This window comes from Microtus oregoni, unplaced genomic scaffold, assembly GCF_018167655.1.
Source record: "Microtus oregoni isolate MIOR12 unplaced genomic scaffold, Mior012 000003F_ref0000135, whole genome shotgun sequence".
Classification (NCBI taxonomy): domain Eukaryota; kingdom Metazoa; phylum Chordata; class Mammalia; order Rodentia; family Cricetidae; genus Microtus; species Microtus oregoni.
The window spans coordinates 27354688-27496672 of NW_024543062.1; the positions used below are offsets into that span (position 1 = coordinate 27354688).

At 50.3% G+C, this 141985-nt stretch overlaps 4 protein-coding genes across 6 annotated transcripts; 3 read left to right on the forward strand and 1 right to left on the reverse strand.

Moving 5' to 3' along the window:
• Nucleotides 1-4220: 4220 nt before the first annotated feature.
• On the forward strand, nt 4221-18656 carry Hrk (harakiri, BCL2 interacting protein). The gene is made up of 2 exons (XM_041648842.1): nt 4221-4613; nt 16887-18656. Exon 1 carries the CDS (start codon nt 4268-4270, stop codon nt 4544-4546), a length of 279 nt encoding a protein of 92 aa, XP_041504776.1. The 5' UTR covers nt 4221-4267; the 3' UTR covers nt 4547-4613; nt 16887-18656.
• Nucleotides 18657-23152: 4496 nt separating this feature from the next.
• On the reverse strand, nt 23153-78930 carry Rnft2 (ring finger protein, transmembrane 2). 3 transcript variants are annotated; one of them, XR_005974058.1, is made up of 12 exons: nt 78845-78930; nt 76692-76863; nt 76168-76226; nt 70943-71412; nt 67469-67545; nt 64826-64926; nt 59485-59638; nt 33413-33562; nt 32184-32249; nt 31977-32078; nt 25709-26066; nt 23153-24684 (listed from the first exon to the last, which is right to left on the reverse strand). XR_005974058.1 is itself a non-coding variant. In XM_041649090.1 (11 exons), exons 2-11 carry the CDS (start codon nt 76713-76715, stop codon nt 25932-25934), a joined length of 1338 nt encoding a protein of 445 aa, XP_041505024.1. In that variant the 5' UTR covers nt 76716-76863; nt 78845-78930; the 3' UTR covers nt 23153-25931. The 3 variants fall into 3 exon arrangements, 2 of the variants coding, with proteins under 2 accessions (XP_041505024.1, XP_041505025.1); XM_041649090.1 differs by having other exon boundaries at nt 23153-26066; XM_041649091.1 differs by lacking the exon at nt 78845-78930 and adding an exon at nt 78685-78831 and having other exon boundaries at nt 23153-26066.
• Nucleotides 78931-79115: 185 nt separating this feature from the next.
• Nucleotides 79116-100088, forward strand: Spring1 (SREBF pathway regulator in golgi 1). Its single transcript, XM_041648912.1, has 5 exons — nt 79116-79331; nt 90660-90816; nt 94249-94400; nt 94615-94728; nt 96861-100088. Exons 1-5 carry the CDS (start codon nt 79221-79223, stop codon nt 96942-96944), a joined length of 618 nt encoding a protein of 205 aa, XP_041504846.1. The 5' UTR covers nt 79116-79220; the 3' UTR covers nt 96945-100088.
• Nucleotides 100089-130525: 30437 nt separating this feature from the next.
• Nucleotides 130526-131616, forward strand: LOC121446264 (cofilin-1-like). The gene has a single exon (XM_041648763.1). It carries the CDS (start codon nt 130594-130596, stop codon nt 131092-131094), a length of 501 nt encoding a protein of 166 aa, XP_041504697.1. The 5' UTR covers nt 130526-130593; the 3' UTR covers nt 131095-131616.
• The last annotated feature ends 10369 nt before the right edge of the window (nt 131617-141985 follow it).

Consider the following 141985-nt stretch of genomic DNA (forward strand, 5'->3'; position numbering starts at 1 on the left):
TGGCTCTCAAACACCAGAGCGAGTAAATCATTTTTTAATCAAAGAAAAGAGCCTACAATCTTTTCCGGTAAAAACAGTGTTGGTTTCTGTAGGAGGTAAGAGAATGGTCTAAGCCAGACACATACATGCATGTACATGCATACATGCACACACACACACGTATCATTGTTTATAATATTTTCACGTGCATCATTGTATGTCTTAGTGTGTGTGTGTGTGTGTGTGTGTGTGTGTGTGTGTGTGTGTGAAGTAGATGCCACATTTGTGCAAGTGTCCACAGAAGCTGGCAGGTATTGGATTCCCTGGACCTGGAGTTACAGGTAGTGATAAGCTGTCAGATATGAGTGTTGGGAACCAAACCTGGATCTTCTTGAAGAGCAGCAAACTTGCCTGACCACTGAGCTCTCTCTCCAGCGCCCCCCCGTGGACATTAAAAGAGGAAAAGACCAACTAAAATGTTTTCTTTCATTCAAATTAGTCAGTCAGAGATTCAGCCAGTCAGTCATTCATTCAGCCAGTCAGCCATTCATTCATTAATTCAGTCAGTCAGTCAGCCATTCATTCATTCAGTCAGTCAGTCATTATCAGTTATCCAGTCAGATGGTCATTCATTCCACCAGCCGTTCATTCATTCATTCACTCACTCAGTCACTATCAGTTAGCCAGTCATTCATTCATTCAGCTAGCCAGTCTTTGTCTCAACAAGCACTTGCCAGCCACACACCCAGCATGACAGGGTCTCACTAAGTTGCTCAGGTTAGGTTTGAACTCACTCTGTAGCCCAAAAAGGTCCTAGCGATGCTTCTGCCTCTGCCTTCTGAGTAGCAGGGATTACAGGCTTCTGCTGTCAGGCCTGGCTCTGTAACACAATTAACAAAAACCCAGAGACAGATATTGGGATTCAACTTGAAGGTCAGAAAAGCCAAACAGCCCAGCCATTGGCTCTTACCTCTACCTCAGTCTGAAATGGCAATCCTGCCTCCAGGAATCTCAGAATGAGACTGTGTGTGAGAGCTGTCTCCTCCTGTTTTATATTCCTCTCTAGGGCTGGGATTAAAGGCGTGTACCACTACTGCCAGATTTCTATGGCAAACTAGTGTGGCTACTGGGATTAAAGGTGTGTGTCACCACTGCCTGGTCTGTAAGGCTGACCAGGGCGGCTGTTTTACTCTCTGACCTTCAGGCAAGCTTTATTTATTAAAATACAAATGAAATATCACTACAAGGATCCTTTATTAAATGAAGCTAGTAAGCTTAGACCCCATGCTAGTGTGGTTGGGGGTGGTTTACAAGATTCCTAAGCCTATGAAGTTGATAGTGATATCTCCACCCCATAGCTAAAGAAATGGATACTTTGACAGGGTCCATCTTGGGGTTCAGTGATTAAGGGTGCTTACCACCAAGGCTGATAACCGGAGTTCAATCCCTGAGACCCACAAGGTAGAAGGAAAGAACTGACTCTTGCAAATTGTTCTCTGACCTCCACATGTACTCCGTGTCACGTGTGTGCACACACACACACACGCACATACACACATGTGCACGCACATGAGAAAAACACAAAGTGGGAGGGGAATAAATTTTTGAAAGGCCACCAGGTACAAAGGGGGACAGGGTAACTGTGTGAGCAAAATTCAGAGAACCTAATTCAGCGATGGGGAGAAAGAGGCCTCCCTTTGACCTCATCTCCCCATAACCCCCTTCTCCTCTTCTCTCCTCTCGACCCCACAGCCAAAGCTGCACTCTCTCTGCTTTAAAAAAAACATCCAAGCTGCTGGGAGCCTACCCAGTGCCACCTTGTGAGTCCAGCGCTTCGAGGGGCAGGCTTCCAAACAGGGCAATAATCGTCCCATTAAAATTAATGTCCATGAAGTGAGCCGTTAAAAGCGTGGAGATTAAAAGGGAGGGGGGACTGTTCAATTTAAATCCAAAGGGCTTTTTAAATAGACACTGTATCTTCAATCTTGGACCACTACACTTGGGCAGTGGTTCAGCTGCCCTTCACGAGGATGGCTGGGATTAGGGAGTGGGAGTCCCAGGAGATGGGGAAGTGGTTCTGGCCAGAAGCAGAGGGGACCAAGGTTTATTTGAGCCCACTTCATGCCAGGCACTTGGCACACAGTTCTTTCATTTAGTTTGGGCCCTGGTCCTGGGAGGGAGGCATTATCAGTCTTACCATGGCTAGGGTTTGGTGCCTGCTACTGGGTGCCCTAGTTCAGGGCCAGCCTTTGCTTTGTAATAACCCCTATCTTGGGCAAGAGGCCTCATGGACCAGGGCCTTGGCTTCCTCATCTTAGAAACAGGGCAGCGACAGATTCTTTCTAGGAGCATAAGCCAGGACTCTGGTGTGCCTGCTGCCACGGAAGGAATTGGGCAGCGTGGGCGATTGTAAGGGAAGATGAACTGAGACTGCGTGAAGGTGAGTCAGGGTCACCAAGAGCACACAGCGTGGCTGCCACGCTCTGAGAGTCAGTTCATCAAGCTGCTAAGAAAGACGCTATGGGGGCTGGCGAGATGGCTCAGAGGTTAAGAGCACTGATCCCTCTTCCAGAGGTCCTGAGTTCAATTCCCAGTAACCAGCAACCACATGGTGACTCACTGCCATCTGTAATGAGATCTGGTGCCCCCTCCTGGTATGCAGGTGCACATGGAAGGAATGTTGTACACATAATAAATAAATAAATCTTTAAAAAAAAAGAAAGAAGCTGTGAACACAGATGAAAGTAAGCCACGCTGAGCATGTCACGCACACTGGTCACTCCAGCACTCAGGAGGATGAGGCAGGAGAGTGTCCAGTTAAATGCCAGTCTGGACCACATAGCAGGACTATGTGAAACAAAACACTAACCATAACAACAACAACAAAATCACAAAAAAGTGAGTTCATAGTTTTATGTCTTTTGGATTGGGTTTTTTTTTCAACACTTAAATTAACTTATTTATCTTTTTATTTTATGTGCATTCATACACACAGCACAGTATGCATCTGGCGATCAGAGGACATGCTGTGGACATCAGTTTTCTCTTTGGATCACGTGAATTCACAGGACTGAACGGCCACGTGGTCATCCCTGACTCTGAGTTTTTTTTAAATATAAGGTTCTCCCTCTGTAGCCCTGGATGGCCTGGAACCACTATGTGAACCTGGTTGGCTTTGAATTTGTGACACCCCTGCCTTTGTAGTGCTGAGACTGGAGGATGACAGTCGGAGCTACTGCACCAAGTTCACGATTATGAGAAATCTTTTCCAAGGGACCAAAGGCCTCGCCAGGCCTTGACAATACTCTGCAGGTCTGAAGGGATGATGGGAAGTCTCTCGAAGGTTCTAAAATCACTGGCTTGGAGGCACCTCCCTGCTCCTTCAGGTCCAAATTCTAGTGGATTTGATGTGGGAGGGGGTGGGTCTCCCTGACACCCTAAGGAGTCCCAAGAACTCTCTAGCTAGTCCGCACCCTCCCCAGTGGACTTTCCAGGTTGGTGAACTAGAGGTCTTCGGGTTAGGTCACCTCACTAGGGGACAAGCTATTGCTTTACAAGGTCCACTACCAACCATAACCTCATTAGGAAAGATAATGTTCACAAAGCAAGCAGGCAATAAGAACTTCTCTCTATAACGGTCCTGGGGCGGGAAGGGGAGAGAGCTCTAGAGTGCAAGGACGACCCATTGGAGTGGGAGTCCAACCGTTCCAGTCCCGGTCGCCTCCCCCGCCCCCACACACACACCTCCATTCCAGGTTTCAGGCTCTCACCCATTGGTGTGCTTAGGTCAGGTCACCAGAAGTGGGTGTGAACGCATATCAGGAGTATGTGCACCGATCCAAAAGCTGACAGGTGCCCCGAAACTGGGCACGTCGACTGGAATCCCCGTCTCCCGTCACCCAAGCCACACAACAGTCCGGGAATCTTTTCGAATAACAGCCGAACTCGCCCGGAGCGCCATTCCCAGTGTACACCGAGCTGGCTTCGGAGGCTGCGTCCGAGCTAGAGCCGCCGGCAACCAGAGAAGCGAGACAGTGGACGCCTCGGGCCAGCATCCCCGAAGTCCCGCGATCCCGCCTGTCCCCGCCCTGCCGGCGTCGCGAGGGTTAAAAGTTACCTCTCGGCTTCTTCTCCTGCACCCCCCCCCCCGCCGGATGATGTAACCCCCTCCCCGCGCCCTCCCCGCCCCTTCCACCATGTGACACTTTAATTAATAATAGCGCCGTCAGCACAACAAACGCGCGGCGCAGGGCGAAACTTGGGGTCCGGGGAGGCTCCTCCGCACGCCATGTGCCCGTGTCCCCGGCATCGCGGCCGCGGGCCTCCGGCCGTGTGCGGTTGCGGCGACGCTCGCCCCGGGCTGCGCTGGGCGGCGGCGCAGGTGACCGCGCTGAGGCTGCAGGCGCTGGGCGACGAGCTGCACCGACGCGCCATGCGGCGCCGCGCACGGCCCCGGGACCCGCTGCCTGCGCTGCTGCCCGCGCTCCGCGCCCGCTGGCCCTGGCTGTGCGCGGCCGCGCAGGTGGCGGCGCTGGCGGCCTGGCTGCTCGGCAGGCGGAGCGCGTAGGCGGCGCGCGCGGGGCCTTCTTGGTAGGGGGGACCGGAGCCGAGACCCAGCCCGGACCGAGCAACAGGTACGCGGACCAGCGGGCGAGCTGGGGAGCTGGCGTGACGGCGGGAGGCAGGGCGCCGCGGCGGGGAACAGCTCGCTCCTCCTCACTTGCCCAGTCCCTCTCAGCCCAGACACTGCTACACGCCGCTTCCCACCCGTTTCTCTCTCTCTCTCTCTCTCTCTCTCTCTCTCTCTCTCTCTCTCTCTCATCTGGCTTCACTCTCTCCTTTCCCACTTCTCTTTCCCTTGTCTATCTCTCCCTTCTTTTTCTACCTTATCCTGTCTTTTTTCAATCTGTTTTCTTTCTCCTTTCTCCCCCTCCTCTGTTGTATACTCTCTCCCCTCCCCTCTCCTCCTCTCCCTCTCCCGTCTTCAGACATTCCTCCTCCCCCTCTCTCCCTCCTCTGTTGTATCTCCACTCCCCTCTCACTCCTTCCTCTCCACTCTCTCCTCTCCCTTTCATCTCTCCTCCTCTCTCCTCCCTCCCTATTTTCTTTCCTCCTCTCCTCTCTGGCTTTAGAAGCCAGGACGGTCGTCACCAGCCCCAGTACACACGCGCAGAGTTACCACACTTGGTCGTAGCTAAAACCCACTCCCTAATTATGCACCTAGAGTCCCCAGTCCCATCCAAGCCACCAGCCATTCCAGGCTTGACCAGGTCTCCAAGCCTCCGCTCTTAACTCCCTTCTCCCCAAGTGTCCTGTCTGCAGTTTTTGAATCCCCATTCTCTGTGATGACCCCTGCCCCCCTCCCATGGAAGTTTCTCACTGGCTGGGTCGTGGTCCTCGATCCCCAAGGTTGGCGCACTTCAGCGTCCCATTTCCCCGGTAACTTTGTTGCTCCTTTTACCGCAAGATGTCGCGGTTTACAGCTTGGCCTCCCGTCACCTCCAGTGTGAAGTGTGAGGTATAGGAGCCTGCTGTGTGCGGTCACAGGGTGCTGAGCGGAGCGTCTCACTTTTGGTGACTGTAGGTGGGTCCTTGGTAAGGGGACCTGCGTGCCAGGCGTTGTGTTAGGCTAATTTGGGGGAAGAAGTATCAGGGTTACCTTCCTACGTTCTTGAGTAGAGAAACTTCAGAGAATGGGTGGTGGGGACGACTAGGTTGACCTCTGAGAGGTGGGTCGGGAGGCGACGATCACAGATGAGGTAACCAGAGACCCGGAGACGTCGCGCTGATCCCAGCCCAGCCCTGCGGGCGCGCAGACACCTTGGAAAGCTGGCGCGCCGCCGCAGGGAGAGGCGGCAGCCGGAGCGTGGGGGGTGGCATCGCCCGGAGAGCTGCGGGGGTGATCGGGGTGTGAGCCGGGAGCGCGGGCGACAGATGTCTCGTGGGCTCGCGCAGCCAGGGCGCTGGCGAAGAGAAGTGTCGCTTCGGGGTGCCCTGAACTCGATTCTCCGTTTCTGGAGGTCTCATGCGCGTCTCCCCTCTGTCCCTCTTTTCAAAAGTACTGCTGCTGCAGAATCCCGGGGGTGGGATCAATATTTTTGAGAAGAGATGGCAGAGCAAAGGTCAGTAGGAAGGGAAGGTAGGCTAGTAGTGAGGGACCTGGGAGGTGGACTCTGGCGTTGTGGGGTACAGGCGGGAAGGCAGAAGTGCTCTGTTACCACCCAGGAGGTCAAAGACCAGGGCTGGAGCGTGTACCCAGGTGTGCATGCATGTCAGGAGCTGGGGTGCTCAGGGACGCCGAAAAAGAGGCGGCGGTCTAGGCGGATCCGTTACTCCAGTCTGCGCCCTGATGAGGGTGAGAAGCTGGGCCACTGGAGCCCGAATGGCAGTCAGGTGGTGGTGGTGATGATTTTCTTGTTTCGGTGTGGATGCCCGCTGCAGGAGCGGTAGCCCAAGTCACCTCAGAACTGACTTTCTTTCTACCCTAGTCTGTTTCTGTCCCGGAGGAAGCACCATGCTGTGCCCTGTCTTAGGGACCCCAAAACACATTCCAGTTCCTGGGTTCTCCTGCCTGCTGCACCTCCCACAACAGCCGCACCCATCAGGGTTCTCACCTCTCTGGTGCTCCTGACCCTGGAGGTACCAGTATTTTCCCTTGCACTGCCTGAAGCCCATGCTGGGGTTCCCCCCTTGGCCTCACCACCTCCTCCCATGACAAGAGGACCAAGCCCATCATTTTCCAGTCTGCCCAAGTTGACTAGAGCAAGGAAAATCAGTCAAGAGAGTAATTGGTTGAATTCTGTACTGGCTGAGGGGCATTCTCCGCTTTACTCAGCTCGGGTGTTGGGAACACTCATGCCTACTTTGTGTATCTGGGTGAGGGCATTGGGCTGGGGGACACCACTCCTAATCTTTCAGGAGCTTAGCTTTAAGCAGGGTCGGTGGTATCAACAAACTTGTTCTGAGCCCCAATTGTGAGCCAGTAACATTTTTTTTCCTCAAAGTTACCAATATGAGGAAGGAAGGAAGGAAGGAAGGAAGACTCAGTTTTTCTGTATGTGAAATGGGAACACTAATAGCTTACAACACAGGTTGGATGAACAGCGTTCCCTGCTTCTGGGCAGCTCTCAGGGTCGGGCTACTGTGTAGCTCAGTGATGGATCATGGAGCATGTGCTTAACATGGATTCAACCCTGGCAGCAAAGTATCAATGACAACAACGAAGTGGCCTCCGATGTGTGCTACCATGACTCTTACTGAGCACTTGACGGCTGGCTCTCTTTCCAACATGGGCCACGTCCTCTCATGTTCATTGCTGGCGAACTGCACCATCCTTTTGGGAAATTTTTATTTCTATTCTATTTATTCATTGTTTGTGGGCATACAAGTGCCAGGCCACAAGGTCAGAGGTCAGAGGACGACTTGGGGGTGTCAGTTCTCTTCTGTGTATGTCCGAGATATCAAACTCAAGTCTGCAGGCTGGGCTGGTGATGTCTTCACCCACCGAGCCCTCTGCCACACCCCTAGCCGGTCTTACTTGGGACGTCAGCTCAGGACAGAGTATGATGATAGAACAGACAAGGCAGTGAGGCTGGGAGCTGGCTCAGTAGTGAAGCATTTTCCGTGCAAGCTTGAGGACCTGCGTTTGGATCCCCTGTGTGTGTACAAACCCTGTGGGGCAGCATGAAGATGTAATCCCAGCTCTGGGGGGAGGGTGGAGTGAGGTAGAGGCAGGTGATCCTGGCCAGCCAGCCTAGCTAAAAGGGGGGGAGAGGTGCAATTGAATCCAAAAAAGATAGAGATTAGTAAAGACACCTGACCTCCACTGACCTCCACCTCTGGCCTCTGCTCCTGCACACATGGGTAAGTTTATCCGAGTTTGCAAGCATAGCGGGTAGGTTTAGGAACCAGAAGGAAGGGTTTGCTCAGCACATAGGAGGTCCCGGGTTCCACCTCTAGCATGGGAGTGGGGTTCCTGGCCTTTGTGGGCAGTGTGACCTCAGGTAAGAGCTGTGGCTGCCAGTAAAGGCTAGCCATCACGTTGGGAGGTGCTCTGACGGTAGCTATTTAAGAGTGGCCAGCGCTGGGCCTGGCTCTCGATTCACTCAGCTTGAAAGTGTCGGGGTCATTCTTTTCACTTCCAGATGGGATAGATGCTCTGAGGTGGAGAGCATTTACCTGAGTCTTTGTAAAGCATGAGGTGACGCTGGAGTTTCCAGTTTGAAGTGATGGCCACCCCTTCCCCCCCTTCTCCACCCCCCCCCCCCCCGCCTGGGGGCTGCAGTGAAGGAGAGGACCTGGTAAAGTAGAGGTGGTAGGGGTGGGAGGGTGCACCTAGGGGGCTAGCGAGGCCCCGAGGAAGAGGGTGAGGTAACCCAGTCAAGGCCCAAAGACACCAGAGAGAAACAAAAGAGATTGTGTAGTGAGTGGGGAGGGAGGGCGCTGGGAGCTGCGGGCCTCTAGAGGGGGAAGGGAGGGGAAAGAGAATATGGGGGCCTGGAATCTGTCTTTAAGAGGGGAACCAGGGGAGGGCAGCAGACTCCTGCTTTGGGACTAGAAGAGGAGGAAAAAGGAGCCTGTGGGCAAAGCGGTCAGCTACAAGGAAGATAATGGGGATGCTTTAAGGAATTAATGCTGGGCTGGTTGACCAGCTAGACAGGGCAGTTTGGGAATTAAGTGGTTAAATCTGGAGGTGCCTCCCAGCATTCACCAGGATTATGAGGTCAGCCCCAGGCTCTTACTTGGCAGGGGAGGGAGACAGTTGCTGCAGGCGACAGATGTTAAGGATGAACTCCGGGGAAGGGGCCAGATGTGCAGGACAGCAGCAGCCTTCTGGCCACACGGTCCCTGTCTGAAACCTTCGCTTGCCTAATGCGAGGGCGATGTGTGTACAAGTGCCAGAATTAGCCACGGAAGTAGAAGCGCTTCACTGGATAATTAAAGATGTCCCAGATGCAGCTAGGTGGGTCCAGCCTTCCCACCACTAAGTTTTAAAAAGCCAGGCTCCTTGGGAGGCAGGAAGGGAAGTCGGCTTTGTTTCCCTCCGCTAATGTTTGTGTGACCCAGCACCATTCAGCCCCCAGAGACTTACCGGTCCCTGCTGAACAGCTATGCGCCGAGGAAACGCATCCTATTTGGTTTTTCCCACAGCCACTTTCTCTGATTTTCTACCACTATTCATGTTTGTATCAGTAGAATTCTGTGGTGCTGAGCATGGAATCCAGAGCCTCGGCTGTGCCAGGCACCTGCTCTATCCATTCCTGAATAAGTGACCACTTCACACCTGCTGTAGAACCAGAAATCCCCGACGTCATGGAAACCGTATTCTATATATTAAAAAAAGTTTGCATGCGTGCACGCAGTGTTTGTGTGTTTATATGTATGTGCACGTGTGTGTGTGTCCCCACAGCCTAGGTGTAGAGGTCAGAAACCAACCTGCTGGAATCAGTTCTCTCCTGGGGATCAAACTCCGGGCCCCCAGCCTGGTGGCAAGTACCTTTACCCGCTAAGCCATTTCGCTGGCCCACCCTTGTGATACTTCAGGGTTGATTAGACCTGCAGCCTATGGCTTTCCTCATCTGTGTTCCCTACCCACCGCTGTTGGCTGTCCAGGTGTTTGTGGCATGGTGAGGAACACCCAGTGGCCCTGCTCTGTCCAGACCGGACTTTAAAATGACCACGTTTTTAAGAGTAGAACTCTGGTAGGGAAGTGCTTGTCACCATTCGTGTACTAACCTTTTTGTTTTGTTTTGTTTTCCAAGACAGGCTTTCTCTGTGTAGTCTTGGCTGTCCTGGAACTTACTCTGTAGACCAGGCTGGCCTTGAACTCACAGAGATCCACCTGCCTCCGCCTCCCCGAGTGCTGGGATTAAAGGCGTGCGCCACCACCACCTGGCAACATTTGTGTATGACAGAGACTGTCTAGAAAATGAAAGCTCATGGTAAAGACTCAAAGGAACCTTCTAGATTCTAGGTCTAGAAGACATGAGTATGTGCCTAGCATCTAGATATACGCTGTCATTCACCCGGTCTCTTACCACTTTCCTTCCTCTGTGAGAAGATGGAGCCTGGATACATCACTGCCTGTCAGCTTGACTCTGGAGCTGGCTGCTCCCATCCCTAGCTGAATCTTTCTTTCTATTTGTCTTTTTGAGTCAGAGTCTCATTGTGTAACCCTGGCTAGCATGCAACTCTCTATAGACCACACTGGCCTCAAACTCCTAGAGATCTGCCTGTCTCTGCTGCCCAGGGCTTGCCTTCCTCTGGAATGTTCTTCATGATCTATACCTCTTGTCAATGAGGAGTGCAGATAACTCCAAGTCTTGGCCACCTCCCTAAAATCATGGAGTGTTTCCCGGGGTATCTAGCCCCTAGGCCAGGACTCATGTCTATCATTACAGTCTTGGCTGTGGTGCTTGGGACTTCATGAACCGTGCAGGGTGCTACTGTGCTAGCAATGGGAAAATGGCTTTTAGTGGAGTGACTTCTGATCTTTAGTGGGGACAGTGTGAGCCCAATGAAATGGAGTCCAGAAGAACTGCTATTTTGAAAACCAGCCTAGACTTAAAAATACAGCCTATAGGGGGTGGGGATACAGCTCAGTGAATGGAGTGTTTACTACCCAAACCAGAGGACCTGCATTTGGATCCCATATAAAAGCCAGGCTTTGCACAAATGCCAGAAATCTCAGAGCTGGGGAGGCAGAGACAGGCAGATCTCTGGAGCTCACTGACCACCCAGCCAAACTGGCAACTCAGTCAGGTTCAGTGAGACCCTGTCTCAAAAAACTAAGGTGGAGAGGAAGTGAAGACACCTGACATTGACCCCTCTGGCCTCATAAACATACAGTACCCACACAAAGACACACACACACACACCAAACAAAACAGAAAAAAACAAAAGAAACACTGCCTTTTGGCAGACCGTGGACTTATCAGTTCTGACTTCACCATTAAGAATATTGACCCAGGCCGGGCGGTGGTGGCGCACGCCTTTAATCCCAGCACTCGGGAGGCAGAGGCAGGTGGATCTCTGGGAGTTCGAGGCCAGCCTGGTCTACAAGAGCTAGTTCCGAGACAAGCTACAGAGAAACCCTGTCTCGAAAAACAAAACAAAACAAAAAAAGAATATTGACCCATATTTCGTGCCTGAGGGAGAGCAGTGGGGGACACGAATCCTGGAGTCAGAGTGACTTCACATAAAGACTCTACCTGCCGTTTATCAGCTGTGTGGCCCTGAGCACATCCATTTGCCTCCCAGGGTGCTCCTCTGTGAACTGGAATCACAATGATACCTGCACCCATGGGTCCTGTCTAGTGAGGGCCTGGCTCCACGTCACCCAAGCTGTGAGAACCCGCCCTGTGTGTCTGGCCTCGGGAGACAGGCTGATCTAAGCTGCTGTGCATAGCCTGGCATGGATGTGCCTTGGAGTTGGACAGTTTGGGGTTTCGTGCTGCTTTCCTTTGGGGTCAGAGGTCAGCCTGTGTGCCACATTCATGGTGTGGTGTGGGGAAGAACACTAAGGACTTCTTTGTTCTGTTTTTCAAGACAGTGTTTCTCTGTGCAACAGTCTTGCCTATTCTGGAACTCTCTTTGTAGACCAGGTTGGCCTTGAACTCACTGAGATGTGCCTGCCTCTGCTTTCCGAGCGCTGGGATTAAAGGCGTGAGCCACCACCACCTGGCAGCATTTGTGTATGACAGAGACTGTCTAGAAAATGAAAGCTCATGGTAAAGACTCAAAGGAACCTGTACCTTGCAGATGGGGAAAGTGAGGCTCAGAGGAAACCCATGGTGGTAAAACGTGGTTAGCTTAAAAACCAGGTAGCTGTTCCTCATAACGTGGGTTGAGTGTGGGAAACCTCCACGGGAAACAAAGACTCAGTTTGCGACCTCCATGGGGAACACAGCCTCAGTTTGCAACCTCCACGGGGAACACAGCCTCAGTTTTGATTTAGGATTTCCCTGAAGCACTTACGAAGCAGGCATTCTCCTGCAGTTTTTCTTAAAAATATGGAAAGTTTTAGCAACATTCTCTATGCCCACGTGACAGTAAGACCCCTGTATGTTACAAACCCATCCATACCACAGCTCATCCCGGCTTACCAAAGGAGGGTCAATGAGTTTCAGTGCATACCTGTGGGATCCTCCCTGGCAGCCCTCACTCCACCTGGAAGTTCCTCCTCCCTCCATCTGGAAGCCCTCCCTCCAGCCCACACACACCTGTGTAGATCCCACTTTAAGCGCCTGAGCTCATCCATTGAGATCTTCCCCCTGTGGGACTGGAAGATGGGCATCAGGCTTTTCAATGGCTGCACTCCGTTCCTTTGTTTGCACGAACCACCACTTGCTTATCTAGTCACCTTCTCAGTGAGCATCCACCCTGTCCACTTAGTAACCCTAGAAACCAGCTTGCAGTGAACATTTTTTTTTTTGGACACCTTCCAAGCAAAATGCCTAGTTCTCAGAGGTGACACCATCACGCCAAAACAAGTCCATATTATAACACCTAGCACACACAGACACAGTCATCCTGACATCGGACAGTCCCTGTCTGTCCCTGTTGGGCTTGGTGGCACACAGCTGTGGTCTATGCTCAGGAGTGTGAGGCAGGAGGATGGCTTAAAAGACAGGAATCCGAGACTAGCCTGAACAGCAGAACAAGACTCTGTCTCAAAAAGAGAAAAGTATGCCCGGCTTACTTGGGTTTGCTCCTATGTTGAGCGAGCCCTTCTGAAAGTCAGTTGTTGGGCTGTGGCAGTGGCAGAAGCTATGGTTGCTTTAGTCTCCTCATACACTAGTCAGTGACCTCATAGGCTGTGTCAATACCTAATGACCGCCAGCAGGGGCCAGGCCAAGAGGACACCCTTCCCAGCGGTTTACCAGTCCCATTGGCTCCCCTCAGCCTCCAGCAGGAACAACTCAGACGAAGACTGAAGTGAGAACCCTCTAGAGCAATCTTCCATCTTCAAGGATGCTGCCCCAAAGAGCTCCTCAGTCCCTGCACCAGGAGCGCTGTCTCGCTCCATCCACGTCAAGCTGCTGGGAACTGGCATGCTCCACGTTCGCCAGAGCGCAGCAGATGCAGAATTCAACACCAGGCTGGGCTCTAGAGACAGAATGATAGATAAGAAAGAAAATGTTGGGCGGTGGGGGTGCACGCCTTTAATTCCAGCACTTGGGAGGCAGAGGCAGGCGGATCTCTGTGAGTTCGAAGCCAGCCCTAATCTACAAAGCGAGTTCCAGGACAGCCAGGGCTGTTACACAGAGAAACTCTGTCTTGAAAAAACAAAAACAAACAAACAGCAAAGAAAAAGAAGGAAAGAACAAAAAGACAGAGTTGGTAAATGCACATTAAAGATCCCAGACAGAACTAACTTTAGTGCCTGTCTGGGCAAGGGAGATTCAAAACTTACAACATCTGTCCTTCTGCCAAATTAGACATACATGTATTAGACCATGTTTGTCACTTAGCTGGACAATTTGAGCACCCCTAATCTAAAAATATGAACTTTAAAACGTGTGTGTGTGTGTGTGTGTGTGTGTGTGTGTGTGTGTGTGTAAGTTCATCTGTGTGCACATGGCTCAAGGTTAATGTTGGGTGTCTTCCTCCATCTCTCTCCACCTCATGTACGGAAGCATATGCTTGAATCCAGAACTCACCAGCTCCTGCTAGTATGGTTGGCCAGCTTGCTCTGGGGATCCCATCTCTGCGTAAGCACAAGAAATACAATTAGAGTTCCATACTCCTTTGGCTTTTTAATTTTAAACAAAACTAAATATTTTTTAACATGTTTACTATTTTTATGTCTATGGGTGTTTTGCCTGCCAGTACCCAAGGGTTCATGATTGTTGTGAGCTGCCAAGTGAAAGCTGGGAATTGAACATGGGTTTTCTAGAAGAGCAACAATTGCTCTGAACCACTGAGACATCTCTCCATCTCCCACACTCCCCAACACTTCAATACCAAGCATTTCAGATAAAGAATACTGAAGTGTGTGTGTGTGTGTGTGTGTGTGTGCATGTGTGTGTCTACAAACATACTCATGAAAGGAGAAAGAAACCTTAATGTTTAACCTACCACTCTTTTCAGTTCAGACCCACAACATTGTCTTGGCATGTTTACTTTTTGTGGTGTTGGGGATGGAAGCCAGGGCCTAACTATTCCAGTGAGCCCAAGCTCAGCTCTAGTACCATGGAGTTTTTGTCTGTCTTCTGTCTTGTCTATGTTTTCTTTTATTTATTTATTTATTTATTTATTTATTTATTTATTTATTATGTATACAACATTCTGTCTGTGTGTATGCCTGCAGGCCAGAAGAGGGCACCAGACCTCATTAAAGATGGTTGTGAGCCACCATGTGGTTGCTGGGAATTGAACTCAGGACCTTTGGAAGAGCAGGCAATGCTCTTACCCTCTGAGCCATCTCTCCAGCCCCTGTGTTTCTTTTTTGAGACAAGATTCAGCTGGCGTGGAAGTCACAGAGACCCACCGGCCTCTGCCTCCTGAGTGTTGGGGCCAAAGGTGTGTGCCATCAGGCTCCACCTCACTTTGTATCTTTCTAACCCACACATAGTTTAGTTTGCCAATCCAACCTCCTATTGGGGAACACTTGAGTCCTTTCAAGTGGCTGCTGAGGTCACAGAGCAAGCTGGAAGTGGGTCTTTGGGCACATCTGTGGGATTTGTTCTGCAAGTGAGATCTGCAAACCTCAAAAAAACCAAAAAAGCAAAAGCAAAACAAAAACAAAAAACAAGAGCAACAACAATGCATATCCAGGCCAGCCCCGACTGTGGGACTTGGTCACATGGAGGCTGCAGTGTGAGGAACACATTAGCGGTTCACACGCTTGTTTGTGGGGCTCATATCTGTGGGTATCACTCAGCAAACAGTGCTTCAGCGGGCCCTAGTGCTGTTCCCTTTGGCAGCTGCAGGGATGTGGCTTGGATGCATCCCCCAAGGCTGAGCGTTTAAAAGGCTTATTTTCACTCTGTTGTGCTACCTCAAGGTGGTAGAGCCTTTAAGCTTTGGTGCAAAGTCTTTCTGTCACAGGAAGTGTACCCTGGAGGGTATTGGGACCTCGGGTTCTTCCTCTTTTGCTTCCTGGTCAGCATGAGGAGAGCAGCTTTATAGTATCCCACGTCCCAGCCTCAAAGGAATAAAGTCAACCTCTCTCTTGATCATCACCTCTGGTATTTTGTTACAGCAACGGAAAGCTGACTAACAAACCCAGGAAACCCTTAGATTCTTTCTATGCTCAGTGATTTACAGGTAGGACAGGCAAGTTGCTGGCTACCTAGAAAGAAAACTAACTGCCTTCTTTTGGGATCAAAGGGGATGACAGTTTTGAAAGTAACGTCTCCTCTCTTTGGGAGCCATGGTTGTCCTCCCTTCGCCAGCTGCATTCAGCTAACATCCGAGGCGACCCCAGTTCCTGGTGCTTTCCCATGCGGAGTCCTCTGGTTGCTCCAGTTCACTTTAATGATCCGTTCTATAGATGGAAAGACCATGCTTGTGTCTCAAGGCTCAGAAGCTGATCAAGAACCATTTTCTGGGGAGACTACAGCCCAAGGGGGAAGCCTACTGTTACTGTTTCTCTAAATAGCCACGTTCTCAAACTGCCCTCTAAACACTTGAGTTTATACCAACAGATTGGTGCTGCCTCCAGCCCTCATCAGAGAATCTTCTCACAGTAGCAGGTGGGGTTGACCGGGAGCTAGTTTTTGATGTTTGGGGCATGTGCTCGCTCACTTGTCGGCTAGCTCTGTTTCTTCCCACATACCCAGACTTGAGAGTCTCATTGTACCCTGGCTAGGTCCTTGGAATCCCACCCTCAGTCGGGCTCTCTCTCAGGCAGCTATGTGCTTCCTCTGCTTGGGCTGCCATAGCCCATGTTTCCCCAGACTGCACCTGCTCTTTGAGAGAGATATTACGAACTTCTTCCCCTCTGCCCCTGATGGCTCCAGAAGGTCCCATGAGCAAGGGGCACAGCAGTGGCTCATAGAACACAGCACTGGGGTGTGCGTGGGTATGAAAGAATGAGTTAGAAAACTAAATTGTCCCCAACTCTGTCTGGAATATGGGGGTGGAGGTGTGAGAAGAGTAGATGAATAACCTGTTCGCAAACAGGGAAAGGTAATGACCCTCTAGATTTTCATTGTTCCATCTACCTACCGACCACCTACCTACCGACCTCCTACCTACCGACCTCCTTCCTACCGACCACCTACCTACCGACCTCCCTCCCTCACATCCATCATTTACTGGTGACTTACCTATCAATCATCTATCTGTTATTTATCTGTTACTATTTATAAACTTATTTAATTTTGGTACAGAGAATGGTATTTACCTTCAGGGCCAAAATTCATCAAACCAGACAAGGTCCTATGTGGTCACATGGACTAGCCTGGAAGTTCCTAGTTTCTAGGACTGGCCAAGGATGACCTTGTTTTCCTGATTCACCTGGCACCACCTTCCCAGAGCTTGAACTGCAGGCATGCAAGACCATGTGTGGTTTACTGCAATGCTGGGGATGGATGGAACCAGAAGTTTCTTGCATGCTAGGCTACAAGAGTTTCTCAAACCACGCCTGGCTCAAATTCTGTTTTTAAACACAGATGATGCCCATATAAATGTACAGGTCTGAAAGCGTGTGTGTGTGTGTGTGTGTGTGTGTGTGTGTGTGCAGGGGTAATGGTATGTGCACTCCAGGAAGGAAGGCTTGCTACTATCACACAGACAGAGCCTCTGGGACTGTGAGAAGAGCCCTGGTCTGGCTTTGGAAAGCCCTCTCCCCACAAGTCAGAACTTTGTGTTGCAAGGCCCCCTCTGCCCCTCCCCAGGTGCACAGACATCACCTGGGAAGCTGACTGCACTGACAGAAAAACAAATCTTTATTTCCATAGGTTGGCGAAACCCTGTATCCTTGGAGGAAGCTGGTTCCCATTTTCCTGAGCGGGGAGCCTGGACCTTGGAAGGAAGCCGAGCGGAAAGACCCACCCAGAGCTGATGGTGGAAACACGGACTGAGGAAGCCCCCGGGAAGTCCAGCTGCAGAGATAGCCACCCCGATGCTATTTACATATAGCTATACATATATATATATATATACACACACACACACACAAAGGAGAAAATACAAAATTCTGTATCTGTGCATGCCTGCGGGGCATGTGGTCCCTCCCCTTTCCGCACCTTGCAATGTGAACTTTGAGACTTTGTAATGTCTGGGGCAGCAGGGGAGACAGATGCTTGCTGCTCTGTGTGTGCTGGAAACTTACAAGGACTGGTGGGATCAGCCTCAGCATGGACCAACTGCCCAGCACAGATGTTGGCGTGGAGTAGTGGGAACTCTGCCAAAGGCAAGATGGACAAAAACAAAGGGGATGTGGGGCCCGTTTTGTTGGGTGCAGCCTGGGGGTCCCTCTCCATTTCTTGACATGTCCTAGTCTCTCTCTGTGTCCCTATCTAGACAGCTGTCACGGTTGCAGCCAGAGAAACGGGATGTCCTTTTCTTTTCCTACCTATCTGGTGTGTGTGGTGCTGAACTTCAAATTCTCTTGGTGCTAAGTGTGTCCTTGGCGTGGTCAGAGTCTTAACTGACAGACCCAGAAGGCCAGGGGATGACAGGTTTCTATTTTGCTCTTTGAATATCCTCTTTTTTTTAAGGGCCAAGTGATGAGTGCCACTGGGGAGTCTTTCTATGGGGGAGCAGGGAAGGCTCACAGGGGTTTAGGAGCAAACCCCGGGGTGCCTGGGAAGGAGGAGGGGCGAGCCTGGTTGCAGAAGCTGCTTAGGAGTTGGCAGTTCCCTCCTCCCCCTGCAGCAATACCCTGGGAGATTGCTGTGGCCTCCCCCACTTCGTGAGGGGATTCAGGGCTTAGGTTTTATAAAGAGCCAAGAAATGGCTTCGTTCTGACAGAGGAGCGTGATTTACAAGCAGGGGATGTTGGGGAGGGGGCGGACCTTTTAAATGGAATGTCCGATTCCCCTGCTCCCCAAACACACATAGGATAAGCTACTGTTTTCAGAAGTTTCTCGAAGGGCTAATATAAATAAATAAATAGATATATAAATACATATATTATATATATAAAATGAAGCTGTGTGCTTGACTGATATTTGACTGCAAGGGCTCACTGCTTCAGAAGTGATGATTAATTTTTGCTTTCATTTTTTTAAAAAAAGATTCCAACAGAAACAGGTATTATTCCTCTGCATGGATACTTTATTGCCTCTATTGTGATCTTCGTGGTTGAGTTGGTGAGGGAGCCTGCTGTGGGCTCAGTGAGACAGTTACTCTTATTTTTAATTTTTGAGACAAGGTCTGGTGCTGGAGACCAGGCTGACCTCCGATCTTGAGCCCCCTGCCTTGGCATCTGGCATTTGGGACACTGCCTGCCAGGGGGACAGTCATTTTCCCCTGGCTGAATTTGCAGGTCGCTTGCCTGGTGCCTGGGGACCAGGGGTCTGCTAGGAAGCATCAGTTATTAGGGTGCACAGGGCTACAAGGGAAATGGTCCCGGTCAATTATGCTGAGTGTGATCAGCTCCTAAAGTACACACCCTCTCAGTCCGGTGACAACGGGCTCCTTTCATTCATTTTTCCTTCTCCATATTGAATCCATGCCTTACAGTTCTCTAAATAACCCATTAAAGAAAAATGCAACTGAGAACTCAATGCTGAAGCCTCCCCCCCCCCCCCCCCCCCGCCAACCCCTTAACTGCCAGAATTGAAATCAGCAAAGGAAAAAAAAATAACAAAGAGTTTATTTGGCAGGGAGGCAGCAGGCAGCATGCCGAGCCCTCCTCACCAAGCCGGAATTACACAGAATCTGGAAAACACTCTCTGTATTTAGTCCCTTTCTGAGCAAGGAACAGAGTCCTTGCAAAGCATCCAGGGAAGGTGCTCGCTATGGTGGGAATCAGGGGTGTCAGGCTCTTTAAAGAGATATTGTCAAGATCGCAGTGGGGACTTGCTAACCTCAGAGAGACCCAGCATAAGGGTGAGAGGTCATAGAATACCTCCCTTTTTGTGTTTTGCTTTTGAGCCTGACATTGCCTGTTAGCATAGGCTATCTCTCTGGAGGATTTGAACTCCAAACACAGGAGTTGGCATCTCCAATGATTTTCATTTCAATGAAGCTGTGCTGCTGAGAGAACCTGGGCACCCATGACCTTGCGATGGAACTTTCCAGCCAAACCCTCTGTAAATATTCTCCGGTAGTAATGGAAACCATGTATTTATCGAAAGGAGGGTAGGGTGGGGGAGGGGGAGCTTGGCTCACACGCTGTTCATTCGAGTGCGCTTCTTCTTTGCCCCGAATTTGATGGGGTTGTTTTTAAATGCTGTTTTTATAGGAGATTTGACTTCTTGATGGACATTTGTATTAGGATACTGAAGCATGCTAGCCATGTCTGTTGTCTCCACTGTCTCTGATGTGATGTTACTTGGACTGCATGAGATAGTGGGATGGGCTTTTTGTTGATGGTGTTATTGCAAAAGGAAAAAACAAAACAACAACAAAAAACCCAACTTCCACAGTGTGTGAAGTGCTGGCACCATCCTCCCTTTTATCCCCCGCTTCCCCTGGCTGCCAAGGAGCACTGATTTTGATTTGCCTCTCCGCAGTCTGTGATGAGGAAAAGAGAGGGAGAGAGGCTTTGAAATAAATTTTAAAAAAGACCTCATACTGGGTCAGCAGACAGCAGCGTGTGTGTGTGTGTGTGTGTGTGTGTGTGTGTGTGTGTGTCCGTGCAAAGCCTAGGAGGTCTCTGAGATCATTGCTAGGGAGCTAGCTGTGTGGCGAGATGAGGTACTATCTGTCACCCAGGTCCAAAAGCTGCTGCCTGCTCTCTGAGGGTGAGGGTCCTGGAGTCTGGGGGACTCAAGCCTTCCAGAGTAGGTCCACTCCCTTCTGGAAGCTTCTCTCCTTTACCTCATCCTCAACAAGCAAGATCTCGTTTAAGTTTGAGGTTCCATCTCTCTTTGTTTTGGAAAGGGAGAGTCTGAGCCAGAGCTGTTTTGGAGAGCCCCTGGACACTTCCTGTCCCCACTCCCCCAGCTTCCTAGCCATATTTCCTCTTCACCTCTATGGATAGCCTTGTTCTGTTTCCTTTCTACTGTGATGAGGAGTGGGGACCTAAACAAATTATCACAGGATAAGGAGGCTGCGAATGCCCCGTGACACTTCATACAGTTGAGCTCATGTCTCGTGTGTGCCTGACTATTGTCATGTTTCTGAAATTGACCAAGTGTCATTCTTCCTCACTGAGGACTGAGGGAGGAAGCAGACACTGGCACACCCTACACAAATATCTCCAGGAGACACTTTGGAGGTCACTAGTGTGCACTATTTATGTTTGTTACAGTTTTGTGAGACATGGAGCCCAGAATGGTCTTGATCTCACTATACAGAAGAGGATAACCCTAAACTTGGTATCCTCCTGCCTCCACTTCCTGATTCCAGGTGTGGGCCACTACACCTGGCTTATGCTGGACTGTTTGAATGTCCACAGTGAACTGTTAGAAACTACAGTGACCGGAACACAGACACTCTGCTGTGTTCATACTATTTTCTTTTCTGAGCCTGAAGTCAAATTGGGGGAGCCCAGGTGGTCAGAAGTTGGTTGAGGATTTGGGGAGTAGGAGAGGAGCAGACTATTCCTGCATGAGCTGATCCGAAGGCCCACAAAGGGGGTACGCTGACATCACAGTGTCTTTTGAAACCGTTAGCCGAAAGTTTATCTTTTTAAAGATTTTGATCAATTCGCTCGATACCTATTTACTGAGCATCTAGAGTGTGCCAGCTGGAGACCTCCACCTCGGAACGAACTTAGTTATGGTACAGCAACGGTCCTTTTGGAGACCAGATGCTATGAAATGTCCCTTTGCAGTCTGGCTCACAATTTGTAACAGATCTGGCAGGTCACCATGGTGACCTCACGCCTTGCTGGCAGATTGCTATATAGTATTTTTTTTTGCATGCCATGCTCTGGGCTGAATACAGTTAAAAAGCTTGCTGTATTGTCTCCTCAGTGGGAAGATTGGTCCCTTTGTACATAATCAAAGACCCCTTCACAGAATGAGTACTGCCCACCGTGGAGTACTGCACGAGGTGCTTCCTGAGGCTTCGCCCGAGAGATCCTCACCCTAGTGGTAGTGCCACTGAGCCCATTTTACAGATGAAGAAGCTGAAGGCGCCCAACAGTCAGTGGCTGATCTAAGGTTTGCATTTGAATCCGTGTGACGCAGGGAGGCACTGGCATTAGATCAAGGGGCTCTGGTGTTGTTCATTTGAAAGCAAGCATTGTGTTTCCTTGCTCGTGGGCAGACACTGCTAGTCCAGAGGCAAGGATGCACCTGTGGGTCAGCAGGGCGTGTCTACGTTTGCTCAATGGAAAGAATGCCTTATCTGCGGGCACTTGAGAGCAGGCTGAATGGTTTCAGGGGATTGCTCCCAGCTTCAATAAAGTCCAGGGTGAAGGGTGTCTAATGTGCAAATGGCTTGTCCCACTCATCTCCTTGGCTATGGGAAGTTTTTCTTACCTCTCTTATCTATCTTCTCCCCCAATCCCAGATTCCCCCAAAGTCTTTGCACTGTAAGAGTCAAGGAGCCCATGTACATGGCAGAGATGGTTGTGAAGGGCCTTTGGAACCTGGGAGACATTCTGTCTGGGTCCTGACATTGTTGCCTTGTGCTCTTTTCTAAGTGGAATTTCCTACCTGGACGCTTTGTACATATTTGTTACACTTTTAATAAAAAATTGATTGTGCACCTCTAGTGAAGACCTGTGCGTGTTCATTTCCCTTGGGAAGGTCGGTCCTCGGGGACCACGGGATGAGCATAGCTGCACGGTGACAGGTGACTCCTCTCTGCACAGGCAGTGCTAGCACATAGAGGTTAGAGGTCAACCTCAGGAACTGTCACTTTTTTTTTTTTTTGACAGGATCTCACAGGGCTTCACAGCCCTGGCTAGCCTGGAACTCAAAAAGTTGACCAGGTACTCAGAGGTCCACTTGCCTCTGCTCCTAAGTGCTAAGATTACAAAAAAAAGTATGTGCCACTATGCCCAGCTCCACCTTGTCTTTTGAAACTGGGTTTCTTCATTGACCTGCAGCTCACTGAGGCAGCTAGACTAGGTGCCTAGCAAGCCCCATAGGGGCACAATTGTCACCTGAGACTACTAATTTGTACTTTGTTAGATCCCTGGCAAGTTCTGGGTTTATTTTTTTAGATTATTATGGTTTTTGAGATAGAGGTCATGGTACAGTCAGGGACCTGCCTTGAACTCTCAATCCTACCCTCAGTCTCATTAGGGTTGTGAACCATGACATCTAGACGAATCAGTCACTCTCCCCTCTACCTACCAGTGCTGGAGATGGGACCTGGAGCCCTGTGCATTCGCAGCCAGCATTCTCCCACTGAATTATGTCCGCCCTCACTGGCAGAATGTAAGCAGATTCTCTGCTGATGAGCAGAGCCCTGGCCAAGCAAGTGTTTCCTGATCACCACCAATTCCACACCCCCAGTCAGCAGTGGGGTGTGCTGCGCGGGCACCCAAACAGCAGTGAGATGTGGGGCTTCCAGGGCACACAGACTAAAGTGCTCTGATGATATCTCTCAATTCAGAGTCAAGGACACCCTGGTGTGTTTGTGAAGGCACTAGAGTCAGAGTGTGGTAGTCTCAGATGCAGCCTATGCCAGCAGCCTCCTTTGGGATGTCCCTAAAGACTGTCTCCCCAGAAGTCACTGTCCAACATGGCTCCCTCTCTCCTCTTTTGTGTGTCTATGCTAGTGCGTATGTGCATACATGTCTGTCTATGTAAGGCCAGAGGTCAACAATCAGTGTCTTCATCTGTCCCTCTCCTCTTCATTTTTGGAGGCAGCATCTTGGACTGAATTTGGAGCTAGGCTGGTCAGCCCCAGGAATCCGTGTCTTCCCTGCCCCCACAGATTTGCTGCCACACCCAGCTTTTTACATGGGTTCTAGGGATCCAAACTCAGCTCCTCATGCTTGTGGGGCAAGCATTTCACCTACAGAGGCACCTGTGCAGCCAATCCACTTTCTATTTCTTTCTCGGCTTCTCTAGGGAGAAGCATCCGCTGTGTCTCCACAGGCGCTGCACCTCAAAACAGGTCTATTTGACTTCAGGAGGCGGACTGACCGACAAATATAACAGAGAAGGTTTATTAGCAGAAGGTTCTCAAAGACACTGAAGACAGCCATGTGCCAAAGGAAAGCACCACAGACCTCAGGCCTGCTCCCGTTTCGTCCTTAGCATCAGGACGGACAGTCCCAATGCTCCATACCTGTATGTCATTCCCTTTGGAAAATGCTGGCCCTGTCAAGCTCAGTTCAAAGCAGGCCTTTCTTCTTCCCACACACTTCTTGAAGATTTATTTTGTTTTAAATTATGTGTGTGCATGTGCCCCCCCCCATATACCCTTCGTGTATGTGAGGTACCTGCGGAGGTCAGAAGAGAGCCCCCAATTCCCTGGAGCTGGAGTCAACAGTAGTGAGCCCCTTGATGTGAGTGCTGGGAATTGCACTCTTAACTGCTCTGGCTTCTCTCCAGTCTCCCTGTAATGTTATTCTCAGGTTCTTATGCACAAACAAGACTCTGAGGATTCAGTGCAATTTGAGTCTCTGTCTCACAGATACTGGGCATCAGACACAGAACCTGATGGATGCTCCACTGATCCTCTCTCCAGGGGACACTTCTTCATAGCCCAGTGTTTGGGAAACTCTGCCCTAGCTAGGACAGAAGCAGAGTCATCTAAGCTGGGAGAAAGCCCCTGATGAGATGTCCCCCTCACAGCCTGGAAAATGAACAAGTAAGATCCTAGGCTGTCTATCATCTCACTAGGGAACGCCCCCACCTGTGCATTCTTTATATGGCAGGGGGACAGTTTACAGTTCCACAATGTTAGAGAAGTAATGGGGGTGGTAAAACTCCTGGAGCATCTGCCGGTAACCCACACTGCTTTCCTCTTCTCTCCCTTTCAAAATGGAGTCTCAGGTAGCCCAGGCTATCCTGGAACTTGCTTTGTGGCCAAGGAATACCCTTGAACTTCTGATCCTCCTGCCTCTACCTTCCAGTCTGGCATTACATGCATGCACAGCCGTGTCTAGTTTTTGTGGCCCTGGGCACGGAACTTGATGCTTCCTGCATGCTAAGCAAGCACACTACTTGTTGGGCTACACCTGCAGACCTGCTAGTTTTCTCGGTCCCAGTAAGTAACACAACATGCTAGGTTTTGTAACCCCACTGATGGCTACAGGGTATAGGGATGTCACATCGTCATGCAGAGCTTGGGGTCAGGTTTCCAAGCCCCACTCCCAATAGCTGCCTCTGCTCCACCCCATGCTCCACTTCTGTGAGTCTCCCCCAGCTCCAATCCCTCCAAAATGCTGACAGAGGTTTCAGACAAATGATCTCTGATGAAAACCAGCTGCAGGCAGCCCCACCGCTCTTCCTAGGTGCCCTTTGGGCCAAAGAGAACAGAGGAGCCCATCCTCCCTTTCTTCTTAGAACATCCAGACAGCAGGATTGTTTAACATCATGGCCATTGCCATAGTAACTGAGCTTGAAGGATGCTATGGTCTCCTGGAAAGGGTGTCTTGCTGGTACCAGGGAAGAGCCGAGGAGAAAGGAAGAAATCCAGGTGAGGGGTTACCCAGGAGCATGAGTCCTGGACCTCCTGGGGGAGGGAGATGGCAGTGAGGTCTCTATTTCCCCCAGGGCATGAATGCTGCTAATCTGCCCACTAGCTATGCAGAGTTTTCTCAAACTTGGCTGGGGCCAGCCTGTTGTGGGGACATCAACAATGAGAAAACAGAGTTGGGAGAGGGTGAAGGCAGGCAGGCAGGCTTCCGGAGGCTTCTGCGTGGTCACCTGTGCTATCTCAACCCAGGTTTCCAAGCAGAGTTTCCCAACGGAAGCAGCAGCTGTGTCCTGGGGACTAGCATGTGAAGTGCACCTGCGAGCCTGCTCCCAGTGCTCCCTGTGGCCCCTCTCCAGCATTTTGTTAAAGATATAAAGCAGTCTTTTTAGAGGCTCTGGAAGGGCTGTTGTTTCTCTGAGCTAATTACCTCACTAGAGAGAGGGAGGGGAAAATGAATTGATTGTTCCTGAGCCGTGCGACATCTAGGATAGGGATTGAACTGTTAGCTTTGAAGGCTCCCAGGAGAGGCAGCCATGTCCACCAGAGCTCTGCACAGGCCTGAGCTGTCAGCGAGGGAGTTACAGAAGAGGATGAGGAGAGAAGAAATGACAGAGGCCCAGTAGCATGCACCCAGGAAAAAAAAGAAATCAGGACGGTCAAGTCTTTCCATGGCTCCCACTGCTTCACCTCAGGAGGCAGCATCCCCAGCCTGTGTGCTCAGTGCAGGCCGCCTCTGCCATGCCAGACACTTGGGCCACTGATCCTCGGCTACTGAGGGACAGGGACATGAGCCCGGCCTCTGCACTCCTGACAAGCTAGCTCTGCTGGCTTCTGCACGGGAGGCTCATCAGCCTGTGTTAGATGGGACCACATCCAGCTTCTCACCTCAGTCTCCTTGTGTGGTGGGTGAAGCCTGCTGTTCGCATGCTAAACATTCTCCCCAGACCTGGGTCACATCCTAAGAGGCTGTACTCTTTCAGCTTATACTGGTCTGTAGCATGGAGTGCCAGCAGCAGGAAGCAAGTTAAATAGGGGGATATTGAGGGGACGGACCACCTACCTGCAGGAAGCTAAGCCTGAATGAGGAGGGCTCCCCTATCTGGTGGGACAGAATGCACACACTGTACCAGGGCGATGAGGAATGTGTTGGTGGGGAGACCCTGGGCCATCAGGTAGAGGTGGTGGAAGGCAGGAGAAAGCGCTGGAGGTTGTTTCCCAGGAATCATCAGGGCTGGGCTCAGCAGTGCTGGGCCCTCTGTCATCTCCAGACACTTGTGTTCCGCTCAGTACACCTGCAAGTGTGCAGATGTGGCCCCATCCTTCCAGCAGCGCAGGGTATCCACGGCAACTGAGCGGCAGAGCGGGCAAGTGCGCTCGCGGTCCAGCCACAGGCAGAGGCACTCCTCGCAGAACACGTGCTGTGGGCACAGCGGTAGGAATGAGTGTGATCCGTGAGCTTGGGGACTGGGTCATCCATGCCCTCCAGGAGGGGAGACAATAGGTCCCGACACATCTAAAACAGCAGTATCAGTGGTTGGTGTTCTGGCTGGAAGGCAGAGGTGGGGGTCTGGGGAAACATCCCTGGGAAAGCAGCACCTTCCGTGGGAGGGTGGAATTGGCTGGGGATAAAAAGCACACCTGAAGAGCACGTGCAAAGGTCCTGAGGCCAGGATGTGTGGCTGGGTCGGAGGGGCAAGGGGATGCTGAGGCAGACAGGCACACAGAGCAAACGAACATGAGGTCAGAGGACTGATGGGGCACAGACTGTGTGGACCCTGTGAACCATGTGAGAACTTGGACAATTTTCTTTTTGGTCTCTTTCTCTAGTCTAGACTGACCAGAACTCACTGGAAAAGCCAAAGCTGGCCTTGAACTGTTGACCATCCTGCCTGTAGCTCCTCAGTGCTGGGGTGACAGGCGTGTCCCCTTGCCGGGTTTATTCAGTACTGGAGACTGACGCCAGCGCTTCGTACCCGCCAGGCGAGAACTCTGCCAACTGAGCTCATTCCCAGCAGACAGCTGATAATTTTATAAACGTAAAAGACCCATTTGCTTGTTAGGTTGAGAACATGCTGGTCCACGCAAGTCCCTGCACACGTCACACAAGCTGGGTGACTGACAACCTCCTCGCAACTCACTTTCTTCATCTGCAAAATGGGGGTAGTAACCCTGTCTGAGCACGCTCAGCAGGCATGTGAAAACGGCTCAGACAAGCAGACAAACACAGGGGTTTTCCATTGGCTTCTGGATGGCATATCGGATGTCTGTGTCCATGAGGGCACAGCCTTGATTAGCTCTGTCGCTGTGTCTGAGAAATGTGGGTCAGGGCAGAGACTCATGGGGCTCTAGGGCGAGGAAGACCCTGAGTCTGCCTCCTCAGGGGAGAAGCGACAGAGTCCAGGGCCAAGTGCAGGAATTCAAGGAACCAGGTCTGCCTAGAGTCCTAGCTGAGGAGTTCACGAGCCTTAGCCTGCCTCTGTCCATCTCTGCAGAGGGAGGAGGCATATAGAGGACAAGATGAATCTGAACCCCTCCCCAGCCACACTACCCTTACCCACCACCGTGGACGACCTGAGGGTGGCCGGTAAGATCATCACACTCTTCAGGAGAGCCCTGTTCTTCACCAGTGTAAGTGCCTGGCCCAGGGCCATCTGCCTGCCCAGTCTTCCTTTCCCTCCTCCTCTCCTTCCTTCTCCTCTTCCACTCCCTCTCTCTCTCTCTCCTCTCTTTGAAATAGGGTTTCTCTGTGTAGCTCTGGCTGTCCTGAAATTCACTCTGTAGACATAGACCAGGCTGTCCTTGAACTCACAGAGATCTGCTTGCCTCTGCCTCCTGTGCTGCAATAAAAGGCGTGTGCCACTAATGCCCAGCTAGATACAGACTCTAAAGCAACAAGCACGAGCGGTTTTTAAGCCCCAGTGGGCGTCACAGTTCTCCTGACTTCTTGGCTGTTCATACATTCAGCCAGGCTCACAGTGGTCAAGAGTGTTCACACTAGCCAGGTTCACAGGGGCCAAGAATGTTCACACTCAGCCAGGCTCACGGGGGTCAAGAATGTTCACACTCAGCCAGGCTCACGGGGGTCAAGAATGTTCACACTCAGCCAGGCTCACGGGGGTCAAGAATGTTCACACTCAGCCAGGCTCACGGGGGTCAAGAATGTTCACACTCAGCCAGGCTCACGGGGGTCAAGAATGTTCACACTCAGCCAGGCTCACAGGGGTCAAGAATCAGGAGAGTGCTTTGTTCTCTGACAGCTCTCTGCTCTTTGGCAAAGGAGTCCTTTAGAAGTCCAGGTTTGTGCTGAGCACCTCTGTTTCCTGAGTTTCTGTGGGTCTTGATGGGCAGCACACCATGAGCACATGAAAGGCTAGATGGACCAACATGGGAACAGAGCTGTAGCCTCTGTGGACACTCACTGCCCAATGACCTTATATCCACAATCTGTTTCCGGGGCACTAACTCAAGGGGGGCACTGAGGGCAGAGGAAGTGATGTGCTGAGGTTCACCCTATAATTCTTTGAAAGGGAGACAGGTGGGTTCTCCACCCATCCATCCATCCATCCATCCATTCATCCATCCATCCACCCACCTATCAAACTATTTATATCCATTCACTCATCTTCATCCATATCCATATCCACCCACCCACCATCCATCCCATCTACCCACCCATACAACACTCACTGTGCCAGCACTATGTCTCTGCAAATACAAGACAGTAATAACTTCCACTCTCAAGGTCCTTGCAGTCTGGCCAAGGGAAGACAGACCTTACATAATCATTAGCTCCATTAATGATCATGCTGACAACTGGGAAGGGATCTGTGGTGAAAGTCCACAGTGTCTAAGACCATGGTGTGTAAGACCACAGTGCGTAAGACCACAGTAGCCAGGAACATGGCTAGTCCGGGGACAAACGAATGGGGAATGTTTCTTAAGTGGCGCCTGAGCTTGCTCATTCATTCATTCATTCGTTCGTTCGTTCATTCAATATAGAAAGGCACTTTCACCTGCATGGGTCTCCTCTGCCCTTGTGGGCCCAGCACACAGCAGACGAGAAAGGTGGAGATGTGAACTCAGTCAGCCACTATATGTGGCTGCCACTCATAGATCTAAGACAATGGTGTCTTGTTCCCCCCCTCCCAAGAAGTCCTCATCCACCTTTGGGAAGATGTGGTACCAGGAGAATGGAAGAGACAGACAGATTGAGGCACGGAGAGGCTGCCAGGAGAATGACTCCCCCTCGCCATCATGTTCAGATAATCCTCGTCACGGAGAAGGAAATACAGATGGCTCCAAAGCACGAGCAGAGATGCCCAGCCACACTCATAATTAGGGAAATGCAAATGAAAGAGAGCTGAGACAGCACTGTCACCTGTCAGTCTGGCAAAGCAAGGGGTCTGGTGACGCTGTGTGCAAGCGAGGGTAGGGGCAAGAAGCTGGCCACACTCCATATGAAGAACAGGCACATAGTCACTCCAAAGAGGGCAATTTAGCAAGATCCACCAAAATGGAGGACCCTCTGACCCCAGTAATTATACCACTAGGAATTCACGCTACCATCCGAGACAGAATGCCTGCTGGGAACCCCGATCACAGGCCATGTGGGGCTTCAGAGGCTCTCTCTACCTGAGTGAACTCCTTTAATCAACCATGGCTCAGGTGGGCATGATCAATCTATTTCAGTCACCTTTGCAGCAACATAGGATGCTACGAGATGGGGTCTCAGTGGGGAAATAGCTAAACAAATGATTGTCTGTCCCCAGAATGTCAGATCTGCGGCTGGAACACAGAATAAGGATGGACCTCTAAGCGTTGGCCACAGGTTACAAAGGTGCAGAGCAACACACAGCTCAGGGAAACTATGCCACAAGTTCAGTTTGTCTGCTTGTTTGTTTGGTTTTGGTTTTTCGAGACAGGGTTTCTCAGTAGCCATGGAGCCTGTCCTGGAACTCCCTCTGTAGACCAGGCTGGCCTCTGCTTCCCAAGTGCTGGGATTAAAGGCGTGCGCCACCACTGCCCAGCGGGTTCAGTTTGTTTTAAAAGATGTTTACGGGTGTGCATGTTAACACGTGCACATGCTATGTTGGACAAGGCTGCGAATTCTATAAAATATCCGTGGCAAGAAATAAAGGAACTGGCCACTGAGTTGCTTGTGAGGACAGGCACAGGACGAGAGCTGAGGATGAGGGCACGTGGCCTCTCACTACACTTTGCGTTTGTTTGTTTGCTGTGTGTGTGTCTGGGGCACGTGTGGGAGTCAGAGGAGAATGTACAGGTTCCGAGGCCGGAACTCAGGCCCGGCAGGCTGTGCAGCAGGTGCCGTCACCGGCTCAGATACCTTGCCGCCTTACTGCCTCCATCTTGGTGTATTTTGCAAAACATTTTTTTTCCTTAAAAAACAAAGCATAACCCTTTGTTCTGGAAGAAGTTTAAAGTAGTGGAAAAGTTCAATGATGGTCCCCACCCAGGCTCAGTTTCTCCTCGCATTATTCATGACTGGGAAGGGGATTTGTCAAAGCACAAAGAACTGGACTGACACGTGACTACTGAGGGATTCGAGGCTCAATTTAAATTTGATCAAACAGGCAGTTTTATCCTCCTCTGTCCCAGGATACAAACGCAGTTACAAATTGTATTTTGTTGTCATGTCTCCTTTCTGGAATTTGACTCAGTTAAACTAAATGTCTTTTTTTCGGGGGGAGGGGGCTTGCCTTGGAGCTCAGGCTGGCCTTGAACTTCTGGACAGAGATTCTTTTGCCTCTGCCTCTCAAGTGCTGGGATTAAAGATGTAAACCACTACACCTGGGTACACTATCAATTTAAAAACAAATAACATTAGGGGGATGAGGCTGTAGCTCAGTTAGTAGTTAGTTGCAGCTCACACGAGCTCTGGGCATGGCAGTGCGTACCTACAATCCCAGCATCTGAGAGGCAGAGACAGAAGATCAGGTCAGTCATCCTTGGCTCCATAGTGAGTTTCAGACTATGAGATTAGTCTGAGCTACATGAGACCCAGTCTCACCAAAAAGAAAACAACAACAACAACAACAACAAAACAACAGAACATTAAAATTTCACTCAGAAACAAACTCCTATGAAGTCTCTCAGGCAGCAATAACAAATTCCTTCTTGCTAATGCTAAAAGAGGACCCTAGCTCCTATCCCATCTTCTGAAGGTGTTAGGGGGACCATCTGCCTTTCTTCTCATTCCTTCTGGAAGCAGGCTTATGCAGAAAGCCTCCTCAGACTGGGGCATGTCACTCTGCCCCGTCCCCGGGGACTCTGCATGAATCTCTCTTACACAGCTCTTCTCACTGCCTGCCTTGCTTCATAGTTATTTATGATTATGTGTCTGCATCCCTGAGGAGGCCGAGAGCTTCCAGAGGAGGGACAGGCTCTGTGCATCTCTCAACTCTGATCATTGCTCAGACCCAGCTCACAATCACCGAATTGACACCTGGCCCCTAATGTCAGGAAGAGGGGAAGGGGCACATTAGGGAGTCAAAGCACTTACCACCACGGCTTAGGGACCCCCATAGCAATGGAAACAAAGGATATTGATAACTGCGCGGAAAATAACCAAGACAAGGCTGGCGACTGCTGTTGTTCAGCGATCCAGGTTTAGCGCTGCACAGATGACCTCATTTAAATGCAGCCAGAGCTGATGCAACAGGCAGTATTCGACTTTTTTTTTTTTTTTTTTTGGTTTTTTTGAGACAGGGTTTCTCTGTGTAACAGTCCTAGCTGGCCTGGAATTAGCTGGCCTCAAACTCAGAGATTTGCTTTCCTCTGCCTCTCAAGTGCTGGGATTAAAGGTGTGCACCACCACTGTCTGATAGTATTAGACTTATTGTAACTGTGGTCGGACACATACGCAGTAGGCAGTATCATGATCATTTTATACTTGTCATGAGGAGATGGATTTGTCCCCCTCCCACACACTGCACCAGGGATCAAAAACACACATGTGAGCCCAATGCTGGGAGGCGGAGGCAGGAGGATCCTGTGTTCAAAGATTCCTGAGCTAGTCCCGAGTTAAATCCACAGCATGGACACTTTTAAAGAACTGTGGCTGGAATTCGCACTCGCAACGGTCTAATTTCACACACCAAGACGGACATTTACCAATGACACCAAGGCTCAGAGAGAAACGCAGCCTGCCGTTGGCTACCCAGCCAGTAGGGGCAGGGGTGGGATTCAAACCCTGGTCTAGCCACCTCTGGTCTTGACAGGTTGCCCCCATAGACCACACTAGAGCCCTGAGATGGGCTCCCAGGATGGGCATTTTGTGGAGCGGAGTCCCAGTGGACACTGCCACTCACCTGGCACAGGAGAATCATAGGGTCTCGGAACTCAGCCTGGCAGATGGCGCAGATAGCGCCCGCTTCTGTGCACTGCTGCCCCGTGGCTCGGACCCCATAATTCTGTGTGAGGAAGAGGGGGAGGGGAGACAGACAGCATGAGCCCTCAGAGGCAGTGCCTGTGGTTATGAGGACGGGCTACCCAGCCGCGAGCTGAGGCTCACTCACCTGTTTGGAGCAGAGGAGCTTCAGCGCTTTCCTGACTCCACCCACGCGACCACAGATGTCGAAAGACTGAAAGCAAAGCAGAGGGAAGGCTGAGCACCTTCGCCCGGAAGCCCCCATTTTTGCCTCTGATCATTTTCAGGAAACCTCTTCCCCTTTCTATTCGTGTTGCCTGACTTCTGTCCTGACGCAGATCAACAGTCCCCTCTGCTACCCTGATCAGATAAATAAACAGCGTATAAACTGTCTTTCCCCTTGCCAAGCCCAGGGCAGGCACTACTAATCAATTACAGCACTTTTCCAGCACTAGAGCCGGCCACTGATAGCTGATCACAGTGAGCAAGATCAAGCCCCAAGGCTGATTCTGCACGAATTGCCTGACTGGCCCTGCTGGAAGGAAGCAGAGTGAATGCATTCACTGTCCCTAGAGCCTTTAAAGACAGAAAGAGAGAAGGAAGAGAGAAGGGAGGGACCAGTTGGACAGTTTAGTGAGTAGAGCACTTGCCATCAGCCTTACTTTCTGGGGATCCCTAGAACCCACCCGGGGTGGGGGGGAGGAGAACCCGACTCTGGCAAGTTGTCCTCTGAACTCTATATGTACACTGTAGCATGTGTATGCCTCATCTGTATAGCTAAATAAGTTCACTAAAAATCGTATTGGTATATGCTATGATGCTATGATGTGGGTTAATCTCAAAACCATATGGTAAATCAAACAAGCCACATCCCAAAGGCTGCTGCACACACACCCCCCCACTGATATGTAACACCCAACACCAGCACATATGTAGGCACAGGACATGGGTTAGTGGCTGCCTAGTTCTGGGAGGGGAGGAACAGAGAATGGCTGCTGCCCAGGAAGGCTTGGTACAGCAAATGCCACTGACTGCACCTGACATGAGGTTAGCAGCCACCAGGCCTGGTGATGCAGGCTTGTAATCCTTCCCGGCTTCTCCAGAGGCTGAGGCAGGAGGATGGCTTGGGAGCTTGGTGAGAGCCTGTGTTGGAGTTTTAAAGGGACATGGCAGAAGGGCAGAATGCCCGCCCACCATGAGCAAAGTCAGGGGTTCAGATCCCAGCATGAGAGAAAGAAGGAAGAGATAGATTGACTGATGGCTAATTCTATGCTATATGAAATGTATTTTGATTTGAAAACCAGAAGATGTTAGTGGCTGGCCCTAGCTCCTCAGCAGTCCCTCAAGTCAGTCCCAGCATGCCCTGGGCCAGCTCACCTTGCACAGACTGTAGAGAATAATCAGGACCCCTCCCAGGAAGTAGCTGTTGGAGGAGTCGTCCCCCATGATGTATTTGTACCACAGCTGGATGGGAACAAGTGACCTGAACAGCTGGCTCAGCTCCTCGATGACCAGATAAAACTTACCCTGCAGCCACACAAAAAGCATCAATTAGTGTTAGCAGCCAAGACCCAGAGGACAGAGCTGGGGCCCAGGCACGGCCATAATGACAGTCCAGGTCACAGGCAGGCCATTAATCAGCTTTGGAAAGCACTCAAGCTGGCTCTAATGGGGACCGATGGATGTGGCCAGGGAGACATGGCTCCTGCCCGAAGTCCTTGTCCACCGCCCACTGCCCACTGTTCACCAGATCAAAGTGCCAGGATCAGGTGTCAGGGATGGAGAAACAGAACACTTTGGACATGGGGCGGGTGTGATCACTGTCTGACTGGGTACAGTATGAAGGGTGGAGGACAGTCGCTGCCTCCTCCACACTACCACAGAGAGCCGACTCTGGTACCACAGGGTAGGAGCAACAAAAGCCAGGCTGGGAGCCAAAGGCAGGCACCCACTTCTGCACTTCTACCTCCTGTGGCCCCCAAAGAGGCCAGATGTTATCTTGTGAAGGATCTCGACATGGGGCCTCACTCTTTCTGGGTTGACTCTCATCCTGACAAGCCCCAGAATGAGATTCCCATTTTTCACTCCGCGGAGTTACTCTAAAGACAACAAGTAGGAAGAGGACCCAGTTGAGTGCCGGGCTACAGGGTTAGGGTCCTTCTTCCTTTTGGCTGTGAACAAGTCTCATGAGGGCCTGAGCTAACAGAGGGGCAGAAGTGAATCCCCTCCTCATGGAATCCAATGAATGCGAACACTCGCTTGATGGGGGACCCTTGGCACCCCTCCAAGGAGGTTCCCTGCGAGAAATGGACATGGGCCCATTTGAAGGAAATGTTCTTGGCTGCTGTAGTCACAAGACCCACTAGCTGAAAACTGCCCAAATGTTTCACCCATAGCTGAACACATAACACAAATTCAGACAATATTTATAAAATAGGAGAGTACTTGGCTATTGAAACTAACAATAACAGATGACTGGTATGTCTACCAACAAGGCTGGAATTCACAGGCATCATGGTATTTCAAAGATGGCTATAAAAGACTCCATACTGGGCTGGACAAATACTCTAGTGGAGAAAGTGTTTGCCAAACAAACATGAGGACTGGAGTTCAGATCCCTACCACCTGCATTAAAGCCAGGCAGGAGAGGCAGCCCACTATAATCCCAGAGTTTGGGGATCAGGGACAAAGGATCCCAGGGAAAGCTGGCTAACTAGAGCAGCTGGATCAGCGGGTTCTAGGCTTCATGAGGAATTCTGCCTCCGTACATAGAGTAGAGAGAGGAAAACATTCAACATCAATTTGGAACCACCACATACACACATGGATGTCACACACACACACACACACACACACACACACACCACACCACACACACAAAGACTCTACATGATAATTCTTGTGTATAGAAAGTCTCAGAATAGGTAACATTAAGCTATGGTGACAAAACCAGAGCCCTGATTGTCCAGGGTGAGGATGGAACTCTAAAGGGACACCAGGGAATTATGGGAAATAGCAGCAGGTTCTTCATTGATAGTGATGGTACTTATGTGGGCATGATCATGTGACCCGGCTCACAGAACTTTATAATAAGGAAATCACACCTGAATAAGACTGAGTCACATACACATAGCCTTTCCTCAGTCTCCACAGACTGAGAAACCTGAGTGAGCTCAGTAGCTGCAACCCTTCTAACAAAACCACAGGGCTCTGCACAAAGATGTGCCATGGAGTGTCGCCAGGACGACCTCTGTAACGGCAGAAGGTCACAAAGGAAATACACGCGCAGTGAGATCTGACTGCCGGCACTCTATGGTGAAACAGCAACTGTGTGGTTAACCAAGTAACCAAGGTCAGCACCCCCAGGAATAACTCACCCTAACACCATGAACAATAGGATATGACACACTGGGAAGGAAAGTGTCACTTCTGTGGTCCCCAACGAAACCATCAGAAAACAATAGTTGAATTTAAATAATTGAACCTACAGAATAACCGCCCAGAGCTTTTCAAAACAAAGATCAAGGACAGCGCCGCAGGAGAAGGCTAGGAGAGATTTGGTAAACTAGTGCCGTGTGTAAGGCTGAATTCTTTAGAAAATGATCATATGCTATTTAGTTAGTGTACGAGTGCGTGTGTGAGCCACAGCCATGTGGAGGTCGGAAGACAACTTGCAGGAGTCGGTACTCTCCTCCCAACCATGTGGGCTCCAGGGGTCAAACCCAGGCTGTCAATCTTGGCAGCAAGCACTTTTACCAGCTAAGTCATCTCCCCACCCAAAGGGAGACTTTGTATCCAATTCTTTGCATCGATCATGGCAGTCTGGCACAAGGCATCCAGGAGGGGACCCCTTGAAGCAGATGTACATAAGGACCAAGAATGATCATCCAGTCATCTGCTCCCCTTTATCCTCATGACTGGCTGAGTCCCTGTGTGTGTGTGGGTGGGTCACTGTTTTCTGAAGAGGCCTTCCTTTCCCTTCAATACTCCTTCCATATGGCCCAGAAATATCACCTGGAGGCAAATCTAGTTCCTAGATCTCTACATAAAGTAGAGAGTTACTGAGGAAGACCCTTGACACCAATCTGTGGAATGTGGAGGACCACTGCCATGTGGCAATGCTACAGAGCCATGGATGACAAGGAAAGCTCCTGTCTGTATCCCACAGCAGGTCCCACGCTCTGCAGAATCCCACTACTGTCCTGGTTTCCCAGACTCAGCTGTCCCATGCTCCCCTCACACCTCCCAACTGTTGTCAGTAACTTGTCTCACTGCTTAGGCCAAAACATCCTGGCAGAAACAGATAGAAATAAGAATTATCTTGGTTTCAGAAGGCTCGGCGCATGGGCACTTGGCTTGTGTTTCTAGGTCTACTGAGAGGACCAATACCATGGTAGTTAGAGTATGATGGAGTCGCTTCTTCATGGTGGATGGTAAACAGGAAAAAGGTGCCAGAGCGAGATGTATCCTCCAGGACGTGACCCAGTGACCTATTTCCCCCAGATGGGCCACACCCATACCTTTTACCACTTCCCAATAATGCCACACAATTATGTGTTCATGAAGAAATCTATCCATCCACCCATCCATCCATCCGTCCGTCCGCCCATCAGTCTGTCAGTCCATTCAACCACCCACCCACCCACCTACCCATCCATCCATCCACCCACCCACCCACCCACCCACCCATTCATCCATCCATCCACCCATCAATCTATCCCTCCACCCATCCACACACCCACCCACCCATCCCTCCATCATGTGGGCCCCTCAGACATGTCTCTGGAGACATCCTTACAGACACACCTGGAGGTGTGCCTCAGTCAGCCTCAGATTACTCTGTGTGTGTGTGTGTGTATCCATGGGTACATGTGTATATATGTATGCAGGTGCACACAGGTTTTTGTGCATGTGTGGAGGCCAGAGACTGAAGCTGCGTGGGTGTCTTCCTCAATCATGTCCACCTTATTTTCCGAGGCGAGTTCTCTCACTGAATCTAGGCTTCGCCTGCTATGCTGGCTCACTACCTTCTTGTTGCCATCGGCCCATGCTGGAATTATGGGTGCACTGACTGCCCTGACCAATGCATTTATCTGAGTGTGGAGCCGGAGAAGGAATGCAAATCCTCATGCATTCATGGCAGGCCGTTAGCAACGGAGCTGCTTCCAAAGCCCCTGCTCACAGTTCTTAATCCAGTCTGGGTGACAATCTGCTCACATGCTAGAGCATGTCCTATGTCTACCTCTAGTCTCCCAACTTCTAACAATAACCTGCTTTTCTACTTCTTCCTGAATTCAGCTTTCCTCAGAGAACTCCCCTCTCTTCCCTCCCATGTATCCCACCATCCCACAATCCTCCTTTCCCTTTTTAGGAAAATGTGTATGTGTGGTATATGTATAGCTGCATGTATGTTCATGTGGATTCATATAGAAGACAGAGGTTGACATCGTGTGTCTTCTACAGTCTTTCCTCTCTTCATTACTGAGGCAGGGTCTCTTGCTGAACCCAGAGCTTGTCCAGCCAGTCAGTGTGCCCTTGACATCATCTGTCCCCCTCCTCCAAGTTCTGAGGTTAATGGGCTCCAAGCCCACCTGGCTTCTATGTGACTAGCTGGGAATCTGACTCAGGCGCTCATGCTTGTGTTGTGTCCCAAGTGTTTATCCATTGAGCCCTCTCTCCAGACCCCTTTATCACTTATTGTCCTTCCCATGCGTCAATCCACCTACATTTCTTTCCTTTATATCCTTCCCCCCTCCTCTCTCTCTTTATAGCTCCCAACCTCAGCCCCCTGCTCTCCCACTGGACTCTGACCCCATCAGAGGAGATCCGTGGGCATCCATCCTGCATCTTCAACTCAGGGCATATCCTTGCACATGGTGGGACAGGGGTCTCTAAGGCTGAAAGTTCCACCCTCGCTACTCCTGGCGCCTTCTTCGAGTTTGCTGACAGCGAAGTGGAGTGGGACCATGGAAAAGAATCCACTCATCAGCAAGCTCTTGTGTCACAGAAAATGAAACCAAGAGAGAGGGTGCCTGGCGGCACCATCTTAAAAGTAGCAATTAGCCGCCGGGCTGGGTGGCCACCGGGAGCTATGCACATCCAGGGAGAGCATCCTCCCTAATTAAGCAGTTTCCTAATTCCAGGTTTCTCGAGCTTGTTACTTCTGACGGCCACCGAACAGAAGGCGGGTTTCTATGGCACGTCCAACAATGAGAGGGGCGATGGATGTGGGCACCTCTTCTTCCTGTCACCAGGAAAGAGGAACGTGGAGATTGCCTGAAGACTTGTGGGGCAAGGGGTGGGATGGTGAGAGGGGTGGTTCTGGGCTTGGATTGTGACAGGGGCGGTACCAGGCGAACTACAGTCTGCCTTCCGGCTGTCAGGATGATAGGGACAGTGAAAGCAGGGAAACAACAAAGGCTTGGAGACAAGCTGGGGCTGAGGAGTAGGCTGGGACCCTGAGACGACCTGGGACTGAAGAGGAGGAGGCTGGGACCCTGAGACAAACTGGGGCTGGGGAGGAGGCTGGGATACTGAGGAAGAAGATGAACAGATCAGTTCATCTGAGAAGCGGGGAGGACAGGGGGAAGCACCATCCAAGGCATCAGAATGGACATAGAACAGAGAGGAAGGGTTGGTTATTCATGTGTCCCTGGGAGTAATGAATATTCATGAAGAGTATTCATCTATGAGGTAGGGCAGGACACTCAGAGCTGAAGGTAGGAGACTTGCCATGGTTAGGTCTGCCATCCACTAAACTGGGTGACTTTGGTCAATAACACAACTCCTCTGAGCTTCAGTTCCTTCCTCTAAATACAAAGATACACATATTTACACACATACACACACATACACACCTACCTACCTTCACTTACACAGAATGTTCACTAGCACACTCCCGACACTCATACAGATACTTACAACACACATACATACGTGCACACATACACACACACACACACACACACACACTCACAACTGCATGCAGTGGCATTCTGGTAAACCAGGTCCCTGGGGGTAAACGGTCCCCGATTTGTGTGTTTGCCAATTTCTGTGGTATAAATATTCCCATAAGGTCCACTGCAAATATCCTGAAAGTTCAACCTTCGGCTCTCAGGAGCTCAGGTGATCTGGATCCACCACACCACAAATACCATGCAGATCCAAGGGAATAAAAGGTCTAAATACAGGTTCACAGCAAGAGTGCAGGCCAGGGCAGCAGCCAATGCTCAGCCTCATGCTAACCCTGGCCTGGTAGTGTGACATAAGGTGCCACATTGGGTAGAGGCACAGGTTAAAGGAGGTTCAAAGGAAATAAGGGGTGAGGGGCTCAGTGGTACAGTCTGGGCTTTATATATGAAACTGTGGGTCCCGGGATCCCAAACATCACAGAGTGGGAAGAAGAAAGCGAGGGTGGGGAGAGAGGGGGAAAGAAAAGAAAGCAAGCAGGTTAGAACTAAGGCAGAGAGATGTCTGGACTGTCCAAGCCCAGGCCTGTAGAGATGAGACAGTTTTCCCTTCCCTGCTCTTGCTGTCTGTGAGACTGGCCGAGGGAGGGAGCAAGAGAACAGGCTGTGTGGAGGGTGAGGACCTGGACCCTGGGCCGGTCACTTCTGTTTCTTCAGCTGAGATAGCAGGTTTAAGAGACAAAGCCCGTATGGTCTGCCCAGCCCCAGAGGACATCATATGGCAGAGAGATGAGCTGTCCACAGCATACCCCAAATAAAGCTGGGATCACAGAACAGAGATGGTTAAAGGATTGCAATTTCAAGCCAAGGACAAAAAGGAAGAAGAGAAGGGGCAGGAAGAGGAAGACCAGGAGGAGGCCTCAACAGCATTCAGGTAAGGGTGTCTGGCTGCCTCTGGAGTGCACTACAGCTCCTCAAACTCGTGCACCAAAGCCCTAATCCCCACCCGTCAGTATCCAGGGCAAGATTCCAGAATTCTCCAAACAAAACCTGGTCAAATCTGCAACCCTCAAGTCTCTCACATAAAGCAATAGAATATCTGCATAGACGCCACACCCTGTAGCCTGCAGTGGCTTCTACTGTGGATACAATGTAAATACTATGTAAATAGACTCTGTTGCTTAGGAAACTGCAACAAAAAGTCCGCCCACTTCAGGATAGCAGCAACTCCCCCTCCCCCAAGTTATGTGGCACCACAGAGGGTTTAAATGGCCAATATGGAACCTGGAGACATAGCCAGCTGCGCTGAGACACAAGACCCCTGGGAGGTGATGTGGATGGGAGGGTGGCACCATGGGCTGGAGAGGTGGCCCAGCAGTTAAGAGAGAGGACTGGGGTTTGGTTCCTAGCACCCACATGAGGAGGCTCACAACCACCTGCAACCACCTGCACTCCGGCTCCAGAATATCTGACATGCTTTTCTGGGTACCCATATACACTCAAGCAAACACATATATAAAAATAATAAACCTTTTTTTTTAAGTTGCTAGGTTCAGCTCTGTAATTTCGACCTCATCCTCTTGAGGTTCGTGGGGCTGAGACAGGGGGATTGCCATGAGTTCAAGGCCATCCTGTCCTACACAGAGAGAAGGATGCTCAAAAGCCAGATGAGGGGTCTCACTGGGAACAGAATCATTCAGGAATTTGATCATGGGTTCTGCAGCCTTTAGCACTGTGAGAAATCAGCCTCCATTGAAGCCATCCAGTTTCAGGTTGGTTGCCATAGCAACCTAAACAGATGACTTCTGGCCAAGAAGTGGACCTGTGACTCAAGCTTAGGTCTCTGTGTGTTCCTATTGGCTGGACTCAACTCCTAACTCTGCCCTTTCCTGGCTGGCACCTTTGGTGAAGTAAGTCCCCTCCCTCTCTGTGATCAAACCCCTCCCATGCACTTGTTACCCATGGCTCTCATGACCAACATTCATCTCACTTAGAGATCCTGCTGCACAGAGCTCCCCAATGGCTCTATGCTGTAAATTCCTCACATGGCACCCAAAACAAGCGTTCGAAACACAAGGCCAATCCAGGGTCCAAAACTGCGCCAGACGCTGCTCAGATCAGGGTCTCCTGCCGCACTCCGAGAGGTGTCAGAAGCCCTTATAGTGTCTCCCATTTGCTGCAAAATGCACCATTTGCCCGCATCCTGTGAGTCAGGCACAGCAGAAGCCCAGGGCCTTTGCACTGGCTCCCCCTACCTGCCCAGAGCACCTGTTCCCTGCCAGGCTGGCTCTCTGGCTTTCTGCAGCTTGGCTGAGAGCCTGGGTGATGAAGTGGTTAAAAGAGCTAGCCGGATTCCTATGGCCCCAGGCTTCAGAACCCTGACACTGAAGATGCTACCAACAGGGATCTCTGCTCGTAAGGCGTTTTACAGAAAATGACTCTGAGAGCTTGTTTGGAGGGTCTAGCAGGAGACACAGCTACTCGCAGACCTTTGACCAAAGACCAGTCCTCGTCAGTTCAGAGAAGAATATCCTTGTCTGCTGATCGAGGGCACAGTTTTACAAGGGACGCACAGGAATAGTGAGGGAGAGATGGAACACCCACCCACCCAGCCAGCTCATTCCTATCACCCCTGGTGATCAATGGCATGACAGAAGTCACAGCCAGACTGTCCTTGCATTCAAAAACGACTTTGAAATGAACCCTTTGAAGGTTTAGTGGCTACTGATGAGCTGGACACAAAATTATCATGAAAAGGACACAGTGAAGAAAGGAACAGGACTGAGGTGTAGGTGGGAGTCACCTGGGATAACTCCTGGTACCTGAGCAGGTTCAAGGCAAAGGTGTGGACTTACGGTCCTATACCCTGGGTTAGAGTTCTAACGCTCTCCTGTTGAGGCAAATATCAACAATGGAAGCTGCTGACGTTGGTAACACAGGGCCAATGAGAGCCCCCCTCTTAGGACTGATAGAGGCAGTGAGCTAGGGCCTGAGAGGTGAAGGGGCCATCCAGATACATGGAAGGACTCAACAAGGGTCAGCTGTGGCTATATGGGCAGTCTGCCAAGTACAAAATGCCCTGTGGTAAATGCACTATGCCTTCCCGATTGGAGGACAAGGGTGGGAAAGAAACGGCTTTCCTGCAACGACACCAGCAGCATGAGCTCAACGTGAAATGTGTACAACTCTGAGTCCAAGAGCCGAGGGAGCATCCTTCACTGACTGGTACTGAGTGAATTGTTCTCTCTCTCTGCACCCCACTGTCCTGCTCTGTATGCTGGGGGTATTAACCTAGCTCTGACCTTCTGAGTCTTTAGTCACTGTTAATTCAAGTACTGCTGTCTCCTGGGTTCACAAAGGTCAGAAAGCTAACAAAGTAACTTGAGAAATAAAACCCTGGGGACAAGCTGGCTGGAGCTTCAGGTACAGGTGGATCCAGGAGCTCAAATGTGGACTCAAGACTCTGCCACTGTGGTTCCTCATTCACATCCGCATTTACCAGCAGTGGCTGCCTGTAATCCTGTTTGGTGTCTTGGCCCCGGCAAGGCTATGTGCTGGTCACCACTGTACACACTGCACCAGGAGCAGGCACCACTGATGTTCTCATTGTACAGAATAGGTAACGGAGGCAGGGTGAGCACTAGGGGGTCCTGCTCAAACGCTCTCCAAGTCACACACCTAGAAAATGCTGACCCTAGCACATCTATCAAGAGAAGCCAGTAGACAACAGTCTTGACAGCTTTAGTCCCCAGAGAAAGGACAGATTTTGTGTTTTTTCCCGAATCCAGGCACCAAAGTAAGTAGCAAGTGTTAGGGTCCTGTTAGTGTCAAGCCTCCCTCTGGGAATGGAGGGCTGAGTCTACACTCAGCCACCTGCTTCTCTAAATGGCCACTGTGGGAAGGGCCCCATGCCAGATAACTTTTTCAAAGCTGCAGAGAGTCAAGTGGGTTCCCCTGGTGTGCCTAGGATCCAGCAAAGGTAGGTAGATAGCTCCACTGCCTGAGCCCAGAGCCTGGCTGCACCCCAAAGCCTCCTTTAGTAAACAGACAATGTTGCAGCCTTGAGGACAGAGAGGTTTCTCGGCTTCAGTCCGTTTTCTTTTTCTTCCAAGCTGACATACAAAGGCTTCTGAGCTGAAAACAAAGGCTTGCTTTTCTTAGGTTGCTGGGATGCTGGGGACTTAGCTGCCAGCGACCTCAGGAAAACAGTCCCTGGCAGTCATCAGACAGGCAGAGCCAGGAGCAGAGGCACCCACCCCGACTTCTCCAAGAGAGGGGGTACCTAGCAAACCTCTGAGCCTTGGGAGAAGGCACTGGGAAGGCTGCTGGAGAGGAAGGCAGAGGAAAGAGGGAACTGCAACAGGCAGGAAAGACTGGGCCCAAGACATGAGAGAAACAACCCAGTCAGAGACCTAACGGAAAAGGCCACTGGGAGTTAGTGGCTGAGCAGGTTGGCCTCAATTTTAAAGTCCTCAAACTCATGATCACCGGCCTCAGTTTCCCAAGCGCTGGCCGCCACCAGCTGCCGCCTGGAAAATTAAACTTAGCCCATCCCAACAGGAACTGTACAGCCACAGCCCCTCTGAGCGGGAAGGTGGTTATAATCAATTCCAAACCTGAGATAAGAGGACTTAAACACTGGGCTAACTAAGTCCTTGGGCAGAGAAAAATCGGGACAGAAAAGGAGGAGGGCTACCTGTGGGGCCAGGAGAGGCTGTGGGAAACAGCACCCTCATGCTGTTTCCCCAGGGCTGATAAGAGGCCTAGGTGCTATTTTTTTTATATTTATTTATTAAGTATACAATATTCTGTCCGTGTGTATGTCTGAAGGCCAGAAGAGGGCGCCAGACCTCATTACAGATGGTTGTGAGCCACCATGTGGTTGCTGGGACTAGAATTCAGGACCTTTGGAAGAGCAGGCAATGCTCTTAACCGCTGAGCCATCTCTCCAGCCCCCTAGGTGCTATTCTTTTTTTTTTTTTTTTTTGGTTTTTCGAAACAGAGTTTCTTTGTGGCTTTGGAGCCTGTCCTGGAACTAGCTCTGTAGACCAGGTTGGTCTCGAACTCACAGAGATCCGCCTGCTTCTGCCTCCCAAGTGCTTGGATTAAAGGCGTGCGCCACCACCGCCCAGCCCTAGGTGCTATTCTTATTAGCACCATTAGCAAGTGAGGAAAAGGGATCAGTTAGGACAGGAAGAGGAGCCAGGACTTAAATTCTGTGGGCTGCTTCGGAAAACCGTGAGGAACACAGGAAAAAAAGAGCCTTGGAAATATAATGAGATGTGGGGAGAGGGAAGAGGAAGGGGAGAGGAAAAGAGGAGGAGGAAAGGGGAGAAGATGAAAGTGAGACACGCAGAAGCAGGATTTATGAAGAAGGAGGAGGAAAAAGGGAAGGCGGGAAGGAGAGAACAACACAGGGCCTACGGAAGCTGGGGTGGGGCCAGCGTTGCCTGGCAATGGGCGCTGCAATGACGTCAGCGGCGGCTCAGTCTCTCCCGAGTGGATGAGATCATCATGGCCTCCCAAGCACCCCGCCACAGGCTCCTCGCCAGCGTCTGGAGAGCCCAAGGTCTGCGGGGCGGCGCAGACCGATGACGTCACTCAGCGCCGTGACCGACTGGTCTCAGTGTTGTTTCAGACCTGCTGTGACGTTGGGCCCGTAGCAGGTCCCGGACTTAACGTCCTCTCCCCCCCCCCCCCCCCCCCCCCGGGTTGTCCCAGTTCGCAGGCTGGGGCCAACCCCACTGCAGAGAAACCTGATCATTGTAGTTACAGCTCAAAGCCCTTCCCACTGACCCAAGCCAGGCCTCCAGGGCAGGGTTTTTGTGTATCCATGTGTGTATGTGTCTGCATTATGTATGCGCACCACATGTATGCCTGGTGCACACGGAGGCCTGAAGAGGGAATCAAGTCCCTTGAAACTGGAGTTGCAGATGGTTGTCAGCCTCCTTATGGGTGCTGGTAGCCAAATCCAGGACCTCTGCAAGGGCAGCCTGTGCTCTTAACCTCTGAGCCATCTCTCCAGTCCCCAGTGTTTTAGAAGAGCTGTCATCTCAAATCTCACATTTAATGCCCTGCCTCCTCAACTAAGTCCCTTTTCTTTCGTTCCTGTACCCACACTAGTGTCCATCATATTGTGCATATTTTGGAGGTGAATGCAAAAAAAAAATTGTTGACTTGGGCAGTGTTGATATCCAAACTCAAGTGTGGCTGGGGGTAAAACTGGGAATATTCCATGCTTGCTCAACCCATGATCAATAAGTTGGCAAGAATGGAGACAGAAAAAGGCAGGCATGGAATGATTTCCTGTGGGCAAGGAAGGGAGTTCGATGGCTCCAGGAGGGAGCATGGGAGTTTCCAAAGCGTTATGCACTCTCTTTAAAATCTCCCTTCCTTTCTTCCCTCCCCTTTCTTTGGAGGCAGAGTTTTTACTGTGTAGCCCTAGCTGACCTGGACCTCACTCTGTAGACCAGGTTGGACCTCACTATCTAGACATTGACCTTGAACTCCAGAGATTCACCTGCCCCTGCTTCCCAAGTGATGAAGGCAGGAGACACCAAGCCTGGCTTAGAGCCCAGCTCTTTCCTACACCTTAGAGTCTCTGTGAACAGGCAAGAAAGTGGAGGCTCACACCAGTGGGCTCCTGGGCGAGCCTCGGCGCTGACTCCCTTTCTTGTACCAGGGAAGGAGGGTACATGGGGAAATGGGATCGAGGCCATGCCCTGGCCACAAGCTACTTTCAGCTGGAGGGCATTTGGATTCTCTCAGTAAGCCACATCTGGGAGTTGCCACCCTGTACCCACAGTGTGGGGGGCATGGTAGCACATAGTTGATTCCGGGAGCCCAGTCCTAAGTTCAGATTCATGACCTGCCTTCCCTGGTCACTGGATACTGTAATAATTGTGTGTGGAGTGAGAGCTCGGCAGACGTCATTGCTGGCAACGAGGCTTCCTACTGTAATCCTGAAAATCACCCCCGTGCTGTGGCTGCTGGCTCCTCTCTGTGGTAGGCCCTTCTGGCCTCACATTCCACTTTGGCCCCATCCATTTCATTCCTCATATGGTGACACACACCTGTAATCTCAGCATTTGGTAGGCTGGGACAGGAGGCCTGCCAGGAGTCGAAAGCCAGCCTCGGCTGCAGGGTAACACGAGGGAGGCCTTGTGGGTGGCAGTTTGAGAACACAGGCTTTCCTATCTGCCCCCTGCTGCTAAGGGTCCTTCTCCATCACAGGACCAGCTGACTACAGGGTGGAATCCAATCATAGCAGAAAGAGCGTGCCTGGGGGCGAGTCACGTGACCCACAGCTAGCCTGGTTTCCTTTCCAGGCTCTGAGTCTATGTCAGTGGACAAGAAAGCAGGTATAACACCACCTTTGCAGCGTGGGGAGGTCTGTGGGGTGAGCTCTTGGGGTGTCTATCAGCTTGGTTTGGCCTCACAAGACCATGACTAACTAGGCCAAAGCCGTCTGCCTTGTTGCCCAGAGGCTCCTTCAGAGGTGCAGTCTCTTATAAGAACAGCCACCAGTCAAGGCCACCTCAGCAAAAGAGGGTTGTGAAGAATCAGGACCACAGAAGGCCCCACCCAGGCCACAGAAGGGTGGGTCCCAGATAGCTGGCCGGATGTAGAAGGTTTTTCCTTGCTCCTGTTGTTTGTTTTTGAGGAGCACGGGAGCCGAGCCGCTGTGGACTGCCTACTGATGCATCCGCAGGTTCCGGAGTTAAGGCGTGAACTTGGACTGTGCCCAGCTCCAGGTGTCCTGTCCTCTCCTTGGGACAGGGCACCAGGTGGGTCCTGCTTGCCAGTACTAAGGAGGAGCACTAAGAGCAGGGAGAGTAGCCCGGCCCAGGACTCTAGTCAATTCTCCATTGGGGCCACCCTTGGATGGGTGATGCAGTTGGGGCATAGGCAGGCCTCCCCTCTTGACAGCCACCATCCAAGCTGGAAGCCTATTTCCAAAGAAGATGGGGTGGGGTGTGGTAATTGGGGGTTGGGGGCCAAAGGAGCCAGGATTTCAACAGCAGCTGTGAGCCTGATTCTCCCCTAGGATTCCGGCCGCCCCTCCTCCGTGCTGAGTGTTTGCCATTAAAAACAAACAGTATCATTTGGTTCAATATAAAATGAATTAAAGGAAATTAAACTGCGGGGGCCATGTGGTCTGTCTTGTCTGCTGTTCTCTGAGGCTGTTTTTCATTTTTCCCAGCGGGGAACGACAGCTTGCGGGGTGTGGATTAGGGCAGGAGGGATAGATAAATAAATAAATAAATAAGTAACCCCTCCCTTCCCCCCCCACTAGTGCAAACTGAGGTGTGAGAAGTCCCAGGTGTCCACTGTGCCCTGTCCTTGCTGTCTTCCTTGGTGGCTGACTGTAGTCTTTGGGAGTCTCCCAGAGGACAGAGTAAAGAGGCAGGGAGGGGAACAAAACAAAACAAAAACAAACAAAAATGATAGGCAGGCCCTTGAGAGGAGGGTGCTGGGCAGCCGAGGGCTGGGCTGTGAGTCTGAGAGGACAGGATGAGGGTATGGGCCTGCGTCGACAGGGGGATTGCTATGACTATGTCCCCACTTCGCAGAGTGGCGGCAGCTGCCACTGCCCTGTGATAGTTGGCATGTGTGTGGGCTGGAACGTGTGCATGTGCACAGGTACATGTATATATGTAATGCTTGTAAGTGTATGTGTTTGACAGCATGTTGAAGCCCCGAGTTCTGAAACTAAAGAAACAGGATTCAAGTGTCTGACCTACCGCTCGCTAATCCTCAGTAAGCCTGTTAGTTCCCTTCTCTGTGTCAGGATCCCTGTCTGCCAAGTGGAGCATCTGATAATGCCTGCTCACAAGGTGTTCCAGGAATGTCTGGGGCTGTGAATGAGAATGGCCTCCATGGGCACAATGCTTGAATGCTTGGTCCCCAGTTAGTAGGACTGCTTGGGAAGGATTAGGAGGCGTGGCCTTGTTAGAGAATAATAATAAAGACCAGAGTGTGAAGAATCCAGACCTCTGCTGGAGGCCCTGACATCTTGGTGGTAGCACGCTCTCTGTGGGAATGTGGGATTTATAAAAAAATCATATGATTCCATCAAGCAGTGCTTCCCAGTCACAGAAGGACAAAAATGAGATGCTTTTCATCAAATTCAATGCCGATAATTGGAATGGGCACTTCCTGTGTTTTTTGCCCTTTTTCCTATGGTTAGTTTTTTTGAGGCAGGATCTCGTTATGTAACCTAGACTTGTCTTAAACTCACGGCAATCCCCTGCCTCAGTTCCCGCAGGTAAAATGAATATGTACATCACCACCTTCTGATACTCTTTTTCTGAAAGGTTCTCTGTTGTTTGTTGGGCTGGGGAGAAGGCTCAGTTGGTAAAGCTTTTCCTTCATGTCCATGGAAAAAGTCAGGCGTAGAGGCAAAGTACTCATAGTCCCAGTGAGTAGGAGGTGGGAGGCAGAGACAGGCAGACCCCAAGGCTCAAAGGCCAGCCCACCTAGCCAAGGTGCTGAGTTCCTGGCTGAGGAGAGAGAGATCTTGTTTCAAGAAAAGCTGGATGGTAGTTGAGAACTGACAGCGGTTGTCCTCTGAGTTCGCATCTGTGCCGTGTGTGCGTGCACGCACAGGCGGGCCCAAACCCCCACCCATACATGAATAAAAATAATAAATAAAAGTACTTTGCATGTTTGTTTAAGCCCAGGCTGGCCTTGAACTGGAGACTTTCCTGCTGGGATGAGGAGTGCCCATTTGTGCTTCTGGACGCTTCCCTGCTTAGGGAAAAGCATCACCTCAGCCTGAGGCTGTCACCTTGCATCCTCTTTGCTAATAAGGCCACAGTGTCCACTCCGTTGTTGAGTACTCTCCTAGGCATCACTGTGAGAAGCAGATGTGATTGACACTTCAGCCAGGAAGTGGCAGATTGCCGACTATCACGTGCGTGTGTCCTGTCTAACCCATGGAAAGGTCATAGGAGCAAGAGATGGCATTTCCTGGTGGCAGGAGGGACTTTTGCCCACGGCTACAGTGCCACCCCTGCCCAGGCTTCCAGGCTATTGTGTAGATTTCAGATATGCCCACCTTGCCACCACTGAGCCTCTTCCTTGCAATGAAACTCTCAAAGCACAAGTGTGCTACTGGCTCCATTTCTCTGTTCTTTCTTTCGTTTGTTTTTCGAGACAGGGTTTCTCTGTAGCTTTTGGATCCTGTCCTGGAACTAGCTCTTGCAGATGAGGCTGACCTTGAACTCACAGAGATCCCCCTGCCTCTGCCTACTGAGTACTGGGATTAAAGGCATGCATTGCCACCACCACCACCCGGTGGCTCCATTTCTCCGGAAAGAGATCTATCTGTCTGGTAGAGAATCCTTGACTGATTCCCACCAAAGTCATGGAGACAAAACTTCCCACTGCACTCAGGCAAAAATGAAACAGCAAGAAGGGAGCTACTGGGCCAGTGGAGGCTGGGAGAGATGGGCAGACGAGAGTGATGCTCTGGATCCACATTTAAACCTCAGCCTTTTCAAAAGACAGTGACTTAGCCTTCACTGGGATTGGCTTCTGGCCCACCCTGAAGACGAGGCATGTCACAGTCCTGCTAAAGCAGCAAGAAAGACATGGGAAAGTGCAGCTTGTATGCAGCCTTGGAGGCAATGCAAACCGCTATAATCAACTGCGGGGGTGGGGGGCGACCCACTGGGATTCCATTAAGTGGAAGATACTCAATCCAACATTTCCATCTTGGCTGGCCACGTTAGAGAAACCTCGTGCGTGTCTGCAGGGATGCTGGACATTATATTTGTCTTGTTGGTAAAAGATGAAGAAACAGTTTTACCATCACAACTCAACTGTGTCAACTAACCCTGGGAATATTACAATGAAAAGGAATGAACTGTGCAGGCCAATGGTGTGTTCTCAGATCAGCCAGAGCGCTTGCTATGGTCCTGACAGCAGGGCACATCCCGAGGGAGGATTCTGACTCAGGGTTGGAGGTAGAGCCTAAGGGTGTGTATTTCCTGCTGGTTGCCAGCAGAGCTAAGGCCAAGCATGCACATGTGTGGGAGTGTGTATGTTTGTGGTGTGGGTATGTGTGTAAGCAGATACCTGAGGTCCACGTTAGGTGTCTTCTCCAGTTGCTCTCCACCTTATGTTTGGAGGCAGTTTCTCACTGAACACTCACCAATTGCCTAGACTGGACCAAATGAGATCTAGGGGTCTGCCTGTGCTGTGTACCCTTCTCCAGGGCTGAAGTTACAGGTGTGCACTGCCATGTCCAGCTTTTAGCTGGGTGTAGGGACCAGAACTCAGAGTCTCCTACTTGCAGAGCAACAACCTTCCTGACTGAGTCACCTCCCTAGACCCTGATGGCCGTCTTTGAAGCTGCTAAATCAGCGGCCATTTCCTGGGCAGTGACTGAAAGTGACCAGCAGGGGCTCTAGTTTACAGATATGACAAGGAAGGCGGGAGAGGCCAAGCCGATGGTGAATGGCAGCAGGACTCTGACAGAAAATGCACAGCCTCTGGGTCCCACCTTTCAGTCTCCAGATCGTTTCCTGTGTGTGTTTAGTTGGAGCCATCTCCAGGGTCAGTGAGATAGATGGGAGCCAAGAAAAGCATGGTAACCTGGAAGAACACACACACACACACACCCCATTGCTTCTGTGTGCCCACAGCGGCTATAAAAAGACTCAAGGAGGGCTGGAGAGATGGCTCAGCGGTTAAGAACACTGACTGCTCTTCCAGATGGACCTGGGTTCAATTCCCAGCAACCACATGGCAGCTCGCAACTGTCTGAAGATCCAGTTCCAGGGGATCTGACACTTTCATACCAATGCACATAAAATAAAGTTAAATAAACTATAAAATACATTTTTTAAAAAAGATTCAAGGATGAGATTTTTACTTCCAGGAGGAAGAACTGGGTGTCCAGAAGAGGAAGGGATAAACACAAGTGAGCATGTATGTGTGTGAGCATGTATGTGTGTATATGTCTGTGTAGGTTTGTGTATCTATGTATACATAAATGTAGACACTGTTTTGACTTTTAAACTCCATGATTCTATTAATAGTAACAAAATAATTCTATGGTAGTAAAAGGTAGACATCCAGATAGATACAAAAGATCTTGTAGGAGGAGCAAAGGGCTCTAGGAAGGCATGTCTGCAGGGTACGATTCTGTCTGTCACAAGGTCTCACAGAGTGGCTGGTTTCAAGACCAGAAACTACTTTCTTTTTAGAGACAGGATCTCACTATGTAGCCCTGGCTGGTGAAGAGCTCACTATATAGACCAGGCTAGCCTCAAACTCAGAGCTCCTCTCTGACTCCTGAGTGCCCAGATCAAAGGCCTGCACCATCATGCCCAGCTCAATAGCAGAATTCAGTTCCTCACAGTGCTGGGATCTGGGGGCCAAGTGTCTGGAGGGCTGGATCCTTTGGAGGTCTGCCTCCCACCTCTACACCCATCGATATCCCAATTTCCTCTTGACATAAAATACTAATAATGATCACACTGGGTCAGGACCCTCCCTGTGACCTCCTGCTATATCTGAAGCTTGCAACTGTGTATTTAAACACCCGGTCCCCATCTGAAGGTACTATTTCGGACAAGGAATGTGGGATGAAGCTTGATGTGGGGTGTGATCCCACTCTGTCTTTGCTCCCTTACTGCCTTCATTATGTAACCTCAAGCTCCCTCTGCCACATTCTGAAGTGTTGAGTTCCATTCCCTGGGCCACATGTAGAAAGTTGTCCTTTCACCCCCACATGTGTGCTTCGGCATATGCACATATACACACTAAACAAAGAAATATAATTTAAAAAGTTAAAAGTGCAAATACACCCATATGCCGGGGGACACATTTCATGCTGTCATGATAGGGGCTGACCCAGGGGCGAGCACCTTGCTAAGTGGGGCTGGAGAGCTGCTGGCAGTGGCTTTCTCCTCCCTGACCTTCAGGGAGACAGCGGGCAGCCTACCAGTGGGTCCCCTGGAGCAGTCAGATTGGCAGAGCCCTTGCTCACCCTGCTGCAGCGTGCCCTGTTCTGCTGTCTTGTGCTGGTATCATAGATGCCTGGCTCTGTCTTCAGTGTCCAGTGGGATAAATGGTCCCACCAAGAGGAGGAAGCTGAGCACTAGGGGAGTAGCTAAGGTCGCCAGCAATCAACAAGGAAGCCAGGACTGAAGTTTAGCTCTGATGAGTCAAGACCTGGGTGGTATCTGACAAGTGGCCTGCAGAGCTCTGAAGACAGCTTTCTGTTTTGATGTGTTCTCCATCAGAGAAACTAGCAGAATGACCCCTGCCAGCTACATGTATGCAGGGATCACCGCCACAGGTGCTGTGACCAGTACCTGCGAGGAAGTATCTTAAGAGAAGAAAGGTTTATTTCAGTTCACAGATGAAGATGCAGTCCACTGTGACAGGGAAGTCATGGCTACAGGGGCTTGAAGTGCTAGCCACATTGTATCCATTTTTAGGAGCCAGAGGTGAATGCTAGAACTCAGTGTGCTCTCTCTTTCTCTCTTCCGTTCCCACTTTGTCCAGGACCCCAGCCGACAGACGGACCTGCCCACATTCAGAATAGGTCTTCACACGGTAATTAACCCAGTCTAGAAACTCCCACACAGGCATGCCCACATGATGTAGACTATTAGTTTAACCATGTAAAGATGCGTTGGGTTTGCTTGTGTTGCACCTGCTCACCTTGCCTGCCTAAGGCACATGACTGCTCTAATAAGAGGATGAACTGCCAATAGCTAGGCAGGCGATATGGGCAAGGCCCCTGAGCAGAGACAGTAAGTAGGAGGAAGTGGAATCTAGGCACAACAGAGACAGAGGGAGACGCGGGGGGCCAGTCAGCCAGACAGAAACGGACTAAGTGGGAAAGCAGGACATACAGAATAAAAGAAAGGTAAAACGAAGAAGAATAGAAACAGGTTAAGTTATAAGAGCTAGTGGGACAAGCGTAAACTAAAGACCAAGCTTTCAGAATTATTAAGTCTCCATGTCATTAATTTGGGAGCTGGCTAAAAGGCCAGAAAAAGAGCTTGGATACATCCACAAATGTGTCTCTTAGGGGATTTTAGATCCGGTCAAGATGAAAATCACTATTAACCACCATAAGCCCGCCCCTGTCAACTAGACACCCCTGAACATGTCACTTATTCCCATAGGCTCATGGCTATCTCATAATGACAAACTCATTTACCGTATTAGTGGGAAGTTGAAGTAAACCCCATTCTAAGAATGTGCTAGAATGGTACTGTCCAGCAGGAATTTTGGCAATGGTGGTAGGGATAGAACTCAGAGTACCACAAACATTGGACCAGCTCTCTGCCACTCAGCTCTGGCCTCAGCCCTGGAGACACTGTATCTATGTTGGCCGCACAGGGATAAGCTGCATGTGGCTGCTGAGCTAAAGTGGCTGGTGCAGAGAGGAACATCTAGGATTCAGCTACTTCACATGCAGAGAGCACACGTGACCTGTATCTGCCACATGGGGCCAGCACAGCTCTAAATCCTGGGTCAAGAGGCATCCATTTATTCCTAAGAACAGTAGCGGGGTGGGGAGATGGTGTTGTGTGAATTCAGGTTATTTCAGCCTCTTAATTAGGGACAGGGTGGGCGTGGGTGTGAGGAGTGATGTCCTTGGTCACAGAACTCAGAAGGCTGAGGTGGGAGGACTAAGAGGCCCAGACTAGCTTAGACTACATAGTGCTACCCTGTCTCAGGACCAGAAACAAGGCTGGTCAGATGGCTCAGTGGGTAAAAGGGCTCATGTCTAAGCCTGACGTCCCGAGTTCAACCAGGGACCCACACGATGGAAGGAGAGCAGTGACTCCTGCAACAGTTTTCTGACAGCCCAGTGTCCTCTGTGGGCGCATGCGCCCTCCCGTAAATACATGCAGTACAAAACTAGAACAAAAAAAAGCACAAACAAACGAGAAACCACAGAATGGCATGCTGCATGTGTTGGCAGAGGAGTGAGCAAGCAGACAATGGCTTGGAAGGCGTCTGCTCAGCTTTCAGCTTCCGGTTGCAGCATGACCCTATAAGCAGACACCTTTGAACCCTCAGTGAACTGGATCCAGACAGGACTATGGGGAGGGAGAGGCTGGTCCAGCCTCAACCCTGACAAGAGTCTTCTTCTCAACTCACAGCAACTACACTGTGCTCGGGACAGAAACTCCTAAGACACAAGGTTTCTGGGCATGGAAGCTCACACTTCAGTGGAGGTGATGCAGGGCAGGGCAGGGCAGGGCAGGGCAGGGCAGGGCAGGGGTGGCGGACAATCAATGTATACAGAGCAGTCTGATACATATGAGGAGAAAGTTCATGATGCTGACAGGGCAGGTAACAGGTATGGGAAGGATACAGCCATGGGACCAGCAGGGTGATGCTACCACAGACAGAGGGGACAGGAAGTATGAAGGGCTGGTCTAGGTGGAGGGAGGGAAGAAGGATGGTGAGGAGAGAGGTGGAGGAGAAGCCAGATCTGACAGGTCCAAGATACATGAGCTGTATATATTACACGTGGTTAACTAATTGATTAATCTGATGTGGACAAGCGCTCTACCAGCTTACACCCCAGCCCATTATACGGCCTTCTGATGACACATGATGGTTCAGCTCAGGGCCAGCACTCAAGAGGCTGAGGCAGGAGGATCAGGAATTCAAAGCCAGCCCAGGATACACACTGAAACTCTTTCTAAGAAACAAATAAATAAAAGCAAATGGCAGCTCAGGACCCAGGCCTGACGCTGAGGGGCAGTGGCCGCCATCTTTGACTTATTTGAACCACTATTTTTAACCCAAGGAGCCTTACTCATGAAGGGGCTCCTCTGTGAGAGTTCCTGACAGATCCTCTCATGCTAGGAGGCATGAGGGAATTTGGGAATTGGTCACAGCAGGATGATTAAGAAAAGGAAGAAAATGAAGACACTCCCCAAGTCCCCAGGCAAGGTGTCTCACCCAGCCTCACGTCAGGCCATCAAACGGGGCCAAATACCAGAGGCCTCCAATATCATAATTGCAATATTCCACCAGCCCGCTCTCTCAGTGGATGGCATGGAGGCCAGCACAGGAGCATCTGTGCGGAGGGCCATTAGGGGTCCCTGACAGATGTGTCTCCCCCCCACCCACCCCACCCCAGCTACAGAGGAACACCCGTGGCTTTCTTCCTCCCAGACAAGGATTGATGAGGATTCTCCAGAGCTCTCAGACAGGCAAGGAGAGGCTGCGGACCTTTTCCCAGCCTGCAATTTATCTTGGGAGGGCCATTCACATCACTTGTTACAGGCCGGATTATGCTCTGACCTGGCACATTAATCTCTCCGAATAAAATAATAATCATCAAGGAAGGAGCTGGACAGTTGCCAGGGAGGCATTAATAACTGTCACCATACCTCAGAGGTATGGGAAAGGGTGTCAGGGCCCACATCCACCCCCTGGTCCAAACAGTGCCATCTGAAGGGGAGGTAAGACCCTCTAGCCTGGATTGGGGGTAGACAAGGATTTTGTATCCATGAACCTGACTCTTAACTAGTTCAGAAGAGCTCACTAAAAAACCTAGGACATTAAAATCACTCAGGAAAACCATATTTGCATTCCTACACGCTAGAGACTCCAAGTAGCATCACTCACACTAGTCAGAAGTTGGGATGCAGCTCAAGTCCCTCAAAGAACAAATGGCTAAATGAACGTGTGGGATGGGAAACAGTCATGGAAAGAATGAAGGTTGAGCCATGCTACTGTGTGATGGTGGTGTGTTTTCTTGTGTGTGCGTGAATATGCATGCATGCATACATGTGTGCCTCTCTGTGTGTGCGCGCATGTGTGTGAAGGGTGTGTGTAATGCACTAATATGTGGGGTACTCTGAAAGAGAGGGCAGGAGGGATCTTAGGAGTTATCCTCTATCGCTCTCTTTTTTTTCTGCCTGACAGAGTCTCTCACTGAACTGGAAACTCGCTGTTTTGGGATCTGTCTGTCTATGCCCTGCAATGTTGGGGTTACAGGCACCTCAGTTCTGCCTGATGTTCCTGTGGTGCTAGGATTTGAACCCAGGACCTATTACCCACTGAGCCATCTCTTAGTCCTGTTTTGCTTTGTTTCTTTTGAGTAAGGTTTTACTGTTCCCAGGCTGGCCCTGAGCTTTCGATCCTCCTGCCTCTGCCTCTCAAAGGCTAGGATTCCAAGTGTGTGGGCTTTATCAGCCTATGCTACAATGCACATGAACTCAAAGACGTGAATGTTGGTTAACAGCTAGGACAAGATTCTGCATGTAGGAAGTACACAGAGTGGGCAAATCCACAGACAGAAGGACTGACGGGAGGAGCCTGGGGTGGCTGCTTCATGAATACAGGCTTCCCTCCAGGGTGATGGCAACATTCTGGAACTACACAGGGGTGCTGGTTGCACTGTCACCGTACAAAATGTCACAGAATGACACCCTTTGAAATGGTTAGTGGTTAATTTTATGGGAATTTTACCTCAAATAAAATATTTTAAAGGTCTAAGACAACTAACTGCCCTTGCCTTAAGAGACCCCTGTGCACAAGGACAGCTGAGAGAAGGGCCCTGCTCGTGGAGGGCTGAGCCACACCCCCTCTTCTGTGACTGACCTGTGGTCATGACAAGGTCTACAGTCTTTGCTACATGACTTAGTTCAGTCTGTGTGATGAGAGGTCAGAGCCCCTCCTCCCTGGGGACTGATGAGACCAAAGACGGCAATGTGCTGGGAGACTCTAACTGCCATCAAGAAGGGCTTTGTCCAGTGTTTGCCTGAGATGTCCCCTGTGCCTTCGACACAGCCCACCCCAGCAGCCTCTCTGTAGAGTTCTTGAACAAACAGCCTGCCGGAGACACTGTTCAAGAGGACAAGGCATATGACAGTGGACACTACTGTGTGTCACCACAAATGACGGAACATGAGCTGCAGGGAGGCCCTCCTGCCTCTGGTGTCACACTCTGCCACTGCCTACTGTTGGAAGCAGATGGGCACAGAGTTTATGTCCACCCACAGTAGAAAGTCACAGCGTTCAGACTTGGGGGTAACTTGGACGGGGTGACTTCCAGTCACCCAGAAGTCACAGGAACAGTCCTGACTGCTCTTCAGTTTCTGACTGTAGTCCTGGGCAAGTCACCAACCCCTCCTCCCCGTATCACCGTCACCAAACCCCTCTGTACCACCATCACCAACTCCTCCGTATCACTATTACCAACCCCCCCATACCACCGTCACCAAACCCCCCTGTACCACCATCACCAAACCCTCCTGTACCACCATCACCAAAACCCCTGTAGCACTATCACCAACCCCCCTGTACCACAATCACCAAACCCTCCTGTACCACCTTCACTAATACCCCTGTACCACAGTCACCAAATCCCCCTGTACCACAGTCACCAAACCCCACGTACCACCATCACCAACCCCCCCGTACCACCGTCACCAACCCCTGTACCACTGTCACCAAATCCCTTGTACCACAGTCACCAAACCCTCCTGTACCACTGTCACCAAAGATGTGAGAAGGGGTGAGAGTCATGATGAGATCAAGTCCACAAGCAGCAAATGCCAAGTGCCCTATAGGTGGCTGACAATAGTCACCAGGATGGGCAGGGAAAATGACCTCTACTGACAGTCTGTCCTCAGGGTCATTCAGCATCAGTTGCGAGCTCTGGTAGGGAGTCTGCCTCTCCCGCCTTCCAGGCTGACCCTGCAGACTGTATAGAGCCAGGAGGCTCCAGCAGTGATGAGTGCTCCAGTGAAGGGGGTGGTGGTAGCTGTGTCTGCTGGCTTCTGCCCTAGTTCCTCCCTAGCCTGCACTGCTGTGCTCCAAGCCTGGCTGTGGGACAAGAGAAGAGTCTTGAAGGTGGAATGCCCTGTGCCTGCAGGCGGCTGGCCAAGGCCTGTATTCCTGTAGGAAGTGGCCTATGTTGTCCAAGCAGCTGATGGCTGCAAGCTATTCTTGGCTGAGGATATGGCCTCCATGAGGAAACAGGAAAGTGGAAGCTTCCAAAGCCCTGGCTTTTCTAGTCTCGGAGTACAAAGCCACCATGCAGTAAATACGAAGACTGAGAAAGAGGCACTTGCCAGGACTCTGAACATAAGGAAAAACCCCTGGATTAGGTGTCGTGAAGATTAAGTCATATACCTGGTGCAAGTGGAGCACCCCAACTCAAAACGACAGCATCCCAAAGGCCCCCAAATCTGCAACTGTTTGAGCTCAGACATGAAGACATACACAAGTAGGAAATTCCTGCACCACCCTGACCTCCCATGACACACCGCAAGGGAAAGCGGGTGTGCCAACAAGATTGTCTGGCGTGGGTGAGACAGGTGAATTCCATGTTTATGCCAACAAGATTGTCTGGCGTGGGTGAGACAGGTGAATGCCATGTTTATGCCCAGATCACATTCCCAACATACCTCCTTATGAATATTCATATAGTCTAAAAACTGAAAAACAAAAAACAAAACTGTGATCCAAGCATTTCTGATGGAGGACAATGAACCTGTGCCACGAAGCATTCCTTGTTCAGTTTCCCAGGCACCAGGCCCAGGCAAAGCACAATCTCTTTTCCAAAAGCAACCGCTCCTACGAGGTCAGCACCATTTCCAGCGGTAGACAGGTGAGAAGCTCAGAGAGGTTTCATTATCTGACCAACCTACACAGACAGAGAAACCTAGCCAGGTCCAGACATAAATGTGCCTGAGGCTGGAGTCCTTGTGTCTAACCACTGGCCATGCTAGTTTTGGGGGTCAAGTTCACGGTGTCTATAGGAATATGGCATGAACTAGACAGACAGAGGGCCAGTGTGGCGAGGCAGCAGCTCAGGGCTCCTAGTGCCGAGTGGTTCCTCTCCCTACTTCCCTCTCTCTCTGCTATGCTTCCTGACCCTGCTTTAGGGGACAAGGATGTGGCCTCACCTAAGAAAACCTCAAAGTCTTGCACTCACCCAAGTCAGTGCATGGTGGGGAATGGAAAGAAGCTGCTCAAAGTGTAACCCCTAGTAAGTTGGGTCAGTTGTCACTCAAGACTGAGGGCCAATTCAACCCGCTGTCCTCGGAGGTAGTGAGAGTGCTGGTCCTCTGAGCTCTAAGGTCATTCCTCAAGACCCCTGCATCTAGAAGCATCCTCTCCCCCCTCGCTGCTGCTCACCACAAAGCAGCACCACTCTCACTCCTGCCTCTGCCCATGGCAGACGTTACTAGTTTATCACAGAGCCATTCCCCTCTGAGAAGCAGTCACTTTTACAGAACGAGTTCGTGGACTGTACAGAGTCAAATACTGTGAGTATTACCCTTTTCTGAGAGATGCAGGACTCAAGAATGTGGACAGGCTTTGTGCTCCTTCCTCGGGTAAAATCAAAAGAAAACTGTCAAGGAAAGCTTTGAAGAGAAGGTACTGAGGGGTGCGGATGCAGGGGCATCATGGTGGGTGGAGGGCAGGCATTGCATTTGCTTTGCTTTAGTTCTCTCCTCCTCTGGGAGGTGCCTGGAGCCCCACACGTGCCTGCGCAGTGACTAGGGCCTCGGGGTGGCAGCAGCCAGAGCTTACCTTGGACTTAACAGCCAGGATGATCTTCGGCAGGGCAACAACGAGGCACTTGAGGGCGATGGTGATATACTTCAGCACGAAGTCGGCGATCCCGACGATCCAGAGCAGGTCAAAGAAGTCCAGGGTCTCCAGGTTGGGCTTCAGAAATATGAGGCTAGGGGTGTGGTCAGAGATTAAGTCACTTGTTTAGACCCTGGTCCTATCAGCTTTCCCTCAGGAGGGGACCTTGGAAATATCACCAAGGAAAGCACACTGGCCTTGGCATCATACCTCTGTGGCTGCTTCTCTGTCACTGACCTGCTGTGTGACCTCTCTGAGCCTGAATTCCCTGGAGGATTAAATGACAATATTGACTTGGACCATCATACAGGTCTCCTCCATTTGCATTTTGTTATATGTATTCTTGTGTGTTCAGGTGCATGCGTGTGCAGATCAGTGCCTGTATGTATGTGGGTGTCAGAGGTCAACTTCAGGTGTTCCTCAGAAGCCATCCACTTTCTCTTTTCCTTTTTGTTGACACAGGATCACTCGTTGACCTGGAACTCAGCAATCAGGCTAGGCTGGCTAGCTGGTGAGCCCCAGAGCAGCCAGTGCCCCTTCCTCCACCTCCTCAGAGCTCTGGAAATCAAACACGAGTCCTTGTGTTTGCCTACTGATGGCCACTCCCCCATCCTGTCACCCTCCCCTGTAGTTTTTTTTTTTTTAAGAAATTTTATCTATTTTTTTATGTATACAACATTCTGCCTCCATGTATGCCTGCAGGCCAGAAGAGGGGGCCAGATCTCATTACAGATGGTTGTGAGCCACCATATGGTTGCTGGGAATTGAATTCAGGTCCTCTGGAACAACAGTCAATGCTCTTAACCACTGAGCCATCTCTCCAGCCCTCCCCTTTAGTTTTATGTATCCAAGATAGTCTTCTTAGAAAGGATGGACAAGAGGAGGCGTGGCGGGGAAAGCCCTGTGCTCTGTGCTAAGGTCCTTACTTCATGGGTCTCATTAACCTCCTACCATAATGGGCTCTGCAGGGAGCATGGCTTAGCTCCACTTAGACTGGATAACTCTACAAGGGCGTTCAGGACCAGACCTGCATTCATATCTAGGCTGGTCAAATTAACTCAGTGTCATCAGCAAATCAGGGCTCACTCCCTCTTCCCTAGCATAGATGCCAGACCTGGATGATCACAGATGTACTACAGAAGACCCTGCCATACAGTGGTGATGGGGGGGGGGGCAACAGAACCCTGAGGCCTGTACTATCATCTATTCCATTTTTCAGATAAGGAAACAAAGGCATATGGTCAAGTTGTCAGAACACAGTCAAAATGACGACCATAGGGAACTGTGAGGAAGGCTCCAGGAAAAAGGCTTTTACCTCAGGTGCATTTTGTTTCCTGGTTATTCTTAGATGTGATTTTATGCCTCTTGCAACAAAGGTTTACATTTAATTTATAAGACAAGTTTATTCCCGTTGGATGTCAGAGCATAGCTATAGAATCCCATCTGGCGAAAGGATAAGCGGAGTGCTATCCTCAGTGTACCCTGAGTCCGGATACGGCCCTTTGCCTTGCTTCCCTGCTTTCCCAGATACAATCTATACTATGTGTTGCAGGTGAACACGAATGGAGTAGTCCCCCACTAGCTCAGAATTGGGTATAACAGAGGGTTCTTTATTTTGGGGGCAGACTCACAGATCACAGTCCTCTGTGCGAGTGGGGAACAGGAACCGAATCCAGCAGCCAACAGCGAATGAGCAAGCGAGCTCAGACGTTTTTTGGGTACATGGCTATGTCCAACCTGGTCCAGCATCTCAAAGGCCATTGGCTGAAGGGGTTTCCCCAGCAATGTGCCAGCCGATTGTATTTAAATTAGTGTGTCCTGAGAAAGTTCTGGGAAAGGGCTGCCCTGTTACTATTTAGTAAGTGTTTACTGGTGTTTGTTTACATACTTTTCTGAACCCAAACAACCTTCCTTGGATCATCGTCTTCTTTGTTACATTAGCGTGTATGAAGTACAATGAAACTGGAGTAAGGCTGTCTGCAGCATTAGACTGTATTAGACTGTTGTCTGCCTCATTATTTCAGATCCTAAGATCCCAGGTCCAGCAGATAAAAGATCTGCCTAGGTCGCCTGAAAAGTAGACAGCAAGGGACAGAGGTGGATGCAGCCAGGCAACCTGGCTGTGAGGAATGCTGTTGATCAATTCACGCTGCACACTGCAGCTACTCACTGTGCAAACCTGTGGCACCTGTGCATGTCCAGGCACGATGTAGGCCCAGTGCACCTGTCTGTGCCAGGCAGGTCACAATTTCATTTGCCTGTATGTGGTCCTGTAAGCTGCAAACCTATGTCGAGCACGCTGCAAACCCAGCGCGCTGTCTAGGACCCTGCATTTGGAATCTCATGCTCAGCTGCTATACTTATCTCACTGCAGGTACACAACTTCCAAACTGGTCCCTGTCCATGGCCCACACTTCGGCTCTGCTCTCCAGCGTCCCGTTCATAATTTCAACAGTAGTAAAGACATCTTGGCTCCTCTGTCATTCCAACCCTGATCTATTTACTTTGTTCATTTCACCTTCCCAAAGGTCCTAGGAAGGATGAGCAGGTACAAAGCTTATCCTGGTCCAAGCTAAGGGCACCTCAGCATAGAGAGGTGGAGTCACCTGCTCATGCTGCCTCAGCTAAAGTACGGCACTAGGATCAGAGTCAGGCTGGTGGACACTGGCTTCTCTCCTCTCATCTTGCTGGATTTGAGGCTCTGTGCAAGGGGCCAGCAAGGCTCCTACCTGCCTCCTCCATCACTGGGAAACTCACAGTACACACAGAGAGATGTTTTCTAAATGCCCAGCAAATCTAATGGGGCAGAGAGGGGTGCGGAGTAAGGCCCGTACTCTAGTATCCTGAGAGTCCATGCTGATAGTGCTTCCTGCTGACTTCAGCACCTCCCATCACAGCCCTGTCTCTGTGGGGCTTCTCGGTTCAGCTGCAGCGGCCATTCCTAGCCTCCAGGAACAAGTCTGAGGCACTGGCCTCACTCCCAGGATCTGCTCTCACCCTTTCCTGGGGACTTCAACCTCACTGGCTGATCTCCATCCACCTCAGGTAGACCTTGCTGCTGAGACATAGTCTTCCTACGTGGCTCAGGCTGGCCTTGAACTCACCATTCTACCGTTCAGCTTCAGCCACCCTAGTGAGGGGATGACAGGTATGTGCAACCCTCTGTCTGGATGACTTTTCTTCTTTGCTTGGTAGTGGTGGTGGCGGCAGTGGTAGCAGCAGTGATGGCAGGTGGGACAGCAATACATGTGTGTCTCCACGGCCAAGCCCCACGTCCACTCATCTCCGAAGTTGTCTTTGCTCATTAATGCGCTTACTGTTACTTTATTACAAGTCTGTCTTTTAGGTGCCACCAAGAATGGCAGTGAATGCATATAAAATATTAGGGGGAGGAAAGTGGATATTAGTATTTTTTTTTACTATTTTTTTAAAAAAATATTTGTTTGTTTATGTGTATGGAAGTGTGCCCCTGCATGAGTTTATATGCAATCCCTGCATGCAGGTGCTCACAGAGGCCACAGAGCATAGTGTCTGCAGAAACCAGTGTTGCAATCTGCCTGCTGTGCATGCTGGGGACTGAGCCTGGGTCCTCCACAGGAGCAGGAAGCTCTAACCATTGAGCCAGATCACAAGCCCCTATTTTTATTTTTTGAATGTTCTGCTATGTAGTCCAGGCTGGGAGTTAAAGGTCAACCCCAACTACATCTTGAGCTTGACTACATGAGATCCTGTTGCAAAAAAACAAAGTGCCCAGCTTCAAGTACTTCATTACAGTTCCAGGAAACAGCAGGCTTTGTGAGGCCTTTCCACTGTAACAACAGGAGTAACAACAGTGCTTGTGGAAACCACTCATATACAGCTGGATCTGTGCCCTCTCTGCCGCCCTCTCTGCCACTAGTCCCCTGTGTTGACAGTTTGACTCGGGCTCTGTCTGATGGAGGCACTGAGTCTGCATCCAAGAACACGATGATGCCTACAAAACAGCACAAGCGGGAAACTGGTCCCAGCTGCCGGGAAACTCCACCTCCTCTGCCCTTCAGCAGGACCTCAGCATTCAGGACCAGAGAGCACAGGACCAGCGCAGAGAGTGACAGCGTGGGTGCTTAGACTATCAAGACTACTCTCTCTTCCCCAGCTTCTCTCTTCCCCCACCTGCTGCAGGCATGTTTTTCACAGCAAGGGGGACCATGATAATTCAAGATTCCACCTTGAGTTCACACCCTGTCCAGAGCCCACCCCTGCCCCCAGGAACCCTTCTGTCACCCCGTAGTGAGAACATTCTGGTGAGCTTCTCCTAAGATTTCCCCTTTCCTACAACGAAGTGATGTTCACTCTGCCCACAGCACCACACTTTCTTCTTAATGGTTGCTGTTAAAATACCTACCCCTCAGGAAGGGATGCTGGGACATGTGTGATTTTTCCAACCTGTGGTAAAACCCGAGCAATGAGCAGACTGCTTCCTTGGTCATTTGTGTGTGTGGTTTCACGTCCACATCCACACTGTGTGTGGGGCTTCACGTCCACGTTCATACTGTGTGTGGCTTCATGTCCACGTTCACACTGTGGACCATTCTTACTAGCATCAATGTCTCTCACAAAACACCAGAACCAATTAAACAACCAGACATGGCTTCCTCTCCCCCAGGCCTGCCAACTACCTCCCCTCCTTTCTCCTCCCCTTCCCTTCCTACCTCCCTCTCCTTCTTTGAGACAGGTTTCCAACTTGAAATCCTCCTGCCTCAGCTTCCTTGTGCATCAAAGCAATATTCTGGATACACAGTCATCACTAGGTGACTGTGAAGGATTTGCTCCAGGGAGCCCCAAAGATGCCTAAATCTAAGGATACTTGCCTATAATTTGCAAATTATCTCACACACCCTCACGAGCCAAATTTCAGAGGACTTTTAATACCCCAAAATGTAATCTATGTAAATGCCAGTAAACATTTGTCCTGTTGTGTGGTTCAGGGTTTAGTAGCCTGGACAGAGCCTGCAGGCATTCAGTCCAGACTTAACTGTTTTCTGAGTATTCTGTATCTGCAGCTACTGCTCCACAGGGGCAGAACCCACAGCTGTGGAAAGTTGATAGTTCAATAAGATTATTACTAAAATTAATTCCACATGGTCTTACTCTTTGCCTTCTGGTGATGGTTGGAAAATGTGAGGTGGAATATCCACTGGTGTCCTAGGTGAATCTAAGTTTAATAAAGGCCCGAGGCTGGTGTCCTTGCTCATTTACAGTGTTCAGTTGTGCACCCCAAGTCTGGCGATGGCCCCCTCACCTGCTGTAGAGCTGCTGGGAGCTGAAGGTGTAGAGGACATACAGTGTGTTCCCTGCCAGGAAGGCCAGAATCCACAAGATGACCAGGACCGATCTCTTCTCCTGTACAAAGTAAAAGAACCGTGAGGATGTGGGGAAGCCAATGGTGTATGCAGCAGAACTTTCTAGAATGTTCTGGGATGAGTGGAAACTTCGCAGTCTCAAAGCTTTGAAGGAAGCAGGGCTGATGGTGAGGGGAAGGTTACTGGTGTCTTCCTACCTCACTGAGACTCACACAGAAGTGATAGGAAGGTGGATACCTGTTTGAAGAACCATCTAGAAAGGTCAGAGCTCACATTCACAGCAGTCTCTGGAGTGGCATTGGCCTGCATTTGACACACTCCCATTGGCTCCACCCCTCCTGGGAGCTGCCCAACCCAGGACAAGCTACTTAAACAGTTTCGTAGCAGCATCTACCGCACAGGTTCCTAAGAATGCGTGTCCATACACTACTTAGAGTGTTTGGCATGAGTGTCTGCTGATGTTAGGAACTGGACACACACTTGGCATGGCGGCACACAACTGCAGTCCTAGCACCCAGTAATAGAGACAGGATGATAAGAAGTCTGAGGTTGCCGGGCGGTGGTGGCACACGCCTTTAATCCCAGCACTTGGGAGGCAGAGGCAGGCGGATCTCTGTGAGTTCGAGACCAGCCTGGTCTACAAGAGCTAGTTCCAGGACAGGTTCCAAAAAAAACCACAGAGAAACCCTGTCTCGAAAAACCAAAAAAAAAAAAAAAAAGAAGTCTGAGGTCACCCTGGGCTGGGTGAGACCCTGCCTCAGAACAAGCAAACTAGGGCCAGTGAAATGGCTTTGCAGGTACAAAAGTCTGCTGTCAGGCCTGGGGTCTTGAGATCAATCCCTGGGACAAACACAGTGGAAGGAGAGAATCAACTCCTCTGACCTCCATTCATGTGCTCTGCCGTATGCCCCACCCCAATAAATAAACTGTAAAACAAACAACAAAGCAGTTAAGTGTGGCTAAGAGTTAGGCTGTGAAAGCTGGGAGCAGTAGCCACGCCTTTAGTCCCAGTACAGAGAGGCAGGTAGATCGCTGAGAGTTTGATGCTAGCCTGGTCTACAGAGTGACACCCTGTCTCTCACATATGCAAAGGCTCCTTTGTCTTTGCCCAGTAGCTTCTGGGCCTGACAGCAATCCCTGAACACGTCCAGAGTCTACAGAGAAGGGCAGGCTCCTGTCCTAGTGCCCTGGGAGGCGGAGTCCTGTGCTGTTGACCCTCCAAAGTCAGTTTCTTCCTGGCCCAGGGTGGCTGCTTTGCTGGAACAGATGATGTCATAGCTTTCCCACTGATCCTTCCTTGTGGTTTCAGTAAATGCCCCCCCCCCCCCCACTGTCTGAGACCTGACCCAGAATCCTGTGCTCTGCTGCAAAGCCCATTTCCAGAGAAAGAGCAGACAGACCCATCTCGAGGTTCCCATTATTCCAAGAGTCAAGGTTAATGACTGAGGAAGTGCCTCCAGGGGCCAGGAGTGGGTCAGTAAAGTGCTGGCTGCACCAGCACGAGTTTGATTCCCCAGCACCTACAGAAGAAGCCAGGCGTGGTGCTGCCTGGAGCTGCACTGGGGAGGCAGACACAACAGTGCCCCTGGAGCTCACTGGCACCAGCCTCGTCCAATCAGTGAGAGACCCTGTCTCTAGAGATAAGGTGGACAGCAATGGGAAGCCAGTACACAGATGCTGTCTCTGGTCTCCACACACGTGCATGTATGCATGTGCACACACATACCCAGAAACCACCACCAACTAACTGACAACTCTTGTCGGTGAGATTTGGCCCTTGGCAGCCCCTGCTCCCCCAGCTTAGATTAGAAAGGTCCCACAAAGGCAGGAGGGGAAGGAGGAGAGGCCAGGTTCTAAGCTTAAGGCCGTTCATGGTGGCCCTGCTCACAGAAAAGAAAACACGCATGTACAGTGTGTAATCCTGGCACTCGTGCTGGGGAAGGAGGATTGTAAGTTCAAAGCCAGCCTGAACTATGCAGAGGGCTAAGGGTCAGTCTAGGCCACATGGTGAGACTATGTCTCCTCCAGCGCCCCCCCCCCAATTCAAAACAAAATATGCATGTATAGACATAATATCATCTGTGTATTCATGGAGCTTAAGCATCCCAGGGGGCTGATCCATGGATCTATCTAGGCATTCTCTTGGTCCTTTACAGCTAAGCTCAGGCACCATGGTGATGACACTGCATTGACACAGGGCCAGTCCCCAGGTCCCTCTCTATGGGAGGTTGGTCACTCTGTAGTTTTTTTTATCAGAATAGTTGGCATGAAGGTGAATGGAATTATTGACAGTTCCCAGGTACCCACCGTGGGCCTGACAATGAATAGAATTATTGTTTTTCTTTTTAAGTGTGTGTGTGTGTATATGTTTGTGTGTGTGTGAGGGGGGGGGGTGTACTTGAACGGCAGGTGTGTATATACCGGAGCGAACATGTGGAGATCAGAGGACAACCCTGGGTATAGCTCCTCATCTTCACCTTGTTTGCTCCTCTGACCTGGGCCTAGGCAGGCCTGTGTCTCATCTCAAGTCTGCAGAGCTGTTAGCTGGGAAATCAACCACTTTGGCAGTCACAGGGACTCACCTTCAATGACACCTGCTCCCGGAGGGTGGAGTTTGCATAGGCGAAGGTGCTGGCCATCCCGATGCACACGGCAATACCTGTAGGAAGGGCAAGGTGACCTGGGGGACTTGTTGGCTTCCACCCACTCAGATCTCTCCAGCCTAGCCTAAGACCCTGAGCAATGCTGGGGAAAAAAAAAATCACCCAACATGTCCCTGGAGTTGACAAGTTAAGAATTGAGGGGGGAAAGACCAACTTCCAGGGATTAGGCTCCGAGGCACATTGGCAAGAATGCTGAGCCGTTCATCTGGGGAGTAGGTTTAGAGGAATGGGGGTAACTGTGTGGTGTGGCCAGACCAGAGTTCAAAGTCCAGCTCTGTCACTTCTGCTGTGTGAGTGCAAGCAAGCTACTCGCCCTCTCTGAGCCCAAGTTCCCTCTTCTATGTGACTGACAGACAGACAGACAGTTCACTGCAGCCACCTCACAGAGGGGCAGGCACACAGGTAACCTCCAGCAGTGACTGTGGGAAACCCTGTCTACTGTAGAACAAACCTGGAATGATTAGTGACACAGACACAGGAGGCCCCCGGGAAGCAAAGCAAAGCTAAGGGAGAAGATGAAACTCTCAGCCGCAGGCAGCGGCAGAGGAAGAATGGGATTGAACTGGCTTCCTCACCACTGTCTGCAGTCTGCAGCCCGGGCGGGCTAGTTCCTGTGGAATGACTTGAATGACTTTTAAATCCTGCTAGGACGTGACTGGCCTAGGACTGATTTCTAGTGTTAGGTGTTCTCGAGGACTCTCAGATCGACTGAATAGAAATGTTTCTCTTCATTAGAAACAGGTAAGAACGGTTAACTCTAGTCCTTTTTCTCTTCTTCTTTCTTCTTCTTTTTTAATACGTTCTTTTCTTTTTGGATTACACAATAAACAGGGCTGGAGATGGCTCAGCTGGTAATAAAGGTGCTTGCTACCAAGCCTGACAATCTGAGTTCAATTCCCAGAACCCACAGTGCAGAAGGACAGATCTAACTCCTAAAAAAATGTCCTCTGACCCAACAGGTGCCATTGTACATGTTTTTGTGCACATGTATGCACACATCAAACAAACAAATGTAAATTAAAAACAACCACATTGTTCACTGGAGCTGGGCATCATGGTGCATGTCTGTTATACCTATGACCTTAGCACCGAGGACACTGAGGCAGGAGGCACCAAGTGTGATGTCTGTTGAGCTACAGAGCTGATAATGAAAAAAAAAAACAACACTCGAGAATCACACAGCCGCAAGGTTGGGCTTATGGCACATTCTAGAATTCTAGCACTGGGGAGGTAGAGTTGGGAGGAGCCCTGCAAATTCAAGTTGAGCCCCAGCAACAAACATACAGTTATAACGACAGCCAAGGCTACAAAGAGACCTTGTCACAAAAAACAAATAAAACAAAGCAAAAACAAAAAATCCCTTAGACACAAGCTTGGCAGGATTCAGGGTGAGACTTGAGGACACGCTGGCTTCCATGTTTAGGGACAGCAGGGCAGAGCAGTGACATTGGGGCTCCAGAAAGGAGGGGGTGATAGAGCTGGCTAGAGCTCCAGAGAGTGGAAAATAAGAAACAAAAGTGGCCTCATCTTGAGATTTTCTTTTGTTGTTTATTTTTTAATTGTGTGTGAGCACCTGACTCTGAGCTCACGTGAGCACGCATGTGTGAGCACCTGACTGTGAGCACCTGACTCTGAGCTCACGTGAGCACGCATGTATGAGCACCTGACTGTGAGCTCACGTGAGCACGCATGTATGAGCACCTGACTGTGAGCACCTGACTCTGAGCTCACGTGAACACGCATGTATGAGCACCTGACTCTGAGCTCATGTGAGCACGCATGTGTGAGCACCTGACTGTGAGCACCTGACCGTGAGCTCACGTGAGCACGCACGTGTGAGCACCTGACCATGAGCTCACGTGAGCACGCACGTGTGAGCACCTGACTGTGAGCTCACGGACCATGCATGTGTGGTCAGGACAACCTTCAGGAGTTCTCTTCCTCCACCATGTGCTCTGGGGACTGAACTCAGCAAACTGGGGTTACAAGGCAAGCACCTTTACCCACTGAGTCACCTTGCTGGCTCTTGAAATTGTCATGTATGGGAAGAAACTATTGAGTCACAGCCATAATACTGCAGGGCAGAGCGGCGCCATCCACACTGCAGAGATCATCATGAAATGATGAGTATGTGCCAGGTACTTGGCTAGGTACTACACAAGTCACTGTCATACTGAGTACCTGTGATGTGCCAGGCTCTGTCAGGGGTGTGTGTATGTGTGTGCATGTGTGTGCTGGTCAGGAGAGAACCTGTAGGAGTAGGTTCTCTACATGGGTCCAGAGGACTAAACTCAGGTCATTAGGCTTGGTGCCAGGTGCCTTTACCTGCTGAGCCGTGCCGGTGGCTCTGGTTATTTGAATGTGTGGTGGTAATGAACAGAAATAACCACACACTTGCAGCGCTTCCTCCACGTGTTATATATGTGACCTCAAACACAGCCTCATCATGATTCCAAGAAGTATATCACCCTCAGCATTTGTGGGGAGTTCTGAGATCCCTGTAGACACCCAGATCTGCAGTTGTGTTGGCTGAAGGTGAAATGGACAGTATTTGCATAAAACCTACACACAACCTCCTTTGTTAAATCAGCTCTGAGCATACAGTGACAAAAACACCTGCAACATGGATGGACTATGGTCTGGGCATGTTCAGTACAGAGACCCCCTTCTTTCTGACTGTTGTGTCTTCATGCATATGTGGATGTGTGGACATGCACCTGGAAGTCACACTCTGACATCAGGTGTCTCCACCTTAGTTTCTGGAGACAGGGTCTCTCACTGAACCTGGCCAGTGAGCTGCAGGGATTCCCTGTCTCTGCCCCCCTCCCCATGCTGGGGTGGTAGGTGTGTACCACCTGGCTGTTTATATGAGAACTGTGATTGAAGACAGGTCCCCTGCTTACGGGGCAGGCACTTCACTCCTGGAGCCACCCCAGCCCTTCCTCGAATGTCCCATGTGCAGTTGGTTAAATCTACGGATGCAGAAGTGGGGTTTGAGAAGAACAGCTGTCTGTACTCAACTCCTATTTGAAAGACACGTGGAACCAAGGCAGAGAGCTAAATAACACCCAGTGTCATGCAGCTGGGACAGGGTGGGGCTGTGGTTCTGACCCCTGAAGTCTGAGTTCTTACTTATGCCACACAGCTCTTTCCAGTCTACTGAGAGTCCAACTAAAGAGGGTTCTATCTCAACCCCACTGGGCAGAGGAGAAAACTGAGGCTCAGAGAGGCCAAGTCACCTGCTCAAGATCATACAATTGGGCTGGAATTTGAACCCAGGTCTGACTCAGAACTTCATACATGCATTCAAGCATGGTGCATCATGGTTTCCCTACTGTCTGATCCTGGCTCTGGGCATGCCCAGCCCTTCCCTGGAGCTGCACGGGAACTCACCCAGCTTGTGCTGGAAGCACAGTTTGGCCAGCAGAATGAGGATAAAAGGCAGTCCCTTCTGCAGCCAGCAGATCACAGCCTTCAGCTCGGACAGTGCGGGTGCTGGAGTCCCCGGCTGCTCGTCGACCCCTTCTTCCGAGTGCCCACGGTGGTCCCCACCCACATGCTGCAGCAGGGAGCCCCCACGGTGGGCGGCGTGGTGGAAGTGGTGGTGGGGCTGGCGGTGGTGGTAGCTGCTTCCTTCTGTGCTGCGGCCACCGGCCTCATCCCTGGTGGCTGGCATCGGGATGAACACGTCCCCGCCCCCTGCTGTGGAGCCCAGCACCAGACCTGCTGGGAAGGGGTTGGCAGGCAGACCACCTGCCAGGCCTGAGAAGAGTGCCGGTGGGGATGCTGTCTCTGCCTTCAGGCTCTCAAATACGCCACCCTCATCCACGCTGGCCTCGGGGCTGAGGGCCTGGCTGCGGCTTCTGCAGGATGGGATGGCAGAAAAAGCCCACATCAGACCTGGCCCACAAACTCACACTCCAGGTGCAGACTTAACTCCACTATGGTGTCTAGAGGGAAAGGGAGCCTGCACAATGAGAACTGGATGAGGTCATCAAATATAACCCCCAGTGTTAAATCCTGGGATCTTCATGTTCAGAGTGCGTAAACCAGAAAGAACCGGATGGCCAGCTGCATCACTAACATCCAGAACTGTCAGTGAAGCACATTTCTTTATAATCTCTCCTAGCAGGGAGTGGTCCGTTTTTGCAACAGCAATGAGGCTGAAAACTACCACCCTCATGGGATGGTGGGCATGAAGTGCCAACAATGTGACTGACCCAACTGTGTCTCCCCTCAAAATGCTGGGTGTAGCCTGAGCCCTTGAACCCCAGAATGTAACATTATTTAGGGGCAGGACCCCAATCCAGTATGGCAGATGTCTGTGAGGAGGGGTCAGGAAGAAGACTTCAGAAAGCAAGTCTCTGGGTGAGTCACCAGAGGCACTGGCTCCACTCGGCTGGTGATCCCAGCATTTGGGAGGCTAAGACAGTAGACCCCTTAACTTAGGGAGACCCTACCTTGAGGAAGTGGGAAGAAGGCTAGGGACTGTTGCTCAGTGGTAAGGCTTGGGGTCCACTCTATTTCTGAGCCATGAACTCCTACCCCAGCCCATGTTAGGTATACACAATATCCCCATTTCACAGATAAACCAACAGAGGCACATTCAGACACAGGTACTGGGCAGAGGTGAATGGCTGAGGAGGGATAAGAACTAAGAACTTGGTGCCAGGTGGACCAACTCTAGAACCTACACTTATGCGTTTATTTTTGAGACAGGCTCTCATCTATCTTAAGCTGGCCTCAGACTTGCTATGTAGCTGAGGCTGGCTGTGAACTCCCAGTTCTCCTGCCTCCACCTCCCAGATCCTGGGGTTACGGATGTGCAGCACCACGTCAGGTTTTATGTAGTGCTGGGATTGATGGGGCTTCCTGAGTGAGGCGAGAACTGTGCCCACTGACCCACAACCCAAGCACCCCACTCTCCACAAAAGCTGCCGGATAAGCATCCTACACTCTAATCTCACACTGGACATCTCACCTCTCAAGGGCCTCCTGCTTGAGGCTGACATGGTCACTACGCTGTCCCCTAGCCCTGCCTCACCCCATCTAGGTGACCTCACTATACCTCCATCATTGTCTGCTGACACACCCCCTCCTTGATGGGAAGGCGGGGGCCACCTCTCACTGACCCCAGGACTGCCTGCAGAGGACTGATCTCAGTGGTCAGTTTATCGTCCACCTTTTCCTAGAAACACCCTCCATCCTGGTTGTGTGGTGTCCTCACTGTGGGGAGCCCAGGACAACTGCAGGTGGCCTAGACCCATCAAAGACCAAATGTGTCAAGATCTTTGGAGTAGGCCCTGTACCTCGACTTCTCAAATCCGCTGGAGATTGCAGCATGCAGTGACAGGGACAAACTTGAGTGCTTAGTCCCATTTGTACCTTTGCTGGAAAGCACACTGCATCATGTACAGAGTATGCTTCACCAATGTACTTTGAAGGAATGAGTCAGAGAGTCAGAGCTAGTTCCAGAACAGTCAAGGTTACATAAAGAAATCCTGCGTCTCCAGAAGGACAAAAAAATGTTTAAAGCTTTGCTTGAGCCTGGTTTTACAAAACTCATTTGATCCCAGAATTGTTTTTAACCCTGGAAAACCTATTAATGTTTACAGGATACTGAGGCACACAGCAAGGGACAGGCTGGTCTGGAGAAGTCTCAGAGCTGTTTCCTTCACAAACTGGACTTCATGGTACATCAGCCTAAACCTGGCACAGCTTGAAGATGGCTACCTCATCACTCTCCCCACCGGGCCCCCTCCCTGGTGGCTCCAAGGTCTGGGAACTGTGTGGTCCTCCTCCCTTGGGCTCTGGATAAAAATACTGATGACAGAAACAGCAACAACAACAGGCACCATGGCTATGTGTCTCGAAGGAACTGAGCTCTCTCTGCATTTCAAGAGCTTGGCTCAGAAAGCACACATTCTGTCAGGTGCCCAGGCCTGTGTGGATGACCCTATCATCCCAGGGGATGCTGGAAAGCCTCCCCCAATCCCTGAGCTCACCTGAGCTCCTGAGGCCCCAGGGAACTTCAGCACAACTCTGGAACGCTCAACCCACCAAGGGCTTTTTTTTAGTTGGCCTCCCTCCCCTCAGCCCTTCTCCTGTATCCAGCTGGGACTGTAGCCAAAATGGGAAAGAATATTCCTTGGGGGGTTGGAGCTGCACCTCCAACTTAACCACTTAAGGGCAACGGCTCAGAGAGCCCAGGGGAATGGATCCACTTGGATCGAAGAAGGTAAAATATGACATCTAAAAGGGGCCAGTAAAATGGGTTCAGAGGTGAAGGTGTTTACTGACAATGCTGCCAACCTGAGTCTGATACCTGGGGCTCAAATGGTGCAAAGAGAACGGACTCCCACAAGCTGACCTACCCGCCTGCCATGACACAGGCACCTGCCCAAATAAATGCGGAATGTAATTAAAAGTTAAAGCGCAAATTTTGATTGGAACAAATGGACCAAAGGTCAAATCTTAGTCCTGCCATTTCCTGGTTGTGTGACTTTAGCTAATGGACTTGCCCTCTCTGAACTCCAGTCTCTCGTCTTCAGGCTGCTCTAACTGAGGCAAAGCATATGCCCTCAATGCATCATGGACAGTATTTTTTCTGCCATGATTTCTGTCCCCAAAGATGTCTGGGTTTACTTGAAAGAAAAGTTGTCCTCAGCTCAGGAGATCTGATCAGGCATGCTAACTAACTGTAAGAAAGATGCTGCCTCTGTGCCTCCTCATGTTCAGGAAGAAGACACATTCCTTCATCCTCAGCAATGCTGGCATTTACCACCTTTCTACAGCTGGAGAAACTTAGACCTGGAGGTGTGTAGGGTTAAGCCAGCCCCTTAGGGGCGGATTTGCCTAGGGCGAATGTTGACTGATAAAATCGGGCACGTGGGAGCCTGCTCGTCCCCTTTTTTCCTGCTTCCTGTGCTGCGCGGGAACCTCGGTTCTGTGAGCTTGTTTCTTCATTAAAGCTGTATATATTTCTTTACAATCTGTCTGCATTTATTTAAGCCGCTACAGAGGTGTTGCTTCCTGCCAACGGCAGTACAGCTGTTGTATCTGTCCACTATGTGTGCCGATGAAAATGCCCGAGACTGGATAAAGGCGTTGCTGTTCCTTCCTAAAATCAGGACCGCTGGACCCAATCCGCATAAGATTGGGCCTCACAGAGGGAAAAGCAGAAACCACTCCCCTGCTTCCTGTGTCCCCGCAGCTATGCGTGGTTCCAGGGGAGCTGGTTGTATATATATGTGGGTGCTGGAAGGTCCCCTGAAGGGAAAACTCCAGCGTTGCAGCCCTGCTGGGATGGGCTTTTTGGTGATGCAACTTCCTTTGAATCACTCAAGGTCCCCAGAAAGTGACCCCAATAAACTCAATGGTTCACACACAGCCTTCTAGGAAAGAGGAGGCAGCTCTCAGCAGGCACTGGGCTGCCAGATCCCTGATCTTGGATTTCCCAGCCGAAAGATAGATGCCTGTGCGGCAAGACGCAGGATGGACCCCGTGCAGTGTGCAGTGTGCAGTAGCAGCTGGCAGAGGCCAGGCGTCCCTGAAGGAAAACCCGGCAGGAACGAGATCACTCATCTGAGCCTCGTGGATCCTTGTGGATCTGTCCTACAGGGTTTGGGAACGGTCCTAAGACAACAGCAGCTGCTCCGTCAGTCCCTGCTGCAAGGCTGCTGCACTCTAAGCAGAAAGTCCCCTGAGAGTCATGGGGTGTGCTATTGGGGGTGCTGTGGGCCTTTACGAGGTGGAGCCTAGTTGTAGTCTTCAGGTCCTTGAGGGTGCACACCGCATGGGGAGGAGCACAGTCTGAGCAGAGCATAGCTCTCCACTGTATTTATTTCTGCAGGCAGCATCTCCCGCTGAACCCAGAGCAAGCTGACCCCCACCAGTCTAGTCAGATGAGGTGCCTGGAGATTTACTGTCTCTGCCTCCCAGGTACAGGGATTCCAGGTGACTGCTAAGCCAGCCTGTCTTTTTTTTTTTAATGTTTAGTTTTTTTAAATATTTATTTATCATATATACATTATTCTGTCTACATGTATGTCTGCACGCCAGAAGAGGGCACCAGACCCCATTACAGATGGTTGTGAGCCACCATGTGGTTGCTGGGAATTGAACTCAGGACCTTTGGAAGAGCAGGCAATGCTCTTAACCTCTGAGCCATCTCTCCAGCCCAGCCAGCCTGTCTTTACATGGGCTCTAGGAACGTAAACTCTGGTCCACCACTTGCTGGACAAGCACTTTCTCCTCCAAGGAGTCCACCTGCTCCTCTCTGCCATGTTTGAGAAGTCCCACCCACACATGCAGCCAGCCACCACAGCCACCCATGACCTGAGGTGATGAGGGCATAGGTGGCCACTGAGGCAGCCTTGCCATTTGCTCTCTCATCCTCCAAGACTGTGAGCTACAAAAACCCTTTCTCTTTATGAAGTCACACGCCTCAAGTGTGCTCTTAGAGGAACACAAAGCTGCCAAATACGCCGCAATTTTCCGTTGGGTCTGTTTTATATGGCCAACAACTGATATCGAGAAGCAGGTATTTTTCAATTCATTTCACCATCCAGAGTGTAGGGTCCCCATATGTTGGGGAGTTGGAGGAAAAGGATTCTTACCTTTCAGGTGGAATATTGTCAGTGTTGCTACTGTGGCGCCTCTGCATTTTCCTTAGCACCTGAAAGTCAACACGTGTGTGTGAGTCACATCCCCGGACACAACCCTTGCCTGTTGCCATGGTAACTATAAACAAGCATCCCTCCTATGTTACATGGCTAGGGCTCTCTGACAACTTCCAAACCAGACTTCTATCATTTCTACCATGCAACCTGAGTATCCCACAGGAGAGAGTTGTTACCCCACCTCACAGGGAGGTCCTGAGAGCCACAGGTGGAGATGGCTCTTATGTCAAAGAAGAAAATAGCTCATGCGACTGCGGACAGGTGCTAGATGGGGTGCAGTGAGAAGCAGACAGCGCCCGCCCTTTAACTTGCTGTGTGACCTCAGACAGATCAGAAACCTCTCTGTGGCCTTCCGCTCCCCATCTGTCCCATGGGAGGGAGTGGCACGGTCAGACTGAAAGCCTCCTTCCCTCTCACACATTAGGCAAATGAAGGCACAACTTCCAGTGGAGACACAGCACCTGGTGCACCGCAAGGAGCCACATGGACTTCAGACCTCCATGTTGACGAAATGGGCCGTGGATGTTCAGGGCTCCTGCTGCAATGTGGCTACCGCATCCCAAAGACAGCAGGCCTTTTTTCCTTTCTCTTCAGAGGGAAGCGCAGGGCAGGGGCTCCTCCAACACATCAGACCTTGGGTGGCACAAAGCACTTGGGTGAACAGGTCATGGGACAACTTCTGCCATGCAATAAACTGAAGGATGAACCTGGTAACTATAACGGATGATCCCATTTGCCCAGTAGTTCTGTAGCTACCCCCCTCTGAGGCACTTACGGCGGGTTATGGCTTCAATAGATTTGGCTTATTAGCAAACTATAACTCCTGGGGGTTGAGGCCATAGCGCTGTTGATAAAGTGCTTGCACAGAGGCAGGAGGACCTCTGTACATAGCCGGGCATGGTGCTGTGCCATGTAATCCCAGCACTGGAGAGGCTGAAACCAGAGGATTCCTGGGACGCCCTGGCCCAGTCTTTCTAGATGATGAGCCCTAGGTCTCAGTGAGAAATCCTATCTCAAAAATAAAATAGCTGATTCCCAAGGAATGATACCGAGGGTGACCTCTGACTGGCATACACGCGTATGCACATCCACACCCATGTGCAATCCCGCATGTGAGCATCCAAACACCCCCGCATATGTATGCATGCACACACACACTCACGTGCACGCGTGCGTGCCCCCCCCCCCCCACACACCGGCAGGAAGAAAATGAAAGAAAATCATGAATCCTGATTGGGGAATACAGAAAACAATTTTCGAACTTCCACTGGCTTCCTAGTAAAACCACATTTGCCAGAAGCCTCCAGGTTGTGCCCAAAACATCATCAGTGCTTACAACCTCAGCTCTGTGAGTCGTGCCTAGACACTCTCACGTTAGCCTTTCCCAGGCTCCAGGTCTTCACACTTGCTATTCCTCCCCCGGGATGCTTTTCCAGCTGAGAGTTACACAGCTGACTTCTCTGATACAAATGGCACCTCCTTCGGGAGGCCTTCTCTTCTCCCCCGGTTCCTGTGGGGTCTGGCTGCTGTCTTCATAGCCCTTACCATTTACATGGATGTTCATTTATATGAGCCATGAGGAGACCAGTGTCTGGTTTGCCCTCTACCTCAGCATTGCAGAGATGGAGGGTGATCAAGTACTTGTACAAATACATTGGGTTTCCCAGACACAGTTTTCTTAGATCCCTGCACCTTGTCACACCTCCCACACCAATAAAAGATCAAGAAAAAAGGGGACAGAGCCTGGAGAGTGTGTACACCGCTTTTGGGGAGTCCAGTTCCAGTACCCACATGGGCAGCTCACAACTACCTGTAACTACAGCTGCAGGTGATTCAGCCCCCTCTACTGGCCGTGGAAGGCACTTGCACTCACATGCACAAACCCACACTCACATAATTAAAAAAATAAAAACATCTTTAAAGAAAAAAAAAAAGCCGATATGCTCCACGAACAGGTTCAGCTTCCTGGAGTATTTCCCCCTTACAGACTGTCTGTTAGGCCAGGCCAACACAACTGGCCGTTGCAGGACTTCTTACTTCTGCACAGCCTTCCAAGACCACCAACCTAGCACGCCACCAGCTAAGTCGCTTATCGCTTTTGCAAGGTTAAATTAGGTGGGAAAAGACTCTTTGGCACCATCTTCATATACAGGCAAGCGCTCTATCAACGAGCTACACCCTCGACCCCGCCATCTTTATAAAGAAAGGGAATGTCATCATGTAACAAGTCCCCAGAACTTGCAATCTGGTTTAATACTCCCCCTGGCCCAACTACTCATCCTCGGGGAAAATAAAACACAGCATCGACACGTTTCCATCTACAAGCTTGACCCAACGTCCTAAATTCAATGCCCACGACTCTGCTGCAGGCGGGCTACAACAACGAGTCCTGGTGCATATCTTGCAAGCAGGATGCAATAGAATGAATGAATGAACCGGCTCGGTTCTACACACCCTAACCCTCCTTATGAGGCCACACACATCCTACAGGACGCTTGGGCTCAAGCGGCGTCCCCAGGCCGGTCCAGGGCCGCACCGCGCGCACAGGGGAAGCCTCTCTGGCCAGGCTTGCAGGGCGGCAGGGGAGCGAAGGGCGAGCTTCGCCTTCGTTTACCTTCCAGACACTTCAGCAATCACGGCCTCCTCTAATCCAGCTGAGCCAATCACTGGCGTGGCCCGGGCGGCACGTGACTTCCGGCCGGCTCATCTAGGTGCGCAATGTCGGCGCTAGGACCCAGGCACAGCAACGCCGGCCTCTGATCTGCGACGGCCCGCCCCTGCCTCCGGATTCAGCCAATAAAAGGCCGTGTCTCTGCAGGGACCAATGGCAAGAAAGTACGGAGGGGGCCTGGCGGAGGCATCACTGGGCGGGGCGGAGCGTGCGGCAGATCACGTGGCCGGGGCGGCTGCCGCGGGGAGGCTGGGCAGGGGTAGGAGCGAATTTAGAGGGTCATGCCGCGGGGTCGTCTCTGCGCCTGCGCCGCTCCGGGATGCAGAACCTTGCAGAGCTGCTGTGGCGCCGGGTCCTGCGCAAGCGCTGGGTGCTCGCCCTGGTTTTCGGGCTCTCGCTGGTTTACTTCCTCTGCAGCACCTTCAAGCAGGTAAGCAAGCGCGCTCGGGACCTCTGTCCCTCTGATCCTTCTTTCCCTTCTAGCCCTCCTCCCCCACATCTCTCTGTCCTCTCCCAGATCTTCGTCCTCCCCCAGATCTCGGTCCTCCTCCAGATCTCCTCCCTATTTCCTATGCTCCTCTAGTCCTTCTCTCCCCCCATCACCCAGCTCTCCTTCCTCCCCCCTCGCTTCCCCCGTCCTCCATCGGCCCTCCTCCCTCTGACCTTTCGTCCTCCCCTTCCCTCCTCCTTCCCTTCCTCTGTCCTTCTTTAGCCCCCCCTCCCACTCTTCCTCCGTCCTGTCCTTCCTTTGATTCTCTGCCTTCCTCCCGCCCATCCTCCGTCCTCCCCTGCCCTCCTCCGTCCTCCCCTGCCCTCCTCCAACCCTCTTCCCTCCCATCATCCATCCTTCTCCAGCCCTCCATCCTTGATCCTCCGTTCTCACACTTCTTCCCTCCGATCCTCGATCCTCTGTCTTCTCTGGTCCTCTGATGCCCCTCCCTGCGGTCCCACCTTGTAGTCCTTTTCCTTATAATGTGCAGCCATTCTGTACCCCCTGCAGGCCTCTGATTCTCTTCCTTTAAGTCTTGGATCATTCAGTACTCCTCCTTCTGATCATTTGGTCTTCCCTCCTTCAATCCTCTATCCTCTGTCCTCAACTCTGTAGTCCTCCTCCCTCTGTGTGTTCCCCTTGCTCCTGTCCTCTGACCTTCCCTCTTAGCCTCTTGTCTATTGAAGGCTATATGGAGGGTCAGGAGGGGGGACATCCCAGGTCTTTGTACCCTCCCTCTCCCTATGCCAGACCTGGCTGGTAGGCCAGGCAGAGCATGGACTCAGACCTGTGCCCATCATTTCATCCTCAGGCACATTCCTGCTCTGCACCCAGACCTCTCGATGGACAGGTGGGCAGTAGGTAGAGGTGGCTAGGCCAGGAAGTGTCCAAGGGCTCTGTGCTATGTTTGCCTGGGTGACCCAACAGGCTCCTGGAGGTGCCCCTTTTTTTTTTGCACACCTTGGTTGGGTGGATTTTTTTTCCCCTTAACCTTCTCTTTTCATTTTTGTGCAGAGTGAGAGTTCCTGGAGAGTTGCAATCCAGTTTTAATAGGAAACAATACCCAAAGTTTCATTCTGGGTTACCTTCTGCCCTTCAGCTGCCGCCCCCCCCCCCAATTTATCCTTTGATCCGGTTTTACTTCTTTTCTCTTATCCATTCCGTTTTTATGTCTCACAGTCTTTGCATTGTGGGTTTTTGCTGTGCTACAGCCTGTCTTGTATCCCGCCCCCCCCAGTCTCTTTGATACCTTGTGACAACAGGTGCAAAGTGTTCTCACTGCAACTTTGTTGCCATTTTCTGACGGCTAAGGGTACAGAAATTAAGGGCTACTTAAATCTTCCTTGGAGGAAAGTCTCTTCAAATCTCTCCCTGCTTCTTTGGAAAATCTGAGGGAGGCCGCTGTCCTGAGAGGTCAAGTTCATGCATTAAATGTATAGAGGAGTAGTGTGTAGATAAAAGTAAATGTCACCTGGGGGGAGGCAGGAGAGCTATGGGGGTGGGGGAGGAAAGTGCATCTCATCTCTCACCTGGTTGTAAGCACAGGCCAAGTATTGCAGAGGCATGTGTGGTCACGTGAGCAGCTGGCCTTCATGAGTTGTGTCTGTAGACTAATTTCCACACCCCATGCTCCTTCCTTTGTCTAGGGGACCTTAGCGAGTGCTGCGAACTGACCTAGGTTCTCTCTCTACACCTGCCTGGGTGTGGACTAGCTTTGTTGTTCCTCTGAGTGCCATTAACATCTCAGTATGTTACTTAGACTAGCCCTGTCCAGAAAGTCCCAAATTCTTCTGTCTACTGCATCCTTTTCTTCTTTTCTGAATGGTGTGTGTGTGTGTGTCTTCTTACCTTGTCAAGATTTGGCTTGAACTTATAATCCTCCTGTCTCAGTTTTCCAAATTCAGATAATTGTTTCCTTTACGCCCCCTGGAACAGAACCCTTGGCTCTCCTCTGCCAGTTTTGTACCTTTCCAGTCCTCACCATCTCTCTAGGTGATTTCACTGTTCACAGTCCTGTCATTCTTTTCTTTCTGTCACTCCTGTCCCCAAAATATTGGCTCTGGCTCTGCAATGTCCTGTGCCTGTTCATTGGCCAGAATTATGTCTGTTGCCCACTCGGGGCCAAGACACTCCCGTCTATTGCCTGGACTGGTGCGCAGCCCAGCAGGTCTTCTTTCTGTTTGTCTCAGTCTGTTCAGTGACAATGTTTCCACCATGGCCTTCCCAAATGGGGAATTCTTTGCTCAAGTGACAAGAGCTCCTTTGAGTTCTCTGTGTGACTGAATGAATTTTGGTCACTCGGGGCCCAGCTGATCACAGTTAATGACTCAGGTCATGCTGGTGACCCAGTGTCACGCACTCGCCTGCCTGCCTATTTTTGCAGGTGTGCTGATCACAAACCCGGTATTTCTCGTTTGTGTGCTTGCTCACCTGTGTCACCTCGCCCTTCCTTTTCAACACAGTTTTCTCAAGAACAGAGACCTGTCTGTCCTGTTCAGACACTCCAGCCTTCTTCTCTGTCCCTACCCCCAGGACTTCTTGGGGACCAGATATTGGTTCAAGTGAGTCTTCTTGATGGGGGTGATGACTTCTCAGCCACTTTATTCCTTTTTTTTTTTCTTCTTTTGGCTCAGATGCTGTCCACCTGGCAGCCTTTCCTACAGCCACATTTTAACTATTGTGTGTGTGTGTGTGTGTGTGTGTGTGTGTGGTGGGTGGGGTGTGTGAGATGAGGGTAGGCTGTGGGCATCTTTTTTTTTGTTTTGTTTTTGTTTTTGCTTTTCTATTTTCTCTGACACCAGGAGCATTGATAATCATTGCCAGCCTTTGCTGCCCTATTGTTATGACAGGGCCTTTGACTAGTAGATGACGAAAGTGCATCTATGTGCGGAGCCTACGTGAGACTCAAGTCCCATCAGGGTGGAATGAACTTGTCTTCTTAGTGTGGGTTACTGCAACACCACATGAACTCTGGTGGCCTGAACAACACACATGCATCCTAGCAGCTAGGAGGTCCCAGACTCGGATGCCTGCAGATTCTGCATGTGGTGTCCCCCTGCCCCCCCGACCCAGCTACACACTGGTTCCTTCAGCCCCTTTCAGATGTACCAGTCCATCCATCCCTGGGGACTCCACCCCATGACCTCACAGAATTCTAGTTCCCTCGCAGACACTCTACTTGTCAATCTGTGGATGCCACTATCCACTAATGCCATCTTGGGAGTGAAGGGTTTGGCATTGATTCCAGTGTAGCGATGGGTATTCAGTTCACAACTGGGTAGCTACACATAGCTTGGTTGGCCCTGGGATGCTATCACCTGTGAAATACAGCTCTTAAAAGTGGCTGGTAAGAAGTACTATCAGGTTGTGAAGTGTAAGGCATACTACTGCATAGCTAGCCAGCCCTGTGTTGTTAGCCTCCGCTTTTGCCCTTGGGGTACTGAGAGCCTGTGTTTCAATTCTGGTTCTTGGAGCCCTATCCTGTGCTGCTCTTGAAACACCCTCTTGGAGCACTCTCCTGTGTGACTCTTGGAGCACTCTCCTGTATGACTCTTGGAGCACTCTCCTGTGCGGCTCTCGGAGCACTCTCCTGTGCATCTCTCGGAGCACTCTCCTGTGCAGCTCTCGGAGCACTCTCCTGTGCGGCTCTCGGAGCGCTCTCCTGTGCGGCTCTCGGAGCACTCTCCTGTGCGGCTCTCGGAGCACTCTCCTGTGCAGCTCTCGGAGCACTCTCCTGTGCGGCTCTCGGAGCACTCTCCTGTGTGACTATTGGAACATTCTCTCTTGGAGTACTCTCCCATATGACTCTTGGAGCACTCTCCCGTATGACTCTTAGAGCACTCTCCTATATGACTCTTGGAGCACTCTCCTGTGTGGTCCTTGAAGCACTTTCTTGCAGGTTGTCAGATTGCTTTGCCTAAGACTCATTTATAGCTGCTACCTCTTCCTTTCTCGGGTTTCAGGCCGTTTTCTTCCCGTGTAGCTTGGCCTCATGTCTATGAAGTGGGACCAAAGGCTGGGCGATGCTCATCTGTGTCATCCTCAGATCCTGTGGCCATCTTACTCCTCCACCGAGTCTCCTTCACAGGACTGGAGTGTGATTAGGAACTGGACCTCTTCGAGAAGGGGTGGTGTCTGACTGTGTTACAGACCAGCCCAGATTTTCAAATTAAGGTTCTCCGTTTGTGACAAGGTGACAGAAGTAAACCGGCTAACATTCTGTGCGTGGTGATTTAAAAAAATGGGATCATGTTGTGGGGAGTGGTGCTGCTCATTTTTGATCCCAGCACTTGGAAGGTCGAGGCAGTCAGACCTCTGTGAGTTTAAGCCCAGCCTGGTCTACAGAGTGAGTTCCAAAAAGGTGGGGATTTCAAAAATAGATTCCTCTGGCTTCCCCCGAGAATTCAAGTCTCACACTTACTGGTGGCCTCCAGCCAGGGTCTAATGATCTCCATTCTTTAATCTGTGCTGTCTGTGCTCTCTTTCCATCTCCTGTTCTCTCATTCTGGTTCTTCCCTGGCCTCAGAGGGCCGGGGAAGCATAGCCCCTGTGGAGGCGGCTTCCTTCATCCCTCCTTCTCTTCTTGGGTTCTGGTCTTGGTGCGTATGTAGTTCCCACCCTGTAGGCTCACTGTAGGGTACTGGGAGCACAAGCCAGACATTTGTACTGTGAACTTCTGGGGCTTTGTTTTTCAGAGTAACCTAGCCGATCAGCTTCTAGAATATGGTGTGCACACCCCAGGAGAATCCCCTTCAAGAAGTCTGTGAGGTCTAAATTAGATTCAGAATCACTTAAACCATGTTGGCCATGTTCACCTGTGGTCACACTTAACCTCAGCTGTCACCAAGCTTGGTGGAAAGCCGCTCTAAGAGCCTGAATTGGAACACAGATGGTGGTTCTCAGCACACCAGGACACAAACGGCATTTGCCCTATATCAGTGATTCTCAACAGGGGTCATCTTAGACCCTTGGAAAACACAGATATTTACATTATGATTAATAACAGTAGCAAAATTACAGTTATGAATTAGCAATGAAAATAATTTTATGGTTGGGGTCACCACAGCATGAGGAACTGTATTAAAGGGCTGCAGTGTTAGGAAGGCTGGGGACCACTACCCTAGATAGAGCATAATCTTTCCGGCTGCTTAGGCAGGTAGAGCAGCTGACTCACTGAGAAGGAAGTTGGGAAAATAACTAATTTTAAGTTCCTATCTGCTGTGCTGAGGCAGGAGCTAGAGAGCCCATGCTGCCTTCTGCAGGCTGAAGTCTGGCTGTGTTACAAGCTAAACTAGCCACCCCCACTCCCAGCCACATTCTTGTCTAAAAGAATGAGTGGTCAATGGTTTGTTTACCTCAGAGTTTCGCTTGAATGGAGAGAGCCTTCTCCCTCATAGATGTGTTCTGACCTTTCCCTCTGCCAGGGATAAAACACGAGCTTCCAAGCGAAAGCTCGGATTTTTGGAGACCGTGTTCCCTCCCGGAGCTTGCTGACTTTCCTCAGCTGTGATGTTCGTGGCTGTGAGTTTGGGGTGTACTGTGACAGAGTGGGCACCATTTGGCAGCTCTGTGAAGATTTGTTCACAGAACAGTGCCCATGGGCGAATCCTACAGGCTGCACTCAGAGTCCAGGTGTGCCCTCTGAGACACAGCTCGCCCTCTGAAGTGGCAGTTCACTTGGGTGTGCAGCCCCGTGGTTTTCAGTAAGGGCACAGTGAGGTAGCCGTTACCACTGTCATAATTTAGGGTGCAATCATTGGCTTTCCCCTTCTTGTCAGCCCTCAACAATCTCTAACCCACTTTCTGTTAAAAAAATATTTTTTTTTACCTTATTATTTATTTTGTGTGAGAGTGTTTGTATGATGTTGGGGGAATGCAGGGGTGTGTGTAAGCCCCATTGCTCATGTGACCATCAGGACAGCTTTTGGGGGTCAGTTCTTCCTTCCCGTCACGTGGTTCCTCAGTTGTCAGGTTGGAGGCCAGCATCTTCACCTGCTGAGTCATTGCAGTGGCCCACTGGGTCCAGGAGCCAGACACTGGCCATCGGGCTCGCGTGGCAAGAGCTTTTACCCCTGAGCCATCTCTCCCATCCCCACCTGGGTATTTCATATAGATGGAATCGTATGCACGCGTGATCTTCTGTGAGCGTGGTGGTGTTTCCAGACTCAACTGTGTTATCTCGTGACCCAGTGTTTCCCTGTAGGTAGCTGTCACATCATTCCACGTCACTGATGGGCATTGCGGCTCCATCTTTGGGCAGAAACACCCACTTGATGAGTTTTTGTGTGGACGTGTTCCCATCACTCACTAGCACAGGCTTTGCCTGGCTTTTTGAGGGTCCTCATGGCTACTTTCCAGCGGTCGCCCTGTAATAAACGTGTCAGAAGGACATCTTTCAAATTTGGGTATAGAACTTGGCGCCTCGTATGGTACAGGATCAACCATGGTGCTATACAGAGTTGTCCGTTCGCACAGAGACTTCACAGGAGGGAAATGCCCATCCTGGCTTCGGTCCACATAGTGGCCAGCAGCAGCTGTCTGGCCTGTCACTGTGTGTGTGTGTGTTGGGGGGGGTCATCTCACTGTGTAGTCCTGGCCGTCCTGGAATTCATTAGGTAGACCAGGATGGCCTCAAACTCACAGAGATTCACCTATCTCTGCCTCCCAAGTGCTGGGATCAAAGGCATGTGTCACACCGTACCCAGCTTATAAGATTTTTTAAAAACATCTTTAACCAAAAACCAAAGTCAAAAAGAGAAACCAGTGGCTAATATGCCATGAGTTCATTAATAAATACTTGATTTAAAATAAGTATTTTCAGAGTTATGTTTTAGTTTTCTACCAGTAGACACGAACTCACAGTGTGTGGGTCCCCCACGGCTTGGGCTGTTCTCACACAGGCCCCCTGCCCACTGCGTCCTTTGTGGGTCAGTCCTGTCCTGAACGTGATTTCCGGCTTAGCTGGCTGGCTGCTGCCCTGCAGCTGGGTGTCCAGCTTGTCTGACCCAGCCTGGGCTCCACCTCTCTTCTATGAGGTGGAGGTGGTGAGAGGAATGCCCCCGGGTGATGTTTATCACAGATGGAGAGGAGGCTTGTGGCGCCCAAGTCCCCTAGGCTCCTCGACTCTTCATCCCTAAGACGCCTCAAGCTTGTGTAGCAGTCTTTGCCCAGACGGCTGCTGGCCCAGTTGCCTTGTAGCCTTGGATGCCTCTTTTCTTTGGGTTTCTACCTAATTAATGCTTCAGGGGATAATTTAAATTGTTAGAGATGGGAGTGCAGGAGAGGATGCTATCGGGGGAGAGGGTTGGGGATGATGAGTGGCGCCAGGTGACCTGGGCACAGCACTATCCACAGGTGCGGTGGTGGAGCGGGCACTAGGGGCACTGAGGTCTACTCCCTGGGTGCCTGCCATCTGTGGGAACGCGAGGGAGGGTAGGAGATGACTTCAGACACCCATCTAGAATGTGGGGTACACTAGCACAGTTGGGTCAGGGCATGCAGGATGGGGCACTTCTGGGGGCATCTGGCCTCAGGTGAAGGCTAAGGTTCTCTTTGTACTTAGGTGATGCAGCACTTTGTAGGGCCGGGCTGTCTGCTGAATCCCTTGTAAATGCATTAACCCCTTTTGCTGGAAAGCAGTTGCCTATGTGGATGGGTGCCCGCTTACGTTGTCTGCATTACTATGTAGATTGGCTCCGCTTAACTTGTCTGCGGTACTTTTTTATTGCTGTGATCATACACCATGACCAAGGCAACTTCTAAAAGAGGTTGTTTGGGGCTTGCAGTTTCAGAGGGTTAGGGAGCCTGGCAGCAGGCAGGCGGGCGGGCAGGCATGGTGCCGGAGCAGCAGCTGAGAGCTCACCTCCTGATCTACCACCACAAGGCAGAGAGGTAACTTGTGCTTTTGAAACCTCAGAGCCCCCAACCCCGTGACACACCTCCTCATCCTTCCCAAACAGTTTCACCAGCTGGGGACCAAGTGTTCAAATATGTGAGCCTTTGGGGCCATTCTCGTTCAAACCACCCCATGGTCGTTCTAGGAAGTGTGGCTGAGTACAGAGAGCTGCCTCACCCCCTTTGAAACTGGTTACCAGCAAAGACTTGTTCTCTGCAAACATTACAGAACATGGCACTGGCATAGGGTTGGTGACCAGCAGAAGGGTCACATGGCATACAGGTGTGGCTTCTTCCTGTCCTTCCTTTTTTTTTTTTTTTTTTTTTTTGGTTTTTCGAGACAGCGTTTCTCTGTACCTTTGGAGCCTGTCCTGGAACTAGCTCTTGTAGTCCAGGCTGGCCTCGAACTCACAGAGATCCGCCTGCCTCTGCCTCCAAGTGCCGGGATTAAAGGCGTGTACCACCACCGCTCGGCTTCTTCTTGCCCTTTCATTAGAATGTTTTCGCTTCTCTTACTTGAGGTGTACTGGCTTCTCCCTTAATATACAAGTGATTTCCTCATCTTTAAAACCTCCCAGCACCGGAAAGGTGGCTCCATGGCTAAGAGTGCTTGTTGCTCTTGCAGAGGCCCCAGGGTCTGTTCCCAGCTAACTCCAGTTCCGTGCTAACACCCTCTTCTGTTTACCACGTATACCCCTCCCCCCACACAAATAATAAAAATAAGTTTTTTTTTTTTTAAAGTTCTTTATGATTCTTTATAACTGTAATCCCCTCCTTCCGGGCTGCAGTTCTCAACCTCAGATGTTTGTAGCGGCTTGGTCTGTCTCCTCCATTGTTCAGACTCCTGTGCAGATTCCTTAAGGTCAGCTGTGCCTCACGTGGGAGTGCTGTGCGTCTCTGGAACATGCCTTTCATTTGACCCTTCTAATTACCCCTAAGACCTACACAGCTTGCTTCCTAATTAGCCTTTTAAAAACCTGAGGCCAGGCCGTGTGTGTGTGTGTGTGTGTGTGTGTGTGTGTGTGTGTGCAGGCTCCACTTGCACTTACAAAGAACGTTCTCTTGTGTCTCTGCCCACTTTCACTCCCATCCTTCCTCAGCAGTGGATCTGTGTGGACTTCTAACATCCCGAGGCGTCGGTGGCTCTGAGTCACGACCATAGCCTTTGTCAGCCGCCCCTTGGAGCACTCCAGTAAAGTAGGGCACTGTGTAAGAATCCCCTTTGAATGGATTTTTCTACTATCGCTGACAGGGCCTCTCTATGTAGCCCTGGCTGTCCTGCATTGTCTTTATGTAGACCAGGGTTCTTTGAATCCGCAGAGATTCGCCTGCCTCTGCTTCCTGGGCACTGGGTTAAAAGTGTGCGCCACCTCACTCTTGAATCTTGAATGAAAACAGTACACATATTTGTGAAAGCCTTGAAGATGAGACCACCCAGAAGGGCAGCAGGAACTCTGCTGGAAAGCCCAGTACCCACTGGATGGAACTGGTTTTCTGTCCCTTCCATATGCTTGCCACCTGACTTTAAAAGTGGGCCATGGCCGACTTTTCACCCATAGAGTACTCTTGGCAGAGGTTTCGAATGTTCAGGGTTGGCAAGTTCAGGTGCTGGAGAGCCACAAGGCCTGGGGGCCTGTGGCAGAGGGTCTCCTGGGGTACTCTGTCAGGGTCTGCTTCTGAGCGACTTGCAGGGTGAACCTAAGAGACCCCCTGCCTCCCAGGGCTCCTGCAGAGTTGACACCTGTCCTGTCCTGGGCCTGCTAGCCACGTCTCTTATGAGAAATAGAAAGGAGAGGCAGCACACAGGGAAGCCATCTTGGGGGACTGTTTTCCATGAGCACATTGAAGGAGGGGGGATCCAGTCCTGGTGGTGGTGAGAGAGGTCATCTGGGTTAATGCTGGGATATTGCTGTGATGGGTCAGACTTTGGGGCAGTTATCTGGCCCAGCCTACCACTTACCACTGTGAGGGACTCACGGGACTTTTCCAGAGCCCCACACTGATCCGCAGTGCCATCCCGAAAGCAGAGCCAGGGCTTGTGTCTGGTCTGTGGAGGCTGTGTCTCCTTAACGATAGTGCGCCAGCATGATGGATTATTATGCATCCGTGAGGATTCGATTATCTAGATAATGTGGGTCCTTGGACATGTTTAACCACCCAGTAGCGTTGAGAGCAACTGTAAACATGGTCAGAGGTGAGCATGCCAAAACCAAACGTGCACACCTTTAATCCCAGCACTCAGGAGGCAGAACCAAATGCACTTGTATTTAAGTGTTGGGGTTCTAGGTAGTGTGTGAATTTCGTGTTGATAAGCACTGTTTTTGAATGAACCTTTCCTTTTGGATAATGATATATAAGGATAGCATTGTTTCTTATTTAGTTTCTCCTATGGTCAACAATCAGTGTATTTTCATGTGTTTTGGTTTTTTGTTTTGTTTTGTTTTCCTACTATTGAAGCAGAGTTGTGGGAAAGCCCAGCGTGTGGTTTCTGTAGGAAAGGCGTTTCCCAGAGCTAGGTGTGTGTGGACATGCAGGCATGGCGGTGCACACCATGATCCTACGATCCCAGCACCTGGAGGCTGAGGCAGAAGGATTGCTGTGAGTTCCAGGCAAGCCTGAACTGTAGGATGAGAAGCTCTGTCTTAAAACCCCCAACAGGCCAGAGGGAGAGGGTCATTTAGAGTTGTTTTGTTACTCATTCATGATCAGCTGCATCCAAACGTGGCTGCTCTGTGCTTGGCTTGTCCTCTAGTTTAAAGATGTGGCTCCTGTCTAAGAGAAAGATCCAGGCTCTCACCTCAGGGCCGCTCCTCCCTTGCTTTGCTAGGCAAAGGGCTATGTAGCGAGAATGGCGTCTAGGAGCAGCTGTCAGACGGCTGCTCTGTTTTTACACACAGAAACACCTTTGCGAGCTGTCAGGCCTTGCCTCGCCCTTAAAGTTATGCCCTGGTTCGGGTTTTCTACACAAGTCCTTGTCACGGCTGAGGCCTCGTGGCGACAGTCTGAGATGATCAGACTAACATGTCTCCTCCTGGTTCTAAAAGTGTTCGGGCTTTATGTTCTGTTCCGTGGTATGTGCATTTTAGTATTTCAAAGCTTAAATTGCCGCGGTGGGGAGGGGGAGTTTTTCTTCTAGAATTCCATAGAATCTTTTATCTGCTTCTGGGGCCTTGAATGATCAGCACAGCCATCGGGGAGGATAGCTTTAACTTACCACATTTTCCTGCCGACTTACTTTGTGACTCTGCTCAGATGGTGCCCATGCCAGGAGTGGTGGGGCTGGGGTGGAGCGGGGCGGAGGTGTATTCTCCTGCACGGCAAGTGAAGCGGGAAAAATGTCTTGAACCTTCCTTTCCCCTTGTGGTCTCATTGCAGGAAGAGAGGTCGGTAAGAGACCGGAACCTTCTCCAGGTTCAAGACCGTGAGCAGCCCATTCAGTGGAAGGTCCAGTTTAACCTGGGCAACAGCAGCCACCCCAGCAACCAGTGCCGAAACTCTGTTCAAGGGAAGGAATTCCTCACGGACGAGCTGGGTACGACCTCCCTTCCCTGCTCTCAAGGCCCTGCAACTCTGGATAGCCTTGCCTCACAACGCTTTGTCCTTCCCGCTCCTCTGTGTCTTCCATACCATTCTCTCTGTCCCAGGCTCCCTGCAGCATCTGGGAAGCTTGGGCTGAGGAGCCAAACTCCTAGCAGGTTCTCTTTGCTTGCCGCTTCAGCCTTGGCCTCAGGCCCAGGCACAGGGGTTCCTCATCTTGTTTCTCGTGCACACACCACGTGGTGTTTGCGGTGGCCACAGGCTAACCTGTAGGAGATGTTTTTCTCCTTTCGCCATGTGGATCCCAGGGATTGAACACAGGCCGTCAGCCTGTTAGCAGCCTCCTTTACTGGCAGAGCCATCTTGCTGGTCTGTAAGTCTTCCTAGCAGAAAAGAGAAATTACACACCAGTCTGTTACTACTCCAAGAAGATGCAGTTAGCCGACAGCAAATGGGGAGGAGGCAGGGGCTCAGCTTGGAGGTCAGGGCTTGTTTCTACAGACTCAGAAAACAGGAAATTGTAGTACAGGTGGCAATTGGTCATTTTATTGTCCTGTAGCTACAAAAACAGTGTTTTCCTTCTAGTTAATTTAGATCAGGCAGACTCATGGATTCCTTTAGTTAAAACATCCAATATTCAGCTTCTCAACCCCTAAAAATCCCACAGAGGCCACAGGTTTTATTTTGCCTTTACAAATATGGGAAACGTGGTTTTAATAGAACAAAACAAAAACAACTTACAGCTGTTGATGCTGTTTAGTAACAAGATGCCACCGTGTCGCTAGGGTAACAGCGCCGTTAAACCAGATAGCTAATTAGAGTCAAAAACTTTTCAGAAGCTGGAAGTTAATTTTCTAGGCAAGATCAACACATTTGCTGGCCCTGGTCTCACAGGACTTGGCGGAAATATTATCTGCAGAGCTCATCGGCACCGCAGTGTGTGTGTGGACTGAAACATCACAATGCCCCGTATGGTTTGTGTAGGGGTTTTTTGTTTTTGTTTTTTCAACTAAAAATAAAGAAGCGCTGGAGAGATGGGTTCGTGGTCAAGAGCGCTGAGTGCCTTTGCAAGAGGGCCTGCCCGGGTTTGAGTCTCAGCACCCACGCAAGGCAGCTCACTAACTGCCTGTGACTTCAACTCCCAGGGATCCAGCGCCCTCTTCTGGCCTCGGTGGGAATCTGCACTCACACATGTGCACACACATATCGTTAAAAATTACAGGGGGAGAGGTGTGGGTAAGCCTGCTCTCCTCAGAAGTTAGACCTGGTCACTGGGAGGTGAGCACCGGAGTTGAGTGCTGGGAGTTGGCAGTGGGAAGAAAAGGACCTGTAGCTTAGAGAAGGAAAGGGCAGGCGGTGTCAACAGGTTGCTCTTGGGGTCCACGGTATTGTCCATCTCCATAATACAGAGCTGCTGTATTGTTATCATCTGGGGTGGAATCTCTCTGGGAATTCCGTTCAGAACCCTTGTCAACAGCATGAGCGGGGGCAGCTGGGGAGGAAGCATCTCCTAGCACTTATCTCTTCGCTCAGGAGACACTGTAGCAGAAACAAAACAGAGCCAGCTCCCAGGTGGTGGGAGTTGTTCGCTCCTGGTCTCCCCAGTGTGGAGTGAGGGCCCCCTAGTGTCCCCTCGGTGTCAGTGTTCTGCTACTCTGCCCTCTCCTGTGTTTTCCAGAGCAGTTCTGAAAACAAGTTCTCCTCCACCAGCCTCATTCTCTGGAGACAGAGCTGGGGCACTCAGATGGGCTGATGCTGGGGACAGCTGCTGCGTACGCATACCTGAGGGGCCCTGCACACACCTGAGGACCACACATATACCTGAGGGACCCTGCACACACCCGAGGACCACACACACATACCTGAGGGGCCCTGCACACACCTGAGGGCCACACATGCATACCTGAGGGCCCACACGAATACATGAGGGCCCTACACACACACACCAGAGGGTCCCTTCCCACACCTGAAGACCCACACATATACTTGAGGGGCCCTGCACACACCTGAGGGCCAGCATGCATACCTGAGGGGCTCTGCACACACCCGAGGGCCATACACGCATACCTGAGGGCCTCTGTACACACCCGAGGGCCACACACGCATACCTGAGGGGCTCTGCACATACCTGAGGGCCACACACGCATACCTGAGGGGCCCTGCACACACCTGAGTGCTAGCACGCATACCTGAAGGCCCACATGAATATAGGAGGGCCCTACACACACACCAGAGGGCCCCTTCCCACACCTGAAGACCCACACACACACCAGAGGGCCCCTTCCCACACCTGAAGACCCACACACATACCCGAGGGGCCCTGCACATACCTGAGGGCCCCCACATACACACCAGAAAGTTCCTGCACACACCTGAGGGCCAACATGCATACCTTAAGGGCCCTACCACCACAAACACACACCAGAGGGCTCCTGAACACACCTGAAGGACTACACACATACCCAAGAGTCCCTGTACAGACCTGAGGGCCCACATGCATACCTGAGAGCCCCTGCATAGACCTCGGGGCTAACATACATACCTGAGGGCCCCTGCATACACTTGAAAGTCCGCATGCATGCCTGAAGGCCCCTGCACACACCTGAGGCCCCCACAATACACACCAGAGGGCCCACACACATACTTGTTCCCAAAGGGTACAAGGAGTTGTCTACCTAGATGCTCTGAATAGTAAAGCGGCCCCAGAGCGGAGGCCTGGCTGACACTGGACGTGCTTATCTGTGTGATGGGTTTTCTCAGCTGAGGAGTGAATTGGGTTTTTCTCTCCCTCAAGGGTTTGAGAGCATCATCCCCAGTTCTCGGGGGGTGGCTGTGTCCCTCCCCCACCATGTTTGTGTACACTGGAAGCAGAGTTATGAAGGTGAACTGTGACTTCCTGTTTTAACAGTCCCTTCAAGTGACCACAGCAGCAAGCATGGAGAAGCCATCAAAAGCTGTGTGCTTGCTTTTTAAATCCACAAAGTACTCGTTTTTTATGAATGGGTGCCTTGTTTCTGTTTTAGACTTTTTATTTATATATTTTGTGTATATGAGTGCTCTATCTGCACGTACACCTTCATGCCAGAAGAGGGCATCAGATCCCACTAGAGATGGTTGTGAGCCACCATATGGTTGCTGGAAATCGAACTCAGACCTCTTGGAAGAGTACTCAGTGCTCTTAACCGCTGGGCCATCTTCTCCAGCCCTATCTTAGTCTCTTTAAAAGAGGCTGAGGTGAAAGATTGCTTGCTTATGTTAGCACCCAGCTGCGTGGGCGTGGCATGGCGCTGTGATGAGCTCACACTTATGCAGTAGACTGGAAACTGGTTGAATGCAGTGACAGTGTGGATCTAGTTAGTGGTGACCGAGGAGCTCAACTGCCTAGGTAAAACCAGCCCTAGTGCTCAACCGTGTCCCTGGCTTTCAGGCTATGTCTGTGAGAGGAAGAACCTGCTGGCGAATGGCTGCTGCGATGTCAAGGTCCCCAGCACGAAGCAGTACTGCTGTGAAGGGTGCCTGGTCAGTGGTTGCTGTGAAGTCTATGAGTACTGTGTCTCCTGCTGTCTGCAGCCCAGCAAGGTAGGGACTCCAGCTTCCCGCCGCTTTGTCTTCCAAGAGGAGCTTTATAGGTACACTGGCCTCTCCTGAGAGTGGAGCTGGTCCCTGGCTTATGGTTCCTTCGCAGAGAGGACCATGCTATTGCTAACCAGGGATCTGGTGAATGAGAGAATCCCTCCGGGCAGGCTGGTTTGGCCTGCCGTTACTACCAGTACTTAATACCTTGTTTCCATAGCAACCTCTGCTGGAACGCTTCCTCAACCGGGCAGCTGTGGCCTTCCAGAACCTCTTCATGGCAGTTGAAGACCACTTCGAACTGTGCTTGGCTAAGTGCAGGACTTCATCGCAGGTCAGACGTGGTGCTGGCTCTCGCTGGGGGAGGTGGGAGGGAGGCAGAGCTGGAGAACAGAGCCAGGGTGGAAAGGGTCTTTGTTGGTACCATGTTCTGCTGCTTTGGGGGGTGCAGGATGAGACATTTAAGTGCAGTAGGCGGTCATTGAGAGGAGGTAGTCACTTGTCCTGAGGCAGATCTGTGGCTTCCTTCAGGATCCCAGGGGTAGGAGGTGGGAATTTAAAGGCGCATGGATCATATCTGAGGCCTGTAAGGCTCTTGGTGAGCGCTCTGCTCACTTGCCATGCCCTGCAACCCGTGAGGTGCCCTGGAAGGCTTCTGCCCCCGCCTTTGTTTATTTCCCCTCTTACGTTTATTCTGGCCTTGGGGAGGCACATGCATACACGCCGGGACAGCTTTTATATGTCAGTTCTCTCCATACACCATGTGGGTTTTGAGGCCCAAACTCAGGTCATCAGCCTTGGCAGCGAGCACCTTTCCATGCGGTGCCATCTTGCTGGCCCAAGTTCCTGGCCTCTGTGGCTGGGCACTTGTCATAGCTCTTTGTAAGGTGTCTCTTCCACAAGCACACTCTGCTGGGCTAGCCGGCTCGCGCCTGTCTCTGGCCCTTTGTAAGCTTTGGGTTTGTGTGGTAACTCCCTTTTGCACCTCTAGTTCACTGTGAGAATGTCTGGGCCAGAATAGAAGGAACTCTGGGATGTGAAATTCCACTGCTCTTGACGGGGGCCGGGCTTCCCAGGTCGATGGGTGTAAGGGAAGTGTGAGAGGGGCTCAGCCGACTCGCTCGCTCTTCCTGGCTAGTGCTGGAAAAAGGGACTGATATTATTATAGCAGCTTCCTGTAGCCAACAAAGCGGAAGGTACTTCCTATTGTGCAAGGAGAGACCGTTCTCAATGGCCACTTGGTTTGCGTGCCCAGAGACTGGGCTTCCAGTCTGCTAAGTGCAATTAATAAAGTGCATAGCTTTGGTAGAGGCTGATTAATGAGCTCTAGAGCAGCCAAACCTCAAATGGCTCAGACGACAAGAAAAGTTTGGGAAATCTGTCATCGGGCAGTGTGGGGGGATTGTCTGGGCTCGACCTCACTCTCTGTGCCCAGCCAGAGAGGCTCTTGGAGGGTGCTTGGCTTGCACACAGGCCCTTAGTGCATGACGGCCATTTGAAGTGGCGTCTCTCAAGTCCCTTGCAGGCCTCCTCAACAGGGACCGGATATTTCTGCCCACAGTCAGGTGCCGATCCCACTGCATCTCCATCTGTTTCAGATCGTTTTGTTCTTTGCATACTTACTGTCGTGTGTGTGTGTGTGTGTGTGTGTGTGTGTGTGTGTGTCTGTGCCACCACATGTACGTGGAGGTCAGAGGACAGCCTGTAGAGTTTGCTTCTCATTATTCCGTGTGGGTTCTGGGGATCAAACTGAGGTCTTCTCAGGCTTGGAGGCAAGCGCACTGTGTTAACCCCTGAACCGTCTCACCTTGTCCTTGTTTTGGGGTTTGAGACAGGGTCTCATGTAGCTAGGCTGGCCTCAAGTTCACTGTACTGCTGAGAATGACCTTGAGTTTCTTTTCCTCCTGGCTCCCATGTTGGCATCACGAGTGTGCACCACACCACCCATTTTTTTTTTTAAATATTTATTTATTTATTATGTATACAATATTCTGTCTGTGTGTATGCCTGCAGGCCAGAAGAGGGCACCAGACCTCATTACAGATGGTTGTGAGCTACCATGTGGTTGCTGGGAATTGAACTCAGGACCTTTGGAAGAGCAGGCAACGCACCACCCATTTTTATGAGGTGCTGGGATCAATCTCAGGGCTTCATGCATATTAGGCAAGCACTCTGCCAGGCTGCGCCATACCCTAGACCCCATTTCAGATGGATTGAGAAGCAGTCTCAAAATGCCCAGCTTGCAGCCAGGTTGTTCAAAAACTCCCTGGTAGATAGAAGAAGAAAAGACACAGTAGCAGCGTCTTGTCTGTTTTTGTGGCCCTCAGCGCTAAGAATCCTACTTTATTCCAGAAAGTTCCTCAAAACCCCAAGGCATGCTGGTTTTGAGGTGGAGTGGGCGGGGAGTGTGTGGCAGTCACTGCAGCTGACCCTCTCTGTCCTTCTCCCGTCTTCCTTCGCCAACAGAGCGTGCAACATGAGAACACGTACCGTGACCCCATAGCCAAGTACTGCTATGGAGAGAGCCCACCCGTACTCTTCCCCGCATGAGGCCTGTTGGAGAGACACCCAGAACCAGCCAGGTCCACGTGAGATGATGAAGGAGGGAGCCAAGGAGGACCCTTGGCTTTGAGCATGTCCTGTGGCATCCAGTGTCTCTGTCTCCCTCACCTCCAGCTGCAGCAGACAGAGCTGTTCTGTAGAGCAGGCCCGGTGAGGCCCCGGCACCTTGCCTGGCTGTGGCCATGGGACGGCTGCAGGGCCAGGTGCTTGATCCCGTGTTGTAGTTTCTTAATGACTTCTCAGTGGGGGAAGTCACACTGTTTTTTGCAGGACACCTTTGCCCGTGCAGTTGGATCCACTCAAGGAGGTGACTGCTCTACGTGGTCCCTCACTGTCACAGTGACGTTGTTGCCGCACCAGACCCAAGTGTGTCTCCAGGAGTGTGGGTGCACGGACTTATTTTTGGTTGTTTTAACACCTGGCCAGCAGGCCTTGTATCTATAGCCCAACATCTAGGGGTGTGTAGAGCCTCAGGGAGGTGCTGGTACCCACTGAGCCTGCGTAGAGCTGCCCTGGTATGCTCATATCCCTGCAATGGTGGTCGGAGGCCTGAATCCCCCGATGACTCTCCCGGTGGAATTTGCTGTCACTGTACCCCTGTTGAAACCCCTCAGCCTTGGGGCAGGGGAGCCTTTCCCTTGTCTGTCACAGAAGCCGATGGGGACCTGGTGAATGCGGTCTACGGCACTCTTTCATTCTTACCGCTCGCTCTCTGCTCCTGGCTGTGTGCCAGAGGAGAGCTTGTTAAGTTCCTACTCCAGCCTAAAGTTTCACATCTGCTCTCAGTGGGAGACGTATGCGGTAGCCATGCCGTAGAGCATCCCAAAGGCCGGCCAGTGTTCAGTACTTGCAGGGTGGGCAGTTGTCACCGGTAACTGAAACTTGGGTTTCAAGCATGGGGCAAGACCCCTCCTTCTCGACTCTCCTGTCTTTTTCTCCAGTCTCCTGTAACACACACGGCTCCCGGAGACTCTTCACTGACCCTTACAGAGGCCACAGCCAGCATTTGTGGTTTGGGCTCAGGTTGCCCTGGTGTCAGGCATGAGTCTCCAGGGTTTCTCTTAGCAGCTTCATAAAGCCGTGTCTCCCAACTGTTTGCCTTCCTGATGGAATTTCCTTCAGCTTCCTCCTGCTTCGCCTTCCTGCTCACCTCTGTGGAAGAAAGGACAAGCTGATGGGAATTGTTCTCGTTTGGGGTCGCCATGCTGGGATCAGATTCAGGACTTTGTGTGTGATTAGTAAACTTTCTGCTACTGAGCCCTGGCCCTGGCCAGGGAATTGATTTTTACTGTTAGATCCCAGTGATTCTGTTCCATTTGCTCTGGACTTCTCAGTGTGTGGATTCAAAGTTCACGAAAGAACTCGGTGCACCTGCACATTCTGGTGCATTCTGGAATGTTCTGGCATGTTCTCACGTGTTCTGGCTTGCTTGCTCATTTTTTCTGGTAACTGGGAGATATATAATTTTTTTAAGACAGGGTCTCCCATTGCCCAGGCTGACATCCAGCTTCGTATGTGTTTGATACCAACCTTAAACTCCTGATGCCCTCTGTACCTGCCAGGTGCTGGGGTTATAGGTGCATGCCAGCTGCATGGCTCATCAGCCTTGTAATGCCAGTTTACCCTTGGTCAGCGTTGGAGTTGGTCAGTCACTCCCTTGGGTTCACTTTCACTCTCAAGAGTGGCAACACGGGGTTAATGTAAACATCATGCCCGTTGCCAGCTCTCTCTGACCTGGCACTGGAAAGGCATGTGTGTGCAGTCCTTGAGTTTATAGACCCCGAACAGTTGAGATCAAGATTCCAGTTTACTTGTGTTTCACTTGGCAGATGAGGAAATAACTTACCCTCCTAAGTCCCTACCAGGATAGAATAATCAAAACCCACAGAAGAACTTCACCTCGAATCCCCCTCTCACATGTCCTCTGGGGCACCTCCACATCATCTCCCCTGAGAACGGACGGCTTCAGTTATCCCAGACAGGAGAAAGCGGTGTCTGCGTCCATGCTGAGTCAGTAATGCAGAGGTCACTTTTGATTGACTGTGGAATGTGGGTTTTGTGTTTTAATCACCTTGGGGAACACACACACACACACACATACACACACACACACAGAGCTGGGGAAGTCTAGGGAGGGGGCTGGGTGAGAAAAGCCGCAGGTAGGAGTGGTATTGAGGAAGCCGGGAGGCCAGTGTTCACGTTGGCATGCTAATAGGCACCATAGATTTGTCCTCAGTGGTTTTTTTTTTTGACCTGATACTAATGATAAAATAATTACCTAAAAATCACACAGCCTAGAGATAACCACCAGCTATTTTCGACTTCTCTGTGACTTTCCAGGCAGAACAAACAAAAACCCCAGGGCGTTCCTCCCCCGTGGAAACACTGCCTGTGAGTCTGTTGTCTGCAGGCCCGTGTGATACCCATTGAGGACATCTGGTCCCTTTCATGGGGGTGGCCCGCTCTTACTGAGCACGATTGTTAGCTCAACTCCTGCAGCCACTTCTCCACAGGGGTTGGAGGTGTCTGTCTGTCCATCCCTCTGTCCGTTTCATAAGCTGTTTTCAGTGTTCCAGTTTGTATTTATTATTATTTTTTTATTTTTAAGATCATGAGCCTGTGTGTACCAGCTCAGACTAAATAATGAGTTCTGGGTTGCAAAGAGGATTTTTTTTTTAACTTAAGATGTTTAAGGGGCAGTTGAATTAGCCCAGTGGACCTGGGTTCGGTTGCCAGCGCCCACACAGGGGACTCACAGCTGATGGGATGGGATGACCTCTTCTGTCACAGGTACCCTAATATGTGGCATGTGTTTGCACTACAAACACACAAAAGTAATGTAATAAAGATAAATCTTTTAAAAACTAAATCACATTTAATCATTGGGGGGTACACATGTGCCATGGTTTAGGTCGGAGGAAAAGTTTTGGAAGTTGGTACGTTTATCCACCATGTGGGCATGGAGCTCAAGGTGTCTGTCTTGGTGGCCTTGGCCCACGGAGCCATCTTGCTGGTCCTGCCTGAGTCTGTGTCCATAAATTAAATGATAAAATACACAAGTGCTATTGATTGTGTTTATTAAGTCACAGTGAGCGGAACCCCACATGGTTTGATTGGCCATTTATTTTGTCTTTCTTCCCATTGGTTACTACAGAACACTTTGAAATGAAGCCTTAAGTAATTCTCCCTCTTCCTATCCATCTCCTTTTCCTCCTTTCCCCTCTTTTTCCTTTGAGACCTGGTATCTCTGTCCCATGCTAGCCTCACACTCTCCATCCTCCACCCTTAGCCTCTGGTATTTAAACCTCAGCTGAGCGTCTCGCTTAACTTGCCCTTCTGCGACACTTTCAAGCAATTAGCTCACGTTCACAAACCCATCTTTCTAATAGATTTCGGGCCATGGGTTTGTAACAGGGCGGGGGGAGCAGCCCTTCCCCCCACTCCCTCAGGAGACATTTGAAAGTGTCTAGTCTCCTTATAGCTGGAATGGGGAAGGTACCACTTGGGGGAGGGGGCTCAGTGATGCTACTCCCTCCCTGGCCCACAGCGCCTCAGACAGTCACACCATGTAGGCTGGCAGTGCTGAGCTAACTGAGCCCAGCTCTGGGTCACAGCTGTGCCCAAGGCGCTTCCCTACCCTGGAGTTCTACCAAGCTGAGTGCTGATTAAATTACCTGTTTTCCCCACAGGACGTGCTCACAGCAGTGCATTCCCGCCTCAAGGCACAGTGTGGTTACCCTGCACTGTGTCCTTAGCTCACTCTCCACCCAGCAGACCCTTGTCTGCAGAATGAACTGGAGGTGTGTGACCTGATGGTAGAACGGGGCTGGGGGTAGGACCGGGACTGTCCCTGCAGATTCTGTTAGACCTGGCATAGTGTGAGTGCAAGACAAGAATGATCACAATCCAAAGGGGAGCTACCTAGGGCAGCTTTCTCCCCTTTGTCACCAAGGTGTCGCCTTCCAGGTTCTTCCTGGGCATTTGTGACACGGTTCATCTTGGTGTGACTGCAGCTCTGGCTGCTAACGTCACTGGTTTCTCTCAGTCTGCAGCATCCCCCATCCAGACGTGAAGGTGATTTGGTCTGCCACTGAGCTGTGAGCAGGGTGGTTAGATCTGTGCCACCAACTCTGGACTCTCAGCTGAGCCTCAGCAGCCCTCCAAAGACATACAACCTAGGGTTGTTCCCATCGAGAGTCCAGAACTAAGACCCAAAGACACAGCCTTAAATACTGCAAAGAAACAGATCCAGCAGCCTGTGGTGATAGCACGGGACTGTAATCCACTCACTGGGGAGGCTGAGGCAGGGGGATTGTGCATTCGAGCTCAGCCTGGGTTTTACAGGATGAGACCCTGACACCAAATATATAAGCAACCACAGAATTGAGCTGCCAGTAAAAATAGGAGAAGCAGTTGTTCAGATGTCTCCATGTGCATGTCAATTGAATCTCTCAGCACCCTGCATCCCGTGGGTGAAAGGGATCAAACAGCAGAACTAGAAACAGGTTGTTTTGTGTGGTGTGGAATGTAAGCCTGCAGTTGGAAAACACACAGATAGCCTGCAGTGCAGGCACGTGTGGTGTGGGATGAATGGGAAAGAAGTCTGTGTTACGGACAACGAGTTCTAGTCCACTGGCCATGCCTGTTCCAAGAAGGTGTGTGTGTGTCTGTGTGTGTGCATGTGTGTACATGAGCATCACGCGAATGCGTTTGTCCTGTCCTGTGTGGACAGATCTATTGGGTTGTAGGTGTTGAGCCAGGTATGGTGGCACATGGTTTAATTGCCGGTACTCAGGAGGCTGGGGGAGGAGAAATCCAAGTTCAAGAATAGCTTGGACTTCATAGTGACGCTTGTCTGAAACACACACAAAATCGTTTTTAAAGTTTAATAAAACACTTCCTTGATCAGATGTTGGCAATTGGAATAAATGTGATAATCTATGTGTTGCTCTAGGCATGTCCCATGTACTGGCCATGTGTGTCTGTGTGTGTGCATGTGTTTGTACACGGTGTGTGAGAAGAGGTGGCCTGAAGTCTGAACAGCACCCTGACCCACCTCACAGGAGCCCAGGCATTTGTGAACTTGGGTAAACTTCTCATTGTCATTGTCTGCTGGAGTGATTGCCAACACATATACTGATCCTAGATCCTGATTCTGACCACCCAGAAACCAAACATGACCAGAGCCGTGTCTCTTCGTTGCCCTCTGTAGACTGCAATTCCCACAGGGTAGGTGGACACCAGCCATCCAGACCCCAGTGGTCCTCAAAACAATCCTTCCTCAAGGCATCCTGAAGACAGATCATCAAACCTGGCCAAACATTTTCTCCATTGTCGACTTCTGGTTTCCCTGGGCACCATCTGCTTGTCATCTGTGCTGTCCATGCATCTGTGGAGACAGCTGCCTTTTGGCCGCGATGCCCAGGGCTGTGTGCGTGCAGATTCCCTTCGTGCAGCCCAGAAATACTCAGAGGCCTTAAGATGGCCAGAGCACATCATGTTTCCTGAGCAGTGACTTCACTGGGTATCAGCACAAGGCTGTCTCTTACAAGGTAGAAACAAGCCTTCAAAATTACATTGAGCCAGAGTAGGTTCCTGGTTCCCAGAGGACAGCCACAGCTGCAGTGGGAAGTTTGCCACATCGTGTGTCTAAATGTATGTTTTATATTTGTGCATAGATAGGAATGGACTCCCACTACCTGCTCTTTTACAGTGCTGTGTTCTGTCAGGTTGACTTTATCCAGGTAGTCAACTCCTCCCACGCAGAGGGTCCAACCTGGAGAAGTGAAACCCGTGAGAGGCTACAGTCCTTTATAATGGCCTCGTGTCCGTTCTTCACCCTTTCTCCTTGTCTAAGTTTACCCAATGGGGAGAGAAGTCTTTGTCTTTCACAGACAGATTCCAGGCATTTCCCAAGGCCAGAGCTAAGCTGCATCCAGTTCTGGAAAAATCACAAAAAGCAGGCATCAAAAATAAAAAGTGGAAGCCGGGCGTTCGTGGTGCACGCCTTTAATCCCAGCACTCGGGAGGCAGAGGCAGGTGGATCTCTGTGAGTTCGAGGCCAGCCTGGTCTACAAGAGCTAGTTCCAGGACAGGCTCCAAAGCTACAGAGAAACCCTATCTCGAAAAACTAAAAATAAATAAATGAATAAAAATAAAAAGTGGGGCTAGTGAGATCGCTAAGCATTAAAAGGACTTGTTGCTCCCCCAGAGGACAGCGGTTGCTCCCCATCTGTAACTCCACTGGGACCCAGCTCCTCTTCTGGCCTGTGTGCACCTTGTATAGTTGTGGTGCATCTACATACATGTAGGCAAAACATCATACAAATAAAATTGATTCTTTAAAAAATTAAAAATAAGATTTAAAAAGGCCCAGGGAAGGCTCTGTGGACCATCGTCTTCCTGAAAAGGCCGATCCGTGTTCGGGACAGCCCATATCCTACCCCAGCAGCAAGAGCCTCATCCACAGGGTAGGTTTTCTTTTTTAAAGGGTCAAGGCCTTCAGTATGTTCTTTAGGGTGCTTAGAGATGTGCTGTCTCCCCTCCCACACGCTAAACACAAATGTTCCTACTGGGTGTGGATCTGGACAGCTTTCCAGGTTCCTTGGGCTCTGTCCATGACATCCAAATCTGCCCGGGCTTTTGCCTGCCGTCTGTGCTTAGCACTGACCCAAGACAAATAGTCTCGAGGCGGCTCTCCACTTGGCTCTGCTGATTTATTTGACGTAAATAGGCTCGCTGACCTGATTTAGCATCGTGGGGGACCACAGAGTGAATCAGGCTGCAGCCAGCGCAGCCCAGTGCTGGTGGCAAGCATGCTGACAGTTCCTGACTACGCCACTTGGGGGCACCAGCTGCATGGTTTTTCCATCCCCAGTGTGAACCCGTTGTTGACTGTGGCTCAGGCTTGCCCAAGATCCCCCTGGAAACAATGACTGTGGGCAGAGAGCCAGCTGATGGGACAGCAGATCAGGACTCCTTCTTGGGCCTGGCATTTTGGGGATCAGGACCCTCAGGGATGCGAAAGCAGATCTGCAGCTGACACTGTGCTACTGTGCCCTGCCACCCCCTTCTCAGTCTCTGCCCGACCCCAGGACAAAATGTAGGTGAATCTTCTTGGTCGTACTTGGGTGGCAGCAAACAGGAATGCGAGGGGACCATTCACACCACCCCTCCTTTGCGTCCTCATAGGTAGAGGAGAATTCCTGTGCTCTGATTCTGGTTCTTCTTGGCTCAAGGTCATGCATACCATCTGCCTTATAGAAATTCCAGGCCAGGCGTCTCTGGGGGGCACATCATGAGCATTCTCCTGTGACATAGTGCTCAAAAGGCTGCTTATGCGCTCACCTGACAGCCAACCCCCTGAGCCAGGCAGGCCTTCCCATCTCTGTCTCATGGATACAAATGCAGAGGGGTTTAGAGCTGTTCCCTGGCTTCAGCCAAGACGATACCCTCTACTGTGAAGAGAACTTCCTGTCTTTGCTGCAGGGGCAATAGGGGTCCTCCGTGGAGCCCAGGAGGGTAGCAGGTTAAGTATTTGTCCTGAAATTTGTTCTTTGGCCCTGGGATCAAATCTATTATTTAAGCAAAAGTTTCCACATTAAAAAAAAAAGACTTGTTTATATTATTTTTAATGTTGTGTATGTGGGTTATGGTATTCATGAATGCAGGTACCCACGGAGGCCGCAGGCGTTGGAGCCCCTGGAGCTGGAGTTCCAGGCAGGTACCCACGGAGGCCGCAGGCGTTGGAGCCCCTGGAGCTGGAGTTCCAGGCAGGTACCCACGGAGGCCGCAGGCGTTGGGGCCCCTGGAGCTGGAGTTCCAGGCAGGTGCAAACCTCCTGAAGTAGTGCTAGAAATCAAACTTGGGTCCTAGAAAGAGCAGTACAGGCTCTAAACCACTGACCCACCTCTCCAGGCTCCTCTTCTGTCTTCTGTACGCTGGTCACTGCCAGGAAGGAACTTGGGAGAATGGATTAGAAGGGCAACTTAGCATTTTAGGGTAGTTCTGACAAGTGGACCACACCTTAGTCCTGTGGTTCTCACTGAGTGCTGAGTTGTGACTCCCAAAAGCCGTAGGTTGCAGCCTTATCCCTGTCCTGTAGAATGTGGCCCTTTGGAGGGCGGGCCTTTAAAGAAATGATTGATGGGCCAATGAGATGGCTCAGTAAGTAAAGACACTTTCTGCCAAGGCTGAGCGCCTGGTTTTGATCCCTGGGACCCACATGGTGGAAGGAGAAAAACCACTCCCGTAAACTGTCTTCATACATACACCGCATGCTATGTAAAGAATTGGCGTGTTTGCAGTGGTGCACAAATACATACACCACATGCTATGTAAAGAACTGATGTGTTTGCAGTGGCTCACACATACATACACCGCATGCTATGTAAAGAACTGTGAATTTCAAAGTTTTTCAATAATGGAAGCAACTGAGTTGAAAGGAAGCATCATGATAAACCCCGACCCAGTGTGACTGGTCCTTATAGGAAGAACGAGAGACACATAAGCTACCACATGCAGAGGGAGAACCGCGAGAGGACATAGGGAGAAGATGGCCACCTGCCAGTCATGGAGAGAGACCTCCGGAGAAACCCGCCTCCCACCGCCTCCATCCACGAGCTCCGGAAAAATAACTCTGCTGTTTGAACCACCCAGCCTATGGTCATTCTATTGTGGCTAACCAATGCTCAGTCTTCGGAGGTGCTGACGTCTGGGCTGATCTCCAAATTCAGAGAAATGCTGCTTACCATCTGAGGCTCTGCTGGGTCTCTGCATGTCTTGGCCTGTATGTCTTTCTGTGATGGGTGAAACAGAGTGACATCCAGGGTCCTTCCAGTTTAATATTCTAGGATTGCAGGTGGCTCCCAGGACCTTGGAAAGATTGAGCTAAGCTATAGACCTAGAGGGAGACTTTGACTTCCAGTGCAGAGTCCAGTAATGCTTGCAGACTTTTTCTTATTATATGTCTTTGTGTGTATAAGTATGTATGTGGATGTGTGTGTGTGACATGGAGTTATTGTGGAGGCCAGAAGACAACTTGAAGTAATCTGTGCTCTCCTTTTGTAATGTGAGTCCCAGGGATTGAACCCAGGTCCTCAGGTTTGGCAGCAAGCGCCTATACCTGCTGAGACATCTTACCAGCCCTGAAAATGTTTTTTGTTTGTCAGAGAATATGCTTTCTGGCATCTGATGGTGGAGACCACGCCACTGCCCAGCATCTCCCAGTGATCAGACCAGCCCACCCCCAAGAACTTGGGTCCAAGGTGCTGATGCTGGAAGCCCAGGAAATGCTCTGGCACCCCATGGCAGTGGGCACTGCAGGGCACCCTCACAACTTGTTCAGTAGTTCCTCTATGATGAACATTTGGATCTCTTTTGGCTGCTTTGAATCACATTGCTTTGAAATTTGTGTGTGGTTTTATATGGGGATCCTTAGCAGTGGGATTGCAGGGTCCAATTTAGTCCCCTTTGTTTCTCTTTTGGGGGGACCTGCCAGAATCTCAAAGTCATTCTACTCCATGGCACCCTATAGCTCAGGCTGGCCTCAAAATTGCTATGTAGTCGAGGCTGGATTTGAATTCCAGATCCTCTTGCCTCCAGTTCCCAGATGCTGGGATTACAGGCATATACCTCTCTATTAGTTGCTTTTTTATTGCTGTGATAAAAAAAAAAACACCATAATAACACCCACTTGCAGAAAAAGAAGTTCAGTTTGGCTCTTGGTTCCAGTGGGACAAGAGCCCATCTTGGCAAGGAGGCATGGCAGGCATGGTGGCAGAACAGGAAGCTGAGAGCTCACGTCTTCACAGAGCAGAGAGGGCAAACTGGAAGGGATGAGAGGCTTTTAATTCCAAAGCCCGCCCCCAGTGATGTACTTCCTCCAGCATGTCTACCCTATCTAGTCCTTTCCATACACACACCACCAACTGGGGATCCGGAGTTCAAATACTCAAGCCTGTGGGGGCGGGGCATTCATTCAAACCTCCACACCCATCCTTCCCCAGATGTCTTTATTTTTCTAGTCGAATGCCTTGTGTGCTCATAGGTTTGTGAATATTTTCTTTCTATGGACGGCCTCTTTGCATTTTTAAAAACTGTATTTTTGGAATCATGGAAATTTAGTGTTGATCATCTATTTCTGCATTTTCTCTTCTTGCCTATCATGTCCCATCTTGAGTACCATGTGATTTTAATGAATAAGTGGCCATATGCTTTTCAATGGATAGATAGTCCTAAGGGAGCAACTACGTGACTCCAATTTGCATGGGGTTCTTGACTCTGACCACTCAGCCACGTGCCATATTCTGGGGACTGTCTCAGAGCGTGGACCCCAAGAATGTTTTGAATGTCACTGGATTCTTTGTGAGCTCCTGGCTCTGCATGCTGCTTTTTTCCCTCACAGTCGTGTCTGGCAGTACCGGGCCTCTGCAAAGCCACAGACAGAGGTACCCAGGCTCCATATCTACAGCCTCTCACAGAACTGTGACAGTGTTAGAAAGACTTAGAAAACCCAGGCACCCCACAATGCAGTTGCTGTGTCCCACTTTTACACGTGAGGGTAACGAGCCGGAAATGGTGAGGTGATGTGCCCAGGGCTGAGCTTTTTAGAAAAAGAGGTGAGACACACAGACAGTCCATGCCAGTCCATGCCCTCTCTTCCCTCCCAGCCTCCTAGGCCCCTGTCCCACCACTTTAAGTGTGTTAATGGAGGGTGAGCCAAATGAAGGCAACCCTTGTTTTTTCTCAGATCCTCTTTCCTACCTTCAGTCTAATAATATCCCCAAGTCACTGCCTGGTTTAGAAAGTGATGGTTGGACATATGTAGACAGCTTAGCACTGAGTCCAGCAAGTGTTCTCTGTAAGGGGAAATACATTCAGCTGTAAATGAGTTCAGTTTTGTGGACACTGAGAATTATTAAAGTCAATGTTGCAAACAAATGAGTCTGGTTATGTACCAATAAAACTTTATTTATAAACACAAGCTAAGGGCCAGATTCAGCCTTCAACTCTAGTTTGGAAGCCCCTGGCTTAGTAGACCAGGCTTTGTGTCCAAGATCCTTCCATATTGTCCCTTTTATAGATTCCAGATGTGAAGGAAGCAGGGATCTTTTCTAAAATGCTTTTGGGCACGTTGCTCAAAGCAACAAGGAACAGCCTTCAGGAAACCTTGACCAAGTAGTAGGAGCAACAGGAATTTGGATTTTTAACTCTAGACAGATGCTTAGAGATGAGGATTCCACCCTCTTCCCACTACCCCTCAGTGGAAGGCCGGGTGTTTTAATTAGCTAATGTTGGCAAATTGCTTTTCAGAAAATTGTAAAATGTTTCATGTTCTAAGTGCCAAGAGCCCTAATTAGCTCTCCTTAAAGATACCACCTGGAAGTGTGATATTTTGTTGCTTGAATGTCTGAGCAGGCGAGAATAACCTCAGAGGAACACGTGGTTTTTAAACAAGCGGACCCCAATAAATGCATCTCTGTGATGATGTCACTTTATTTCCTTCTGTGGAACACGATTCTCCTCACCCTGCTGCGTTAGAGTTGCGCTCTCTGCGGGGGTGGCTGGTTCTGTGTGTATGGTTATCTGATGGGGACAGGGCAGGAGACACTGCCCTTTGGATCTGCAGCCCGTACGTGGGAGGCTGTGCTCCGGCGTGTTGAGGTTATGGAGAGGAGGGGGCTCACAGCCACTTCATCACCGGGCGGCCGGCTCTTGCGAGGCGGCCGGATGGGGAGAGCTGTGTGCCTGCCTAGCTGCTCTTAACAGCTGGGTAATGAATTGTCCCCAGCACTCCTGTTTCTCACATGATCGTTGTTGCGATGACAGGAGCAGCTGATCTGTGTCGCTGTCAAGAGCCCGTGAGATGGAGTTAATGTGGCTCTCCACCACGAGGTGCATGCGTGAGGATGCCTCCCCAGCCATCTGATGAAGTACCCGCTAAATTAACTCAAGTGGCAGGACCAGGCTAGGCGGGAGAGGAACTGGCAGCAGGCAAGACCCAATTTAGGGTGGGATGCTGAACCCGACATTGGGCCTGATGGTCAGTACTGGTTGGGACCATCCTGGCTAACCTGGGGTGATGAGCCATCTCCCCATCCTAGATGCCATCAGCACCTCCAGAAGTTGTCCCATCTGGACAACAAATAAGGTCACACAGCGCCTGTTGTCATCAAGAGGGACCCAACCGTTCCTGCTTGAGAATCATGGGGTCAGGGTGATGAATGGCCTAGGAGTCCCCCTTTCAGGGACACGCGAGCAGTAACCTCCTAGAAAGAGCTACAGAGCCCGTGGACTCTCCTTTATAATCTCTCCCACAGGGCATGTGGGAGTCCAGGTGATCTTTCCCTGGCTCCTGCTCTCCCACGAGCTCCCACTCCTTGCCTAAGTCATACCAACGCCTTATCAGGTTCTCCCAGGGCCCCCCACAGACTGTTCCTCACCAGGGCCAGAGGAAGCCTCAGAAGGTTTGCTGAGAGCCACTCACTGCTCCCGGGTCCTCCCAGGCTGTACTCTACACCCCCATGCCTCTTCCCTACCTTGTTTCTTTCCTTTCACACAGAGCCTCATCGAGTTAACTGGTCTTGGCTTCCCAAGCACTGGGCTGACAGGTGTGTCCCACTATGCCCGGTGTCTTCACTGGGACACAAGCGTCACCATGGCAGTGACCCACATTTATGCCTGGCCCTATCTCCTGGGCAGAGTGAAGCTCTGTGGGTGGTGATGGCCCAGACACTGTTGAATGTAGGAACTTGGTCATTCTCCTGAACTACCAGTGGGGCATAGTCACTGGGTTAGGAGCAGGGTGAGTCCGTGGGACGTGTTGGCTGGTCACGCATCTGAATCCCATGCCCCGGACTTCTGTAAGAACTTACTTACACAGAAGTCCTCAGATAGCCTTGTCCAGGGACACTAGGAGACATGGGGTACTGGCTATATTGCAGCTCCTGGACAGCTATAGACTTTTCCCTTGACTTGCTTTGTGGGAAGGTTGGGCAGAGCCCAGAGAGTGTGTGTGTGTGCATGCCTGCCTGTGTGTGTGTGCACATGCATGTGTGTGTGCATTTATGTATATTTGTTGTAGTGCTGCAAATTGAACCTAAGGCTTCCTTCATGCCAAGCAAGCACTCTACCACTGAACTGCACCCCACCCTAGAAGCTGTTTTATTTAACACCAGCACTTGAGGAACCCTGCTGACCATTCTTGAAGGCACACCAGATTCTGCCGGGAGTTAAAAATGGCTGGTGGTGAGGTCAGAAAATGTAATGGAGGAACTTGTAGAAATGGAAAAGACTGCAGCAGGGGTTGGGGGAGACCTCCACCCTTAATCCATCTGAGCTTCATTCGGTTAAGAGAGCATGCTTGGAAAAACCCTGCATTTATGAACTTGGGAGAGGTAGGTACTGTATTAATGACATATAAAGGGTAACTAGAGATCTCACCTTAGCCCTTCTCATCCACCTGGAGTCAGGTCACAGGGAGGCATGGTACACCTCAGGTCCCTCTATGTCTCCCCTTTAATGATCTATGTCCTTCCCTGTAATTAATCAAGTTAATGAATTAGTACAGTTCATTGCAAAGAGGCACAAGAACCTGGAAATTGGTGAGATCCCAATAGAACATCCCCATTGTCTAAGGCCAGCTGGCCTAGGTCTGAAAAAGCATGGGATAAATCCGGACTAGCTGAACATAGCGGACAATGAGGAATACTGAGAATTCAAGAACAATTGCACTGGGTTTTTGATCCTACTGCACGTACTGGCTTTGTGGGAGCCTAGGCAGTTTGAATGCTCACCTTACGAGACCTGGATAGAGGTGGGCAGTCCTTGGGCTTCCCACAGGTCAGGGAACCCTGATTGCTCTTCGAGCAGATGAGGGGGGGGGGACTTGATCGGGGGAGGGGGAGGGAAATGGGAAGCGGTTGTGGGGACGAGGCAGAAATCCTTAATAAATAAATAAATTTAAAAAAAAAACTGGAAATTGGGGTTGGAGATGCCGTTCACGGGTTAGAAGCTCCGGCGGCTATTCCAGAGGACCAGAGTTTGATTCCCAGCTGCACCCTTGTTGAGTAGCCCCTGATGGAGGAGGGTCATCTGTCTATGTGTTACTTTCATTGGTTAATAAAGAAACTGCCTTGGCCCTTTGATAGGACAGAAAATTAGGTAGGCGGAGTAGACAGAACAGAATGCTAGGAAGAAGGCAATGAGGCAGACACTATAGCTCGCCTCTCCAAGATGGACGCAGGTTAAGATCTTTCCCGGTAAGCCACCACTTTGTGATGCTACCCAGATTATTAGAAATGGGTTAGTCAAGATGTGAGAATTAGCCAATAAGAAGCTACAGATAACGGGCCAGGCAGTATTTAAAAGAATACAGTTTCCGTGTAATTATTTTGGGTAAAGCTAGCTGGCGGCCCAGATCCTGGTGGTGGGAAGCGGCTCGCAGCTCCATCAACAAGTCCCCAACTGTCTGCAACTCCAGTGCCCAGGAATCTGATGTCTCTAGTCTCTGCGGTGCCTGCACATACCCACGTGGGTGTGCATGCACATGCACACACACATAATTAAATATAATCAAAAACAATTCTTAAGCCGGGCGATGTTGGCGCACGCCTTTAATCCCAGCACTCAGGAGGCAGAGACAGGCGGATCTCTGTGAGTTCGAGACCAGCTTGGTCTACAGAGCTAGTTCCAGGACAGGCTCCAAAGCCACAGAGAAACCCTGTCTCGAAAAACCAATAAAAAAAAAAATTCTTGACAATGACACATAAACTTCATTCTGCAATCTAGACTCACACCAGTGCCTGGAACAGTTGGGGTCGGGGTAACCAGGAGTTTGGGAACATGAGCGTTCTGGGCACATTGCTGATGTCACTGTGCTTACACATGGCCTCTAGAGCCTGGCTTGTGTGGGTAACTTCCTCCCTTCCCTTGGCTCTCCTCTCAGGCTGGCCAAGTCAGCTTATTGCATAGTTGTATCTGTGGTTTAGGTGACCTGTGCCCCTAACCCACTGTCCTGGTGGACTCTGTGACAGTGACTGCTGGCTCTGGCTACCATCCAGTTTGCCTGCATGCTCATATCATCGGCCAGAGTGGACTCTCTGGTGACAGTGGAGCCCTGTGATCCCTCCGTTGAGGCTTTTCCTCTGGCTAGCTCTTCAAATGTGTCTCAACTCAGTGCTCAGAATCTGTGAGCCTGCACGATCCCCCCGCCACCCCTGCATCACTTGGGTGCAGATGAGGAGGATACATAGGTGACTTCCCTCCTGGCCTGGCCACTGTCAGCAGGCCCTGCTAGGACCCATCTCCAGAGCCTCTGTCATGATCATGTTGCTTTTTCCACGTCAGGTGGGCCTGACTCTGAGACCCCCTCCCCAGCACCTCACCCTCCCCTCCCAGCATGCAGGCTTCATCACGGTGATTACAGCGTATTAGCCACAGTGATTGTTCCAGGCCCGGCATCTCATTACTGAAATAAAGTTACCGTTAATGGGGGTCCCGCAGTTCTGCTCGGCTCACCTCTCCGGAAATGCATTCCGGTGATTAACATGAAGACACACATGCATATATTCATTTTGTAGCTTGGCCCTCCTCCCATCAGCCTTGCTTATGGAGACCAAGACCAGGGCCCCTTTGGCTGCTGATGGGTGGAGGGCAAGGGGCTAAAATTGTTCTGAATGCATGCACTACCAGGCATCAGACTGCAGCTCGTGTCTCTGCTCCCCGGTGAAAGGAGACCAAGGCCTTTCCCTTTGGGACGTAGGGGAAAACCAAACAATGGACCTCCGAGGGGGATAAGCCTTGGGTCATGTTGTGACGCTGCCATATAGGAGCCAGGCATGTTGGCACAGTGCGGCATATCCTTCTTGATCCTCGGTCCCTGCCGCTGCGTGCCGATATGGCTTAATGCTGATTGGTGGCTTAACTTTCTGTATCGGACAAGGAACCAAGAAGGCAGAGAGTGAGGGCAAGGATGGGGGTGGAGAGTGGAGGGTAGGGGGAGCATCAGATAGGTGTACAGGAACCCTATTGTCCCCTCCACCCCCAGAGCCTCCTCTTCTACTCCGGCCTATGCTGAGAATATGAAATTCTGCTGCTTGGTGGTGGTTTCTTAGCATTTGCTATAAAACTATCGACCCCTAACCCAGACAGGGAGGTGCACACCTGTAAGTTGTTTGTGAGGTGCAGGCAGGAGAGACTGAAGTTCAAGGTCATTCTTAGCTACCTAGTGAGCTCAAGGTCATTCTTAGCTACGCAGTGAGACCCTGTATCAAAACAAAAACAAAACCCGATCCAGAACTGCTGACCCCAGGGCAACACCACCCCACCCACTTCAAACCTGCAGACCCACGAATGACCCTCCCAGTGGGACCCAGGAACTGGCCCCCTGGGTCTGCCAAGTAACCACACCAGGTCTGCAGAGCAACTGAAGCGGGGAGCAGTCTGCGCCCCATGAGCTCTTCTGGCAGCAGGCAGGGGAACGTGGCCCAGGGAGACAGGGGACTCTAATGAGATTCCCAGGCACTGTCTCCACCCTCCTGTCAAGGAGACATTTCAAAAGGGTTTAACACCGAATCCTTACCAAGCTGTCTGCTAAAACGCAAGGTGCAGGCCTCCAGAGAACCCAGCGCCTTCCGTGTGCCCGGGATAATAAGGATGTGCCAGAGTCCGCTGAGCAGCTGTTCCCACCAAGAGGGACAATGGCCCAGCCCCACCCCTCGCGGAGCTGATTTCAGCCCTGTCTTCCCCGCTGCCAACCCTTTGATCACTTTTCACCGCAGATCTGGAGGGCATGTTACAAAGTGCTTTGGGCTGTCTGCCAACAGGCACCTCACTAGAACATGACAACAGTCAGAAGTGTCAGGGTGCCGAGAGAGGCAGAGCTCACCGGATGCCTTTTAAAAAATAATTATATTTGAATTTTAAAAGCAATCTTCGTATATGTAAGTAGTGTCATTTATATGGAAAACTATTCCAGCTGTTCTACCCTTTTAATATTTGATGGCACTCTGGCTCCCTCGTAGTAAGGGGTCCAGTGGCTTCTCAGGGGCTTCAAGACTCCTAGACTAGGGAAAAAGCCACAGGAGACCCGAGTTGGCTTCTTCCTTGTTCCTCTATATCCCTCTGCAACCTCCCTGCAGCCAGACACTTTGTTTAAACTGATTGCAGAGCAGTGCAGGGTCAAGGTGGGAATGAATATTACAAAATAAATTGGGGAGAGGAGAAAGTGGAGGACACGGAGCCATGAGGGAGCAAAATACAATGACAGACTTTTCTGAAAATCTCATAATGAAACACATTACCTTATATGTTAATTAAGACCTTAATTAAAAGAAGAAGGAATTTTGTTTGCTGTTGTCATCAGCGATACAAGTCATCGTAGAAACATATACACAATGTTGCCATTTTAGCTATAATTAGGTGAACTGCGCAGCTTCCCTGTGGCACAGCCAACATCTCCAGTACCTTCGTACATTACACTGATTAGGTCGCCTGTCACACACTAGCTAACTCCACTCTCCTCTCTCCTGCCAGCCCACCAACCTTCCACCTTTCCTTCCTGCGATTTGGAGACAGTAGGTTCCCAAGACCTAGAATCACACAGTATTTTGTATATGATCTCTTTCCATTAGTACAATGTTCCCAGGGTCCATGAATCTTGTATCAAGGTCAGAATTTCATTTCTTACATTTTTTTAAAAGCTTTTATTTTTTGAGGCAGAGCCTAGTATGCCCAAGGCTGGCCTCGAACTCACTGTGTAGATAAATGTGTCCTTGAACTTCTGATCCCCCATCTCCAGGTCCTAAGTGCTGAGATCATAGGTTCATTCCACCAGCCCAGGCTTTCTGTGGTTCTGGGGATGGAACTCAGGGCGTCTGTGCACGTTAGGGAAAGCACCCCGCCGACTACCGCCGACTGAACTACTTCATCAGTGTCTGTTCATGTGCCCCCCCACACCCTCGTTTTTTTTTCCGTTTTTAAAATGGTTGCACGGCATTCCATTGGACGGGTTCTGCTGTGCCTTTCTCTGTCCGTGAACAGTGAGGGTGTTTAACTTCCTTGTATATGACCAGTTGCGAGCTGACTGTCTTCTCCAATATAGGACACCTAATTTAGTCTGACCCCTCGCCATCAGATGGCTGAGTAAAGAAGGCCCAGCAAGAGAAAAAACGCACTATAAATCGGGGGAAACTGAGGATTCCTTAGGAAAACCTGTGGGAAATGAAGGTCCTAGGGTGGGGAGACAGTTCAATGGATAAATTACCCGCTGCACCCAAATAAAATGTGGGGGCCATGGCATTGTTAACCCTAGTGCTGGAGGGCGTGTGTGTGTGTGTGTGTGTGTGTGTGTGTGTGCAGCAGAGGGACACACACACACAGGAGTTCTGGAATGGTATGGAAATGAGCTAGCTCTGCTCCCACACAGAGTATCGCAGAACTGGTTCTTGCTAAATGTGTTAGAATATCTACGGTTGTCAGTGTGACCTAGTTCCTCAGGGAAGTGGAGGCAGCCGCCTACGGAACATCTAAGAGAAACAGTGGGGCATCTCGCCGAGGAGACAAAGCTGTCCTGGAAAAAACGGGGACAAAGGCCCCGAGTCATCAGGCTGGGACTGGCAGGGGGCTGTTTCTTCAGGGTGAGCCACAGCCGAATCTTTCTGAGCTTCAGAGACAAATCAAACTATTGCATGTGGCCATGGCCTTCCTATTGCTCCTCCCTGCTCCTTCTGGGTCTTCAAGCCCAGCGATGCAAGACCAACAGGGGGCCCATTGCCTTCTGGGTAAAACTACTTGCCCTGAAAGTTTGTAGTGCCTGAGGTCTGTAACCACTGGCCAGCTTGGGTCTCTTTCCTTCGGCGTGCAAAAAAAGCCGGCTGTCTGGTTGAGTGAGCGGCGCTATAAATCACAGTGTCACCACTTAGCTAGCCAGAGTGATTTAATTAATCTGTGTACTGTCCCCCGAGCAGCTCCACCTGACTGCTAATCAACCTCCATCAGCAGGAAGAAAATGCGGACCCCCCCCCCTTTGAACTGCATGAGATGCAGGCAGAGAGGGCAGAGGAGGGGGAGTGAATTGTGAGGTGGTGGCGCGCAGGGGGTATGTGTGTGTATGGGGGGTCTCCGACTCTCACGGGACCAAAGTCTCTGGTATCTATAGCCCAGCTCTTCCCACACTGGCCTTCCTGTTCCTGGTGAGCTGCAGGAGAGGCACACTTTTTTTTTTAGTAATATTAATATAGAAATCATCTATTGTCCGTCTCTATTTATCGGAAATAATATCTTGCCTTGAGACCTGTGACAGGTTGCATATTGCAAAAAACCTGGGGGAGGCTGCTCTTTGATCAAGCATGTGCCTGCGTACATACACACCCTTCATTGATGACTAGCTACAAAGGAGGGCATAGGCCCCACTGAGGCAGAGGATTTTGACAGGTGACCACCCCAATTTCTGTCACACACAAGGCCAACACATGCAAGCCACATTCTGTAATGTGAAGAGTCAGGGCTTATCTAACAGCAGAACACTTTGAAGGTGACATGAGCTTCATCACTTGGTAGGAGTGACAAATCCAGGGTCCTGGACACCTTGAAGAGCCTTAAAGTACCTTTGAATCCTTACCAAATGGCTCCTTTTTGCAGACAGAAGAAACTGAGGCTGGCCAGGGGTTGGGAAATTCCCAGGAAACTGCAGGCCACAGAGTCTTTGGAAGTGACTCATCCCACAGAGGAAGCCTGTTAAACATGTAGAAAGTCTCTCTGGCAAAACAAAGACCAGACAATCTTTCATCTGATTCAACAATACAACACTTTTCATCAGTTACTCGGAGGCTTTGGTGTATCCCCATCACTCTCCACCCCCACCATGCTCCTGCAGACTGACATGGAGTCTCTGCCTTGCCTCCTCATGTGGGAGGGTCTTATGTCTATCAAAAACAGGGTGAGGACAGCGTTGGCTTGTCTTGGAACACGCTCAGTACAGATGTGTTGGGAATCACGGAGGTTCACTGTGCTGCAATCGATAGACGTGCCTTTTAAAAGATAGACAGGCTCAGAATGAAACACAAGTGTGGAGCGTGGGTGGCTTGCCCAGCATCCTGGGGGGCAAGTTCATATATAGCCCCATCTTATGCATCGTGATTTCTGGGCAGTGCCGCTCCTTGAATTCGGGATGGGCACAGAGAGAATCTCAGAGTGAGTCTCTGTTGGTGAGAAGTACCTAGCTTGCAGCCCACGGTCTGTCGGCAGGAGGAGATGTGGTTCCCGCATGCGTGTAGAGTTGCAGGTGTGTGCTGGTCCTCCCAACACAAGGCGGCAGTCTAACCCCTCTCCGTCTGTGTGCATTCCTGGCTTCTCTAGGGACAGGCATCTTCCCGCCTGGGGAGAGGAGAGACAGCAACTGTTTTTACCCATCTTGAAGCTCACGGCATTGGAGGGGCATGACTGTGGGCGGTCTGCCAGCATTTCAGGGCATAGTGTAAAAAGGCTGAATTGGATTTGGAGTGGGGTTGAATTCTGGCTGTACTTATGAGTGTACACACACACACACCACACACACACACACACACACACACGAGTTTCCTTCTCTGCCCATCTCACCGAATGGATATTAAGGTGAAACAGGGCCAGCCAGTTGGCTCAGCAGCAAAAGGCATGCTACCAATCCTGATGACTTGATTTCAGTCTCTAGAGCCCACATGGTGGAAGGGGAAGGAAGGAATTTCCCACAAGTCTCCTCCAACCTACACATGAGTACCAGGGCACAGGCCCCACTCCTCACCTCATAAATAAGTGTGTTTTTAAAATAGTTAAGAATAAAGTGAAATGAAGCAATCGATACAAAAGACCCCGGCAGAGCACGGGGTACAGAGGAGCTGCCAAATTAATGTAGTTTCTTCTGCATCCTATTTCAAGGTTCCCAATGGTCAGGAAGCGTACTCCAGGGTGACTCTGGGCCCCAGGGACCAGCCAGGCAGCCATTCATGTCTTGTTTATTTTCCCCCACAATTTGGAAGCATCTGTTCCAACATTTTCCGGCTTGTGGGCTGGAGGAACGCAAGGACCGTTTTGGAGACCTGCACATCTATAATTGGAGGCAGAATGCTTCCCAGCACCTCTGGATCCACAAACCTCGCATTTGAAAGGGAAGGTGCCGTTATTGCACCCAAGAGTCACATTGCGTGTAAACAGGTGTGCGCCGAGATGAACGCTTGGGTGTAGGAAATGGCAGAACATTTCAGAAAGTCGTGAGTAAAGGTCTGCGTAACTTTCATCTAGATAAGAACCCAGTGGGTGGGCACCGGGGCACTCCCTGACTGCATTCATGCGCTGCCACAGTGTTTTAATTTCTCTCATCCAATCTTCTTGCAATGCACATAGTTAAAGTAGGTGCCCAGAGGGTTATTGAGAATAGGTGGATAACCTATTGAAAAAAACGTATACTAGTTGGGCACGTGAGAGGTGAAGGCAGCAAGATCAAGAGTTCAAAGCCACGTAGAGAGTTTGTGACTCCGCAGAGTTCAAGGACAGCCTCAGCAATGTAAAACACTGTCTCAACAAAACCAAACAAAAGCAAAACGTACTGAAGGCTGTACATGGTGCTCCGTATCTGTAAATCCAGCGCTCGGAAACAGAGGGAGGGGATCACAGGCTTGAGGCCGTCCTGAGCTGCCTGGTGACACTCTGCCTCAAGAAAGCAAAGCGCTCAAAAACAAAACAGACAAGCGGCACACACACAAACACAGGACAAATACAAGCTGAACATCTGTTCTGCTCAATCTGTCCTCTGTCTGAGTTTATACCAAGCGGTCCAGAAGCCATGACCCCTCTACTGGGGACCAACAGAAGCAGATCAACACGGGACAGCATCATCGTCAGTGTTGGCTGTCACCATGAGCCAATGAATTTACCCTGTGGGAACTACAAAGTGGGGAGTCAGGGAAGGGTTTACAAGGAGTTCGCTGGCCAGAAAATGAAGAAGGAAATTAGGAGACGCAAGGAGGGGCACCCACAAAGACCAGAAAAGCAAGAAGACCAACGCAAAGAGTCACAGAGAGCATCCTCTGGGCACTGTATTCCATGATGTGCAGTGTGCAAACTGTTATCATACACCACCATATTCCGTGGTGTGTGGTGTGCAGACTGTTATCACTGTTATCATACACTGCCATATTCCATGACGTGCAGCGTGCAGACTGCAGACACACACCACTGTATTCCATGACATGCAGTGTGCAGACTGCAGACATACACTGCCGTATTCCATGACATGCAGTGTGCAGACTGTAGACATACATCACCGTATTCCATGACGTGCATTGTGCAGACTGTAGATATACATCACCATATTCCATGACGTGCAGTGTACATACTGTAGACATACACCACTCTATTCCATGACATGCAGCGTGCAGACTGTAGACATACATCACCATATTCCATGACATGCAGTGTGCAGACTACAGACATACATCACCGTATTCCACAATGTGCCGTGTGCAGACTATAAACACACACCATCTCACTGCCTCCTCTAACAACCAGGTAGCAATAGCCTGCTTTTACAGATGAAGCTCTCAGATGTTGCTGGGAGAGGCTGAATAGCCAAGGTCATGGGCTAACAAGTGGAGAAAGGCTGTTCCCAGGTCTGCTTGTCACAGCTCTCCGGATCACCCTACTTGTTAAGGTTTGAATGTAAGCAGATGAAATTGGTGAGGATGGGGTGAACGGGGTGGGGTGAGGAAGCAGGCTGCAAAAGAGCTTTCATGGTGTGGTACAGAGTTGGGACAGCTTCCTATAGGCAGTGGGAGGCCAGCAGAGGTTTTTAAGTGGATATTGATTCTGCTACCAATGGGAGATGAATGGGGAAAATAGACTGCGTGGGACTGAAGCCCCGAGCCTTGGCCACCCATCAGTTTCTCAAGCTGTCTGCCAGCCACTCTGCTGATAGAACCAGACTCTGGGGAGGACTGGCCTTGCACGTCCCACCAACGGGAAGCCATTTTCTCCTGTGTCATATTGGCTTGGGTGTGTAGTTTTCTATCATGGTACAAAGTTCACATAACATATATGCACAAGTTAAAACACACATACATCACACACATGCACACACACATTAAGTGGTAGAAGAGAAAAAGACAGCAAACAAACTCACCAGGCATGGTGGTGCATGCATTTAATCCCAGCACTTGGGAGGCAGAGGCAGGAAGTCTCTCAGAGTCTGCAGGCAGCCTGGTCTGGTCTACAAAGTGAGTTCCAGGCCAGCCAGGGCTATACAGAGAAATCCTTTCTCAAAAATAAGTAGATAGATAGATAGATAGATAGATAGATAGTTAAAAATAAAGCGCCTTCTAGTCGTTCCTTAAGGGATCCTTTCTTTGAAAGCGTCCACATGGCTGGGCGTGGTGGCACAGGCCTTTAATTTTAGGATTCCAGAGACAGAGTCAGGCAGATCTCTGTGAATTTGAGGCCAATCTATTCTACAAAATTAGTTCCAGGACAGCCAGGGCTGTTATACAGAGAAACCCTATCTCAAACAAACAAAAAAACCCAAAACAATAACAAAAAGTCCAAAAAGACAAACCAAAATTATTGTGGAATATCATCATCATCATTATATTATTATTGTTATTTATTACTTTTCAAGACAGGGTTTCTCTGTAGCTTTGGAGCCTGTCCTGGAACTCACTCTGTAGACCAGGCTGGTCTCGAACTCAGAGATCCGCCTAGCTTCTGCCTCCCAAGTGCTGGGATTAAACGTGTGCACCACCATGGTTCTGCTAGGAATGTTATTTTAACTGGGCAAACATTTGTTTCTGCTGTGGAACATTACTCTGTGTAAAGGTTGTTACATTTGTTTATGCTGTCTTAGTTAACTATGTAAAGATGTGTTACATCTGTTTGTGCTGCACTTGTTTAATTGTGTAAAAACCTGTTGCTGTTTCACCTTGACTGCCTAAGGCACCTAATGGTTTAATAAAAAAGCTGAATGGCCAGTAACTAGGCAGGAGAGGGATAGGTGGGGCTGGCGAGCAGAGAGAATAAATAGGAGGAGAATTCTAAGCTTGAGAGAAGAGAAGAGAAAGGGGGAGAGGGACACTCCCAGGGCCAGGAGCCAGGCAGCCAACAGCCAGACACTGGAGGAAGCAGGAAGTAGGATGTACAGAAGGAAGAAAGGTTAAAAGCCCAGGGCAAAATGTAGATAAAGAGAAACAGGTTCAGTTATAAGAGCTAACAAGAAAAGAGCCAAATCTAAGATCTAGCATTCAATTCTGTGTCATGATTTGGGAGCTGGTTGTGGCCCCAAAGAGAGTCTGCTAACACAAAACAAGCTCTCCACCTAAAGTTTTACCTCATGTTTTCTTAAGAGGTGCCCATTTCTGGAATTTTCTAGTCCCATGTGAGAGTATATGTATGTATAAATTTTTTCTGTTTTCATTTCTTAAAATTTATTTTTGTTCTATGTGTTTGGGTGTTTTGCCCACACGTTTGCCTGTGCACCACACATGTGCAGTGCCCTTGGAGGCCAGAAGAGGACATCGGATTCCTTAGAACTGGAGTAACAGATGCTTCTCAGCCTCTATGAATGTGGGTGCCAGGAACTGAACCCAGGTCCTCTGGAAGAGCAGCCAGTGCTTTTAATCCCTGAGCCATCTCTCCAGCGTCTGTTTTATTGATTAAATTATGCTGATTTTATGGCAACTAATACATTTGATTTAACTTTCAAAAGGGCTTATACTGAAAACTTGAATCCCACAGCTATCCCGACAGTCTTCTCCAGTGTCACATTTTCTTGTGATGGTTGGTGCTGATGCAAATCCCTGCATTAGGGATGGAGGCCATTAACATGCTCCCTCCGTGGGTCTAATCCTCCCTCTTCTCGTTCATAAAAAATTTGATTTCTGATGTTTAGATGATGTTTAGGTTCCACTGAGGCATTAGCAGTCAGACATCCAAAGGAAAGATTAGATGAAGCAGGCATAATGATGATGCCTAGCATCCAGCTCTCAGGAGGCTGAACCAGCTTTGGTTACAGTGAACCTGTCTCACAGAAACAAGTAATAACGAAAAGATAAAAATAAAAATGCAAAGAATACGTCCTTTTTCTCATGTTGTTAGGGTTAGAAGGAACATTTCAGGATCTGTAAACATTCTAGATTAGACTCTTAAACCTATGCCCATTGATCTGTCTTTAAAGAGCTACTTTATTGAAGAATGATTGACATACGAAGAATGGCATATCTTTAGCGTCTATGTCTGGGCAAGTTGGCAGCAGAGCACAGACTCACAGTTCTCTCTCCAGTCAGAGTCAGGAACATAACTGTAGCTGCAGACGCCCGCTGCAGCAGAGTCAGGAACATAACTGTAGCTGCAGACGCCCGCTGCAGCAGAGTCAGGAACATAACTGTAGCTGCAGACGCCCACTGCAGCAGAGTCAGGAACATAACTGTAGCTGCAGACGCCCGCTGCAGCAGAGTCAGGAACATAACTGTAGCTGCAGACGCCCGCTGCAGCAGAGTCAGGAACATAACTGTAGCTGCAGACGCCCACTGCAGCAGAGTCAGGAACATAACTGTAGCTGCAGACGCCCACTGCAGCAGAGTCAGGAACATAACTGTAGCTGCAGACGCCCACTGCAGCAGAGTCAGGAACATAACTGTAGCTGCAGACGCCCGCTGCAGCAGAGTCAGGAACATAACTGTAGCTGCAGACGCCCTCTGCAGCAGAGTCAGGAACATAAATGTAGTTGCAGACGCCCACTGCAGCTGTTCCCCATCCTCTTCTCCCCTCCCCCGCTTCTTCTTGTCATCTTCCATTACTCAACATGTCATCAACTCTGTTAGTTGACTGTCGCTGAAACTAATGTGTAGAGTCAATATAAGAGAGAAGATTTGTTTTGGCTCAAGGTTTTGGAGATCTCTGCCCATAGTGTCTGTGGGGGGTGTGGTGTGTGTGTGTGTGTGTGTGTGTGTGTGTGTGTGTGTGTGTGACATTGGGTATGGAACTCAGGGCCTTGTACAAGTGCTTGGCAAGTGCCCTGACACTGAACCACACTCAAAACCCAAGTTCACGAGTGACATTCTTTGCTTTGGGTTTGGGTGGCACATCTTGGTGGAGGCCTGTGGCAGAGTAAAGCTGCCCTTGCCCGCTCCATGCCAGGGAAGTGAAGGAGAGGAGAGGGAGGCACTGGGGTTGCACATCCCTCTGTGATGGCCAGGGTTCACTGTTGGCCCACCTGAGAGGGATTCTTTTTTTTTTTTCTTTTTTATTGATTTTATTGAGCTCTACATTTTTCTCAGCTCCCCTCCCTGCCTCTCCGCTCCCTTTCAACTCTCTCCGATAGTCCCCATGCTCCCAATTTACTCAGGAGATCTTGTCTTTTTCTACTTCCCATGTGGATTAGATCCATGTATGTCTCTCTTAGGATCCTCATTGTTGTCTAGGTTCTCTGACATTGTGATTTGTAGGCTGGTTTTCTTTGCTTTATGTTTAAAAACCACTTATGAGTGAGTACATATGATAATTGTCTTTCTAGGTCTGGGTTACCTCACTCAATATGATGTTTTCTAGCTCTACCCATTTGCCTGCAAATTTCAAGATGTCATTATTTTTCTCTACTGTGTGGTACTCCATTGTGTAAATGTACGACATTTTTCTTATCCATTCTTCATCTGAGGGGCATTTAGGTTGTTTCCAGGTTCTGGCTATGACAAACGATGCTGCTATGAACATAGTTGAGCTCATGTCCTTGTGGCATAATTGAGCATCCTTTTGGATATATACCCAAAAGTGAGGAAGGTTGTTTCCTAATTTTCTGAGAAATCACCACACTGATATCCAAAGGGGTTGTACCAGCTTGCATTCCCACCAGCAATGCAGGAGTGTTCCTTTTACACTACAACCTCTCCAGCATAAGTTGTCATCGGTGTTTTTGATCTTGGTCATTCTTACAGGTGTAAGATAGAATCTCAGAGTTGTTTTGATTTGCATTTCTCTGATGGCTAAGGATGTTGAACATTTCCTTAAATGTCTTTCAGCAATTTTAGAGTCCTCTATTGAGAGTCTGAGAGGGATTCATATATTAGCCTCTAAGACTTACCCATGATCACCTGGATTGCTTTAGCCAAGGAAGTCCTGAGCACTGTGGGTGGCACCACTCCCTGGGCAGATGGAGAAAGTGAGCTGAGCACTGGCATGCCTGCCTCAATTCATTATCTTTGCTCTTGACTGTGAGTGTGTTGCTTCCGTCTGCTTTGACCTCCCTGGAACAATGGGCTGCACCCTGGAATTGTAAACCAGAGAAGCCTTTCTCCTTTAAGCCATTTCCATTGGGGTATTTTTCACAGACATCCCCTAAGACCAGGAAACTTCTGATTGACTGCATCACTTAAAGGTCCACCACTCTGGGAGTAAACTTCTAACACAAGGCCCATGTGGCATGTCTAACTAGATTGTCTCCCTTCTTAGTGAGGGAAATCTAACAACTGGGGCAGAGTCTTGCTATGTAGCCCAGGCTGGTCTTGAGTTCACCATCCTTAGGACTGGAATTACAGACGTGTGCCATCATGCCCAGTTCCTTCATATGTTTTAAGCGTGCAGCACAGTTCTGCTGGCTGTAGGTACCATCCACAGATCTGGGATTGAGCATCTTGCATTGTTGAAGCTTTGTGTTTCTTGGCAGCATCGCCCCTACCCTAGCCCCAGCCTCTGGCCTCCATTGTGCCAATCCCTGAATCTGGGAGTCTGACATGTTTTTTTAAGACTCCTCATATGAGGGTCCCTGTAGCATGGGTCCTTTTGTGTGCAGCTCATTGTAATTAACATCATGTCTTCTGGTTTGTCTTTGTTTTTTTGTGCCTGCTTTGCTTCTGTTTCAACATTCCATTGTGCAGAACACCGCATCATCTTCGGTGGACTCGAGTGGCTTCTGTCTGGGCTGTTGTAGAGCATGCAGTGGCCCTGGGTGTAGAGGGAGCTTCGGGGTCCCAACTTCAAGTCCTCCGGACATACACCTTGACCTGGACTACCTTTTTGCAACAGTTAGAAGAGCATTGTTGAGATGTTTTTTAAGAGATACCAAGAGTTGGAGAGGAGGCAGAGAAAAGGTCACGACTGTGGTGATGTAAACTGAGGCAACCACTGAAGAAAACGATATGGCGGGCCCTCGTAACGCCGAACGGGGAACAAGTGCGGTGTTGCCCATCTGCAATCTTAGGTACTCGGGAAGCAGAGACGGACAGAGCTCAGTGAGTTTGAGGCCAGCCTGGTCTACAAAGTGAGTTCCAAGATAACCAGGGCTACACAGAGAAACCCTGTCTCCAAAAAACCATAAGGAAAAAAAAGCGAGAAGAAAAGCCATCTGAGAATAGGGAACCTCAACTGAGAAAATACCCATATGATCATGTTGTCGACAAGGCAAGCCTGCTGGGCATTTTCTTAATTAGTGATTGATGGGGGTGGGGCCAGCCACAATGGCATCTCAAGAGCCTGTTCCAAACAAAACTAAGAAACACAATCAGGTCTCTGGGGCTGCTTCCTCCTTCCTCCATTTGGCATTGTGTTCTCCACACTGTCACATCCCTGCAGCAGCTTGTAGTACCGCAGACTTCACTTCCACAGCCAAACACTGCTCCATTGTCTGCTTGTGCCCCGGCCCCAGGGTTGTCCATCTACAGATTATTTCGACTTTGTTAAAAAATTTATTTTATTATGTTTATTTATTTACTGCGTATGTTGGTCTGGAATTCTGTCTAGTGTACCAGGCTGGCCTTGAATTGCCCCAGCTCAGAGTCAATGTCCCCCTACACCCTACTTGTCTGACTCTATTTATATGAACTGCACAGAACTGGCAGAGGTGTAGAGATGGAGGGTCTAGTGGGGTGGAGGGGTTGGGAAACCTGGGCTCACTGCTATGGATGGGGTTTCTTTAGGGGACCCACAGACTTTCCAGAATTAGGTTGCGGAGATGACCATGCAACCCCGTGGGTTCACCAGAACCCTTTTGATACCATGCCTGTCTCGGTGCGTGGATCCTGTGTGAAAAGACCATTTAAAAGAGAACAAAGGTTCATGCTTTGGGAAACTTCGCCACGTAGACAATACCAGTGTCACCCTTTGTCACAGAGGACAAGGCTGCAAGTGCTGACGCCGACCGCCTGCTGAGGCATTAGCAATTGGTAGCCATCAGCAAAAAATAAAATAAGATTTTTTTTTCCAGTATTGGATCAGAGTGTCCCTCCTGTATTGTCCCTCCTGTATCATTTACTAATACGGCATTTCACGCTGGCAGCCAGCACCATGAAAAGGCACATTGATTTTTAGCTCGTGATGGCAGAGGGATTTTTAAAACTTCTCTTTGTGTATTGTATGTGTAGGTGTGCACAAGGCACAGCAGGTGTGAGGTCATGGAGAGCTCATGGGAGTCGGTGGTCCTCTCCTCCCACCAGATGGATCCCAGAGACTGAACTCAGGTCAAGTTTAGTGGCAAGTGACTTTACCCACTGAGCCATCCGCGGCAGGGGACTTTTAACAATGCCCGAGCTGCACCTGATAGAGGGAGGTCCCAGCTACCAAACCGAAGTCAAATGTGAACCAAGGGGTGGGTGCTGGCATTTGGACACCTGTTTGTTCTGTTTGTCACTAGCTCACTCTCTGCCCCCACCCTCGCCTCTGCGTGTGCGTGTGTGTACGTGTGTGCGTGCATGTGTGTACATAGTGCATGCATGTGTGTGTGCGTGTGGTGCATGCACGTGTGTGTGTGTGTGGTGCATGCACGTGTGTGTGTGTGCGTGTGTGTGTGTGTGTATGTGGTGCATGCACGTGTGTGTGATTTAATTCCCCTCAGGGCTGACAACAAGCTCTCTACCTTCTGACTCCATCCCTCCCAAGGTGCTGGGATTCAGTGATAGGGTGGATTAAAAATCGCTGCTGTCTGCCAGGGGCAGGCTCTGGTAGCAGCCTTCCCTCCCCGTTCCTGTGATGCCTGCAGCCACTCTCATAGGTCTGACATAGTTGCTCTTGGAGAGAGTAAGTGGTAGCCACACCCACCAGAGCCCCTCTTGGAAGAGCCAAAGTCTCCTTTAACCTTCTTTAGCCTTCTTTCCTCCAGGGTGCCCAGCACAGGACTTCCTGCCTGGATCTCCCGTGTTCATAGACTCTTTCTGTCCCTAACTTCTCTGTACCCTAGGTTAGCCCCCTTCTGCTACCTTTTGATGTCTTCCCTGTTTCTCATCACTGTGACACACCGCAGCCTGGGGCTTGGATAGAAGTCCCCTTTGCTGGCTCCTGCCATCAGATACCACCCAGCTCCTTAGCTAGAAAGCCCTTGACCTGCATGTTGTTTCGCTAAAGGACAAGGAAATGTTTGTTTCCGTGAAACCTCTGCCGGTCCCACACCACTCCCCGAGGGAGACCTTGGCATCGGTAATTCTCCTACGCACATTGTGAGGCTTCCTCTGGGGTTTCATCCTGCAGTTCAGGCAGGCAACTAAATGCAGCTGGCAGCTGTGTTCTTGTTGGGTAAAGTGTGACCTTGCTTGGGCACGGCTACAGCAAGTGTTTACTGAGCACACACCGAGAGGCAGGCTCTCTGTGCGATGTGGTAGCTTACAGGAAGTCTAGCTTGAACTTGCTCGTGCAGAGCCGGCAGTCCAGGGTTTGAGTGCGAAAGAGCAAGCGTGGTCAGGGCTCAGACACAATGCTTTGGGACACAAGGAAAACATTTTACAGGGAGACCTGACCAGGGTAGCGCTGGTACATGTTCAGAAGGCCCTACGGGACTTCTCGCCTTGGCAGACCTCTTTCTCATTAAGGAAAAACAGTTTTTTTTACAAGTTCATTAATAGAAAGCCAGGTGGCCAGATTCATCATTACGTAGCCACCTTTCATTCTTTTAATTTTAAATGAAATCAAGCTTTTTAAACTCACCAACCCTAGATATTATAACTGCTGTGCCCGGAGCTTCCGGGAAAGCATAATTCATAAAGAAAAGACAACTAAGCTGATGGGTCAAGATAGATAGAGCTAGCTCTTGACTCCCCAGGGGTTCTTGTCTCTGCCTTCCATCTCACTATGGGAGTGCTGGGGTCACAGGCATGCAGAACTGCTGGCTTTCAATTGTGTGTGTGTGTGTTTGTGTGTGTGTGTGTGTGTGTGTGTGTCTGTCTGTCTGTCTTGTCTGTGCATACAGGTGTGTAGTGCCTATGGAGGCCAGAAGAGGGCACTGGGTTCCCTGGAGCTGGAATTAAAGGGAGTCATGTATTCCTGTGTCTTCTCAACTCCACTGCCTGTGGATAGTTGTTCCTGATTTCTTGTCTGGAGATATGGTCTCATTCTGTAGCTCTGGCTAGCTTTCAATCCTTGATCCTCCTGCCTCTGACTCCCGAGTGCTGGAATTATGGGTGTGAATCACTATACCTGGCCTCTGCTTACTGATTCTTGTTTGTTTGTTTGGTATGATTTGTCCAGACAGGGTTTCTCTAGGTAACTGCCTTGACTGTCTCTTAACTCAAAGCTAAAATGGAGGTGGACATCAAGGCAAGAGGGAGACTGTCTACAATTCCCAGGCCTTGTTCAGCAGAGTCTTCTCCGAATCTGTTGGTCTGGGAGTGGAAAGTCCACAGGCCAAGCTGTCAAGAAGACTCCACAGAGAGAAGCCCGATGTCCCACACTCAGTCCCTGGACAAATGGTGGACCTCCACAGGCACACTGTGAGATGTGTATACTCACACACACACACACACACACACACACACACACACACACCAACACATATCCTACGTCCACACTGAAAAGGGAAAGAAGGAAGGAATAAGGAACAGTCATAAATTTAGCACACAGCTCCTCTTCTAGTACAGAATCCTGGTACAGAGCCCAATGATGATGGTACCTGGCTATGATCTTGGTTACTTGGGAATCTGAGGCAGGGGGATTGTGAGAGAGGGAAGGGGGGGCACACAGGACAAACAGGTGGCAAGATTCTGCCTACAAAGAAAGAAGAAAAGAAGGAAGGAAAAGAAAGAAAGAAAGAAGAAAGAAAGAAAGAAAGTTCTGTGTGATGACAGGGCTGTAACCCCAGAGCTCAGTAGGTGCAGGTAGGGGGATCAGAAGTTCAAGGTCATCCTTACCTCACATAGGAAGTTTGAGGTCATCCTGGAACAAACCTACTAAAACGACATGCTGTTTACCGGTGACTGGTTTGCAAACAGGACTTCGTTCCCACAAGATTTTCTCTTTTTTTTTTCTTTTCCTTTCTTGACAGAGTCTTATTTAACCCAGGCTGGCCTCAAGCTCTCTAGGTAGCCAAGAATGACCTCAAACTTCTGCTTCTCCTGTGGGCTGGGATTACAGACCTGTGCCGCCACACTCTACCCACTGAACCACACCCCCAGCCCCCTGTTGGGTTTTTGTGAAACAAGGCACGCCTGTTACCTAGTCAGTAGTCTAAAGAGGTGAGTGGTTGGGACCTGGCTAGATCAAGGAGCATCCCAAACCTTTGTCCACATGTCCAGGAGGAGGAAAGACAGATGCTCCAGTGCACAGAAGGTACCAAGCACGGGTGTGTATAGTGGCTCACGTGGCCCTTATATACAGCCTCAATTAGCTTGCCCTGTACCTGCCCGTCCTCCCATCTTCTCGTTCCCTCACGGGCGTGGACAGACCCGTGGTGCAGAGGCCTTTCTGAAGGGCCTGTCTTGCTGTGGCACATCTGTGTTTTTGGACAATTGTCACCCAGGCCAGGGCTGCATTTCTCAGCACCTATCCTAAAGATGCCTCCACACAGGAGGTGGATTGGGGTGTCAGCCACAGTGGCACAGGTCAGTGCTCTTTAGATTTGTCACTTCCCCCGGTGACTCAGGATAATGAGATCTTTGAGTTCAGTTCCATGCTGATTTCCCAGCTTGGAAACAGACACTCTCAGTGGACACTCACCCAGTCTAGAGCAGCAATCTTGAAGCCCAGATTTGTTAATGTGCCTGGCCCCACACAGTCCTGACAACAGGTCACTGTGGTCATCGTAGTCACACACCAGGAGGCTAAATGTCCAGCCACCTACAGTGATGTTTACAACTGTCTGCCTCCAGAGTGAGACTCCAGACAACCTAGATCCAGAGTCTTCAATTCTAACCACTGCACCCCAAGATAAAGCCAAACTCTCTTTTAGCCTACCCAAAGGTCTCAATCAAACCATCGTTCTGATGCTGTCAAACACTGGTGAGGTCACTGAGAGACATCTGCACCGGATCACCAGGAACCTGTGGGGTTTGGGGACAGTTTCGTCTTACCTGTGCCTATTTTTGCAGTCTGGGAAAGAGTCACCCATGGCTTGAGTGCCTAGCTCACTTAGAAAGTGGTGAAGGCCTGTTATCCCAGTTACTCTGGAAGCTGAGGCAGGAGGATTGCAAGTTCAAGGTCAGCCTGGGTTACTGAGCACAGTCCTGTTTCAAAATGAAAACTGCCAGAAGGGCTGGAGATACACCTCCGTGGTAGAGGGCTCGTCTTGCGTTCAGCTTCCAGGACTGGAAAAAACAAAACAAAATAATAATTTAAAAAAGAAAGAAAAGGTAGTCGGATCCCGGTAGCAGCTGCGGCGGCTTAATTCTTCTGTAGCTCTCCCCATCTCCCTTTCGTTTCCGGAAACATGGCCTTTGGTGTGGCTGTCTCTGATGGTGTCATCAAGGTGTTCAATGACATGAAAGTGCGCAAGTCTTCGACGCCAGAAGAAGTGAAGAAACGCAAGAAGGTGGTGCTTTTCTGCCTGAGTGAGGACAAGAAGAACATCATCCTGGAGGAGGGCAAGGAGATCCTGGTAGGGGATGTGGGGCAGACTGTGGACGATCCCTACACCACCTTTGTCAAGATGCTGCCAGACAAGGATTGCCGCTACGCTCTCTACGATGCCACCTATGAGACCAAGGAGAGCAAGAAGGAGGACCTGGTGTTCATCTTCTGGGCCCCTGAGAGTGCACCCCTTAAGAGCAAAATGATCTACGCCAGCTCCAAGGATGCCATCAAGAAGAAGCTGACAGGAATCAAGCATGAATTACAAGCAAACTGCTACGAGGAGGTCAAGGACCGCTGCACCCTGGCAGAGAAACTAGGTGGCAGTGCCGTCATCTCCCTGGAGGGCAAGCCTTTGTGAGCCGCCTCCAGCCCCCTGCCTGGAGCATCTGGCAGCCCCAGACCTGCTCATGGGTGTTGCAGGCTGCCCCTTTCCTGCCAGACCTGAGGGGCTGGGGGGAATCCCAGCAGGGGGAGGGTAATCCCTTCACCCCAGTTGCCAAATGTCACCCCCACCCCCTGGACCGTCCTTCTCCCTCCACCCTGACGGTTCTGGCCTTCCCAAACTGCTTTTGATCTTCTGATTCCTCTTGGGTTGAAGCAGACCAAGTCCCTTCCCAGGCACCCAGTTTGGGGGGAGCCTGACCTATTTTTTTTTAACGACACCCTACTCCTTATCCCCCCATCCCATGCTGCCAACTTCTAACCACAATAGTGACTCTGTGCTTGTCTGTTTAGTTCTGTGTGTAAATGAAATGTGGAAATGACCCTCCCTTGCCAGCTGGTTGCCCTCCCCTTCCCCTTGTTCTCAGCCACTCATGAAAGCAGGACCAGTAAGGGACCTTCAATTTAAAAAAAAAAAAAAAAAAAAAAACAATAAAAAGGCTAATTAACAAAAAAAAAAAAAAAAAGAAAGAAAGGAAAAGCGAGGGCTGGAGAGAAGACAAGATGGTAAGTTTTGCATGCACGAGGGCTTGGTTTTGATTCCCCAGAACTTATGTGAAAAAAAGCCAGAGATAGGGGGCTGGAGAGATGGCTCAGTGGTTAAGAGCATTGCCTGTTCTTCTAAAGGTCCTGAGTTCAATTCCCAGCAACCACGTAGTGGCTTACAACCATCTGTAATGAGGTCTGCAGGCATGCATGTAGGCAGAATACGGTATACACAATAAATAAAATAAATCTTTTTTTTTTTTTTAAAAAAAAAAAAGAAGCCAGAGATAGTAGTGCGGGCTTGTAATTCCCAAACTAGCAAAGTAGAGAGAGTTGCTCAGTGAGGCTCTCTGGCCATCCACATTAGCCTACTTGGCAAGCTCTGGCCAATGAGAAAGCCTGTCTCAAAAACCAAGCTATTCATGAGCTGATCCCCTGATCCCAGGATCTGTCCTGTGGCTTCCACATGCACACACAGGGATACGTGTGTCATTGTTTGTGTAGACACGCACACCCCTACACTCACTTATATCTTCCTTTTTTTTGTTGAAAGTGAAAGATAAGACTATGAGAAAATGGCAAGAAAGCGATCTCTGGATCAAGAACTCCAATGCCAGCTTTGAACTTGGGCTCCTGACTGCAGCGTCTACATTAGCTTCCATCTTGGGGAAACCTATTTTTTTTTTCCTCAAGGCACAAAGATTGCCTGATGTCCCTGGTGTCCTCTGTGCCAGGCCCCTTTGCTATTTCCAAAAGAACCCCGGGGCACATCCCCACACTGTCCTGGGCTCCTCCCCCAGGGCCACAGTGGCCATAAATTGGGTAGAGATCCCAGCTGCAGAGCGGGGGTGGGCCGCAATTCCCCCCCCCCCCAGCTCTGATGTGTGCTGGGAGGGGAGTCCCTGCTGGGACAACATTTACTTTGTACAGTGGCCAGGGGAGAGGGTGAAAGGAGGGGGGTGGGGCTCTGAGCGTACCCCATTCCAAAATATTTCTGACAAAACCTGGCACTTCTGGTTCTAATTAAAACCCTGAACTTTGGAACAAATTCCATCCCACAGCCCTCGCCTGGAAAGGGGTTCAGCAGAGACTTCGCTTCATAACCACAACAAAAATAGCTTCTCCGGGGGAAAGTACACCACACTAACAAGGCCACTTTTGTTTTTCCTCCCCTGCCATCTGGCTGGGGATGCCAGGGGCTGGCTCTGGTCCTGACTCTTTTGGCAGAGAGGGGACCGGAGCTGGGTGGCGCTATGGACAACTTCTCAGCCTCCTGGCAGAGAGGGCCGTGTAAAGGCCGCCTTCAGATAGCCAGTCGGGAATCCAGGGCAGATGGAGCCCTCGTCCAGTCCAAGTGCTATGCCCAGTGTGCAGGAAGTTGGGTCCAGCGGACAGCAACAAGCAAGTGGAGAAGGTTCTCGGGCTTGTAGAATGTTCTAGAGTGGTGGCTCTCAACCTTCCTAATGCTGCGACCTTTTAACACAGTTCATCAATGTTGTGGTGACCCCAAACCATAACATTATTTTCATTGCTACTTCATAACTGTAGTTTTGCTACTGTTATGAATCGTAATGCAAATGTCTGATACGTGTGCTCCAGTTGAGAACCCCTGATCTAGAGCGTTGCATCCTGCTGGCTCTGGAGAGCTGGGAGTCTGAGTCCTAGGGGAGCACAGACAATTATATTACTATTATTTCCCCCCTCCCTTCTCTGTCCTCTTATTCCTACCCTGCTATCCTTTCCCTTTTCGTCCACCTATTTTTTTCTCCTTTTCTTCTTCTCTTTTTCTTACATCCCCAGTTCCTCCTTTTCGTCCTTCCTAATTTTTCTCCTGTTTCTCTGCCTCCATCTTGTTTTGTATCATCCCCTTCCTCTTTCTTCCTCCTTCCTTCTCCTCTTTTTCTTCCTTTTCTTTTTGGTTCAGCCTTTTTTAAGCTACTGGTTCCGTGACCTTAGGAACACGCGCTTGTCTTGGCCTACGTGAGTTCGCCTGCGGGACAGCCACTTGCATGGACCTCACGTAGTGATGCGGAGATGAAGAGACCCTGAAGGTCATTGCTGAGCACCTGGTTCTCCAGAGACACACCAGTGTGCTGAGCTCAGTGAGGAGGAACCTGCACGGCTTCCAGAAGGCTCGAGCGGCCTTCCTCAAGTTCTCTGTTTGGGTAACAAAAATGATCTCGTGACATTTACTCCTTCCAAGAAGGACACCCCCCCCAAAAAAAACATGATTGTACACATCAAATGTCACGCACCATGTCCAGGGGTTCATGACCTCTGAAAGCTATCCATCTCCTGTGGGGACCACAGGGAGCCAGGGAAGGAAATACAACTTAGGAACACAGAGCATCAAGCCTTACACCGCCTACTCCAGTGATTCTCCACCTTCCTAACCCTGTGACCCTTTAGTACAGTTCCTCATGCTGCGGTGACCCCCAATCATAAAATTATCTTCGTTGCTACTTCGTAACTGTAATTTTACTACTGTTATGAATTGTAATATAAATATTTTTGGCGATAGCAGCTTGCCACATGGGTGTAGACCCACAGGTTGAGAACCACTGGCCTACTCTGTCATGGACAGAGACAAGATTTCTAGAATAGCTCTAGGATTTTATCATCCCCCACACCGCATGCCAAGCACAGGCGAGGCTTGGACTTTAGGACGAGAGGAATCTGGTCTCTGAGGTTTGCACCTGGGTATTGAGGTACCGTGGGGTTCCACAGCCGTGAGAGTCGGGTGGTCATTGGGATGCTCTTGTCCATTATCCCCGGATCAAAGCAGAGTGGGCTGAGGAGCCCTGAGGTCAAGCGCTCACTGCTTGGAGGACTGGACCCCTCCCTGCCACACCGAGGCACATGGCTTGGCAGGGTGTATCTGAGCCAGCTCCTGTCCATCCCTAGTCCACAGCCCATCCAGCTATTCACAGGTCTTTAAGTTTTTCTTCATCTGTGTGTAGGCTTGTGAATGGGTGTGTTCGCCTGTGTATGTGCATGAGGAGAACAGAGGCTGACATGCTTTCCTGCATCTCGCTCCGTCTGATTTTCAGGGTCTCTCATTGAACTTGGAGCTTACTGTTTTGACCAGACTGGCTAGCACCCCCAAGGATCTTCCCGTCCCTATCTCTTCCCCAATCCTGGGGTTCCAGGTACATGCTACCACCTGGCTGGGGGTTGAGCTCAGGCCCTCATGTGTGCTCAGCAAGCTCTTTACCCGCCAAGCCCCCTCCCCAGTACCCCCAACCTATTTCTTTTTAAAAAATATTTATTTATTTATTTTGTATACAGTTAGCCAGAAGAAGGCACCAGCCCTCACTACAGATGGTTGTGGGCCACCATGTGGTTGCTGGAAATTGAACTCAGGACCTTTGGAAGAGCAGGCAATGCTCTTAACCACTGAGCCATCTCTCCAGCCCCCAACCTATTTCTTTGACACATCTTTCTGTCACTTTCCATTTATGTTGGAAGGTGAGCAAGCAGGGCCCCAGAAGGCAAAGTGCTGGGGCCTAATGTGAGGGGTTTAAGTTTGGGGACCCACCTCGTGAACAGGAGGTTGCGCGACCATTCTTACTTCTTCCCATTTTGCCTTCTCCAGGCCCATCTGCCTACTCCGTGGTTAGAATCTCTCTCCACAGGCAGGGCCCTCGGCCTTGAACAGGAACCCCTTCCCAGTGGAGGAGCAGGCAGTTACATTTGCTGTGTCTAAAGCCATGGTTCTCAATTTGAGAACGAGCCTTTCACAGGGGTCACCTAAGACCTTCCTGCCTATCTGATATTTATATTGCGAAGATAACAATAGCAAAGTTACAGTTATGAAGTAGCAATGACAAGAACGTTATTGTTGGACTCACTACAGCATGAGGAACTGTATCTAAGGGTCACAAAGTTAGGAGGGTTGAGAACCGCTGGTTTAAATTCTGTCAGGCAATCTGCTAGTCATTAGACAGACAGAAAAGAGCTCAGGGTTAGAGATTGCCTAGCAAAGGTAATATTCTGGGTTTGATCTCCAGTGTGGGAGAGAAGTGAGGGAGGGAACATAGGACTCTGGCTCTCCCCACATTTTTGGGACAACAGGGATCTAGATATTCAACATACATAGTCACCCAAAGAATGGCATGAGCTGAATTTAGGAAATTCTAGGTAGGAAAAATCCAGCCCATGAGAACATCTTGAAACAGGAAAGAATCTTGGTGGTTCTGGAATTTTCTATGTCAAAGAACCCCACTGATGTGTTGCAGCTCAACTTAAAATAGCTAAGGAGACAGGGAAAGCACAAGGGAAAGACAGCCACTGCTGAGGCAGGGCAGAGCGGGTAGCCAAAGTCTGTGCCTGGCCCGCTCCAGTGCCTGGCTCTGGAAAGGACTGGGGCTGCCTAGAAGAAAGACAATCCCTGTGGAAGGTGATGGGGGTGGCAAGTTCCACCAGGCAGGAGGAGAGGCTCTGGGCAGAGTGGTGGTAGTGGGGGGCAGAATTTCTAAAACAGGATCTGTGGGCCATGGGGTGAAGTTTATTGTGGGTCATGGCACTGTGCAGGCACTTGGGGCCATCTGAGTCTTGCAAAGCCAGCATCTCTGGGCAGCGGTGTGGAGCCTGCCACGTGGTCAGGAGCCTGCAGGGCTGTTTCAGGCCAAGGGAGGACTTTTTGAACCGTCTCTTCAACACCAGCAGAGGGCACCTCTGACGTCAGTTCCTTTGGGCAAGAACCAAGTGGCATGATGGAGGGACCGAGGTGCCTCCACCACCCTCTGCTGCCCTGGGGATACTTCCACACTACCGAAAGGATCTGACCATCTGGTCCCCAGGCAGTGGTTGGGGTCTCAGATGGCCCAAGGCTTCCTCCTCGTCCTGAAGTCAGTAGCTCACTGGCAGCACAGGGACTCCCCCTCCCCTACTGTGCCATCTTTCACGAATGGCACATAGTGGGTCAAACCTGGGAGAAGGGATGGATCGTTCTGTGATTTTCCAGGCTCCTCCTGCCCTGGGATTTGAGCTGTCCTTGCAGCAAGGAATCATATTGACAGTGCCTATCTGATTCCCTAAGCATCTTCGTCCTTCAGGACTCCTGGGCTGATATGGGAAAGAGGAGCCTCCTGCCCAGCTACACTAGCCTGGAGCCACACGCACGCTGGCCTCTGTCTTCCAGGCGGGGCACAGGTTTTCAGTCTCTCCATTTTACCAAAGACCAACGGAGACAGAAGAGGGGAGGAGAATTGATCTGAAGTCTTCTGCTGTCATTGACGAAGCAAAAACCCACAATCCCGGTTGCCAGCTGCATGGCGATGGAGGACTGAGCCAGCCATGAAGACTGCTAATCCGAGAAGCAAGCCACGGCCTGGCCCAGCTCTCACACTCTGGACTGCAAGCATGAAGCAGAAAGAGAAAACCGGGAGGAGAGTGAGCTGCGTACTCTTGTAGATTATATTCCAGGGACACACTTCCTCCAGCAAGGCTATACCCCTTCCACCTCTGTGACTAGCACCAGAAGTAGGGGGCAAAGTATTCAAATGCCTGAGACTAAGCAAGACGGTTCCCAGTCAAACCCACTGGAAACTGTTCCCACCCCCCGTCCCCCCTTCAACTGATACTATACTTTTAGGTGAATTCTCCAACTTTAACAAGTGGGCTGACAAGATGACCAGGTGAATAAAGACAACCAGGTAGGCGGAAAGGAGAATTGACTTCGCAAAGTTTCCTTCTGATCTCTGCACGCTGGTCTTGGCATACAAGCCCCCAGCCCCACCATGGTGCACACACATAGTATAAATGTGAAAACTTGCTGTGCTCAATCTAACTATTTGTATTTCTACTTATATCTTATAATCGGTTTGTCAAGCTCATAAAAAAGAAAAAAAGAAGCCCAAACACTGAAATTCTGGCTGGGGCCAAGTTGAATCTCTTAATCTATTTGGGAGAATCAACAGGATGGCCACTCAGTCTTCCATCCATGAAGACGGTATGGCAGTTTCCTCCCTTGGTCGTTTTGAGATTTCACCGCATAGGCTTCAAATGCTTTCTTCATTCTCACAGATGTTTGGGGGCATTGCAGGTGGAATCGGGCCGGTTGTTCCTGCTTCCCGCTGCTCGTCCTCTTTCCTCCTTCCTTCTCTTTCTGTTTTGATGACGTGACTTCTGCCTTCCTGGTCCTTGTGCCACCCACATTCAGATTCTGAACAGACCCTGCATGCTGATGTAGTCAAGGCCTGACACAGAGGTCATCCTATGACATCGTATACGATTATCAAATGACCATCTCTCTTGTCAAACCCCTCCTCCTCTCCCAGAGTCTGAAGACTGTATGAGGTGAGGAGGTGACGTGACAGCCTCTTCTTGTCCTGTTTTCTGGTCACGAGTTCCTGAACGGAGATGTCTTGTGTAATCCCTCTCTGGCTGGAGTTGTCCCCTGGACTACAGCACAGACTATCATGTATGGTGCAGCCACAGACACAGCACACATTGCCACGGAGGTCAAATGTTAGCAGTGTCCTGCTGACAGGGTAGGGATGGATCCTCATTTCCTCCCACATCCTAGAGTGTTTCAATTATTTTCTTTCTTCTCTTTTTCCAGTGGATTGAAAGTAGTACCTAAGACATGTTAGGCAAACACTTTCCACTGAATTATTAACCAAGTCATTTTTGGTTTTTATTTCCAGATGGGCTCTCCAGAGTCTCACTTACGCTGGCCTTGAACTCACTCTGTAGCTCCACCTGACTTTGAACTTGTGACCTTCCTACTTCAATCTCGCCTGTAGCTGCAATGACAGACTTGTTCCTCGCTACTCAGCTCCTCTTATGACAGTTTAAATCGTGCCCAAAATACAAAAGTAGCACTTAAAGGAAATACAGAATTGTATTTATTTTATGAGTGTGTATTGCCTGCATATATGTTTGTGCACTACTTGGGTGCAGTGCGTGCAGAGGCCAGCAGGGGGCATTGAATGATTTCCCCTGGAGCTTTAGTTACAGGTGGTTGTGAGCTTCCATGTGAGCATTAGAAACTGAGCATAGGTCCTTTGCAAGAACAGCCAGTATTCTTAACCACTGAGCCATCTCTCCAGCTACACAGCTGGATGTTCTGCCTCAGCACCATCGGGACTTCAGACTGTGCTACGCCTTGTGTTGAAGGATGTTCTGAGAACTCCAGTCTCTACCTATAAGGTGTGTTGGCACCCACTTCTCTAGCTGTCTCCACACATATTGTCAAACATCCCCTGCTCCCATACATCCTGCACTCCCCAGTTCCCAGAGATGACTAGAATAACCATAAAGGGTAGGAAATCTTAATTTAAAGGCTATAAAATATATAGCTCATATAGCCCAGGCTAGCTTCAAAAGTGTAGCCCAGGACGACCTCGGACTCTGGGACCTCTGGTCTCCACCTCTGACGAGCTGGGATAGCAGGCATATGCCACCAGGCCCTGCTTTGTAATACTTCCCTCATGGTGTGCTGGGGTTGCTCTCATTGCTGGCACCATGACTGGGAGCCAGGCTTGATTTGCTCCAGCTCCCGTCTTTGCACACCTGGGGCCCATGGTGGCCTCCTTTACATGGAGGAAAAAGTCATCTCTCTGCTTTAGATCAGGACATGGCGTTTGGGAACAAGGCTGGTGCTCTGACATGCCACAAGCACTGCGCCCTTTGTGTTCTGGAAGTCTCCGATTGGTTCCACCAAGTTCCTTGAACTGGAAAAGGTATGTGGTTCCAGAAGAGAGACTGAAATGCAAAGGCCAGCACCATCTAGAAGAAAACTTTAAAAACCAGCATGTGGGTTTTCAAAGGGAAGGGAATATTGTGGAAGGACCTTCGAAAGCTCTCCGCCTGCCCACCACGAAGTGTGCTTCTGGCAGGGGCTTCCCAGTGACGAATCTGCAGTCAGCTGGAAGTGCGCATGGAAGGCTCTGAGTCACAGGCTGATGGTATAATGGCCCTCCTTGGGGTTGATAGAGCTCCCTGTCTGGAGCCAACCTTGTCCCTGCCTACGTTAGCTTGACGTTTAAAGTTTTAGTGTGGCAGCAGCAGGGAGCCCTGCACCCTGGACCCTGCTGTGGGGCCTGGGGTTTGCTCTATGATACAAGCTGCTCAGGTTGTAGGAGAGATATTCACCACACCAGGAAGCTGTACTTGTAGTGTGACTTTAAAGCTTCAGGTCTACAATTCCTGTGCTGGGAAGAGGAGAGAGGCAAACCCCTGGGGCTCTGTAGCTAGCCAGCCTAGCCTGCTCAGTAAGTTCCCAGCCAGGGAGAGACCCTGTCTCAAGAAAACAATGTGGACATCAGAAGTTGTCCTCTGGCGTACACTTACATGCATACATGCACACATGCCAATGCACGCACACGCACATGCACACACACATACACACACACACATATATATATACATACCAATAATTCAGGGAAAATAAAGATGACATAAATATAGCAGTTTAAAATATTTGAGCGAGTGCCTTTTAGCATGTTCCGTGTAGTACCAGCAATGCCTCTATTTCATTCAGAACATACGTAAACTTATGCCTCGCTTCGTCATCTGGGTTACCCTCTCCGTGGACCCTTGACAACCCCTCCTCTGTGTCCTTGGCCTGTGGATTTGCCTGTCCTAGAGTCACGGTCCATGTAGGCTGTAACTGGCCACTGTCACTCAGCGTCGCTTTCCAGGCTTCTTCATGCCACAGCACGCCATTCCATTTCATGGGGAGATAGTATTCCAGCCCGTGACCTGATGACATTTTATTAGTCCATTGGCTCGTTGGTGGACACGGGTGTTGTTTCTACCTCTTGACTTCTGGGAATATTCATGTGTTTCAAGGTTGGGGAGAGTCTGTGGTCTCAGCATATCACACCAATGATTTGCATGACAGTCTTTGAGAGCCCCCCACCTTTGTCTCCCTGCTACCTGGCATGTGCCGTGCATGTGCACGTGTGTGTGTGTGTGTGCGCGTGTGTGCGTGCGTGCGTGTGTGTGTGTGTGTGTGTGTGTGTGTGTGTGCCTGCGCACATGCACGGGGAGGCCAGAGGTTGTCATCAGGTGTCTTTGTCAATGGCTCTCCACCTTAGGTAACCCTCCCACCCCGAAGGCCTTGACTTGCTCACACTTTGTGCTATTTAGGGAGACTTCACAGCTTCCTAGAATCTACTATGAAACATTATTTATTTATCATTACATGTATATAGGCATCTCCTATGTGTGTGAGTGCAGGTTTATGTGTGCCATAACACATACATGGAGGAAGAGGATAATTTTGTGCTTCTCTCCTAACTTTCCATGGGTTCTAGGTAGAACTGGGTCATCAGCCCTGCACAGCAAGTGGTCTGAGCTATGTTTTTCAAAAACCATTGAAAAAAGTCCCGGGCTGCTCTTAAACACATGATCCTCCTGCTTCCACTTTGCGGGTTCTGGGGTATAGGTGCCTACCGTGCCCAGCTTGGATGCACCTTTGGAGGGCCAACTTCTCAGCCTGCCTCATAGGGGCAGGGGCTTCTACCTCTCCACTTCAGTGCCACGCTGATGAGGCAGCTGCCACCTTTGCTGGTAGATGGGAGCTTGAGGTCCCTGGAATTTTACTAACTTGCTGGTATTCCTCCTGTAGCTGGTACCTGCACCTGGTACCATGACCCCCAAAGGAAAGAATAGGGCAAGCTAGGTCACATACTTACACAACACCGAGGAATCCTTTTTGCTTCTCAGGTACTTCAGGGTTTTTATCTGCAAAATGAGAAACAAACCTCCCCTGGCCCTGTCGGCTGAAATGGGATCATTTCCGCAGAAGTTCTTGGGGTGTAGTATGTATTGTGCAGCAGCATGGGGCTATTTTTACCTAAAGTCGGTTCACTAGGACGTCTGTACATCAGTCATGACTTCACTGAGCACTGTGAGTGAGATGCCAAATACTTCTAAAAATCCTCAGGGGCTCAGAGAAAATGTTTACCAGAGAGACAAAGGAGGCTCTGATGTGGGTGTGTTTTAAAACAGACCCTGGCTGAGGAGTTATACCTGGGATCCAGGTCCAGAGGAAGACAGCGGGAGAGGAGGAACGATTTCAGATGGAAAGGGAGTGAGAAGGGCAGTCTATTCCTCATGCTGCTTGGTTCTTTGTGAGCTATAGAGCAGTGTGTGTGTGTGTGTGTGCATGTGTGTGTGTATACGTGCGCTCACAATTGCACCCTTCACTGATTTTGTCTGCTAATTCCCTGCACTTTCTTTCTCTTCTGTAATAGACAAAGGGTGATATGGAACATATACACAGATAAGCAGTAAAATGACTCCAAGAAAAGAAAATCAACATCTTCATCAAAATTGATTTTTAACTGGACAGGTCTCGACTCTGAGTA

Excerpts from the sequence above, each read along its gene's own strand:
- Hrk (XM_041648842.1), top strand. The coding sequence starts at position 4,268 with ATGTGCCCGTGTCCCCGGCATCGCGGCCGCGGGCCTCCGGCCGTGTGC.
- Rnft2 (XM_041649090.1), bottom strand. The coding sequence starts at position 76,715 with ATGTGGCTCCTTGCGGTGCACCAG. Across the intron at positions 67,546-70,942 it reads GTGCTTCCAGCACAAGCTGG|GTATTGCCGTGTGCATCGGG; the intron begins GTGAGTTCCCGT and ends CCCTTCCTACAG. Across the intron at positions 32,079-32,183 it reads AGCTCCTCTGCTCCAAACAG|AATTATGGGGTCCGAGCCAC; the intron begins GTGAGTGAGCCT and ends TTCCTCACACAG.
- Spring1 (XM_041648912.1), top strand. The coding sequence starts at position 79,221 with ATGCAGAACCTTGCAGAGCTGCTGTGGCGCCGGGTCCTGCGCAAGCGC. Across the intron at positions 79,332-90,659 it reads TCTGCAGCACCTTCAAGCAG|GAAGAGAGGTCGGTAAGAGA; the intron begins GTAAGCAAGCGC and ends GTCTCATTGCAG. Across the intron at positions 90,817-94,248 it reads ATTCCTCACGGACGAGCTGG|GCTATGTCTGTGAGAGGAAG; the intron begins GTACGACCTCCC and ends CCTGGCTTTCAG.
- LOC121446264 (XM_041648763.1), top strand. The coding sequence starts at position 130,594 with ATGGCCTTTGGTGTGGCTGTCTCTGATGGTGTCATCAAGGTGTTCAAT.